This window comes from Poecilia mexicana, unplaced genomic scaffold, assembly GCF_051168715.1.
Source record: "Poecilia mexicana isolate PSO_F unplaced genomic scaffold, ASM5116871v1 scaffold_2, whole genome shotgun sequence".
NCBI lineage: Eukaryota > Metazoa > Chordata > Actinopteri > Cyprinodontiformes > Poeciliidae > Poecilia > Poecilia mexicana.
Genome location: NW_028263371.1, coordinates 4,877,425 through 5,020,060, shown reverse-complemented (window position 1 = coordinate 5,020,060; position 142,636 = coordinate 4,877,425). Strand labels below are relative to the sequence as shown.

The following is a 142,636-nucleotide window of genomic DNA, read 5'->3' as shown; positions in this document are numbered from 1 at the left end:
TGAACATATTTAAAGGGGCAGTATTATTTTGAATTGACTATTGGAACAGCTTTATATTCTGTTCTAAGGTAAGTCTCTCATCAAAAACATACCTGGAGTGTTGCCTTGATTCTTTCATGCGCTCTTTAGTCTCCAGTGGCAACCATTCAACTGTTCAAAACTCCTGGATGGATTCGCCTCGAAGAGCAGCCCTCCCCTGCAGGTCCCCAACTCAGCTCCTTCAGACTAGCCAGCAGCACTTAGCAAACACCAATAGAGCTCATTTTACAAGCTACTTCTTAGTTCAAAGCTGGTAAAAAATGTTTTTAAAGGGTTTAAAGAAGAGCCATATTGTAATGACTTCCTGAAGGCTTAGTTTCGGAAAGAGCAGGAGTTTCTGAAAGAGACAGAAGCCCAATTTCAAGGCATTAAATTATGAAGTCAAATTTCCTTTAGGTCATATTGTATTGTTATAACAACTGAAGATATAAGTTACTTAATTGTGCCATTAAAGTGGAGATTAAAACAGACTTGTTGCCGTCCATGTATGAAAATGTTCTGCATGCCCAAAGCTACATGTTGCAACAGCAGGAGCAGCTCACATTCACAGCTCCTGATTACAGCAGCAAAACTCCACAGAAGTTGTGTCAAGGCAGAGGTTGGCAGCAGCCTGCACAGCGTAAGCCAGAACGTTTTCATCACAGCAGGAGACCGCGCTTGCAATCAGCCCGCGTCCATCTCTCTCTTTCTGGTAAGAAATGAAAATACGGCTCTTACTTGGACCATTTAAAGAGCTAAAATCACTCAGCGCTGACAGCCACTGGAATGCGTGCAAATGTGTAAAAACAAACTTATACCCTCCCTGTGAACGCGTTTCTGTCCTCGCCTTGTGTGCAGTTCAGACGACCAGCACGGACGCAGTGAAGCAATATGTTAATATCTAGAAATGTTTACGTACAGCTGTTGCAACGCAAGTGAAAATGAACCCAGTCTGTGTTCACAGTCTTCTGTCTTTTTTGTCATACTTTTTTCTTCTACAATAACCTTCTCCTGTACCTTAACCTCATTGTGAAGGCTGTCAAAGACCATCTGCTGGTCAACTGTAAAGTCATGTAACAACTCCACATAAATACAATAGTGAGTGTTTTTAATCACATAAATACATTTTTGATATGATTTGCTGTCATTACATGCATAAAAAGAACGGGATATTGAATGGCTGCATCTGGATCATGCTGTTCCAGGATTCTGTAGTAAAAAAAAAAGGTTTTGGGGCAAAGGATCAAACTTAGCTATTGTGCTCACGTCTGCATATTTACGCTGCCATGAATTACCCTGTTGATTTTAATTTGTTGTCGCTTTTGATCAGAACAGGTAAAGTTGGACAAAATACAAAATAAATATAAAAAAAAGAACATTGATAATGATGATAATGCTGTTTGAATCAATAAGAAAATGAATTTAAAAGATTTTCAATCTCAATTGGATTTTCTTTGCTAAATAAAAGTTAGTAGTAGACCGGTACCGGTCCGTTGACCAATTGGTACCGGGCCGCGCAAGAAATAATTAAATATTTCCGTTTTATGTATTATTTGAGTCTGGAGGATCTTTTATTTTGAAAATCCTTTAACCGGATTCTCTCAGTTACTTGTGCGCCAACACTGAGCCCACAAGCAGCAACATGAGTAAGAAACAGATCAGATGTCTTTGTAAAGTTTCTTTGCAAAGGGGAAAAGGCCCAGAGAAGAGACAGGAGGATGGATTTATCCCGGACCGGTAGGTGAGTCCCACATTACAAGCCGCTCTGTGTAACATGCGGTGACTGGCTGCTAATGGGCTCTTTGCACCTCAGCTTCCGCGTTCGGGGTAAAGCGGCTCGATTGTTTCCGATCCAATACAAATATCATTTACATTAGCTGCTTGCAGTGCTTGGCCAAGGTTTGTACATCGATCCGAAGCCCCAACAAGTCAGCTGGAGAAAGGTTTTAGATGTTCGCCTCGTTATACATTCACTGACACGAAGGTGAGTTTTACTTAAACTTTGTGGCTAACATTAACGTTAGCTTATGCTAGTAGGCAATATTCTCGGACATTGTTCTTGTAAAATGTGCTATTTAAGTATCTAAACATTCTAACGGACAATGTATTTATCTTATTTTCAAGTATATTATGTGTGTTTATTGTCGTTAGTGTCACAGACTAACGGGGTTCGGTTCCGGTTCGGGCTTTTAGCTTCCGAAGCCTGACGAGGCACAACAAGCCTCATAGCTTGACAGTAGCGCAGCTCTGGTGTCAGAGATCTGGTTCAGCTGTTCAGGTTCAAAGTTGCTGCTTTTAGAAAAATATGACCGTGTTGCTTCATGTCTCCGTGTTATTTCGTTTTATTACCTTTGCATGTTTCTTGTTCAGAGCTCAGATAGGACGGTGTTTACAGCAGGATGTACAGGCGGATCAGCCGCTCGGCTGTCTGGCTCTGGTCTGCTCTCTCGTTCCCATAAACTCTTTCAGGCTGAATACAGAAGTGATTCCATGGAAATAACTCAGGGAGGCTCCTTTATTTACCATCCGTATCCCCGGTAGTTTTAGGCTGATCCGGAGTGAAGTGAAGGCTGCAAACTTTGCTGTGCGGCGTTAGCTGGTAGCGACAGATATTTACAAGCCATCTTCTTAATTCAGGATCGCTTGGAAATTAACGAAAACTTAAAAGCCCATTATATTAGGAAGACAACAATGTTAATATCATTGTTTTTTTGCATCTGAAATACGACTTAGTCTTTTCTACCAGTCATGGTAACTCAAAGCGGAAAAAAGTGAGCCGCATTAGCTCCTGGAGATGTGACGTCAACGCCTTAGGTGCAAAGAGCCCATGAGGCAATGAAGCTTCAAACTGCTTCACCACGTAGAGACCAAGCAGGCTGTGGATATAAGCAACACTTCGGGTCGTCTCGTTGCAGAGAAACAAGCTCGGGGCTCCCGTTAGTCATTATCGTGAGTTAAAATTTTCACGAAACTAACATGTTCGTTTTTGTGGCGCATCTGTATCTTATTTTGAAGGGATATGTAAACGTTACCATAGCGACCAGAGTCAGAGAGCGTTTGGGCAGTGGAGATGAGTAGAGCTTGTGAGTTTTAACTTTGGTTTAGACGGCAAAATTTAAAGATTGTCGGCCGATTCTCCAAACCTCTGTGACCACAGAGCTGATAAAAGTACAACAGGTTTGATCGGTTCATGTTCAGCCACACGGCAGGAGCAACAAACCACACGAACCGATTCCAGTCACGAACATCGCGATTCCAGAGGATAATCCAGTAAAACCCCCAACATAGCATATGGGAATTTAGAATAACCAAACACGGATTACGATGTAGAAGCAATAGTGATAGTTTGTGGACTCATTTTAAGAGATAAAAGAGTAACAGAAAGAAAAAGCGGTGGATAAAAGACGATGGGAGCAGCCGCTCTATTTGCTGCACTATTGTAACAGGTGGAACCACTAGGTGTCGCTCCCTCCACACCCTGAGCTCCCATAAAAGGGAAGCTGGCAGGCTGGTGGCCCACTGTCAATTTCCTGTGTGTTCGACCAGGTGTGTGTTGGCTCACTCATATCTCCCATTTAAGGTCTGTTCACGTGACTAAGTGCGCCTTCTGACATTTTCTTTCGTTGCAGTCTGCAGTCTTGAAGAGGACGTGTAGAGCTGTGTGCCTCTTTTTTGTGTTATTTTTGAAAATAAGTTGAAGTTCTTATTGTTTTGTTTTTTTCTTCATGACTTTTATTCTTTTTCTAATCTTGTGTTTTCTAGAAGATGGCTAACTGCTCCCCTGCAAAATTTCAAAGCTTCACAAATCCTGAGCTGGACAAGCAACAGGCTCAGCTCGCTTGCTTATGTATTTTAGATGGTAGGTAATTTTATAAAGTATTATGTTTGGAAGGATTGTTATGAGATTATGTATTAACACAAACAAATAAACCAGAAGTTATGTTTTCTATCAACAAAAATGATTAATCTCTTCTACTTCCTCTATCAGAAATTTTTATTGCTCTTACTGAGAGTTGAGACAGTCTAATATATTCTGCTGGTGCAAATTGTATTTTTTTTGTTCTTTCCTGTTCTCAGAAGGGCTGTTAAAAATGATGCAACACCGTTCTCACTTAACAACACAATACTTCTTGCTCTCCGGCTCCTTCCTGAGTCATTAATTTCAAACGTTACACAATCTCACGTACTCTGCATATTTATATTTCTGTACCTCTGAAAGTTCGCCCTCTCGGCTTTCACTCAACAGAAACCCAGTTGCATAGAAACGTTGAAGAGATGTTGAAATGTAAAAAAAAACTGATTCCCAGATCCCCATCCTTGAGCACGCATGTCAGAATAACTATATTTACACCACCACTACACACATAGAGATCATATTAAGCACAGACATGAAAATAACCAAGCAAGACCAGATGTAAACAATGGCTGAAAAGTAAAAATCATAATTTTTTAGTAAAGCAGTCTGTTCCACTTGTGCTTCACATCAGACTCCCACCATGCTACACATTCTCTACAGAAGCTGCAGTAAATGCTCCACAAAATGCCATCCGTGTCTGATGTGATTTCACTTAGTTAGCTTCCTTCATCTTGTTATCATTTTGTGACAATCCTGTCTGCTCCCGTAGCTGAGTAAACTTTAAAATCGATCCACAGATGGTGGCGTCAACTATTACTTCCATAAACAGCGCACTGCTGCGTGACCTCTATGTTCTTCTTGTGAGCACAAACTGTTCAAGTCTGACGGAGATCACATCATTCTCGAACGACTGCGCAACAACAAAAAAAATAAATCAGATTTTTGGGGGGGAAAAATGATTGGAATCGAGCATCACGACCTTTTGTGTGCACCAGGGTTGTAATAGTTTTGGATTTTTCACTATAGTGTAGTTTAATTTCATTGAGACTTTTTGTTTGACTCATTCACTTAGCTTTAATTACTTTTAAAGAGAATGTTTGCTAGCTTTCATTAGTTATTATTTGTTCCACAAATCTGGAACAAACTTCCAGAAAACCACAAAACAGCTGAAACACTGGGCTCCTTTAAATCAAAACTTTGTTTAGAGTTGCTTTTAAACCATAATAAATGAAACCTTGACCGATATATTTGATGTGGATGATTTTGGTGATGGCACTCATCAAAATATGTCTGTTCAATCGTTGACTGCCTGGTGTTTTCTTTACAACTTTGGAATTTTCTGTTTTTGTTATGTGAAGCACCTTGTACTGCCTTGTTGTTGAAATGTACAGAAATAAACCTTGACATGACTTGAATACTCAGCAGAACATATTCTTTTAAAAAATGTATTCAGTTATTGTTGATCGACCAACTGACTCAGGCGCTTCCACCCAACTATTAATGTCGCCATTTAGCAGGCCATCGTAAGCGCCATTAGGAGGGGTATGGAGGACTGAAATTTGCCATCAGTAGATGTAAACTGCCTGTGTGAGGTAAAAATAAATAAATTTCACATCAGTTCAAAATAGATTCATAAACAAGAAAACTAAGGATAGTATATATATATGATTTGTATGTCTTAGTTTTGTAAACTTACAATATAGTTCTAGTTAGTTATAGTTTTCCCCCCCATTTTTTATTTATCACAGCTAATGAAAACTGTTTTCTCAATTTCAGTATTTATTTCATTAGTTTTATTTCACTACAACAACTTCAGTCTGAACATAGTGTTGCTGCTGTTCATTCTGCTGAAAATGAAATTTCATGTTCCTTTGAAAAACATCTTCAAATAATAATTTAATCTGTTTTTTAGCGGCTGCATCTTAGAATAACATTCAACTGTGAAACGCTGTGATGTAGTTACGTCTTCATGCTCCACCACATGATAAAGAATCTGAAGAAGAATCTCAACATCTGTGTTTACTCATCAGAACACAACCAATTTTCCAGGTTTCCTTTTTCTCTACGCATCCCCCCGTCGCGCCCCCAGCTCCCCCTCCCCATGCCTCATTGTGTTTACACTGATGTAAACATCTGTGTACATTTATTCGACACACAAATGTGCCGCAGAACGTGCTGCAGAGCTCACATGAAGCCAGGCAGCTGTTGTTGAGATGACAGAGGAGGAGGAAGAGGGCAGGACCCTCTTGACCTCAACTTACGCCACTCGTACGAAATGAAGTCAGCAGCGGGACGGCTGCATGCTCAAACCTCCATTCAGGCCAGAGGTTTGCAAAGCACACCAAGGAAAAAAAGAAAGAAAGAAACACGCACACAGACAATGTTATACAGTGAAACCACAAGCAGCCTAAGTCTATCTTCAGTACTTTATGCCATAGTTACTCACTTCCTCTGGTTGTCACATTAGTCTAAACTTTGAAGGCAGGAATGAAGAGATTTATGCTACAAATACAGTTGGTTTAGCACAGGGTGTTAATTAAGCAGGCTGACTGAATGCAGCGCTTTTGAGACGTGCTTTTTTAAATACTAATTCATAGCTATTAAAGTAAAATGATGTGTAAATTTAGCTTTAATCTACACACTGGGAGGAAAAAGGAATGAAAAGACATTTCTGGTAAAATGGTTCACTTTTTCACTGCACTGTGTCAAATGATCCTGTGGTGGCGCTGCACCAAGAAACATTGAAGAAAATGACATGAAAACCTCTGAAGAAGACACTGAACGCAACTTTCTTCTTCACGAAATGTAAACAAAAATGGAGTGGTGCCAGATTTTAGAGGCTGTGGGATTTCTCTTTTGTCTCCAGTAAAAGACCCTGAGCCATTTCTCCCATTAACGTTAAAACTCCTGCATGGGTTTGGTTGTATTTACCCAGAATGCCCTGCTCTAAAATCAGTTTCCTGCTTTTGGAGTGTTCTCTGATTTCTTGGCATTCATGGATGCATATGAACTGAACCAAAGTTATCTTCAACCGAACCAAAACCTTGACTTTTAGACGAACCAGAATTAATTTTTTTTGGTCAGACAACGCATTCCCACTTCCCCAAACGTTCCAGGGAAACAAACAAGAGTTCAATTAAAGTGGACTAAACAGGTCTGGTGTGAATGCATCCTTAGGGTGAAAAAAGGTGAATCCTACGACTAAAGTTTGACACTATTCTATTTTGGATTTTGTAATCGAGGAAGATGCGCTCATGTCGTCTTGAGAGGTTTTTGTGTTCCTTCAGTAGTTCTTGGTGCAGTGCCCCCACAGGCGAGACGGTGAACAGGTTTTTCAAACGGTTTGGTTTGATAAAATGAAATGTGAAAGTGAACCTCACCGGATGAAAATGCAACAAATGTTGCAACTTTGGTCCACAATCAAACTGAGTCTACAGGACCATCAGGTGTGAAAACCGAAAAATCTCAATTCACAGTTCAGAGGTTTGTTAAAAAACATTAAGAACACGGCACACAGGTCACTACGAAACTGTAGAGAAGCTTGGGGTTATGATCAGGGTATCAAACAATATTACAAGCTGTGAACATCTCACTGTTCAATCCATCATACGAGAGTATGACGCTGCTGCAAATCGACCAAAAAACACAAAAAAAAAAGAAAAATTTATTTGCATGAGATGACGACGAACGCCGCAAGGCAGACAGTTTGCATCCATTCCTGTGATGGCATGGTCTCTCTGTATAACCAAAGAAACGTTCTTGTATTTTCTCCCTCATTTCCTGCATTTACAAGACGAATTCATGTCGCTGCGAAGAACTTAAACATTTATACATGTCTGGCCACCAAATAACAGAGCTTAGGCTCCAAAATAAGAAAGTGGCAGAGCTGCTTTTATGCTCCAGGCCTGACACCTTTTGTCTTAAGTAATCTGTTCGGAATAACACAAACAGGCTCTATTTTCATTCGCAGTAATTACAGGCCACTTGCTGCTCCGCACTTGTGGGTTCCTGTAATTAAAGACAATTTGGGGGCAAAATTGAGGAAGATTCCCATCCGCTCTGAGAGCGAGGCTGCAAAGCCTCTGGTGGACTGGCACATTCCACATGAGAGCAACGAAAAGCCAAAACCAGAGTGACGGACATGCTAAAATAGACAGACTTTATTTCCTAAAGAAAGAAAGAAACGGCAGGGGTTATATTTGGCCGACAAAGCTTTTTTTGTTTTGTTTTGTTTGCCTTTGAAACATCCGGTGAGGCAGCAAAAAGCCACATGAGGAATAATGACCCATGGAAAAGTTGTCATTAGCCTACACCATAATTAATATAAAATTATTGTTTTGTTTTCTCTAATGTATTCTTTTGTGCAGTGTGCCTCAATGCCCCTTTGTATGATAAACTGTAGTTGTATGAAAAAAGAAGCCATTGGAGTGATAAAAGCACTTTGAAAAGAGTGAACAGATATGTGGAAGGTCTCCATTACAAATGTCTGCAAAACTTTTGTCAATATTCTGCTAATGTAAAAAAAAAAAACTATTTCACAAATGTGTTTCCATAAAATAAGAAACGCAATTAAGAGTGGCACATGAATAAGTTTGTCCACGCAGTAAGTCATTAAAAAAAAAACATGCCACACTCATCCTCCTACCACTTCCTGCCATCTTGTTCATCTTTTCCGCCAGTAGTAACATGGCGCAACACGTGACTCATGTGACGTCCCTGACCTGTGGGTTGCTGCACCAGGAGTTACTGAAGGAAACGACAGGAAACATCTGAAGAAGATATTAGCGCATCTTCCTTCTTCACAAAAGGAGAGAGGTCAGATTTTAGTGACTGTAGGATTCCTTGTGGTCTTTGCTTAAAGACCACAAGTCATTTCTCCCACTAGCGCTAGACTCTTGCGTTTGTTTTGGTTATATTTACCCAGAATGCCCTCCGCTGTAGTCTGCTTCCTGCTTTTGGAGCGGACCACAGTCCGCTTGCATCCACATATGCATTCGAACCGCACCAGAGTTCACTTCAGTCAAACCGATACTCAGGTTTGTAGGTGGTCCAGAGTTTGATATTTTTTGGTCTGCATCACCACACATCCCCAAACAAACCAGACTTTCTGGGCAAACAAACTAGAATTTGATTAAAGTGGACTAAACAGGGCTGGTGTGAATGCACCCCTAGGGTGACAAAAGAGAAATCCTACAACCACTAAAATCTGACACAACTCCATTTTTTGTTACATTTTGTAAATGAGGAAGTTGCACTCAGGGTCTTCTTTCTTCATGGGTTTTTTGTTGGATTGGTGTTAATGCACCCTAAGTGGATGGAGCTTCTTCTTTAAGATTCTGTGTCTAAATGCCAAATTATTCTTCCTGCCGTTGTGTAATTTCCCATTCTTTGTATCTGCTAAAGGTTAGGCTTTTGGCTGTCTTCTATTTAACTTTCTGCCATTACTTAAAAAAAAAAAGCTCTTAATCAATCGTTCCAATTAAATAAACTGCAGTTAGCATCAATGAAAGAGAATCTCACCCACCCAAGGCATGGGAACAATCAGAGTAGGTGGGTTTGAATTTCTACTCTGAAAGAACACACTTTGGCTTCATACAGAGGTGAGAAATCATTTACACCCCAACCAGTCAGACACTTACATCATTTTCGTTGCACGCCTTCTTGCTAATGTTTTTTATAAAACATTTGCTAAGAGACATTTTGATAATGCAGAAAATAATCGTCTGCTTTGCAGAACACAAACAGCTATAAAAATTTGGTTTTGGCCTCTCAAACTGGACAAAGTCAGTCTGCCATTTGTTTAATGTGTCAAAAAATATGTGGAGATTAAATACATTTGCTAACGCTACTGCAACAGTGAAACACCAGCAGCCCATGGTGTTAATGTAGCTAGCAACAGTAACACTGTGACAGAGGCCAGTCTTGATTCCTGCTGGGAAAAACTCCATGCAGATATTCTCATGGATGTTTCCTGAAGATTTCTGCAGACCAATCACACCCCAACGCTGCAAAACTCCCTCCCTTTTAGTAGCAAAACAGATGTTCTCTATCAGTGCCCTGTTGCACTGCTTAGCCTCAAGTGCACTGGCTCGATTAATTATTGGGGTGAGGGAGGGGTCAGGCTGTGCGTGAACATCATATCATAGAGCATGTGTAGCATTTGTTGCTCCATACGCATGCTTCAGTTGATTTGAATTAGACCCTCCTCTATTGATGCAGGATCACAAAAACAGTGGCTACAAAAGGATGATGTTTGCTTATTTATGGCACTTCCGAATTCTGTAGTCACTAAAGTGTCAGTCAACGCACGGGGCTAATATCATTGGCAGTATGTCCTGAAGGGCTGCTGACCATCTGTTTCCCTTTTGCCATAAAGTCAGATTAAGCCCCTTTAAGACCCAAAACTGGTCATTAAACCGTTTGAACAGAAGAAAATGGGTGAAGAAAGCCGTGAACAAAATGAGTTTGTTGAGAGGGAAAAAGAGAAATTTGACATAAAGAGACATCAAGAACAGGAAGATTGTGAGGCAATGAATATACACTAATAAATATACAAAAGTATGCAGCCATGTTGGTTCAATATGGTTCCAGTTCACTATGTGTAGCTACAACAGCTTTTGTTTTTCTGAGAATGATTTCTATGTGGTTTAGGAGTGTGTTTTTCCAGAAATGTAATAGTCAGATCAAACACGTGTCAAGGGAACTTTGAAGTTTCCTTGACAAGTTTTCCTTTTCATTGCGTTGGACAAAAAGTCCCGACTTGCTTCCTCCACTCTAATTTCTCCCAAAAGTGTTTTGTTTTGGGTTGAGATTGTTAAGAGAGGAAAAATTCTTGAATTTTGAAAACCTTTTGACTCGTTAAATCCTCTCTTATGCCCGGGTTCAGAAAAATGCTGTGCGCAAAGACTGAGATCACACAGAGATAACTGCGTCACAATAATCAGCATTTATTCAAGACAGATGCATACTATCACCAGAAAAGCACATCACATAACATCAGAAACCTCAGAGCTCAAACAACACATGAATTTACCTGAGAGAAAAAGACAAAAGATGGAAACGACAAACAAAAAGCAAAGACGTCTTTGGAGAAGTTGCAAGAGCAAAATCTGATTTGTTACTTCTGTGTAGAAAGTTTTATCTTCTTTTCTTTAATTTATTCAAATAAGGCGTATCTTTGCTCATCCAACCAGGAGCTATCTCTGACCCTCTATCTGAAGCCAGAAACCCCTGCCGTGTTTACGGCCTTTCACAGATGAGTGTGAAAAGCTAGAACTTATCCTGTATTGTTTTCCCACACAGACAAAAGGCAGTTCAAACGATCCTAGCAAACCATCTGCTGTAACTACAGGTAATGTGATGGACCGAGTTAAAAAACAGAAGGAGTCACAGGATATTAATTAGAAAAATAGGGTTTTTTATTTTAACCCAAAGATTATAACAAAAGATAAACTGAGCTCATAAAAGAGGTCAAAGAAACAAAACTGAACTCAGGCAAAAAGTGTAAACAAACTGGCTGCACAAACAAACATAACTGACCTAACAAAGAAATGACACACAGGGGTTTATATACTGGCTGATCAGACCAATTAAGACACAATAGGGATAACTAAACAGAATACAATTACAAATAACACAAACAACTGACAGTACAGCCAAGTTTGACTAACTAAAACCCAAAAAAATGAAAGTCAAAAATATTAAAGTTTAAATACTACTATTTACTTAAATACAAAACTTATCTAAATAAAGAAACTACAAATTTCCCCTGCCAGCAGAAACTAATGGTGCAGTCCAATTAGCACCTATGCCTGCTGAGCCCTGGACCCCATCTCCTGTCTGGCCACTCCAAGGCAGGTAAGCACCGGCAAAAGAAAACAAAGTTAATCTTAAGCAAACAAATAATACTTTAAAGTCGATATAAATACACATGTTGACTAAATGTGCGCGCTAACATAAAGAACAAATGTATCCAAATCAACTAAAATGTTTTACTTAAACTAAAGTGTTGTGTTTGAATGAAAAAATAAACTGCATAAAAGGGTTACCGACTTCAGAGTGTGGCCATGGATTTGGCCATCACAGGTAACATAAAGGTCAATAGGCCAGAATACATTACTAATTTTAAAACCACAATTTAGGCCATTTGAATCAAGACATGTTAAGTTTTAAAACTAGCTTATCTTAAATTTATTTTCTTAAGATCTAGACTGTAATTCTTAAGATCTAGACTGTAATATTGAAAAAGGAACGAGACATCCCCAAACATAAATTGATAGTTTATCAAAAGTAGCAAGCTGAAGCCAGGTTTGCAATTTAGCTAAATTTCTCCTTCTTGTACTTTGTCATAATCACATATGTTCCCGTGAAAAACGGCAGCTTCTGCTGTTTGTGACTGCACCTGTAACCCATCAAACCTTAATTTGTGGCTTGTCCAAGTGTGTGTAGAACATGCATTCAAAGTGAAACAGGATCATTCTTGTGATTTCAGGTTCAGTTTCCATTGGTTACCAGAAGACAAGGAGCCCAGATGAATGTGACTAAAGAATGGAGAACCCAGGTACGTTTGCTCCTTTCATTCTAGTAGCAAAATGTATGCAAAGCAAAACAGACAATTTTTTTAACTCGTCTTTATTTGAAAGATTAAAGATAATAAAAAGTGAATGCTGCTCTTCCATATTCTTGGTTCTGGGGATGCAGGATAGACTTGGACCAGAACACCTGAGTGGTCTGGAAGGTTTATACAACAACAACTGGTTTTTACAGTATTACATGCTAAGCCATTCAGTGATTTATAAACTGAATACAAAAATACTGTAAAGTCTATTTCCCAAGATACAGGGAGCCAGTGGAAGGACTTTAGCACTGGGGTGATGGGATCTAGATTACAAGAGGCTAAAATATGTAGCAGGTAATAACATTCTATATCTAGCGAGGCACGTTACACTTTATCTGTCTATTTGTGCATGTGTGTATGTGTGTGTGTTCATGTGAGTCCATTTGTGTACAAAAAGAATATGAAAGGCAGCAGTGCATCACACAACTGGGCAGTAACAGACAAATCCTCTGATTCATGCGTATATCTGCGTATCATTTGGACATATACTGTAATATTGCTCCGGTTCTGCACACTCATTAAATGGCGCAGACACAGCATGACCATTAACAAGACTTGTAGTTGATGCTGATCATCACTTTAGTGCGGCCTCCATTATCTCATGCACTGTTGCTTCGTCCCTTGTTGTTTATCACCCAACCAGCTCCAGCCTATATTTAGATGTTCAGCCTTCCCTTCCCCACTTATTTTAGTTTGTTGCTCTTAAACCGTTTATCACATTCTCTCTCCTTTGTATGTATGGAGAGCCTCTAAATTCAAAATTAAAGTGTTGCTAAAAAAAGATCATTAGTATATATTCTATTAAATAAATACATGTTCCAAAGACAGTAAAATGTTCCTAAATAAAGTGTTTATTCTTTTCCCCCTAAGACTTATTTTTTATTTTAAGATTTATTTATTTAGTAACGTATTTTCCGGACTATAAGGCGCACTCTCAATTATGGCGTCCATTTCTGTATTTAACCCAAATGTAAGGTGCACCAGATTATAAGAAGCATGCTAAAACATACGGTCAAAAAAAAAAAAAAAGGTAAGGGAAACACAACAGTAAGGTTAGTTTAACTTTATTCGACTATGTAACAATACACTCACGTTATTTTTTATTCTTCTTCCAAAGATCCATCAAAGTCCTCCTCTTCTGTATCTGAATTGAACAGCTGGGAAATTTCGCCATAAAACATGCCGGGTTCCCTCTCATCATTGTCAGAGTCAGTCTTGTTGCCAGGTGGCTGTTCAGCAACGATGCCGGCTTTCGCGAAAGCTCGGACAACAGTTAAGGCAGATACATTAGCCCAGGCATCCATAATCCATTCACACAAGGTGGCATAACTCGCCCGGCGCTGCCTCCCCGTCTTAGTAAACAGACAGACTGTGTGTTCGCAGTCTGTCATCCATCGCTCCCACGCCGCTCGCAACTTCTTTTTGAACAGCCTGTTTACACCAATGTCCAGCGGTTAGAGTTCTTTTGTTAATCCTCCCGGAATGACGGCAAACTCCAAATTAGTTTGCTTCACTTCCTTTTTCACAGTAGCAGTGATTGGTTTATTGCTGCTGACGTACGTACTTTACGTATTGTGTAATGTCCTCTGATTGGTTATCGCTGCCATCGTACGTACTGTACACTTTACGTCTCTGTGTCAGGGATAGATTTTTCAGTGCACACATAAGGTGCACCAGATTATAAGGCGCACTGCTGATTTTTGAGAAGATTTAAGGCTTTTAGGTGTGCCCTACAGTCCAGAAAAGGTGCAATTGAACGGGGAAGAAGTAGAGCCGAACATTGGGCTCTTTACAGGCTGATGCAAGTTGAATAAAGGAGCTGTCAGCTTAACAGTATGATAGCAAAAGAGAAAATAACCGGACATTTAAGCTCAATAGTTTTTTTTAAATTATAGAACATGCAAAGTGTCAGTTTTCTCATTTTGATGAAGAATATTAGCATCGATTAGCCAGATTTACCAAAGTAACTGGTAGATCCTCATATGGGAGCCTTCTGTGTACGGAAGGAGGAAATATAGAGATGTCAGAGCTTTAAATCGGTTTTATTTTTCTGTTTAAAGACTGACTGATCTATTTGATTAATTTCTTACATCATCAGATTATTTCACACAACATTTCATATTATAAATGAAATATTTCACCAGTGGAACTAGTAGTTGTTTTAATCAATATTAAGGAATTATTTACTTAAACAAGCTTCTATAGCTTGCTCAAAAGTTGCTTATTAATCAGTTTTGTCTTATTTTAAGTGTACTAAGATATTTTCACTAGAAACTGCACAAAAAAATACTTGGTAAAATTTTGCCTTCAATGATACAAATTCAACTTTACTGATCCCAAAGGGAAATTAAATATTGTCATAACTCATATGGATTTGATTGATAACATTACCCAAACCACGAATTTCAGTAATTAAATTCAAACTAATCAAACTCAATTTCTTAGAAAATAATCCTAAATAATAACTAATTAAAATGGATTTTAAACACAGAAATAGTCTAATCATGGTAAAGCTGAACAATATTACAATATCATGAAATAAGCGTCTTTATCAGTCTGTATCAATACTTTTTTATTAGGTTTTCTGTTTTAAATATTTGGAATACTTTCCTGTTTTATCCATAGTTTTCACACCACAATGTTTTTTTTATTTTATTTCTAAGCAATTATGAGGAATGTAACTTCAAATTACAGCTCATAATTGCCACCCATAGACAGACAGTAAAGGCATATCATACATTTTCTGACTCCTTAGAGTCTGTTGAGTATTTTAGTTGTTAACTCTTGTGTCCCTGATGTCCCTGGACACCACTGAGATAAAAGAAATCTATCTAGTTTGGTCAAAAGGTGTGGAAAAATGTGTATTATTTTTGATTTAACGAGCTCTAGCGACCTCTGTGTTGGTCAGAGACACTCAAAACCTGGTTTAAATGAAAGCCAAGAGTGTCCCCTTTAAGAAGATACCGAACACTATATTTTAAACCTTTGACAAATGCCCATACCATGAGCCTAAACCAGACATACACCAGTCTCAAAAAAATGAATTTTTCCAAAGGGGTTGTTTACTTCATGAGCTGATAACTATGACTCAACTACCACTTTGGAAGGGCTAACATACCAAAATATTGACTAGAGACATGTAACTTTTCAAAAAATATCGACAGACTTTGCCACCCTGAAATGGACAAAAATGTCAAATTTTGGCCTCTGGCCCATGGACTAGTATTCAACTGTAAAATTTGTTTTTATTCAAACTCCAGCAGTTTTCTAGTTGTTCTGCTGAGGTAGTGACATCAATTTGTGACATCACACAAATTGATGTCACAAAGAGAACAGAGAACAAAGAAAACAGAGCTGTAATGTCATAACCATTGCAGAAGTCGCAGAGCAAGAGGAAGTAATGTCTCCGAAGAAGATTTTGGATTTGTTGAGACGACAAACTTCAGCTACAGACACAGAAGCTTCAAGCCATCATCTTGAAAGAGATATGTCGATGGAAAGTAAAGACCTCATGAAAGAACACGAGGATTTGAAGCTTGAGATCGAAAAGCTTCTTCAAAAAAACGATGAAAGCGTCAAAAAACTTTTTGAAGAAAACAGATGTTTGAAGGAGCAGAACACCACCCTGGAGAAGGAAAAAAACACCCTGGAGCAGAAATGCACTGCTCTGGAGAAGGAAAAAACCACCCTGGAGCAGAAATGTACTGCCATAGAGAAGGAAAAACACACCCTGGAGGAGAGAAACACCTTCCTGGAGCAGAAAAGCACCACCATGGAGCAAATAGACTCCATCTTGGAACAGGCAAACGCCACCCTGGAACAGGAAAACGCCGCCTTGGAGCAGGAGAAGTTTGCCCTGAAGCTGAAAAACACCGCCTTGGAGCAGACAAATGCTGCCCTGGAGAAGAAAAACACGACCCTGGACCAGAAATGCACTACCCTAGAGAAGGAAAAAACCATCCTGGAGCAGAAATGCACTGACCTGGAGAAGAAAAATACCACCCTGGAGCAGAGAAACACCATCCTGGAGCAGAGAAGCATCGCCTTGGAGCGAGTAGATGCAGTTTTGGAGCAGGCAAACGCCACTCTGGAGCAGGATAATGCCTCCTTGGAACAGGAGAAAGTCATCCTGAAGGAGAAAAACAACGCCTTGCAGCAGAGAGGCACCGCCCTACAGCAGGAGAACAGCGCCTTGAGGCTGAAAGTCACTAACTTGGAGAAGGAGAAGACTAAATTGGACCAGGAAAAGACCGTCTTGGAGCAGGTAGATGACCTTTTGGAGGAGGCACACGCCTACCTTGAGGAGAGTAACGCCACCTTGGAGAAGGAGAACACTGCCCTGAAGAAGAGAAACATCGCCTTGGAGGAGAGAGGTACCACCCTGGAGCAGAACATCACCACTCTGGAGCAGAAGATCACCACCCTGGAGCAGAACATCACCACCCTGGAGCAGAAGATCACCACCCTGGAGCGGAACATCACTACCCTGGAGCGGAACAACAAAGTTTTGAAGAAGGAGAACACACAACTGGAAGACGATAAAGCCTCCCTGAAGGAGGAAAACAACATGCTCCGCCAGGCAAAGAACGCCTTGGCAGAGGAAAAAAACGACCTCCAGCTAACTTGCATCGGCATGCAACACAGAAGCGTCGCCTCCGAGCAGGAAAGAAAAGTCTTGGAGCATGTAAATACCAACCTGCAGCTTGAAGTGGATCAGCTGAGCCAAAGGCTGAGGGACTCAGAGGAGAACGAGGATCTATCTGAAGAGGAAGCCGACGAAGACAACCAGCCGTTTTCAGACCAGCCTCAGGAACAGCCACCTATATTCAGACGTATGGTCAGAGGTTTCACCAGGACACTTGTGAGAATGTGCCATACAGTCAATCTCAGGCACTGAGTTGAAGCATGGTAATTCAAAATAAAGTGTCATGAGGCCTCTAAGCTTCATACTTGATTGTCAGTGGCAGAAAAGCTTGAGGACAACAGGACTACGATGTCAATGGAGCTTGACACTTGGGGGCTGTCCTCCAGGGCGTTGTGTTGAGTCCCGTTGGTCTCCTGGCTGACCTCCAGGGCTTTGTGGTGAGTCCCGTTGGTCTCTCGGCCGACTTCCAGGGCTTGTTACAGGTCCTATCGGTCTCCCGGCTGACCTCAAGGACTTTGTGGCGAGTCCCTTTGGTCTCTCAGCCAACCTCCAGGGCTTTGTTGTGGGTCCTGTTGGTTTCCTGGCCTGCCTCCAGGGCTTCATAGCGAGTCTTGTCAGTCTCCCCACCGACCTCTAGGGCTTCGTGGCGAATCCCGTTGGTCTCCGAGCTGGGCTCCAGGGCTTCGTAGCAAGTCCCACTGGTCTCTCGGCTGACCAGCAGGACTTGCTATGAAGCCCTTGAGGTTGGCCGAGAGACCAACGGGACTTCTCACGAAGCCCTGGAGGTCAGACCAGAGACCAAAGGGACTCGTCACGAAGCCCTGGAGGTCAGACCAGAGACCAGCGGGACTTGCTACGAAGCCCTGGAGGCAGGCCGGGAAACCGACGGGACCTGCAACGAAGCACTGGAGGTCTCCAGGCCGACCTCCAGGGCTTTGTGGTGAGTCCCGTTGGTCTCCCAGCTGACCTCCAGGGCTTCGTGCCTAGACCTATGGGTCTCCCAGCTGACCTCCAAGGCTTTGTTGTGGGTCCTGGCAGTTTCCCAGCCTGCCTCCAGGGCTTCATAGCAAGTCCTGTTTCTGGTCTGAGGTCCAGGTCTTCGTGTCGAGTTCTGCTGGTCTCCCAGCTGACCTCCAGGGCTTCGTGGTGAGTCCCGTTGGTCTCTCAGCCGACCTCCAGGGCTTGTTACGAGTCCTATCGGTCTCCCGGCTGACCTCAAGGACTTTGTGGCGAGTCCCTTTGGTCTCTCAGCCAACCTCCAGGGCTTTGTTGTGGGTCCTGTTGGTTTCCTGGCCTGCCTCCAGGGCTTCATAGCGAGTCTTGTCAGTCTCCCCACCGACCTCTAGAGCTTCGTGGCGAATCCCGTTGGTCTCCGAGCTGGGCTCCAGGGCTTCGTAGCAAGTCCCACTGGTCTCTCGGCTGACCAGCAGGACTTGCTATGAAGCCCTTGAGGTTGGCCGAGAGACCAACGGGACTTCTCACGAAGCCCTGGAGGTCAGACCAGAGACCAAAGGGACTCGTCACGAAGCCCTGGAGGTCAGACCAGAGACCAAAGGGACTTGCTACGAAGCCCTGGAGGCAGGCCGGGAAACCGACGGGACCTGCAACGAAGCACTGGAGGTCTCCAGGCCGACCTCCAGGGCTTTGTGGTGAGTCCCGTTGGTCTCCCAGCTGACCTCCAGGGCTTCGTGCCTAGACCTATGGGTCTCCCAGCTGACCTCCAAGGCTTTGTTGTGGGTCCTGGCAGTTTCCCAGCCTGCCTCCAGGGCTTCATAGCAAGTCCTGTTTCTGGTCTGAGGTCCAGGTCTTCGTGTCGAGTTCTGCTGGTCTCTGGTCTAACCTCCAGGGCTTCGTGGTGAGTCCCGTTGGTCTCCCAGCTGACCTCCAGGGCTTCGTGGTGAGTCCCATTGGTCTCTCAGCCGACCTCCAGGGCTTGTTACGAGTCCTATCAGTCTCCCGGCTGACCTCAAGGACTTTGTGGCGAGTCCCTTTGGTCTCTCAGCCAACCTCCAGGGCTTTGTTGTGGGTCCTGTTGGTTTCCTGGCCTGCCTCCAGGGCTTCATAGCGAGTCTTGTCAGTCTCCCCGCCGACCTCCAGGGCTTCGTGGCGAATCCCGTTGGTCTCCGAGCTGGGCTCCAGGGCTTCGTAGCAAGTCCCACTGGTCTCTCGGCCGACCAGCAGGATATGCTACAAAGCCCTGGAGGTCAGACCAGAGACCAGCGGGACTTGTCACAAAGCCCTGGAGGTCAGACCAGAGACCAGCGGGACCCGCAACGAAGCCCTGGAGGCAGGCCGGGAGACCTATAGGACTGTAACAAGTCCTGGAGGTCAGCCAGGAGACCAACAGGACTCGACACGAAGCCCTGGACGTCAGACCAGAGACCAGCCGGGCTTGCTATGAAGCCCTGGAGGCAGGCCGGGAAACCGACAGGACCTGCAACGAAGCACTGGAGGTCTCCAGGCCGACCTCCAGGGCTTTGTGGTGAGTCCCGTTGGTCTCCCAGCTGACCTCCAGGGCTTCGTGCCTAGACCTATGGGTCTCCCAGCTGACCTCCAAGGCTTTGTTGTGGGTCCTGGCAGTTTCCCAGCCTGCCTCCAGGGCTTCATAGCAGGTCCTGTTGGTCTCTGGTCTGACCTCCAGGGCTTTGTGGTGAGTCCTGTTGGTCTCCCGGCTGACCTCTAGGGCTTTGTGTCGAGTCCCTTTGGTCTCTCGGCCGACCTCCAGGGTTTCGTTGCGTGTCCTGTCAGCCTCCCGAGTCTCGTCGAGGTCCCATCAGCCTCCTGGCTCTTGCGCTGCCGCCGGCAGGTACTTGCTCCACTGCCAGTGTTGCAGGTCCTATCGACCTCCCAGCCAGGCTCAGGAGGTCGGTCAGGCCCGGACACATCCCCAGCATCCCCAAGGTTCCTGTTCTGCCGCCAACATCCACCAAGGTACTTGCTCCGCTTCCAGCGTCCTCCATGGCTGGTGTTCACCAGCATCCTCCTCAGATTCTTTTGGTGTTCCTTAGTTGTTTCCATTTAATTCTGCCTTGTTTTCCACATCTGTTCTTCATTGGTGATTCTAATTATGTTCATTTCTTGTTTCTAGTTATTTTCCTTTGTTCTAGTTTAATTAGGTTCCTTTAGTCTCCTTACTCCTTTGTGTTTGTATTTTGGTTGTTTCGCCTTATTAATCTTCCCCCCTTTCCTTTGCCGCTTTCTCTATCCCTTCATTCACAGTCTGCTTCCACTCCCTCGACTCATACCTGCTCATCAGCCCAGGTCCTGCACAGTGGTGCACTTGTTAGCACTGTTGCCTTGCAGCAAGAAGGTCCTGGCTTCAATTCCCAGCCAGGATTCTTTCTGCATGGAGTTTACATGCGTAGGTTCTCTCCGGGTACTCTGGCAACCTCCCAAAGTCCAAAAGCATGACTGTTAGATTAATTGATTTCTGTAAACTCATCCTTATGTATGGATGTGTGCATGCCAGTGTTGTGGTCAAGACCACCTAACCTGAGACCAAGACAAGACCAAGACCAGACTGTATCGAGACCGAGACAAGACCAAGACTTTTAGGGTCCGAGACCAAGTCAAGACCAAGACCGAGGGAAGTCGAGACCGAGCCAAGACCAAGACCAGCGGCCCGCGCTACATGACACAATAAAATGCAAAATATGATCAAAATTGCTTCTCAAATTGTTCTGAAAGATCCATATTCCCATAAAAACACCCATGTCCCATGCTTGCGACAAGTAAGTCAATACCTCCGCACAATAATGCAGCGCAGTGAGTGACTTTTTTTCATCACAAATGCTTATGTCTCTATACAGCTAGCTTTGCTAACATCATGTCAACGGAGCTTACCTTTCTTTGACCTACTTTTCTAAGTGACAAAAAAAGTTAGACCTTGTCCCCACCGTCTGTGAAAGCGAAGGGCTGCTGAGTTAGCTGTGGCCATTCTTGTGATTTATGCAGCGCTGTTATATTACTGACGATTAGATCTTCTGCCGTTGAGAGGAAACCACTGCGCATGTCTTGGAGCGCCGCGTGCGAGTGAAAGGTGGGAATAAAGGGGGGAATAACAGAAACACGTTATTGCTTGGATTTTAATCGGTGCGTTTTGCATCCACTGAAAACAATGATGTTAACAATTAAACTGGACAGTATGCTGCACGTTTAGTGATATTTTCACAGTTGCGGTCTCGACTGGTCTTGAAATAAAATGCAGAGTCCTCAGTGCCCGAGACCGAGACAAGACCGAGACCAAATGTGGTCGAGTCCGAGACGAGACCATCAAAAAATGGTCTCGAGACCAAGACCGATCTCGAGTACTACAACACTGGTGCATGCATGGTTGTTTTGTCCTGTCTCTGTGTTGCTGGCAACCTGTCCAGGGTGTACCCCACCTCCTGCTAGAGATACACAGTAAAAAATGCTGGGTTATCTTTATAACCCAATTTCTGGGTTGAAGCTGTTGGGTCGTAGGTTGGGTTAGTGCTATATTTATTTTTAGGAACATAAAATTACTCTTAACATTTTAAATATTGCTGGCTAATTGCAAGTTATTTGCAGTGGAGACAGCTATAAGATTGAATTCAGTCATTCTTAAAGTTTGATTTGTGACTTTGTCTTTTCTGATAGATTTTGTAATTTTACATCCAGGATCTTCAGGAGAATTAAGCGAAACCCAAACTCCTTGTTCTCAACAAAGACCTTCTGTATGGCCAAGAACATAAGTCTGCTCCCCCAAGTTACTGAAGCTCAGAATGAATGTTCTCTAAAATGTTTTCATGCATTTTAGTTACTGCAACATTTTGTTCTCAACAAAGATCTTTTGTATGGCCAAGAAGAGAAAGGAGCAGCCATCTTCTCAACAACATGAATTTTCTCCCTTAAGGTATTGAAGCTCAAGAGATGTTTTCTAAACTGTTTTTAACATTTTAACACAAGCTTATGTTTGCCAGACAGACAAGATGATGTAGCCCTGCAGCTGTTGCCAGATCTCCTCCCTACTTACACATTTGGGAGAAGAGTTTCAGATCCATCAACCTGGAAGTTCAGATGGTTTCATTGATATCCAGCCTGTAAGTCAACATTCATCTCTGAATCATGTTCAAATTGTTTGCTGTTTAAATAAGTGCATCACTAATGGCCTGTTTTTTCTGTCTTCTCTCTCCATCAGGTTGGGACAAACCTGGTGGCGCATCTACAAAATGTGACAACCCGTATGTCCTCATGCAGGGAGACAGGCAAAATGCTAAAGTGTCGTTAAAAATGCTCCTTGTTTAATGGCTGAAAGTTTTACTTATAGTTTGCTTTAAAACAGACTTTTTACATGAACTGTTTTCTAATGTATAGTAACAGATACTTCTGGAGTTGTAACCAAATGAGTTGAAGTGATTTAACTATATACTTTTGAAACAACTTATGTTTTGTAATTTTTGTAAATGAAATCTGCTGGCTCTATATATGTATCACATGTAAATAAAAGAGGCTTTAAATTCAGATTGTTTTTAATCCTGTTTTTATATAGTGAAATTTAAAATATTTTTTTTTTACCCAACTATAGTGGTATAATAACCCAGGGGTGCCCAAAGTCAGTCCTCGAGGGACGGTATCCTGCACGTTTTAGTTCTCTCCATGGTGGTAGTAACAATCTTCTCAGCAAGTCAATGTTCTTAGGCTTCTAACAAGCCATCATTTGATCCAGGTGCGTTAAACCAGGGAGAGAACTAAAACCCGCAGGTTGCCGGCCCTCGAGGACCAACTTTGGACACCCCTGTAATAACCCTTATGTTGGGTTATGAGTTTCAACCCAATTTTGGGTCAATTTAACCAATTTAACCAAGTCAATTTAACCCAACCTTTGGTTAGTTGCCATAACCCAATGTGCTGGGTTAGGGTTATTGATCTATTTGTTTAATTTCTTACATCATCAGATTATTTCACATAACATTTCATATTATAAATGAAATATTCCACCGGTGGAACTAGTAGTTGTTTTAATCAATATTAAGGAGTTATTGACTTAAACAAGCTTCTATATCTTGCTCAAAAGTTGTTTATTAATCAGTTTTGACTTATTTTAAGTGTACTAAGATATTTTCACTAGAAACTGGACAAAAAAAATACTTGGTAAAATTTTGCCTTCAAATGATACAAATTCAACTTTACTGATCCCAAAGGGAAATTAAATATTGTCATAACTCATATGGATTTGATTAATGATAACATAACAAACCACGAATTTCAGTAATTAAATTCAAACTGATCAAACTCAATTTATTAGAAAATAATCCTAAATAATAACTAATTAAAATGGATTCTAAACACAGAAATAGTCTAATTATGGTAAGGCTGAACAATATTACAATATCATGAAATAAGCGTCTTTATCAGTCTGTATCAATACTTTTTTATTAGTTTTTCTGTTTTAAATATTTGGAATACTTTCTTGTTTTATCCATAGTTTTCACACCACAATGTTTTTTAAATATATATATATTTTTTTATCTCTAAGCAATTATGAGGAATGTAACTTCAAATTACAGCTCATAATCACTTCCCATAGACAGACAGACAGACAGTAAAAGCATATCATACATTTTCTGACTCCTTAGAGTCTGTTCAGTTATTTAGTTGTTAACTCTTGTGTCCCTGATGTCCCTGGACACCACTGGGATAAAATAAATGGATCTAGTTTGGTCAAAAGGTATGGAAAAATGTGTATTATTTTTGGTTTAACGAGCTCTAGCGACCTCTGTGTTGGTCAGAGAAACTCAAAACCTGGTTTAAATGAAAGCCAAGAGTGTCCCCTTTAAGAAGATACCGAACACTATATTATAAACCTTTGACAAATGCCTATACCATGAGCCTAAACCAGACATACACCAGTCTGAAAAAACTGTATTTTTCCAAAGGGGTTGTTTACTTCATGAGCTGATAACTTTTCGAAGGGGTAACATACCAAAATATTAACTATCTTTTCAAAACATATCGATAGACTTTGCCATCCTGAAATGGACAAAAATGTCAAATTTTGGCCTCTAGGAACAGAAAGAACAAAGAGAACAGAGCTGCATATTCATAACCATTGCAGAAGTCACAGAGCGAGTAGAAGGACTGTCTCCTAAGAAGAGTTTGAATGCAAAAGCTTTTCAAGATAAAAAGGCAATTTCTAACAAAGAAAAAAAGTTAGACATTGAGCAGCTTTTGGATTTGTCTAGACCACATAAACTTTAGCTACAGACACACAGAAGCCCCAAGGCATCTTGAAAGAAGTCAACATGTCGATTGAAAGAAAAAACCTCATAAAAGAACATGAGGATCTGAAGCTTGAAATTGAAAAGCTTCTTCAGAAAAACGACAAGAATTTTAAAAAACAGTTTGAAGAAAACAGAAGTTTAAAGGAGAATAACACCACCATGGAGCAAATAGATGCCATCTTGGAGCAGAGAAGCACCGCCTTGGAGCAAACAGATGCCATCTTGGAGCAGGATAACACTGCTGTAGAGCAGAGAAACATCACCTTGGAGCAGAGAGGCACCACCCTGGAGCGGAACAACAACGTCCACTGGCTAGAAACAGTTGGTCTCACCTCGACGCATGGCTCTGGTTCTGGAACCAGTCTCCTTGAGAGGGGCTGGACATACTTCCACTCTGGAGTTGCCCATGGTGAGAGGGACCAGACAGGAGTGGGCATACTTGTTGCCTCCCATCTTGGCGCCTGTACATTGGGGTTTATCATGGTGAAAGAGAGGGTCGTCGCGGGTCCTGTAGGTCTGACCTCCAGGGCTTCGTTGTGGGTCCTGTCGGTTTCCTGGCCGACCTCCAGATAGGGTTGCCACATTTCAGAAATTAAAATAAGGGACGCTCCCCACGGCGCGGGGGACTCTCATGTGGTGTCCACTGCAGTGATAGACATTATTTTACAGCAGTGTTTTTTGTTTTTAAAAAGTGATCCGTAGAGAAGTCATTCATGCACAGTTGGCTAGAGTATCCCAAAATTGTACTCCAGTCACAGTAGTATACCTTAAAAACATGTTTAATTAAGCAAGTGTAAAAAGTATTTGGTAAACTACTCAAGTACTGAGTAACTGATCATATCACCTGATTTAATATTCAAAATGCATTCTGGTACTGTAAAGAATATTAATAAAATATTTATAGAAAAAGAGTTGGGTTTGGAGGCTGGTTCTAGACCAAATTTACCACAGGGGCCAGGATAGTTAGTGTTTTTCCATGGTGACACTTGAAAAAGAATGGAAAAAAAAAACAAAAAAAAAACAACAATATTTCATCATTTGATATAATAAGTGAGCCAAAGAGCCACTTGTGTCTTCAGAGATTAAGGTTGCAGATCCCTGGTAGATGTAAAGTATGAAGTATAAAGTATAAAGTAGCTGCTGTATAGAAATACAGCAGCTAGTGAAGGTTAAAAAAATGCTCCACCACTGAGTATTAACATAAGACATTTATTTAGTATAACTTCTTTGGTACCCCGTTGGCCCCCATCTAGAACCGCCCAAGGTTACAGGTCTGTGTCTGGTGCATTAATAATTCATTAAATGACCACTGAACAATGAATTCATAAAATATATCAATATTTCAAAATAAAACCTTCAGAAAGCCCTAACAAACATTTTAATGTAGGAAATATTTATGTATTTAACGTTAGTCTATTTGTATGACTTGTTTTAAATGACCTGTATTATTTTGGCTGATGATATTATACATTAAATAAGCAAATAATCAAACCAGTAAAAGCACAATAAGAAACTTACTCGTAGCAAACTGTTCTGTAGCATATCAGCCTCAGGAGATCATTGAGGGATGAAGAGACGATGATTTCTGGTTCTTTAGGTTCTGATGGGTCTGCAGTTCCTCTCCTGATCCATTCATACAGCAGCACACTGCGCCACGATGGACACTTTTTTTTTTTAATTGCCTGTGTTCATCCTCACTAACATTATTCAGCCTAGGATTTGCGTCTTCTCTCGCACGTCCGTATCTTTATGAGAGGTTTTACTTCTAAGTACAGTAGAGAATCGGGTCAAGGACGTTTCAAAAAGACGCGGGTTGACAGCACCTCGCCGGGCTGTATAGTGTCCGTCTCTAGGCAGCCGTGACAACAGCGTGGGTCCGTCGCGTTCTGGGGTCCTGTGTAGCTTCTGCCATGACAGTTTAGCTGACTTTAATATTTCCTGTGTTTTATTATGGTCGTTATTGATACACTTAGTGTTGATATGTGTGATAGGCGAGTCTATCGGCCATTTATAGAATATGGAACAAATCCGTATTTTAGGGGACGGGTGGCAACCCTAGTTAATACTCAGTGGTGGATTTTTTTTAACCTTCACAATTTCACTTTAACAATGAATGAAAAATTGTACTGCTGAACTTTTAGCTGCTGTATGGAGATAGGATTACACTTTCCATTTGCTAGGGATCTGCAAACTGAATCTCTGGAGACACAATGGCTCTTTGGCTCAATTAATATATCAAATGATGAAATTTTGCTGTTTTTTATTTATTATTCTTCTTTTTCAAATGTTGCCATGGAAAAAGACTGACTGCCTTGACCAATGTGGTAAATCTGGTCTATAACCAGCCTCCAAACCTAAGTCCTTATTTATATAAATATTTTGGTAATACTCTGTAAAATATCAGAATGTTCACATAACTTTTATACTTTTAGTTGTTTGAGGACACATTTTGAATATTAAATCAGGTATTATGATCAGTTACTCAGTGGTTTACCAAATACTTTTTACACTTGCTTAATTAAACGTATTTAACCCTTGTATGTAGAAATGGGGTCCAACAGACCCCACACACGTAAAACTTGTATCATTTGCCATAGTCCTCTACGTTTGCCTTAGTCCTCGCACGTACAAGGGTTAAAGTATTCCACTCTGGTTGGAGTACAGTTTTGGGGTACTCTAACTGACCTCTATGCATGACCGATTGCTCTATGGATCACTTTTTAAAGACACAAAACACTGCCATAAAATAATGTCTATCACTGCAGCGGACATTCCACCCTGTGAGAGTCGGGCGTACCTTATTTTTATTTCGGAAAGGTGGAAACCCTAGACGACAGTCTCTTGTCCTCATCCTGGCTGTAATTTGAGCATGTGAAATTTCGAGCTGGTAGATGTGCATACGTGGACTAGCGATGCAACACAAGAAAGCTGAAAAAATTTATACTTTAATTGCTGTACATGTGTGTCAAGTTTATAACGCATTGATGTGACATGGAAGAGAGATTTTTAGGTAATAGCCTATTTTAATACGTAGGTCGATTAATCTGCATTAAGTAATATTAACAAGTAAAAATTTTCTGATTAATTGCATGTTTTAACACATTAATGTTGACAGCCCTAAGTAAGACATTACCTCAATTCTTTCTAATCAGTTAAAAAAATAACTCAGTCAAAATATAAAACACAATATTGTTTTTAATCAGAAATTAGGTGACAGTTCACTCCACGTTGGGAAAACTTTGCAAAATTTGGAGAAGATTAACAGTCATCTTGTTCAGCTTGGCACTTCACTCTTCACATTGGAGGATGGTTGTTCATAGTGCAGGTAATTTCCAGAAAGCTTCATAGGGTCTAACTGGTGCATCACATTCGTCAAGGACAAATGTTAGCGACTGGGTGAGATTTAAAATTTTAACTGAATCCTTGCCTCCAGCAATTAATTGTTTCTCGATAGCCCAGAGTCCAGACCTTCTGCACGAAGTGAAGCGTAGAACCGGGCTAATGTAGATTTCTTTCAAAACAAGAAAAACAATATCTTCTGTCAAACAAAATTATTAAGAGTACAACTGGTCTTAAAAATTAGTACATTAGTATCTGATGTCATGATGTCTAGATGGATCCTCTTTTCCTTGTAAGTACTTCTCTAATTTAAGGCTCACAACTGAACCGTCAACGGATTTTAACTTCAGGTATATAAGTTAAAGTAAAATACTATCAGGTGCAAAAATGTCGACCAATCACAATCCTTCAAAACAATGACAACTTCCTTTTAGGAATTAAACATGGCACCAATAGATTAATTGTGTGGACAGGCAAATATGTTGGACTACTTTTAAATACCACGTTAGAGAATAAAGTTAATAAAACACAAGACGATGTCGACTGGGAATCTTGTCAAAGCAAGTTCCATGTGTGCGCTTTCTTCCTTACAACTCGATGTATTGGAGAAGTTGGGTTTGTAAAAATCAAATAAGTAAAACGCATTTGAACCAAAAATTAGTATCTAACAATGGTCAAGTCTCAGACCAGTGGTGGGAAGTAACGAAGTGCAAGTACTTCGTTATTGTACTTAAGTACAATTTTCGTGTATCTGTATTTTACTTAAGTATATTTAATAATGGATACTTTCTACTTTTACTCCACTACATTTTACAGTAAGTATCTGTACTTTCTACTTAACTACATTTCTACAAAACTGTCGCGTTACTCGTTACGTGCAAGTGGCATTGCTCTTTTTTTTCCCGTTAAAATGTGAAGTTCAGGTTCTTAAGGTGGCGCCGTAAAATCCAAGCAATAACGTTACTTACGTGTCTGTTGCCACCCATCGCCTCCCCCTTTACTCGCACACGGAGCTTCAGACATGCGCAGTGGTTTCCTCTGAGCGGGAGAAGATGTCTGTCTAATCGTCAGTAATATAATATGCGCTGCATAAATCATAAGATATGGCGACATGTAAAATCAGCAGCGCTTCGCTTTCACAGACGGTGGGGACTTCGTCCAACTTTTAGCGTCACTTGGAAGGAAAGCTTAAAGAAAGGTAAGATCTGTGGACGTGATGCTAGCAAAGCTAGCTGTACTGACTGAGACACACATCTTGCATCTGCCATGAAAAAAAGTTGTCACTCATGCACTGAATTATTGTGTGGAGGTGTTGACTGAGGTGTCGCATATATGGGACAACGCTGTGACCAAAGTGCAATATAGTAATATGACATTCAGGACCCGATTCTTCTGGACGGATCTTTACTAAGGTTGATAGGACTAAAGCCTCACTGAGAGCCGTTCTTTGTTCTTGTAATGCTATGCGGGTGTAACCCAGGTTAAAATAGCCTCTTCATAAAAATAATAGTAAATTAGATAAATAGGAAATAAATGAATAGGAAAATAAATAGGGAATTAATCGATCTTAAAATTGTTATTCTCTTATTCTGAAGGGTCACATTTATGTGTAACCCACGTGACTAGCTTCAGCCAATCGGGTTGCTACGTTCTCTGACATGAGAGAAAGCAAGCAGAGAGCGTAAAGCAAGCAGAGAGCGCAGAAGCAAACGGGATTGTGCTGAAAAGAAAAGACAGATAAGAGAAATTGAGCACTCGTAGCTGATTTGCTGTCTAAGACGAGTTTGTTCTTTTTATTTCTGGAGAAGGAGCTTTTCCCATATTTTTCTCTCACCCTGACTGCGTTCGGGATCATTTTTTGTGTTGTGGAACTGGACTTGGTGAGTTGAAAGTGTATTTTGTTTCTTTTGTTTTCTTTTTTTTTAAAGATAATGTATTTGTTAAACATTTATTTAACTTAAATGGAAAGCTGAAGCGAAGGCTGATCAGCGGAGGCGTCGGCTGTTGCTCTTGGTGCTAACAGCAAGTCAACTGAAAGTCAACAGGAGTAACAGCTGATCCGCTGAAGCTAACAGCTGCTCTTGTCAACAGAAATTCAACCGCTTATCAGCAGAGGAGCTAACTGTTGCTAACTGTCGCTCTTTGTTGGCGACAGGCTTTTTTTTTGTTTTGTTTTGTTTTGTTTTGTTTGTCGTTTTCGTTCGGCTGGGATCTGGACTAAGGAGTCTCGGATCGTCACTGAACTGAACCCTCCTAAAGAGTCTCGGATCATCACTGAACTGGATCTTCCTAAGGAGAACGAGATGGCGAGCCAACCCTGGAGCTAAAGACCATCAAGTAGGAGCTACGCCTTCTGCTGGACATTGCCAACCCTGCAACTTGGTATGACCTGCCCATGTTGTCATGCGTATTAGCAGTGGGTCACTGAAACAGAATTAACTGTTGGATCATCGGAAGAAACAAGACATCAATCTGAAGCACAGTTTGATCTGTCCTTTCTGAATTGTTCTGCTGTGTTGTTGTTTTGCTGATATTGTTTTTTTTTTTTTTAACTCCTTAAGGGAAACACCAAAGAATTAAAAATAGATTAAACAGATTAAAACAAACTGTAAATCAAAATAGATAAATAGTATTAACTAGAACTTAAATAGAACTAAATAGTATTAACTAGAACCTAAATAGAACTATAACCTAGGTAAAATAAATAGTATCCTTAATTTAGATTTATAAAATACTCTGAAAGGAACTGGAAACTATTTTTCTTTTTTTGAATTTGTGTCATTGTGTGTTAATTGTGTAACATTGTTGTTGTTTATTCTTTTATTGTTCTTTAAACTAATAATAAGCCGGCTGTTTTAACTTAACTTTCTTTGGTCTGTGGTCATTAATTCAAACTACACTTCTCACTACTCCTGTAGCCGAACCTAGCTCTGGTCTTATTACAAATTTATTAACTGTAAACACATAGCGAGTGTTACACGTACACTGCAGTAGGTATTGTATTTCATTTATATATATATATATATATATATATATATATATATATATATATATATATATATATATATGGCGAATAAATAAAACAAGAACGTAAGAACGCAGAGCATGCTCATTGCTCTTTGTTTTTGTCACCTCTCATGGTGGCAGACTTCGCAGCAGGAGGGAGGATGAGAACAGTTACGGTGCTCCTTCTTCTTGGTTACTTCTTGCTTATTGCGCCTTGGACAGTCTTCATAGTTGACCGTTAATTGCAAAACAGAATGAAGAAGAGTTTGAATTGATACTGGTTAAATGTATTTCAGCTCTAAGTATTTAATAGCTAGGTGTTTTTTATGGGATTGTGGATCTTTCAGATCAATTTGAGAAGCAATTTTGATATGTAAACTTAATTTTATTGTGTCACGTAGCGTGGGGTGCTGGTCTTTGTCTTGTCTTGGTCTCGGGTCGGTGGTCTTGACAAGTGGTCCCCAAACCCAGGTACTGGTCCGTGGACCAATTAGTACCGGGCCACTCAAGAAATAATTAAATATTTCCGTTTTATGTATTATTTGAGTCTGGAGGATCTTTTATTTTGAAAATTCTTTAACCAGATTCTCTGTTACTTGTGCGCCAACACTGAGCCCACAAGCAGCAAAATGAGTAAGAAACGGATCAGATGTCTTTGTAAAGTTTCTTTGCAAAGGGGAAAAGGCCCAGAGAAGAGACAGGAGGATGGATTTATCCCGGACCGGTAGGTGAGTCCCACATTACAAGCCGCTCTGTGTAACATGCGGTGACTGGCTGCTAATGAGGCAATGAAGCTTCAAACTGCTTCGCCACGTAGAGACCAAGCAGGCTGTGGATATAAGCAACACTTTGGGTATCATTGTCTCCCATCACTCCCAGAGACCGTCTTGTTGCAGAGAAACAAGCTCGGGGGCTCCCGTTAGTCATTATCGTGAGTTAAAATTTTCACGAAAGTAAAATGCTCGTTTTTGTGGCGCATCTATATTTTATTTTGAAGTGATATGTAAACATTACATATCACATATTTTTGTTTTCCCAAGAAAACAAAAATAAAAATCATAGCAAAATCTATACTTAGTTCATGTGACTGAGGTCAAACTGTTGTGTTCACAGCCAAACAGATTTTAAAAGGAAACTGGAAGAAGTTAAAAGGAAATAAACAATATTAAAAAAAATCTAAGAAAGAAGTGGCAACAATTTATCCATTAGTTAAATATGAACGAACCTCTTATTATTACAATAATTCTTTTAAAAAACAAAGAAAATGTTGCATCCAAAACTCAGAATAACCAGAAAAACTAAAATGAAGTCTAATTTATGTTAGACCAGAGTCAGAGAGCGTTTGGGCAGAGGAGATGAGTAGAGCTTGTGAGTCTTAAGTCTGGTTTAGACGGCGAGATTTAAGAATTGTCGGCCGATTCTCCAAATCTCTGTGACCACAGAGCTGATAAAAGTACAACAGGTTCGATCGGTTCGTGTCTCCAAGGCAGGAGCAACAAACCACACGAACCGATTCCAGTCACAAACATCGCGATTCCAGAAGAAAATCCACAAAACCCCCAACATAGCGGGAATTTAGAATGACCAAACACGGATGACGATGTAGAAGCAAGAGTGATAGTTTGTGGACTCACTTTGAGAGATAAAAGACGTAACAGAAAGAAAAGGCGGTGGATAAAAGACGACGGGAGCAGCCGCTCTATTTGCTGCACTATGATTTGGAAGTGACTATGTTTTTTCATAGTTAACATTTTTAACTTTAATAATGACCTTTACACACATTATAATAAACATTTCCACACATCATCTCCGATATCCACGGACTCACGGTTGCGTGATATGTGAGCTGTTTGGGATTCCCCTCTGTTCTTACCTCACCACGCTTTCTGATTGGCTACCTGTCACATTCAGCCGGTTGTATTCTCGTTCCCAGTCAGGGTAAACCCCGAGGCTGCGATAAAAGGGCCAAGACAACCCAAATTGGGTATATTCAGGATTTAGCGGAAAACCAACATGCAGAACCCTTATCTGACGGTTCACGAAGATGTACGCCTCGTTATACATTCACTGACACTTTCTTAAACTTTGTGGCTAACATTAACCTTAGCTTATGCTAGTAGGCAATATTCTCGGACATTGTTCTTGTAAAAATTTGCTATTTAAGTATCTAAACATTCTAACGACAATGTTTTTACCTTATTTTCAAGTATATTGTGCGTGTTTGTTGTCGTTAGTGTCAGGGACTAATGGGGAGGTAATAAGACGGTTGAGCTGCAAATGCGGTTGTGCACAAGCTTTGATCCAAGCAAGGCATTCCGTTTCAGATTTTGGAAATCTGGGAATTTTAGTTCCACAAATACGATCAGGATACCTGACATCACCTGTACAGATACCCCACTGACAGTGGAGAACCATTCTTTTTCGAGTCCTGACGCAAAAACTTTCTGCCGGTCTGCTAGTCCACAATGTACATTAGCATGTGTTTACTACTGTAGCTTGTGTTTGTGAGACAGTCACGCACGTGGTAGCTGCAATGAACATGGCCCCTGTGGTAAGGTCCATTAGCCCCAATGAGCTGCAAACCGAGGGGGCGTGGCTAGATGCCTGTCAATCATTCTGAGCCGTGACAGACAGTTAGCTGAATGGGGCTGTCAGAAGTTAGCCCTTCAGAAAGACCCAGAAATTTTCCCCAGGTGGTTTGACACCAGGTTTGTTGACAATTTTACAAAATGTGATGCGTTATTTATAAAATGTATTTATTTTTAGGTAGTTATTTTTAAGCTATTTTACCAACTTTATTGTAAATGACAAGGAGGGCTTAGCCCTACTAGCCTACTTATACCAGCCGTCCCTGTATATCCTGACTACCAGGAAAAAAATATTGTACAATCACCATTTTTTTTTAAATCCCATAATCTTTGTAAGGTAATTAGAATACTGCAAAAAAAAAAAAAAAAAAGGTTTTATTTTTTGAAATATCATGTGTCCACGACAGTGGACATTGGAACGCCATACCTTTGAAATTGAACCTTGATAGCAACCAGTTTGTCCCAAAGAAAATATCCAAACATCAACATAAAAATTAATTTCACATTGATTAAACTGAGCACTGTTGCCTAGCAAGAAGGTTCTGGGTTTGATTCCTGGTCTGAGGTCTTTCTGCATGGAGTTTGCATGTTCTCCCTGTGCATGGTGGGTGACTGTCAGGTTAATTGGTTTCTCCAAATTGTCCTTAGGTGTGAGTGTGTGTGTGTGTGTGTGTGTGTGTGTACATGGTTGTGTGTCCTGTCTGTCTCTGTGTTGCCCTGCGATAGACTGGCGACCTGTCCAGGGTGACCCCGCCTCTCGCCTGGAACGTTAGTTGGCGAGGCACCAGCAACCCTCCCAACCCCACTAAGGGACAAGGGTGTACAGAAAATGGATGAATGGACGGATGGATAGATAGGTGGGGGGGGTGGATAGATGGGTGGATGGATATAGAACAAAACAGAAAATAATTACAAATGTCCACTACAGAGGACAATTTTTCAACTTTTAAATTCTACAATAAAATACAGTCAAAATAATTCATAGAATGTGTTAATATGCTGCTCAGAGACTTATTTAGAATATGCCAACAAAATATTACACCAAAATTTGCACAATAAAGTTTTATGCACTTACTTTGTCTCGTCCTATAAAATGTGCTTGTACTCATGGATGCCATTTTTCTGAATGAGGAAAAGGAAGGTACAAAAGTTCCACCCCTTCACATGTGGTATCATTGAAAAGCCCTAAATGTCCTCTGTAGATACCAAAAGAAACTAATTCAGTGGAATGCAATGGGTGAGGGATATATATATATATATATATATATATATATATATATATATATATATATATAATGAAGAGAGCTTCATTACTGGGACTGTTTTTACTTAAGTCACTGTATAGAACTTTAAAAACACTTTTTGCACTTCACTTTAAGCAGAGATCTGCACATAAATAATTTGCACACGAGAAGTTTTAGTTGTATTTATTGAGTATTTTAGTAATAGCATCTAGCCTTTTGTTCTGGGCTCTGCACAGCTGCTCCTCACTGACAAGTGAGGTGGTTGCCTGTGGAGGGAGGATAATTGTTACTCAGAGCAATGAGCTACTGATGGGTAAAACTGAACAAATGTTTGTGCATAATCTGTTAGGTGTGGAATGGTAATATGAAGTAACTCACCTGTCTTTTCTGTGTCCTCTCCAGGGTGTTTGGACAAATACTACCCCGGGGGTACAGACACCATTTATAGGTTCTGGGAGAGGCCATTGAAAAGTGTGGGGGGGAAATTGTGTATGGGTTTTTTGTGGTGTTTCATTTGGTGTAAGATAAAATATAAAATATTTATAAAAAGTAAATTTAAATGTTTATAGTTAGTAAAATGTAGTTTATTTAAATAGGTGGAGATTTGTTAAGTGAGATCCCCCTGTGAATTGAAGGTGGTTGGGTCCAGCACAGCTGAGACTATTTACGCCTGCAGTTTTACCTGTGAAAGGATTGTGTGGTGTGTGTTGATGCTGTGAGAAGAATAAACCCACTGCTGTTTCCACCTGACTCTGCCTCAAGTAGTCTTCCTCACTGTAAAATCCAACCGCTAAAATGCCGCCTTGTTACTATATATATATATATATATATTTTTTTTTTTTCCAAAAATATCTATAGACTTTGCCACCCAGAAATGGACAAAAATGTCAAATTTTGGCCTCTGGCCCAAGGACTAACAAGGGGCATCATAACTTAGAAACTGACAGGAGTCAGAACACAGATCGTACAATAAGGGGCAAATTTACAACATAAGAAAAATATACTGTACAGTTATTGACATTATTTAACAAAACTAAGTGTTGTCTATTGTTTTGGCAAAAAGGAGAAAGATATTCTTCAATTACATATTTTTCTAAATGAGGGCTGAATTCTACACAACTTATTGGTTTTGCCCTAATAATGGGTGTTAAGATATTGCCATATTGCTATATTTTTTGCTCTCCAGAAAGAATGATGTGCCATTTAATGCTTCTTTGGCATCTGAAATGGCAATCAATATTTTTCTTAGCATCAAGTTTGAAATGTATATTGTGTCAACCCCTATTAGAACCTACAGCTTTCAGAACTTATATTTGCTCAAAACAGTTAACAGAATTTGTTTTGCATGCAAAGACAAACCACATAATTACAGTGGCCGAGTTACAATTCATTTCTGCTTGTTGTGGTCCTCCTTTTTTTTTCTGGTGGAACAGATCTCTGGCCTGTGCAATAATCATCCACCCTGGTTGATTTCCCCCAGATATCCTATTCTGTTCGCTCCAGGCCCATAAGTCAGCCAAAAAAACCTCAAACCTCTGTGCAGGAAGGCCAATTGGTAGCTTGGCTGAAAGCAAACAGCCTATCAGTCCGTGTGATACATCTGAGGGATCTCTGAAAAAGCATTGCCAGTCATGAGGTCATTCATTTGAGTGTCATTGTGTTTCTGTGAGAGGAGGAGGAGGAGGATTGTGGAAAGATATGAAAAGACCGTGTGGAAAACATTTGGCAATCTGGTGATCTGATACTGAATCTGGGGTCAACCTTTTAATAGCTGAAGAGGTAAAGAACATCTCCTGGACCTCTTGAGATGAGAATAAATACACATTCATGTACATAAACACACTCACCTCCCACACCCACCCACACACACACATCTGTGTGGGCCTACATGCATGTGGTAGTGATCTGGATCCATAATTAGCTGAAAATGGGGGTGGAAGGAAGGGGAAGGGTGAAATTGGATGAGAGGTTCCCCTGATTGAGGGGAAATGGGAAACAGGCTCAAACCAATGTTACCCTTTTAGCCTTACACTTGTACACACACACATGCGCACGCTTGCAACTAAAACGTACTGGACTGGAAATAAATATCAGAGTAGGCCTGCTGCTTGGAGCAGATTTATCCCTTGTGATTACGGGTTCCATTCTGGGCGTTTTGGAAGCTGTAACTACAGTGTGAATCATAGACTAATCGGATTTGGATTACTCATTCTTACCTTTGCCATCTGCATTTCTAAACCACACATATAAGAGTCATCGGCAGTGGTTGTTTAAGTTTAGTCCCCGGAAGGTTACGTTTTATAACAACAAAAAGGTCAGGCCTTTAAAATCTTGGATAAATGGTTTAATGGTCTTTTGTCTCATTCAGTGGCAAAACCCAAGTTCTACTAAACCAGAAGTTTCTGTATGCCGATATTTTTTTCTCACCATCTAAAGTTAAATCAGACCAGATGTTTCTTGGTTAGGTCAATTAGAATGACCGAAATTGTTTCTTTTTGTTAAATGAGTGAAAATGTCTGTAGGGATCTGAAAAAACTCCCAACTACTTTGTTTTTGGTGTACAGTAGTGACTCTAAGGACAGACACAACGGTAGCGTTGAGAACTACCGTCATTTGGTCAAAGTCTATAAATCTAAGAACTTGTGTGTACATAATTTATTATAACTTGTATAAATATAAGAAATTTGACTTCAAACTGCACACCCCTTCAAACTTTATTTGAAGGGGTGTGCATAAGACTGACATGACACTGCCATAAACATGACATAACACCTGTCATGAACATGATGGAGTCTTTATGAATGTCTTATGACTGTTGTCATGAAGTGTCATTCGGTAAATAATGACACTATTAATGGAAGGTTGCACAAAAAATTGGGTTAAAAGTCCGCTAAATGTGTCAACTTTGCATTAAAAGTGTCATTATTTACCGAATGACACTTCATGATAACAGTCAAAAACATTCACGAAGACTTCTTCATGTTCATAACAGGTGTTATATCATGTCAGTTATGCACACCCCTTCAAATAAAGCGTTACTGAAACTTGTGTGGGACCAAAACCGTCTGTTGCTCAGGGGGCCACAGTCTACCAAATCCTACCCTGATCACCTACCTACATGTCTTTTTTACATGGTTGACACCAAGACCCATTACCTTCAGTAGTCTTTATTAAAACACATGAGAACCCACAGAGAACAAATCAAACAAATCCCTGACTTAATGCTCCCCGTGTAAAACAAAATTCATTTATAAGGAAAAACAGCAGGTATGTATGTATGTATGTAACAGCTGTGGTAAACTAGGCTTGTCGTACAGAGTATGTTGCCATTAAGCCTGGGGGGTCCTCCAGACTAAACATCCATGAACATAAATGCAGAAAGAGCTTCCTGCCATAAATAGCTGACTATATAGTGAGGCCTCATTACTTTTCTCTTTCTATGTATTCTTATTCTCAAAAGTAATTGCCTATGAGCGTGCAATAGTAGCATAGTAGCACAGGAGTACCCTACAAGTCCAATTACCCAGCACACTCTGTTTTTAACCTTTTGTATTGAACCGTGAGAAGATGTGAGGTTCCTTTACTTGTGCGGCTCAAGAAAAAAAAAATCAATTAGACCTCCCCATGATGCCATTTTAGCTTTCCCAGTTACTCCCAGCAACCACACGTCAGTCACACTTGATTGGCAGGCAGGAGCTTTTCTCTGTTTGTATAGCTGAAAGGTTGTTTAACTTTTGGCATTAATTGCAAGACGAGGTTAAATGAGGTCTTTAAGTTGCTTGTTCTGGCCAGAGTTTAATTGGCTTTTATTGACTTTGGTGAAGTCTTGCTGTCTTGCACAAAAATCATCCGCTTTCTGATTTTGCAAAGGTTTTGGTTCCTTTTCCTCCCCATTTCTTTGTGTCAGAAGTATACGAATGTGAATGTGTTTGGTGAATACTTAACTTTTGGCCTTGCAAAGCGGAAATCTGATGTATAATGTTCACAAAGGCTGTGGAGTTTTTCCTCACTGAGGCCTGATGGTTTTCATTAAAAACTGGGAGCTAAAATGAAGATGCATAATATTTAAGTTACCTTGTGAAAAGACTACAATATTAATTCTACACTATACATACTTTGCATAAAATAAGTACAACTTTGAATATATGAAGGAAAGAAGTGGGGAAATGTAAAAAAAATGCTGAAATGGATATTGATAAGAGGGTAAAATAAGAAAGCTGAGCCACTATAAGGTATTAGAATTGAAGCCTCCAATTTGGTTCTTGTGGCTCCATGATAGCAGGAAAACAAAACTGTGATACATTTTGTTCACTTTTCTCTTTCTTCCTGACATTTGTATCAGATATTGGCATAAAAAGTGGTATACCAATGAAACAACTGGCCAAATATATATATTGGCAAGTAGATTTTTAATGGATATTCACTAATTATTGCATCGGTCATTTATGTCTGCAACACTGGACAAACTAAAATAGGAACGAGCATTATTCTTGATCCCAAAACAACAACGAAAAGTCCTTTAGGACTCTAAAGTGCCCCTTTATTATAATAACGCCATGAAAAAACAATACATTTATTGGGAATGCTAGCAAACATGCAAGCATTTAAATTTTTTCTAATATCAAACATTATCTACCAAGTCTACATAAGTCTACTTGAAGTTAGACTTATGTTTTTGTTGTCTAGTATGTTATTAACCAACAAGCTATTAATAGAGCGTTTGCCGACAGCTAATGCTATTTGCTGTTCTGAAACACGTTCTCGTTAGCCAAAATGCTAATATTTGCCAACATCGGTTTTACCCATGTCTTTGTTTTCCTGTTGCTTTTCGTACTCGGCCTCCATCCACACCACTCAGACAGGAAATGGGCAGATAAAGGTAAATAATTCAGCCAACGTCTTCTCTGATGGCTGATACATGATGAGCACTGAAATAAGAACATATCTCGTGTAACTGTTTACATCCATCACTGCCTTGATTTTTAATGACTGGTCGCATGAACGAGCTTATTCATGCTTGATTTTAATTTCTTTTTTAGTAGAAACAAGACAATTACAAAATAGTGTTTTTTTTTTTTACATTAGCAGAATATAGACAAATATAGGTTTGCACACATTTGTGATGGAAACGCAGCCATGACCTGACAACAGTAAATTATGGTCATCATGACGTCATAACACCTGGGAAATCTGGTAGATTGCACCATTTTAAAGACCTTATAAGGATAGAAAGATGCTTAAACTGCTCCACATGAACTGTGAATCCACAATAGTCATATAATTTTTTTTCCTCAGCTTCAATTGGATTTTTGTTTTTACTTCTGACTGTGAACCGACAAAGAACTGATGTAACGTCTGACTCTTCGTGTTGTGCTTCAGAGAGCATGACTCAAACGTTTTCCAGTGTCTTAGCTTTTGACACTTTGGCTGCTGGTTCTCTCCCACATGTGGGTCTGTTTAAGCTCATTGGGTGGGGAACGTTGACTAGACGACAAGATCTGGGATGCCAATTGGAAAAAAATAGAAAAGAGCAAAATGAAACCTAATTATGATTAACACCAGCTTGCCAACAATGCATCAATTGCAAGTGCAGCGTTTCTTGCAGCAAGTCATGCGTGGGTACTCTCATACATCTATCAAATATGAACAAATATGTTTATTTTTGCAGACGTGTGTGACTCAGTCCATAAAGGCTTAGTTGCTTCCAGAATTCTTTTGGCAAGTCTTTTAAGTTTGTTTGCTTGAACAGACAGTTTTAAGTTCATTGTTTTAGTGAATGTTTCAAACAAATTGCGGAAATGAGGCCTGGATTATGTTAATGAGTGACATTTGACGTATTGTAGCATTACAGTGCATACACTGACCCACATCGTCAAACTGTTGCAGCAATGTGCAAACCTTTTTTGTAGTTTTTTTCTTCTTTTTTTTTTGATAAAAAGTTGCCTTTTGTTCCATTATGCTGGTCTTCCTCAAATCCTGCTCATAACTACTGGATGTTATATGCAGGTGGAATATGTTTTTTTATTTACACAAAAATACAATGTAACTTATGTTACATATTTGTAACATAAGTTACAAATATGTTGTAACTTAAGAGATACAACATATTTCTAGAATTTCAATTTGAGGTCACAATAGGTCATGTAGATGCACATTTTTTTAAAAAAGTGAGTGAAAGTTTGAGCCGTCCATAATAAAACCTATTAGTGTAATCTGTGTGCACCCATATCTTCTTCTAGCTTTACTTCTAGTCCTATTTGCATAAATAAATCCACTTTGCCTAAATGTTTTCGTAAAGCTTAAGTTGTGGCCAAAAGTTTGTGGTCTGTGGTTAAACACATCCAACAGAGAGCTTAAGCTTCTGTCAGCATTCTGGTCAGTGGCGTTGTGGGGATGAATAAAGATGAGTGATTGCTGACTAAATGCTGCCACCTGTTGTCAAGTTTTAATGCTACACTTTTTATTATTATTTTGTTCGACCTTGTGGAGTTCATGTCTTGATGAGTTTGTCAGCAAACAGGAGATGAAAACAGTTATTAGGTAAATGGTCATAATGTTATGTCTGAGTGGTTTATATCCCAACTCTCAATTTATTATGAACCTTTTAGGGTATGAAGGAAAAATGAAACATCTCTAGATTGTACACAAAATATTATAACAAATACGCATTTATGTTTTATTGTGTGTATTTCTACTCAAATCTTTGTCTATTTCTGAACACCTCAGACTCAACATGTAGGTTTTTCTTTTTGACTTGTAAAAATTGTTTAGTTTTCTTTACTATGTTTTACTTTTTATACATTTTCAAATGCTTATTTTTATATCCGACTTAGCATTAAGTTTTTGAAGAGTTCTTGCATAAATAAAAACGTCAATATCCTGATTATTATCAATGAGGATTTACTACACATTGTTTTCTCAAGTATAAACGAGAGACGGAAGACAATATGACTACATTTATTTTTGCAGACTCAACAAACGACAGTGGCGGAGAAAGGGGGCCTGGCTGCACGAGTGAAAAGGCGTCCAATGTAAAACCTCAACTCAAAACACGTGCTTTTGAAACCCGGAAATAAACAACGCTAAGACTTTTGACCCAAAAAAGCTTGCTACCTCAGTCTGTGTCCATTTTCTTTCCAGTCGGTTATAACTACGTGTCTACAAGCAGAATGAAGTCGGCTCTGCTTCATGTAACGGTACCGCTCATATCCTGTGTTGCTTTGGTGAACACGAACCTGTTCAGTGAAGTTGAAGTGGACCTGACTTACGAACATTACGCAGAAAGAAGGGTTGAAAACATGCCTGCGTTGTTGGTAATGCCGTTCAACTGCTTGGTTAACGTGGCGTACATCTTCATGGGACTGTACTGGCTGCTTCGGCGCAGAGGCGATACGGAAACGGAGCAAAGCTGCTACTTGAGACAAGTCTTCGCCCTCATGGCCGTTTTCTACGCACCAGTACAGTGGACGCGCCTGGCGACGCTGCGGCGCGCTCCCGCGGTGCTGGACCAGTGGCTCACCTTGCCCATCTTCGCGTGGGTCCCTGTCTGGATCGATTTCATTGAACACGCGCCGGGGAAGTGGCGCGTGTCGCACGCGGCGATGCTCGAGCTGTGCTCCGTCGCCAGTTACGGCTTGGCGCTCGCGCACGAGCGCGGCTTTGAGGTGGCGTTGGGCTGTCACGTCGCGCTGGCGTTGTACAGAGGAGTCCGCGTGCAGGTGGCGCGCGGAGACAGCCTCACCGCGGGCTACCTCCTGCTAGCTGTGCTGTCATGTGCAGGGTTCGTGGTGCTGAAGCTGCTGGATCACTGGCTCGCTCGGTACCGGGTCTTCCAGAGTCTCACGGGACACTTCTGGTCCAAAGTGTGTGACGTGCTGCAGTTCCACTACAGCTTTTGCTTCCTGACTGCGTTAACAGACAAGGCGCTGAGGAAAACTGCAGCTCAGCAGAGGTGATCAGGAAAATCACTTTAATCTACGATTGGATCTATATGGACAGCTAACCATCAAATGCAGCTGGAATTTAAATATAGAGACAAGTAAAGCTAAAAAAAAAAAACGCATTGTTTTGAGTCATACTTGTGCAAACACTTTTCTAAATATCCAATGTGTGTGTCCTTAAGTTCCACATTCCTGTAAAACCTTCATGTGGACTACTTCATTAATCCTCAGGAAATCCCAATTCCTAATAAGTTATAATTTGACATCTTGTCCTTGAGTAAGCGAGTACAGTATTCTTTAGCTGTATTACCATTTTTCATATTGCTTTTACTTTGCATGGTATAAAGTCCTGTGCTGTGTTATTTTCACCCTTTCAGTTTAGAGGGGTAATAGTATCACGTTTTCCAGCCACATAGTATAATTTTATAGCATAATCAAGTAAATATATTTTAAAAATGCTGGTTTTATCAAATGTCACCTAAAAAGAATTTGACTTGATAATCTAGCACCTTGAAATTGGGCCTCTGTGTCTTTAAGAAGCTCCTACTCTCTCTGAAACTCTGCCTTTAGGAAGTCATCACAACACCGCTCCTCTATTAACCCTTTACCAATGTGCCATAGAAATAAATGAAAACTGAATGCTTATTTAGAATCCATTTAAATGGTTTATTCTTATCCAGCTTCCATCAGTTATCTCCTTCTTTGCTCGTTGAGTTTTGTTTGGTTGTAATGGACTGTTTCCATCTATGAAACTGCTTCACTGAGACAACAGTCTGCTGTCTACTTTGTTTCAGCAGATCTTGAGTTCCTCAGCCACCCTCTGCCTGTAGTGAAGGGATAGTGAGTGTGTGGATGAACCCTGCTGGTTCTCCAACCTCGGCTTTAAATATACACCAGTATGTGTGTCTACAGCAACAAACGCCACATGAGCTAGCTTTTCCTTTGCTTAATCTCCCCAGTAGAAGTAGGTTTGTTTTCTTCCTTCATGCCATCTGCAAAATTAGAATTCAGAGTATAAGAATAAAGCACATTATACTTGAGTCTGTGTCGCTAATGTTAGTTAAAATAATACTTGTCAAATCCATCATCTATCAGGAGAATAGTTGGGAGTTTAAATAGCTGACCTGCAGCTGAGTGTTAGCTAAACATTTTCTTTAGCTTGGAAAAGAAGCCTCCTTCCTCCTTCTGTTTGTCCTGCATCTCCTCCTCAGATGATGTCGACTTTGTGCTGGAGTCTGAGGCGCTGCTGCCCTCTCCTGGACAAAGAAGGCATTTCATTACGTGAGAAAACAGTCGTGGCCAAAATGACAGATCTAAACTACACTCTGGCATACTAGTCATTATAGGACAAAAAAGGAAAAATAAATTTCTGTCAAAAATCTCAAAAATTTTTAGATTAATCTCAGAAATTGTCTAGGGATTTTTTTTTGAAAATGTCTGAATTTCAAAAGTCAAAAATTTGCTAGAAAAAACTAAGTAATTTCAAGCAAATTTTCAACCGTTTAAACTCAAATTTTCTGAGCTTTTTAAGCAGATGTTCAACTTTTCAAACCCAGACATTTTCTAGTTTTTAAAAGTATAGTTTAATAAAACGCTCAATAAGACAGATGTGTTTGGAAAATATAAGTACTGGAATTACAAGTTGTTACCTTCAAGTCACTGATATGCAAAGTTACAAAGAAAAATTTTAACATGGAAGAAAACTTCATCGGGAAAAAGCTGAAAAACTACCTTTTTGTCCAGGTACATCAATATTTTTGACAGAGGCACTGTATTATTTTTTAGCTGCTCTGTCAAGACATGCAGACACCTACCAGCCAGTTGCTTATTTAACCCCAGGTGTTTCCTATTTAGATGACATTGCCTTCTCCTAAAAGAGGGTGTGGCCATTTTGGATGCTTGAATCATTTTATTCGTCGCCTAAACATAATTTTGGGTTTTAGCCGACATCATGGAGCTTTATCTACAACAGATCGGATCCGTCTTTCAGACCTGCTGAAGGGTTGACACCATTGACCGACCCCTGAACATCCGTCTCCTCCTCTGCATAGCTTAGCAACAAAGACCGCTGCCGTCGAGATAACTTCCTGTGGTAAAAAGGAGACGACAAATTCACTCCAGGACGTCTTCGAACACGAACAGGGTGTTGATCCATTTATTCAAATGTTCACACAACAGAGATGAAATAATTCAGCTGTTTTCATTTCCTCAAAACAATAGATAACTGAACCTAAGAAACTTGTGATTAAACAAGAATCAAATAATGAACAATTAGTTCCAAATTTATTTTTATTCGAGATGATTTAGATTTCAAACGAGAGGTAAAAGTGTGGGTCTTACGTTGGTACTTTAATCTTGATGTGAACATAATGATCTCCATAACTGTAACTGTTCATCCTCCGAATGCCTTTGCCCTGTAAGCGGATCACCTGATCAGCCTGACAGCCAGAAGGGATCTGAGGACACAAAGCAGCAGTTCGGGTGAGGAAATACATGACACCAAGCAATTCAACTACAAGTGAAGTCATAAATGTAAGTCATAACTTCTGTTTTTTTTAATTTTTTTTTTATAGCAGTGCACTGATTGTAGTTTTCTGGCCGATCGCCGATTTTTAAAAAGCCTGACTTTTTTTGTCTGAAATGTCACTAAATGTAGCGAGACATTTGCCGAGTTGGTAACAATGGGAAGATTATTGTAAACTGCAAATGTGCAAACATGACCTGGTGGGCCGATCTGTCAGTCAGACCTGTCTCACAGCAAAGTTGCTGATGTAGAAAAGATAAAAGTAGAGGCTGATCACTGGACTCCCAAAATTAAGGAACTCAGCACCTATACATCGGTTAACCCCTAATTTCAGTTTTTACATTTTTAACAAAAAGTTGAGATCCATCTCTGTGGGTTACTCACTGCTATAGTGATGGTGTCATGCAGGCCGGGCGTTGTGGCTGTTCCTCCCAGGACGGCCTGGGCTATGGAGATGAAAGCGTCAGAGTGGATGTCGGTTCCATTCCGTCTAAATACTGAGCTTTTCTGGACCTGCAAGTTTCAAATCCACAAAACATCCAAACAGAGATAAAATTTTACCGCTTATAGCTTGATTTTGATACGCGGTAATGTTTGCATTGATTGTTCTTGTTTATCTTTAAATATAGAATTACTACTTCATGTTCATGACTATTTTTGCAGAATATCTGTAATAAATTCACAATTACGCATTAGCATGAAAAACAAAAACGGAGATTTTGTATGAATTTCCATTATTGGGAATTACAAAAAAATAACTGGAGGGATTGCTTAAAGCAAATAAATGATCTATTTAAAAATAAGAACTTATAACATTGCTTTACTGCATTTGAACTTTCAATACTTACCCTAAATGTAATAAGGATTTCTTTTGACCCTACAGCCAAGCGCACTGTCTGACCATTTTCCACACCTGCAAAAAAATAAAAATACTCCAAACACATTCTGTTCAAGACTAAGGGCTTCGATATTAACATCAGTCGAGACAAGACGAGTTCAACAGCAGTCAAGATTTTCAATACAACCAACTTTAGAAGCAGCTGATGCAGATTTTTACACATATCCCTCTTCAGAATGTGAGGACCCACCTGCCGGCACCGGCACCGTTACACTCTGCTTCCTCTTGGTTTGGCCCGACCCTCGACACAGTGCGCATGGCGTGATGATGATGGTCCCTTTCCCGCCGCACCGTCGACACGTGCTGCGCATCATGAAGGGTCCGGTGTTGACCGACTCCTGCAGGGAGGGAGACGGATGGAAATACTCTGACCGCATGTGTAAAGAATGTATTCCTCGCTGCGTTTCCGATCCGAGGAGACGGAGAGAGAATGGGTGTGAAACGAACCACTCCGGAGCCGTTGCAGTAGCCGCACTGAGACACCCGGGTGCCCGGCTCATTGCCCCTGCCGCCACATCGAGGGCAGTCCTCGTCGAGGTTCACGCTCAGCTGCTTACTCGCCCCCTTCGCTGCCTCGGAAAATGTGAGATCCATCATATACTGGGGAGGAAAACAGTGTGTGATGAACTTTATTCAGTGTAAAGTGCATTGAATAACGTGCTCCAAGTACATGAATCAATGTTTCAAAACATGTTTCAAAAGAGGATTTCCAAGTTTGAGTTAGAAGTCATTATAAAACTCATAAGTTCGCGACCGGTCTTGAGACCATTTTATTGATGGTCTCGTCTCGGTCTCGGGCGCTGAGGACTCGGCATTTTATTTCAAGACCAGTCAAGACCACAACTGTGAAAATATCACTAAACGTACAGCATACTGTCCAGTTTATTTGTCAACATCTTTCTTTTCAGTGGATGCAAAACGCACCGATTAAAATCCAACCAATAACGTGTTTCTGTTACTCTCCCTCCTTCTCCCCACCTTTCACTCGCGCGCGGTGCTCCAAGACATGCGCAGTGGTTTCCTCTCAGCGGCAGAAGATGTCTGTCTAATCGTCAGTAATATAACAGCGCTGCATAAATCATAAGAAAACCGATGGCCACAGCTATTTCAGCAGCGCTTCGCTTTCACAGACGGTGGGGACAACATCTAACTTTTTTCGTCACTTAGAAAAGTTTTAAGAAAAGTAGCTCAAAGAAAGTTTTAAGAAAAGTAGCTCAAAGAAAGGTAAGCTCCGTTGACGTGATGTTAGCAAAGCTAGCTGTATAGAGACCCATAAGCATTTGTAATGAAAAAAAGTCACTCACTGCGCTGAATTATTGTGCGGAGGTGTTGACTGACTTGTCGCAAGTATGGGACAACGCTGTGTCCAAAAGTCTGCAATATAGTGATGTGACATTCAGGAACAGTCCGATTCTTCTGCACGACTCTTTACTTATTAGATAGGACTGGAGTGTCACTGAGAGCCATTCTATGATTACCATACTCTGTCAGAATAGCGTACATTCAGTGAGTACAATGCCTGTGCATCAAGAAGTCCGACCATCGGAGGAGTTGTCAGAGGAATGACGAAAATAAGTCATTAAATTGTTTTCAATGATGACTATAAAGATACACATGCATTGTCGTGGTTTCAAAGTGTCTTTAAAGCAGGGTCTGGCTGCAGCTGGAGTCAGCTACAACACACACCCGTATAAAGCTCATTAACCTACTTAACCGCTAAGTCAGGATGCCATACAACTGTTAATAACAAAGTGTATAATGATCTACATCATGATTCTATGTTGCTGACTAAATTAAATCTTATAGTAATGACGAGTCTGACAGATATAGCTGTGAGTTTGTGCTAAGTGTATGACAATCTGACCCGACAGAACACCCGTTTTTGTTCTTGTAATGCTCTGTGTACACTGCAGTAGCTATCATTATTTTATTTAATTATGTGCGTTGATATTTTTTAAATTAACAAATAACTAAAACACAAGAACGAAAGTGCATGCAGAGCATGCACATTTGATTGTTTTTGTTCAAAGTCGCAGCTGTAATGTGTGCCATGGTGACAGACTGCCTGGCTTCATGTAGCAGGAGAAAGGGAGAGAACAGTCACGATGAGCATCTTGTGCTTGGTTACTTCTTGCTTGTTGCTCCTTGGTCAGTGTTCATAGTTGAGCGTCATTTACCGTAAGGGCATTGCCTCAATTGCTATGTTTAATGGTGCAGACAGTGGTGGTTTCTGACATGAGCAATATGGGCAAACGCCCAGGGCCCAGAGTGTTATCTTTTTAGGGATGGCACGAGACCACCACGGATTGTAGCACAGAGATGGAATATTTAATATTGGTAAAATGTATTAAGTATTTAATATCTAGGTGTTTTTATGGGAATATGGATCTTTCAGATCAATTTGAGAAGCAATTTTGATCATATTTTGCATTTTATTGTGTCATGTAGCGTGGGCCGCTGGTCTTGGTCTTGGTCTTGACTCGGTCTCGACTTCCCTCGGTCTTGGTCTTGACTTGGTCTCGGACCCTAAAAGTCTTGGTCTTGTCTCGGTCTCGATAAGTCTGGTCTTGGTCTTGTCTTGGTCTCAGGTTAGGTGGTCTTGACCACAACACTGGCATGCACACATCCATACATAAGGATGAGTTTACAGAAATCAATTAACAGTCATGCTTTTGGACTTTGGGAGGAAGCCGGAGTACCCGGAGAGAACCTACGCATGCATTGGGAGAACATGTAAACTCCATGCAGAAAGAATCCTGGCTGGGAATTGAAGCCAGGACCTTCTTGCTTGCAAGGCAACAGCGCTAACAAGTGCACCACTGTGCAGGACCTGGGCTGATAAGCAGGTGTGAGTGGAGGGAGTGGAAGCAGACTGTGAATGAAGGGATAGAGAAAGTGGCAAAGGAAAGGGGGGGAGATTAATAAGGCGAAACAACCAAAATACAAACACAAAGGAGTAAGGAGACTAAAGGAACCTAATTAAACTAGAACAAAGGAAAATAACTAGAAACAAGAAATGAACATAATTAGAATCACCAATGAAGAACAGATGTGGAAAACAAGGGAGATTAATAAGGCGTAACAACCAAAATACAAACACAAAGGAGTAAGGAGACTAAAGGAACCTAATTAAACTAGAACAAATGAAAATAACTAGAAACAAGAAATGAACATAATTAGAATCACCAATGAAGAACAGATGTGGAAAACAAGGCAGAATTAAATGGAAACAACTAAGGAACACCAAAAGAATCTGAGGAGGATGCTGGTGAACACCAGCCATGGAGGACGCTGGAAGGGGAGCAAGTACCTTGGTGGATGTTGGCGGCAGAACAGGAACCTTGGGGATGCTGGGGATGTGTCCGGGCCTGACCGACCTCCTGAGCGGGGCTGGGAGGTCGATAGGACCTGCAACACTGGCAGTGGAGCAAGTACCTGCCGGCGGCAGCGCAAGAGCCAGGAGGCTGATGGGACCCACGACGAGACTCCGGAGGCTGACAGGAAACGCAACTAAACCCAGGAGGTCGGCCGAGAGACCAAAGGGACTCGACACAAAGCCCTAGAGGTCAGCCGGGAGACCAACGGGACTCACCACAAAGCCCTGGAGGTCAAACCAGAGACCAGCGGGACTTGCTATGAAGCCCTGGAGGCAGGTCGGGAAACCGCCAGGACACACAGCAAAGCCTTGGAGGTCAGCCGGAAGACCTATAGGTCTCGTCACGAAGCCCTGGAGGTCAGCTGGGAGACCAACGGGACTCACCACAAAGCCCTGGAGGTCGGCCTGGAGACCTCCAGTGCTTCGTTGCAGGTCCCGTCGGTTTCCCGGCCTGCCTTCAGGGCTTCATAGCAAGTCCCGCTGGTCTCTGGTTTGACGTCCAGGGCTTCGTTGCGGGTTCCGCTGGTCTCTGGTCTGACCTCCAGGGCTTCGTGACGAGTCTCGTTGGTCTCTGGTCTGACCTCCAGGGCTTCGTGACAAGTCCCGTTGGTCTCTCGGCCGACCTCAAGGGCTTCATAGCAAGTCCCGCTGGTCGGCCGAGAGACCAGTGGGACTTGCTACGAAGCCCTGGAGCCCAGCTCGGAGACCAACGGGATTCGCCACGAAGCCTTGGAGGTCGGCGGGGAGACTGACAAGACTCGCTATGAAGTCCTGGAGGCAGGCCAGGAAACCAACAGGACCCGCAACAAAGCCCTGGAGGTTGGCTGAGAGACCAAAGGGACTCGCCACAAAGTCCTTGAGGTCAGCTGGGAGACCGATAGGACTCGTAACAAGCCCTGGAGGTCAGCCGAGAGACCAACGGGACTCACCACGAAGCCCTGGAGGTCAGCCGGGAAACCAACGGGACTCACCACAAAGCCCTGGAGGTTACACCAGAGACCAGCGGAACTTGACACGAAGACCTGGACGTCAGACCAGAAACAGGACTTGCTATGAAGCCCTGGAGGCAGGCTGGGAAACTGCCAGGACCCACAACAAAGCCTTGGAGGTCAGCCGGGAGACCCATAGGTCTCAGCACGAAGCCCTGGAGGTCAGCTGGGAGACCAACGGGACTCACCACAAAGCCCTGGAGGTCGGCCTGGAGACCTCCAGTGCTTCATTGCAGGTCCAGTTGGTTTCCCGGCCTGCCTCCAGGGCTTCATAGCAAGTCCCGCTGGTCTCTGGTCTGACGTCCAGGGCTTCGTGTCGAGTCCTGTTGAACTCCCGGCCGACCTCAAGGGCTTTGTGGTGAGTCCCGTTGGTCTCCTGGCTGACCTCCAGGACTTGTTACGGGTCCTATAGGTCTCCCGGCCTGCCTCCAGGGCTTCGTTGCGGGTCCTGCTGGTCTCTGGTCTGACCTCCAGGGCTTCGTGACGAGTCCCGTTGGTCTCTCGGCCAACCTCAAGGGCTTCATAGCAAGTCCCGCTGGTCTCTGGTCTGACCTCCAGGGCTTCGTAGCATGTCCTGCTGGTCTGTCAAGGGACCAGTGGGACTTGCTACGAAGCCCTGGAGCCCAGCTTGGAGACCAACGGGATTCGCCACGAAGCCCTGGAGCCCAGCATGGAGACCAACGGGATTCGCCACGAAGCCCTGGAGGTCAGCGGGGAGACTGACAAGACTCGCTATAAAGCCCTGGAGGCAGGCCAGGAAACCAACAAGACCCACAACAAAGCCCTGGAGGTTGGCTGAGAGACCAAAGGGACTCGCCACAAAGTCCTTGAGGTCAGCCGGGAGACCGATAGGACTCGTAACAAGCCCTGGAGGTCGGCCGAGAGACCAACGGGACTCACCACGACGCCCTGGAGGTCAGCCCCCAAGTGTCAAGCTCCATTGACATCGTAGTCCTGTTTCCTCAAGCTTTTCTGCCACTGACAATCAAGTATGAAGCTTAGAGGCCTCATGACACTTTAGAATTACCATGCTTCAACTCAGTGCCTGAGATTGACTGTATGGCACATTCTTACAAGTGTCCTGGTGAAACCTCTGACCATACGTCTGAATATAGGTGGCTGTTCCTGAGGCTGGTCTGAAAACGGCTGGTGGTCTTCGTCGGCTTCCTCTTCAGATAGATCCTCGTTCTCCTCTGAGTCCCTCAGCCTTTGGCTCATCTGATCCACTTCAAGCTGCAGGTTGGTATTTACATGCTCCAAGACTTTTCTTTCCTGCTCGGTTGCGACCCTTCTGTGCTGCAGGCCGATGCAAGTTAGCTGGAGGTCGTTTTTTTCCTCTGCCAAGGCGTTCTTTGCCTGGCGGAGCATGTTGTTTTCCTCCTTCAGGGAGGCTTTATCGTCTTCCAGTTGTGTGTTCTCCTTCTTCAAAACTTTGTTGTTCCGCTCCAGGGTAGTGATGTTCCGCTCCAGGGTGGTGATCTTCTGCTCCAGGGTGGTGATGTTCTGCTCCAGGGTGGTGATGTTCTGCTCCAGGGTGGTGATGTTCTGCTCCAGGGTGGTACCTCTCTCCTCCAAGGCGATGTTTCTCTTCTTCAGGGCGGTGTTTTCCTTCTCCAAGGCGGCGTTACTCTCCTCAAGGTAGGCGTGTGCCTCCTCCAAAAGGTCATCTACCTGCTCCAAGACGGTCTTCTCCTGGTCCAATTTAGTCTTCTCCTTCTCCAAGTTAGTGACTTTCAGCCTCAGGGTGCTGTTCTCCTGCTGTAGGGCGGTGCCCCTCTGCTGCAAGGCGTTGTTTTTCTCCTTCAGGATGACTTTCTCCTGTTCCAAGGAGGCATTATCCTGCTCCAGGGTGGCGTTTGCCTGCTCCAAAACTGCATCTACTCGCTCCAAGGCGATGCTTCTCTGCTCCAGGATGGTGTTTCTCTGCTCCAGGGTGGTATTTTTCTTCTCCAGGTCAGTGCATTTCTGCTCCAGGATGGTTTTTTCCTTCTCTAGGGTAGTGCATTTCTGGTCCAGGGTCATGTTTTTCTTCTCCAGGGCAGCATTTGTCTGCTCCAAGGCAGTGTTTTTCAGCTTCAGGGCGAATTTCTCCTGCTCCAAGGCGGCGTTTTCTTGTTCCAGGGTGGCGTTTGCCTGCTCCAAGATGGAGTCTATTTGCTCCATGGTGGTGCTTTTCTGCTCCAGGAAGGTGATTCTCTCCTCCAGGGTGGTTTTTTCCTTCTCTATGGCACTACATTTCTGCTCCAGGGTGGTTTTTTCCTTCTCCAGAGCAGTGCATTTCTGCTCCAGGGTGGTTTTTTCCTTCTCCAGGGTGGTGTTCTGCTCCTTCAAACATCTGTTTTCTTCAAAAAGTTTCTTGAAGCTTTCATCGTTTTTTTGAAGAAGCTTTTTGATTTCAATCTTCAAATCCTCTTGTTCTTTCATGAGGTCTTTACTTTCCATCGACATATTTCTTTCAAGGTGGTTTGAAGCTTCTGTGTCTGTAGATGAAGTTTGTCGTCTCGACAAATCCAAAATCTTCTTCGGAGACATTCCTTCCTCTTGCTCTGCGACTTCTGCAATGGTTATGACATTACAGCTCTGTTTTCTTTGTTCTCTGTTCTCTTTGTGACATCAATTTGTGTGATGTCACAAATTGATGTCACTACCTCAGCAGAACAACTAGAAAACTGCTGAAGTTTGAATAAAAACAAATTTTACTGATGAATGCTAGTCCATGGGCCAGAGGCCAAAAGTCTTGGTCTTGTCTTGGTCTCGGGTTAGGTGGTTTTGACCACAACACTGTTAATTAGCATACATTTTTGAACTCAAACTTAAAAAACACTTTTTGTTAAAAATACTTAAAGTTCAGCTGTCCTGGAAAAGTTTTGATGGTATCTGCTCATTTACATATTTTAGCAAAAGCTGTAGTGTGACTAAAAGGGACAGTATTATGTGTTTTCCAGTTATTTTACAGCATAATCAAGTAGCTATGTTGCCTTCAGTTGTTATATAAATGCTGCATATATCAAATATGAGTTAGAAGAAATTTTAAGTCATATTTGAAATTAATCCTCTGCCTCTTTAAAAAACTCCTGCTCGTTCTGAAACGCCGCCATCAGGAACATGGCTCCTCTATTAACACTTTAACAACATTTTTACCAGCATTGGTCTGAGAAGTAGCTCCTATAATGATGTCAGCAGACACTCAGTTCCACCAGGTGTTTGCTAACTGCTGCTGGCTAGTCTGGAGGAGTTCAGCAGGAGAAGGACTGCTCACTGAGACAGAAGCTCAGAAACTGCAGCTCCAAGGAGAAGCTTCGACCTCGAAGGCGGGGCTAGGTCCACCCAGGCGTTTTGCACAGCTGACTGGTTGCCATGGGAGATTAAAGGATTTCTCTAAGACGCATAAAAGAATCCAGGTATGTTTTTGATGAGGGAATAATATCATAACATGAAGTAAAGCTCAAAACAGTCGATTTTGCACGATGCTGCTCCTTTAAATCTGAAAAAATACTGTTTGTGTTTTACAACAAACTCCCATTTTCCTCATATGTCTGGATTAGACAGTAGGATTGCAAAAAAGATGCCTCTTCTTTCAAAAAATAAAAAAAAATTAATCTCCCATGTATTGGAGAATGTGCTACAGGTATAATAAAACTAAGCTTGTACTTTTGCCAAAAAAAAAAAAAAATACGCAAACACATTTATTTGAAAACAATGAAATTATCAGAAGTTTTGGATCCCAACCAGTTTTGTCCCAGAACTATCAGCTGCTAATTTCTCAGCAGCGCAGTGAGTACCTCCAAAAACAAAATGGCTTCTCTAAAGGTAAGCCTGTCGCAATAAGCAACTAATCAAAGTTAAGTGAAAATAAACTCGATAACTCCAGCATTACCTCAGGCCGCTGGTCGAACATGTTGCTGAAGTCTCCAAAGCCCATGCCCCCCGTAAACTCTCCAAAAATCTTCCTAAAGAGCTGTTCGGGGTCTATGGTGCCCCCCCCCGCCCGGTAGTACTGCTGCTGGCCCGCTCCGGTTCGGTTCGGGTCGAAGCCCGCAGCTCCGTACGTATCGTACTGTTTCCTCTTCACCTCATCGCTCAGCACCTACAGAAAACAAATCGGTTAGCTAAGCTGAACATCAATACTGACAGAATTACTGAATTTCAAAATTAATTCACCTACACTTCTGAGTCACAGGACCAAAAAAAAAAAAAAAAAAACAGTTTTGTACCTCATAAGCTTCAGCGAGCTTTGCAAACTTCTCTTTTGCCTCCGGGTCATCTGGGTTTGTGTCTGGATGGTACTTTTTAGCCAACTGGACAAAGGGAACACACACAAAACATTTAAATGTGTTAAGATTAGGAATAAAAGTCAGATCTGGGAAGAAGAAACATCTGAGTTTGTCTTGGACCTGATAGTAAGCCTTCTTGATCTCTTTCTGTGAAGCAGTGCGAGCGACACCCAGAGTCTCATAGAAGTCCTGTTTGTTTGGGAGTCTGCAGCTGGAGTGGAAGGGGTGGCAGGTGACGCCATGGGGGCATTTCACACCTGTAGGAAAAAGGGGAAAAAAGGATTAAACATTATAAAGTTAATGGAAATCTGTGTCATTATGCAAACTGACCAAAACATAGTGTGTCTATGCTTTATACACAAATCCATAAAGGTGACATGGCTACTCCAAACAACAGAAGTCAAACAATAACCATTTAACAGAACTTCAAATTAAGTTATTTTCTTATATATATATATATATATATATATATATATATATATATATATATATATATATATAAGAAAATAACTTAATTATATATATATATATATATATATATATATATATATATAAAGTGAACTTAATTCACTTAAATGCAGGGTTTCTCTCAGTTTATTAGAAGCCTGGTGGGCCACCAGGTTTTACTTGAGCCCCCACCAGGCTTAGTAAAGCTTATTTATTTAAGGTTTTTTTTCCCCAGTGTTTGCATTTTTAAGGACTTTATAGTTGGTGCTTTTGGAATCTTCTAAAAACGCATAATTATGAAGTGATATTTTCAAAAAAATTTAACTCAAAAACACAGCAGGCCGCTGGATGAATGAGTGCTGAACGGCCCAACTATCGGGATTAGCAAGTTTTCTGGAGGAAACCTTGAAATGTATGGCAGAAATGTTACTGACCATAATTTACACGATGATTTAGGCACTTTTACAGCTGCTTTTCTTCTTGTTTCTGCTTGTTATACGCATTTCTGTTCTGCCATAGCAAATGGTTTTATGCAAATAAGTGATATTGTCAGACACAATGTCATAGCAACATGCTCTCCAATATCCTGGAGGGTCTTTTGTAGACATCGCTGCAGAAATTTTGATTATAAATTAAGCGACAGAGCGCTTATAATCTGCTTTGTAACACCTCAGAAGAATTAGACGACCTCCAGAGCAGACCCTTTAGTTATTTTTTCTATCTCCAAAACTTTTGCAACAGGAGTTGCATCATCTCCACATCAAGGTTAGCTAACCTTACAAAAGCAGCTGAACACTACTTTGCTTTTTAGACCCAAAACAGCTGGATGTTACAGCAGCCAGCGGGCTTTATGAACCACAGAAGACGCGCTGCTGTGCTGTTAGACTCACTCTCTCACTGTTTTGTTTGGAGTTAGGTAACTCCTCTCACCTGACAGAGCCCTCAATGTCACCACGCTACGGGGAGCCCAGGAGCTCAGACTGACTGCTATCCGTCCCCGGTGAGGGTGCAAGACTGCCGGGTGAAGAGCCTTTCCATGTCTGCTTGGGACAACGAGGAGGAGCCCGGAGAAAGGTCCAGGTGAAGCAGAAGCTCCCAACAAGCGTGTTGACAGCCGGCTAGCGGAGCACGCCATTTTTGTCGTCACTACCGCTGTTGGTTAGCAGGAGAGCGCATGCGTGGTAGGTTGAAACGGAAATTGCCTTTCAAAATTAGATATTTTTAAATTAAATTTAACTAAATGTAGTTTTAAAAAACTCCACTTAGAAAGTCCACCGAGTTTTATTATGAATACATTATTGTCAGGAAATGTTTAAACGTAACTGTTGTAGTATTAGTACAATTATTGATTACATTGAGGACAAATCAGATGTGGAGACCGTCACCTGATTTACTAAAAATGTTACTCTTCAAATGGATTTCGCTTGTATAGTTGACTTCCGTGAAAACCTTGAATTTATGTCATATATTCATAGCGAATCGCTTAACAAAAGTTAATAATAACAATAATAATCAATAATATCTCCCTTTGGGATTAATAACGTATTTTTGAATTTGAATTTGAAACAATTGTTCTTTTTTTCTTTGTCGAGGGACGCAAACATGAATCATTCCCTAATGGATGAAGTTTTACATTTAAAAAAAGAATCCAGCGCTTCTTCTTCTAAACGCTAGATGGCAATGTTGAGCTGACAGGCGCTTAGATAAATGGCCCTGCTTTTGCTGCAGCGTCAGAGAACCGACAGTTGTGGGATTTTTATTGTGAAGGTTTAACTTTTTTTAAAAAAAAGGCAACTGGAAATTGTGCATCAGAAAGCCATACTGTAGAATAAAATTTGAGAAATAAACAATGTTATATTATCTAATGCTTAAGATAATGTTTCATGCTTAAAAATGTCTGTTATTGAGTGCTTCTTTTTAATAAACATGTATTATGTGTTTGATATAGAAAAAGGGAAACAAAGTTAAATAATGTCAATTCAAGTTTATACTCTAATGGTCAACAGAAATCCTTAATCTGTTCAGGAAAAAAATATCACTGAAAGTAGGTTAATTCACAGATTGAGTCATGCATTTAGCTTAAATATTTATGCTAAAATCTTTAGGTTGGGTTGTAATTTTGTATTAAAACTAACTTTCCAGCAGAAAAAAAAACATAGAATGGGGGTTAATCCGGGAATGGATTTCTGAGGCATTCCTGCCCTACAGTGTTTACTTAACAACACCAGGGAAAGACAGCCAGTCATTTGATGTGTCAGGTGGTTGGGATCTTAGAAAAAAGCAAGAAAAAAAAAGATCAAAGCTGTAATATGTCTGGACATTTTACAAGAAAGTGTTGATTGGATGTTAGTATGCCTCACTCAACTCTGTTTTTGTCTCTTCTTGCCTCGTGTCTTCTTTCCCGTCAGTCCCAGCCGTCTTCAAAACAAACTCCAAAATAACATCCAAGTTGTGTGAGTCTAAGTGTAAGAGTAAATATAGTATATAATCATCCATCCATTGTTTATACCCTCTTAGGGTGCAGACAACATTCTAGTGGATCGCCTGTCCATCACAGGAATATGCAAGAAGATAAAGGACAATCATCCAACCAACCAACCAAACAGCCAACCAACACATTCACTCTTAAGAGAAACAAGCAAACCCTAACAGTCATGTTTTTGGACTGCAGAAGGAAGCCGGAGTCCCTGGAGTTAACCCACACATGCACAGGGAGAACTCAACATGTAAAAAAGCTCCAGACTATAATCTAAGGTTAAAGGTTAGACCCCAGGGCTTTCGTTCTGCAAGGCAACAGCACTGCCAACTGCTCTACTATGAAGCCCCTTAGTATGTAGAATAGACCAGACCAGACTACAAAGCCTTTTATTGTCTTTCAGTGGCAAAATTGAAATGTACCAGCAGCAAGTGGATATTCTCACCGGGTAAAATATAACAAAATCAAAATACTGAATAGCACACTTAGATTCAAAGAAATGCTCATCTGAGTGGGATCATTTCTATAATCAGTGACAGCAACAAGTTCTCGGTTTCTAGCTTTTTAAAATCTGAAACCGTTTAGGTGGAAGGTCTGAGGTCAAGTGAGCTGATGAAGAGGTCGAGTCAAGGTCACACTCCCACTTCTCCAGCTTAACACGATTAACACATTTAAACATTCAAAGACACATTGTGTTGTTTTAAAGCAGCTCATGTCATGCTGGCTGCTGCCTTTAGTGTGTTGGGGTTGAGGCTCATTATGCCAGAACCACTGTCAAACACCAACACAGCTCCTTTATATCATGGGCTAAAATAGAACATGGTTTTATCATGAACCAGTGTTTCCTACATTTTGGAGCAAGATTAATAATAATAATAATAATAATAATAATAATAATAATAATAATTCAAAATCCTAAGAAATAGTGGAATGCAAATTAGTAAATAACAGGAAAGACTGCTAGATAATAGTTTAGTAAAAAAACAATTGCTAAAAATTAATTCATCTTTAATCGCAGAAATACAGCCACATGCAAATTTGGGTATTTAAAATGAAAAAATTAATTTCTCCTTCTCTTTTGTGTATGGGTACATTAACATAAGCGGTGTACAGAAATACCTAAAATATATTTACAACTGTAACTTCAGTTCTTACATCAATCATATAAAAACTACAGCATAAAATTGAGCCAGTGCATCTTTTACATGTAACATTCTGTGTTATTTCAACAGATTCATGACGCCAACGAGATTCCTCCAGCTTTTGGATAGCCAGCGGACCCACTGCATTTCAGACCTCTCACCATAAAATCCTGTTATCAAACCTTCTTGTGACAAGTCAGCTGAAACTAAATTTGCACATTCTGGTCAATTTCAAGTGAAGTGCTTCAGTTACTCACATTTTGTATCAGTATTTTAAAGGAATACCACTGCGTAGATACTATCTTGTAAAACATTTTTATCTCAACTTATTTTTTCCCAGGGGAACCAATAGTGTCGGAGAGGCCTGCGGGTGCAGCAGTTAAACATCGGTCACACAGTCACAAGTTTTCCCACTGATGTGGATCACACTTAGCCCCACAGCCACCTTGACATTCATAAATATGTCACAAATAAGTATCCAAAGAAGACGGGAACACATGCTTTCTTTTAATCTCCATCGAGCCGCTTTTGTGCGCACACGCCCATGTGACAACAACGGAGTCGTCTCACAGACCAGTGGAAAGCAAACGTCTCGCCTTCAGAGGCACACAGCTGGTGATGCAGCTCCGGGCACATATATCATCAGTGAGAGGGAGCAAAATGTCAAACCATGTCCAGCGTGACACTCCGCACTCCTCTCTGTTGTGGAGATGATCAGCCTGTTATGGTAACAGGCTGAGCTACTGTTGCTGAACGCTTTCTCAGAATCACTGCAATCAGTGTGTCGTGTGGGCCTCCGCATGTCAAACACAAAATATTACCAAGTTTTGTTGTTTTATTTTTTTGGTCTGGTTTCTAGTGCAAAATGTTTTAGTACACTTGAAATAAGACAAAACTGACGTACAAGTGACATTTCAGCAAGACACAGGAGCTTGTTTAAAGTCAATAATTATTTAATACTGATGAAAACCTTCTTAGTTTCACTGGCAGATCATTTCATTCATCATATGGAAAAATAAGTCAATTTACCTGTCAGTGGAAGCAGTAGTTTTTCAGCAATATTAAGGAATTACTGACTTAAGACAAGATCATATATAGAGCCGAAAAGTTATTTTAACTTCGTCTTATTTCAAGTGTACTTGGATATTTGCACAAGAAAATAGACTTTTTGTAAGTCTGTTTGAGGAATGCTGGGAAATTAACAGGGAAAACATTTCATATAAATTAATTTTAAATGTTTTTTTTAATTAAAAAAAATCAATACTAATAAGGCAGATGTAGCTTAGATTTGCATAAACTTTGACCTGAGAAAATGAGTTTTTTTTTGTAAAAAACAAACAAACAGTTTTTCCATTTTATTTTCTTGAGCCCAATAAACATTTCTAGCTGGGTCAGTGAAATTTCCTGCTAAAAAGTGACAGTAAACTGATATCAGTATATTTTAAGATAAGTGGTAAAGTGATAAAATAAACCTTAGCAGATACTAAAGAGATTCTATGAAACTGACATGGTCTCCTTTTTCAAACCCTTAAAGTGGATTTTATTTGTTTTATCTTAAACCAGTCCACTCTGTATGAAATGACTTTGCTTCCCATCAGAATTACTGTCTTCCTAGCTGCATGTAGGTGGTCCGTTTTCTAATTAGATAAGGAATTTCCTATGATGAGTCACCTCACTATGGGAATACTGGGAATGCACGATGACCAATCAGATCGTTTTCATTTGGTTATACAAGCCTAGGATGTGGTGATATTCAAACACAGATGATGTCATGTGTTGAACCATGAAGCAGAATCCTGACATACGGATGATAACACATGTAGGAGCTGAGAAGGTTTTAGGTGCTGCGAAGCGGTTTCAGTTAACTCTAGAAGAACTGTAAGGACAAAGCGCTGTTTAAACGACTCAAGCTGTTACAGCAGAAACAACTGTGTAGGTGTTGTTTCCCCAAAAGTGTGTATCTCTATTTAAACCAATTGGCAGTTTTCCATATAGGACATATAGGCACTTACCGAGGGTAGCATTAGAAAGAGAGAGGGGTGCAAGAACACGGCACAAACAAAAACTTTATCTGTAAAAACTAGTATATGTCAACCCTTAATACTAGTTTTTTTTCTATTTTAAACCATGGTCAGTCATCGATTAGCTGCATCCATCGCTTCTAGCTCAGACACACAGGGAGCGACGGATGGCAGCAACAAAAGACGAACATCTTCCAACTTTCTTGTGTGGCATCATTACCTGATGTGTGTTTGCATGTCTGCGTGTACGAGCTCAAAATTTCACTTGCGCAAATTGTGTCTGTTGTTTGCAGGGAGGAAGGGATCAACTGTCGCCTCATCACTGAAGTTCGATACGAAATCAACAGAGATTGTGCGACGCCGCCTTCCATGTCCTGAGTTCTAAGGACACCATGCTAAGCTCTTTGTGCAGGGATACATTTATGTTTTTCCCCTGATCCACAATCTCTGATTGCTTTCTGCATTTTGGTTTTCAGGAGGCAGGACTATTCTTGACTTTGGAGCCCATGTGCAGTGAGGCACAAGTTATCTAGTCACTGTCTTCTGTTTTTGTAGCGACTTACCGCTACATTTAGCAATGCTAATCCAAGAAAGTTCAAAGAAACCTCAGTTTCCTGGTTTGGTTTTCTGCTAATGAAGCTCATCTGGTTCAAGGTTTTAACGACTGTGTGTCCAGAGTTGGTATTTGTTATGTTTGTTGGCGTTGAAGTCAGGCCAAAAAAGCTGATATTAAGATGCACAGAACACTAATCTGAGGAAATACGTCCAACAAGCAAGCGAATACGTTAACTAACTGGTCAGATCAAGTAATAAAACAACAACCGTTGGTCCTCAAATCCAGTCCTCGAGGTTCATTGTCCTGAAACGTTTAGATGCAACCCTGGTCCAACAATCTGCCGCCTTTCTCTCATCTCAAACCAATCTTCCCTTTCTTCTCTGATATCAACAGGGAATTTTTTATGTCGTCCCTGTGGATATTTCCACTTCCCTTAACCTGAGAGATGGCTGTACATTAAAATCCCAACACACACCTCTTTCAGTTTAATTGTGTTGTCATTTGCCAGACTTTATCCTACCATAAATCCAAGCTCTGAAACCCTAAATGGCCCACAGACATTTTGTGGTTGATCGCTTAAGGAATTTGCAAGTTTGTTTTTGTCTAATGTCAGGTTTTCCGCGGTTAGTCGTTTCGCTGTTTCCACAGCAGGGAAGCATTTCTGGCTGACAGGGGCGTGTGATTAGCCGAGCACATTGTGTTTTGTTTACATTTTCCATATTTGTGATACATGCCAGTGTACCTTGATGTGTTGAAGAGATGTGTATAGACTATAAAACCATGAATGAGACCACCCACTCATATCCACTGTGTGCTGGTTTGTTCCCAGGCTTCCTCCTACACAGCGGGCCAAGCCTACCCAGGACACTTATGATCTTTCCATCTGGACTCTATCTGCAAAAAAAAAAAAGTGGATGAAAATAGTTTTCTTTAGCTGTTTTCATAGAAACCTAAGAAAAAAAATTACTTATTGATTTTGTTGAGTAACTATATTGTCAATTCAGGAAAAGCTTATTTTTTTAATCTCCATTCTGTTTACATCTTGTGTGTTTTCATTCATTGAGCTGCAGCATTTTCACTCTGAAAATCTATAATTTGACATGATCAATTGATTAAATCTTTATCATATTAACAAGAACAACAAAAAATAGTTAATTCGTCCACTGACCTTCCATGAAGTAACTTTTGTAGGGAATTATTTATATTGGGTTTAATTTGAGGTTTTCAGACTTAATAATGCTGAATATTAATGCATTCTGCACTTTATATATGAAATTTGAAAACCTTAAATCATTTATCTTCTTCACAATTATGCACCTCGTGGCATTTGTCTGTCACATGAAACCTTAAGAAAACATATTTAATATTGTTCTTGTAACATCATAAATGGTGAAAAAGTTCTAGGTATATGAACACATTTGCACAGAAATGCATGTTCTCAAAACTAGAAAAAAAAAGATTAAACTTATTGTTTTGCTTAATGAATATGGCATGTCTTTATGTTTTCAAAAGGTTAAAACAAAATATAGTGGAAAGCTGTGATTGGTCAAAGTTCAATGTAGAAACGTTACTTGTTTTGCAATTACACAGAGGGTTGTTAAATATTCTATTGAGATCATTTGACATGCACCACTTAATTTCTGCTACAACCTGCCTATAGTCCCACAGGCTGTAATCCGCTAACAATAGGGCAAAACTGGTAAGGGAAATAGATGGATGCATTATTTACACATGATCGCTTTCTGTCCTAAAGCCAATTTTTAGAACCATAGTCACTAATCTTTTTTCATTTCCTAAATTTGATCAGTTCTGTGTTTGTCTCGTATTATGAGGACACCCCTCCGTCCTCGTTTTCATGGATTCCTTTGGCTTTGTTGCGTGATTGTCAGACTATAAATGTTTCTTGCTCTCTGACCTTTGCGGTACGTGGCTCGTACAATGCCATTATTATTGGACGTGGTGCAGCCACAGAAGCATTTCTGTTGTTTAAAGGTTTTCTGCATAAAGCCCCAGTGTTGGCTTGACCCAGTTCCTTCTGAGTATCTGCCGCCTGTCGGTGTTACGCCAGGGTCAACCAGCCCACTCTAATTTATAAAACCATTTACGTGCGTCCCTAATTTGCAAAAAAAGGACGTCTCCCTTGTACGTCCAACTGTCTATTTCCCAGGAAGTTCACGTCTACCCCTTTGAGCCCTCAAACAAAGAGGTCCGCTTGTTGTTGACACTAAAGTCTTGCCTGAAGCTAAGGGTAGTGTGGTGTCTCACCCTCACAACCTGCTCCAGCTCATAAATTTAAGCATTTCCTCCCCCGAGGTGATCGCTGAATGATTCCAGGCATTAAATCTCCTCAAGTCGCCTGTCAAATTTGTCAAGCAATGCCAGAAAGCTACTGGCACATTACACTAGAAGTGCATCGTTGAGGTAATTAAGCGTTTCCTGCCTGGTCCTCTTTCTTTTTCTTGTCTTCACACTTCTCTTCCTACTTCCAGACACAATCAGGGACCACCAAAGAAAGCTCCTTTCATCTTTGACAAGACATTGACAAGTTCACTTAAGCCTCACACCGACTCAAGCAAAGCTCCAGTAGGGTTGTAGGGGAGGGCTGAAAGATGTTTGTAGTGGGTAGGAAGATGGCAGGGGGGGCTGAGGGAGCAGCCACGGTTGGAAACACTCGAGTTGGCAGGATGTTACTTTCTCTGTGCTGTTTTGTCAACACCAGAAGATGTAATTGCACCCTTTGCTTCTGTCAAAGCCTTCTCACCATTCCTCAGCAACTGTGAAGAGCGGCAAGTAAAGAAAAAAAAGCGAAGAAAATGAGATGTCAAGTCAGACAACTGAGAGTTGAGCTGACTGTTTTTCTCTGCTAATCTTAAATCAAATAAAACTTGCAATTCCTATAATGTGATTGTTTGTGACAAAAAAGAGAAGTGAAAAGAGCTATCATAATCGGTCTCGACTGTTAAAATTCAATCCTAACTTTGAAAAACAAGTGACTGTCTCAAGGCTACAAGAATAATTTGTTTCCATGGTGTTAAAAGTCACTGTTATGTGTGAAAATTGTGAGATAATTAAGACGTCTGGAATAATTTGGGTTAATTTGCACTAAATTACTAAATATCTCAGACTGTTGCACAGCAATACATACTCATGTGAAAAAGGCAGGATCAAGTACAACAACCTGAGTCGGCTTTCCTGGGGCATAAAATGGTTTTGGCTCCAAATGAAAGTGGTCTCAAGAGGTTTCAGGAGACATTCAAACTCAAACCTCCACAGCCTGTGTATCTTCTCAATATGCCCTCTCCCTGGGCCAGTCACCATCAAGGATGACAAAATCATAACCACACTTTCTAGCCACAAACTGTGACTTTCACTGTGACTCTCCACCACCTATTTCTAGACCTCCTGTTTCCTCTTGCCGTTGCAGACAATGCCACTTCCTAAAACCATTCATTCTTCTCCAGCTCCACATCTACCTCAGTGATCTCATGATTCTGCTCCAGACCTCTATAATGTTCTGGAGTAAGCCAGGTGTAGTTGGACCTGCCTTGTACTCATATTCCTGAGTTCTCTGACGAAGCATTCCAGCTGAACTCGCCTCGTACTCAAGTTACCGACTTCTCTAATGACTCCTTGTGCTAATGTACATGAGGCCTCTGATTGGTCCACCAAGGTTTCACCACCACTAGCCTCCAATGGTTCATCAGCACTCAATGATGACCTCAAGGATTCCTCCATTGCCAGCCATCATCAAGGTTCCTCAGAAGTCAGTGGCGGCCTCTCAGAGCATCCCTTGCCACCAACATTGATTCTCCTTCTTTTGTCAACCTCCATGGTTTCTCAGCCACTGAGCCATTTTAACCTCTGCATAACAGACCTCCAGCTTTCAGCTCCTGGTTTCACTGGCCTTCAGTCTCCAAGCTCCTGTGTTGCTTGCCTCCACTGCAGCTGGCCTCCGTACTATCAAAGCGCCCTCCCGTATTCCTCCACGTCAGGCCACCAGTGTTCATCAGCCTCCAAAGTCCATCTGCTGCTGGTACCCTACCTCCAACACCACAAACCTCCAGACCTCCTGCACTGCCAAAGTCAGCTTCCAGGGCTCCTCTACCACAGACAGCCACAGACCGAATACCTTTGCCACCATCATCCTCACCTTTCACCCCACAAACATCCTGCTCTCCAACACTTCATCCTTCCAGACTCTAAGCTCCTGCGATGCATTCCCCCAGACCATCCGGGCCATATCTTAACCACTTTCACCTCCGACCACCTGCACGTCTTCCTGCCTCCCAAGCTTCTTTATGAGTTCTGCCCCTGAGATTCTTCGTGGCTTCCTTTAGACACATGGCCAACCACTTGAACTCTATGCCTCCATAGGACAACCTACTTGTTGCCAACTTGAACTAGTTTATGTTGTTTTGTTACTTGGGTTTTTCGACTTCTGTCTACGATCCGCCTTGATTGGGATGATGAAATTGGGTTGTTAGGGTTTTTAGGTTTGTTTCTGCGTCTGGATTTTTGATATCTGAGCGTTACACGGTTTGTTCTTCGTTCTTGGTTTGTTTATAACTGGAATGACTGTATAAACAAAGGTTTTAAAGGTTCACAATGATTGGCTGGAACAACTGCCTGTAACCTCACACCTGCTGCACAGCGGTCTGCGACTTTTATGTGAAGAAGCAAAAGAATAAAGCAAAAATCACAGAGGGTAACTTTTCATACGCATCTGATCCTGAGGTCTTACTCTGCCAGGCATGGCACGGCAAGTGACAACCCCTTATCATCATAACTTCTTCTGCAGAGTTTGCCAGAAATCCTCACAAAGCCCTCCATAAAATTACCTGTCATCTTCACAGAACATCCAGAGTGCTGCTTGCTATCTGTGAAGCCCCTCTGGCACAAGACTTGCGTCACACTGTCTGCCTTCTCAACTTATCTGGCATTTGACAAAGGAATTTTCAAATGTTTTCTCACTCCTCCTAAAGTACCAACCTTATGTAACGTACAGCTCGGAGCAACAATTCTGCCTATTTTATATAACAGTTTAAAGCAGTTTAACAACAAGCAGATTAATTTATGCATTACCATAAATTATAGCACAGAGAAGTTGTCTGGAGCACAAGAAGGAATAGGCGATGTTCAGGGTAGGACTTTTGTTGCTATAAAAAAACTACCATTTGCCGGAAGTGCATTGTTACCATGGATAAGGTCAGATATGCTTCTAACCTACAAAGAATAATGTTCACACAGGGTTCATAACAAGCCTACAAACCAAATGCTTCAACACAACGATTATGGCATTTTTATAACAACTCAAGGTAACATAGTTACTTGCTTGAGCTATAAAATGGGTGGAAAATACATATAATTGTCCCCTTAAAGAAAACAAGTGGTGACACAAAAACAAAGTTTGCTAAAAGAAAACTATCTGAGTGTTTAACTGGTGATTCTTTGTCTTGTCTAGACAGACAATGCTCGAAGCGTCAAACGAGAACGTCTTGAAGTAATCCTGATCTTTGTGGACAGCAAGCTGGCACCTGACGGCCTGACAAAGCAGAGGTCAAGAGGTCAAGGGTCAAGGGTCAGCAGAAGTCCGATACTGAAGTGAAAAAGAAGCAGTGAGACGCCTCAGACGGTTTTGGTTTTTTCTTATTAACCGTCAGGAAGTTGAGAAGCTCTTTTTTATTCCTAAGATTTATTTACAAAAATGGTTAACACCACTGACCTTCACCACAGAATCCAAACTATGAGAGATTAGTACATTATTTATAACCACAGTAAATAAAACATTTTGTGAATTCATTGTTTTTATTTTTCAGTTTTGAATTTAAGCCCTCGTGAGAGAAAATTGCACATGTTGATGGTTTTCCAAAGGTAGATGACAGAACTGATGAAATGTAGGAGCAGTTTCCAAGAGTTGTGCAATTATTTCACAAAGTTCTCACACAAAAAAAATGTGTCCAGATCTGGCTGATAAGTATTGCCTATTATATATATATATATATATATATATATATATATATATATATATATATATATATATATATATATGTATATACAGATTTTTTTTATTATTGTTGCTTGTATCTTTGCTTAACTTTTTTAAATTTTTATTTATGGTCTCATCTGCCAAACCATCCTTTTGGCAGAACGTGGTGGTGGCAGCAACATGCTGTTATGCCACGTCATAAAATCCTTGCAGTTTACATGAATGCCTGTGATTATACTGAGATACTGGACTGTTTTTCTATGAATCAACAATGTGAAGATTTTTGAGGTGAAAAATGATCACGTGGAACGAAATTAAAACCCGAACGTTGACGAGTCGTTCCAAAAATCGAGTCCTTCACAAAGTTCGTAAACGTACGACTTTATGCTGTTGAGCCTCACCCAGAAACAACTAACTCTAAAAACCCTGAAGGCCAAGTACATCTCTGCTAGAAACAGCACAAACAGAGCACTGCTCCACTTTCAGAGTGCTGAACAACAAGGTTTGTGGGTTATAAAGAGGCGAGTCATTGTTAGGTCTGATGGGTTGCTGTGTGGCGGTCCCTCTGAAGTCAGACCCCCTTCATGAAGTCTTGAATGAAGCACATTTACTGCCTTTGGTCACATGAGGGTCATTCATTTACTTTATAACGGCGTCACGTCTCCCGGGAACTGCAAACCGATATAGTGTTGAACTGGTCCAACACATTTTATTTGGCTTAGAATATATATATATATATATATATATATATATATATATATATATATATATATATATATATATATATATATATCAGTCCAATTCACTTTGTGGTTATAAATCGAAGAAATGTAATAAAGTTCGAAGGGAATACATTTTCTGAATCGGTGTAAATAAAGTTAAAAAAAGTAGACGAAAGCATCAATTTATTGTTCCCTGCTGATGCTGTGGTGATCCTCTGGTTTCAAAGTGGCTCACGATGGCTCTTGTCATAAATGAGGATGCATTCACAGGAGGATTACAGAAGGCAAACATGCCAGGCATAAAAATAACTACAGTTCACTGCTTTTAGATTTAATCTTCACCGATGCATTCCTGGAAAATAGGCCGTATATGCGATATTATATACAGAAGCCTGTTTCTGCCACTCTGATGGAAAAAGAACGTCTGATCTTGTCTCACCGTGGGCTTGCTAAATCACAACCAGACACCATCTCAATTTTGTGATTTAGGCATAATTATGAGATGGTATCTCATTATTGTGAGGTAATTAAGAGATCTGACTTTGTTTATTCCATCAAAGTGATGGAAAGGGGCTTTCATGCAGTTTATTAAAGGTTCAGATTGTGGATGTGAAAACATTTAATGCTCCAAGCCTCGTTGTTATGTGAAAATATCGGGTGACTCAGTTTGACACAGAGTTAATAAAAACATTGACAGCATTTTTTTAAACATATACCTTACCTTATACTGATTTTTGCAACAAGCAAACAAAAACAATATATGTATATATATATATATATATATATATATATATATATATATATATATATATATATATATATATATATATATATATATATATATATGTATTTAAAACAAGCCTCCAAAACTCTTTCTGATGCTCTGTTTTTATTTCTTAGTCCCACTGTTTCCCTGCTCTTTGTGTCGGTAGCAGCAGGCCTGTCTCTCGGCCCCTCCCAAAAAGAAAAAAAAGACAATTGATGAGCCGAAGGAGATGGAGACGAAGAGGAGGGAGACGAGAAGGGGGTTTGTTTAGCTGAGTGATTTGGAGCTGTTGACAGCAGGACAGCTAGTTTTTTTCCACAGTGTTGGCATGTGAGTATTACACCATTAAAAAAAAAAAAAAGTTGAGTTGGAGTCAAGCGGTGAAGAGCAGAAAAAGGAGGCGTGTGGTTACAAGGTGAAGTGGGTGTTTGAGTATCTGATAATGATCAGGCAGCTATTTTCCCCCGAGGATTCATAATAATGAAGACCTGCAGCCACCAGCGCCTCGCCTGCTTCAATCAGCCATGTGGGAACAGATCTGGGAACGAGACGGGCTCATTTATAAAGCTGAAGAAGATCCAGGACGTTTGACGTGAGCAAAGATGTCTTTATTAAGGAAAGAAAAAATCTGTTTCATAGATTTGGCAAAGTTCAAATGTCCAGGTTCTGTGTTTTTCCATTCTTTTTTTTTTATTTTTTTAGCTTTTTGTGTATTTTAAACTTCACCGAATCCGAGAACATTAAAGATACGATCTACATGAGAATATCTGACGCAGTACCCAAAGCCACAAGATAATCATGGCTTTAATTAAAATGTTTCTTCTCCTTTCCATACTTTTAATGTTTTTTTAGTTCTTTTTTGTGTTCCATTTCTCCTTTTAATTTAATATGAACAGAATAATTTCACACATTGTTTGGCATTAAACATTTCATGCCTTAGTGTTTGGTCACAGATCCAATAAGTGGATCTTTATGAATATCTGCTGTATGGCTGTTTGCATGTCTCTAAAAGCGTTTATATTTCAATCTGAAGGCCTTTAAGGCTGCAGTATCTAACTTTTTGTAAAGAACATATATATTTTTTTATATATTTGCTAAAACTGTCCCCATGTTGTAAAAGGTTGTTATGAGACAGACATAATCTCTCCTAGAGCTACTATGGCCATCTGAATAAAATGCACCGCTCCTGGTCAGAAACAACCAATCAGAGTCAGGAGAGTCAGAGCAGCTTGATTTTATTTCACAGACTGTCTGTCTCATACTATCCTGTCAAGACATAGTGACAGTTTTAACAAATGTGTAAAAATATACTTAAAAAAAGTTATATACTGCAGCTTTAAGCAGGGATTTGAAACGACTCTGACCAACGTGTGTAAATGGATTTGCAATGCTCTATTAAAACACGAGAAGGCAAACAAACCGTCCGCCTGCGTCCCTTACATCAGGCTCCAGCTGTTCTCATTATAAATATGTGGGACACAGGTTGATACTTCAAAATGTCACCAGTTAATCGGGTAACTCTAGAAGTGATCCCCCCCTTCTGTTCACATCACTGTTCTCTGGAAACCAGATCCATGTAGACGGGATCCAGCACTACAACATCAGCCAGCAGTAAAACATAATCCCTGCTGCAGAATGCCAAACCTCAGCCCGCGTTGTCCAGCTCTCTGTTCCTGCTGTATCCAGTGGTGGGAATGAGGCGGACATATTCGTCTGGGAAGAAGAAAAAAAACAAAAGCTCTGACTCATGGAAATTACAAGAAGCTGCTCAGAGATGAAACCGGGCTGGGATAAAGAGTTTGATTTCTTGATTTCAAGGCAGAAGGCAGGTGATAGATGAGTTAGGTCACAGGCGTGCTTCTCGTTTTGGGGCTTTTAATGACACAAGTAAACTATTGTGCTTTGTGGTCAAATGATCACAGAACGAACAACCTCAAGGTCTTCGAAGAAAAACAAGCCTGAGTTCATTGGGCGTCTTTTTTAATCCACATAAAGCCAAAAATATACTTAGAGATTTAAAGAGACCAGCTGATATAAAATCAATATCTTTTAGTAAGTTGCTCATCAACCTCAAACATTTTTAACAAATCAGTTTCACTACATTCACTACTTTACATGAATGGTAGATTATGGTTGTGTCTCAAACCCAGCTATAGGCTTTTTCAACAGGGTCATGTTTTCAGGAAAACCCTTTTAGAGGTTTTATATCAGTCTTCTTTATCCAATAAAAATGGGTTTTAATGTGTGGGATCATTGCCCTGCTGTAAAATCCCAGTTGTGCCAAAGTTTCAACAATCTGACTTAAACTGTTACCCAAAGACAAAAGGAAGGGTGTAAGGATGTTTAGGAGCAAACCAGGAACAATCAAGGCTAACATCAGCCAAGAACTGGGAGTCCATGAGCGTCCCTGTCAACAGAAAGCTTACATTCACACCGTTCCTGGTTAGTCCGCTTTGATCCAACTCTACTCTACTCACTGTGGGTAGATGCAACCAAATCAAAGCCAGTCTTCGCTAGTGAGTGAAATGGCTTGTGGACTTTTACCAAAGACAAAAGAGACACCACTCCATTTTTGTTTACACTTTGCAAAGAAGGACATTGGTAATGTTTAGCTCACCCAAAAGGAGTTGAACATTGTCATGGACTTTTAGAGAGTTAACAAAAAGAGAAGCTCCTCCAAAATCAACATCAAGCATCTACCCACATAGACAAGATAAATGTATTGTTGAAATGTCTGATGCTCTGACGACACAGAATTTGGCCGTTTGGTCGTTTGAAGAAGGTGAGATGTAAGAAACATGTACCGACTTTTCTAGCTTAACAGAGGCAAGTGAGGCCTCCAGTGCAACACATATTGCTTTGGGGTGTTAGTGGCTACCTGGCTGAGTTGTGAAAACCCTCATGTTTTCATTTTTGTTCAGTATTCTTCAGTTGTTGTTTTTTTTACAGTTTATGGACAAGGTCTTTCACTGTAGCTCACTGGAATCCATAAGTTTCATAAATAGCTTTTTTCCGTGACACATATGAACCCCTCAGGATTTATAGATGTCATTGTCTTTGTTTCTTATTTTATTTACCTCTTTGGATTGGAACAGGATTGCTCTTTAATCTACCTCATGTCATTTCTGTTTAACTGAGTTAATTTGAGAGTCAGAGAGTTCAGCTTTCCCAAAAAGTTAATAGAATTGGCATTTATTCAGAATTTAATAAGGGGGTAAAATATTAAGAGGTAAACACAATAAATAGCTCGCTAGCTACACATTGTTTAAAAAAGCTAACTAGCTAGCTGGAAGCCATCGTTTGAAGAAGCTATTTATTGCCAGCCATAAATAGCTAGCTAGTTACCCATTTATTGTGTTTACCTCAATAAATAGCTAGCTACCTGATAGCTGAAAGGTAGCTAGCTATTAGATAGATAGACAGACAGACAGAGAGATAGACAGTGTGATCTACATTTCTTGAAAAAAAAGGTTCAAATAAACAATAACGCCTAAAAATAAATACATAATTTTCCAGTGAAAAGAAGCTTATCACGTCATCTTCACATTAAGCTTGTAAAATAACTGCTTGCATAAATGTTCTTGTGGCTTTTCCTTTAAACTGCTTCCAGTAACTCTATCTGCTGTGACCAGGCGACAGCAGCAACACCACCAGAAAAAAAACAACAAAAAAACACCTCTTGATCTCTGATTGAATTTACTCTCAGCTTCTTAAAGGCTGTGAAAGTTATGAAGGTATGAAGGTTGTGTAATCTGATCTGAAATATGTGCTAAAAAAACGGCTTGGGCTGGACGTTTTTCAGTCTATATCAGGTTGTGTTTGACCTGCGCAGCATTCGGTGCATTTTAGCTAGCCTGTTGTTAATCTGCTTAGCGGAGCTTTAGAGAGATGAAGTTTCTCCCTGGGTTACACACAAACTCTCTCACACACAAACACACAAACCTGCACTTTATCCCATCTCACCCACACAAAGACACACTAACACTGATTTAAAGTCTGTCACACACACACATTTGCACTGTAGTCCATCCTGTCTGTTTTCATTTCCTCCCTCTCACCTTTCAAACCCTGTTACAGTCTTATCCCCCATCTGTCTCCGCTCCCTCACTGTTCCCTCTCTCAAAACGAAAAAAAAAAATTGTTTTGGTGCTCCCTTGTTCACATGATACCGGTCTGGTTTATGCGTTTACTTTAACAAAATTGTGGGAAAACAGCAGAAAAAGACAGCAAATGCAAACCTTTAAAAATGTGTTTTCCAACAGTAGCCTCTTTGTTCGGCTCACACACAACCACTGAATCATGAAATTTATGTATTTACACCAGCAATTCAGTCTGGTTGCACTGCTGGCCAGTGTCTCCGCGTGGTTTGCCTCTACCAAGAGCGATATGCCAGCAAAGTTATGTAAGTTTTCACCAGCCTACCAATAAGCATTCAAGACGTCTTCTGTTAAAAGTCAATGTAAGTCGCCCACTGGCGCACACTATGGAAAATAATGGAAGTACAGATTCAAGTCCAGACAACAGAGACTTACTTGATTGCCCAGCAACGTTTCATAACTAAGAACCAGAGGTTTGGACACTCATATAAAAAACTTCAATGCTTACTTTGCACAAAGCTGTTATGGCTCCGGCTGGAGCTAGGCCAACAGATCCCAAAGAATGGCAAGATGGGCCCAGCCTCCGACTGATGCTGGATTTATGGTCTAGATTCAGTCAGGTTTAAATTAAAGAGCAATCAGCTCCAACCAGGAGAACATCCAAGAGCATGTTCTGCCCTGTTGAACTGCTTTTCTACAGACGTTTTGTGTCTGTGAACATCATCCATGTGAGCCACCTGAAATGTCTCCACCACCGGATTTATAGAGGCACCTAAGGAGAAAGTAGGTGTTGTGTCAAGCTAAATTCAGCCAGATAATGAACACTAGGTGTCCAAGGACATCTACTTGAAAGCTACAGTACTTAAGAGAGATCTTTCTCTTAGGATGCATTCACATTTTCCCTGTTTAATCCACTTTAATTTAACTCCAGTTTGTTTGTTTGTCTGGAGAGTCCACTTCGTTTGTGGAAGTGTGAATCAAACTCTGATCTGCCTACAAACCTAGGTCTCAGTTTGGTTAAAATTAAGTCTGGCACGGTCCGAATGCATATGTGGACCGGAGATTGTTCAAAAGTATTCTGGGTAAATAGGACCAAAACAAACCCACATGTCTAGCACTAGTGAGAGAAATGGCTCGTGGTCTTTTACCAAAGACAAAAGAGAAACCGCTAAAGTCTTGCCCCACCCCATTTTTGTTTCCAAAGAAGGAAGCTGTGCTCAATGTCTTCTTCAGAAGTTTTTGTGTTGTTTCCTTCAGTGGTTCTTGGCGCAGCGCCACCACAGGCGAGGAGGGGAACATGTTGGTCAGAGTGAGTTGAGAATTTTCTCAACATTTTATGCAAACTTTAGCATCTCAACCGCTACAAATTTACCAGTGGTGACAATGGTTTAACACCATTTTACTGCATGACACTTAAAATAATATGATATCTCACCAAATATTGCATCAAAACAGTATGTTATGATTTTACAAACATTGACAATTGTGATTTGATACAATGTGCTAATTTGCTAATTAAATAAATCACTTAATAGCCACAACCATAAATGAGACACATCCTAAATCATGTACTCATGTCCCAATTGCTTTGCATGTACTTTAAAAACAAGCCCTATTAATCTGATTTTATATAACAACACCAACTTGTGTTTTATATAAATATTTTTATTTGATTCAGTAAAATCCTGCTTCTATTTTTGATGAATAAAAAGTACCAGAAGTAGAAAAAAAAGACACAGCATTTAAAAAAAAGATTATAAAAATCAGGGGATATGCATAAATGTTTTACAAGAGGAAGAACAAACGTTGGAGTAGAAAACCTCAAGCCAGTCACTGTTTGAAAAAAAAAAAAAGATTTCAACCAGATGGCGATCTTTAGTGCTGAGCTGTTACTGTTCGGGTGAAGAAGCAGAGCCGCTGGTTTTTTGATGTAACGATGAAACGCATCACACATCCAAACTTTTGTCCTCTGAGTTGAGAAATGTTCTGTCTGTCTGAAGTACGTCTCTGGGCTTGGGAGATTTTCAGAATTTGCTATTTTGCAACAAACTCTTAAGTGTACACTTCAGGTCCAAATGAGTCGCACGAATCCCACACAGGTTCGAGAAAAATGCGTCCCTTCCGCAGCGGGCGGTGACAAAGTCAGAAGTGGATTTTCTGTCTCATCCACCGCAGCATCTGCCTGTCTCTGCTCACCTGATACCTGGTTAAAGAAGAGACTTTATGAATGTGAGGATGGACAAACTCATGAAGAAGCAAAAGAATTAAGTTTTCATTAATCATAAAATTGTGCAAACTAAAAGTACGAAAATAAATGTACTTAAAGGAAGCAGGCTAATTTTGAAAATAATAATAATTATGTTTTTTTGAATTAAAGTTTGAAATAGCAGAATTTCTTAAAACTACAACAGAAAAGCTTTTATCACATCACACAAGTCACGTGATCAACATCCGGCTGTTACTGCTGGTGGAAACGACAAAGAAGACAAGAACAGGAAGAAGTAGGAGGATGATGGCTTGTTTTCGTTTCTTTTGGACATTGTGCAGCTGGCTCCTCCTGAGCTCTCAACGCATCTCACAGTTCCTAAAAAGCTGTGTCATTGCAAAATGTTGCATCCATAGCCTTCCTGTAAAATCACAGACTATAATTTCCCCAAAATGCTGCATATGTCTCAAGTATAAAGGGTTTGTCTCTCCAATGCCCGAATAAGACGCCAGGTCAGAATTATAGCTTGACCAAAACTGATGAAGTTAACTGTAGCAAATTAGAGTTTGAAATTTTGGTTCAAAGAAAAAAATATTTTGGTGTGTGTTGCTGCCAGTCTTTGCCAGTATTCTACTGCAAAAAAAATATTTTTAATCTCACTGGTATTTTCCTGGTAAAATAATGGTTGTTAATAATAATAATAATAATAATAATAATAATAATAATAATAATGTCTATAAAAATAGACATTATTCAGTATTCAGTTTTAGTCCAGTAGTACATTTCAGGAGAAGTGTTGATAAATTAGTTTGAGCCATTAGCAACAGGTAGCATTCAGCGGTTTGCTCACCATTATCTCTGTCCTGGTTTTGGCTGATGTGCCTCTTGTTGTTGCACGTGCACTCTAAGTGGTCCTCCAGTGTCACCTCCACCTCCCTCAGTTTGGGCCGCCGCCTCACGTACTCCACCTTCGCCACCTGAAACCAAACACAGAGAAGCAGCATTCAGTTTCTATGCTGCTCAGATATGGAACAAACTTCCAGACAACTGCAAAACAGCCGAAACACTGAGTCCCTCTAAGTCAAGACTAAAAACTCAACACTGATGACTGTAAAGGGAGCACTTAACAAAATGCCATGTCTGTTACTGGCTTCCAAAATTGGTGACAGTATAATGTGTTTATTATTTTATGATGTAAAGCACTTTGAACTGCTTTGTTTCTGAAATGTGCTATACAAAAAACTTGATTGATTGATTAAAATGTAGATGACAAAGAAGCAGGTGAAGAAAACCTTTTTAAGCCAATAAAAACAACATCCTTTCATTCAGCTCCTTCAGATTAGCTAGCAGCAATTAGCAACCATTTGGTGGAATAGCACATCTGCTGAGCTCTTTATAAAAGCTACTTCTCAGGGAAACGTTGGTAAAAATGTTGTTAAAGGTTTAATAGAGGAGCCATGCTGTGATGACTTCCTGAAGACGGAGTTTCAGAAAGAGCAAGAGTTTCTTAAAAAGACAGAAGCCCAACTTCAAGGCGCTAAATCAGGAAGTAAAATTTATTTGAAGTCATATGTGCCTGGAAAATACATGATACCGCCCCTTTAAATATAGAGTATTTAAATGTCCAGGAAACGACCTGCGCTCAATATTCAATAAAACATAAACTTGCATAAACTTCCAAATTTCATGGAGAAATTCAGCAAGTTTGAGGAAACATGCTTGTCCGAATGTGATACCCGTGTCCATCGGCATTATGAACAGATCGTTTTACACCAACAAAACGAAACCGTAACAGGTGCTGCACAGAATATCTAGACTGCATCATTTAAAGTTGATTCATTTGTATGTGAATACTTTTTTCGGTATCAAAATGTCATTACTTCAACTTAAACTAAAAATACATTAGCTTGAGGCTCCTCCTTAACTTCCTGATCTTATGTAACACCTCCAGCCCTATGTAAACAGATGGGTGTGGCTGCTCTTGTTTGGATAAATGAATTGCATTCATAGGGACAAGAGGCTTGATTTCAGTGTCAACACTCACACACACACACACACACACACACACACACACACACACACACACACACACACACACGCCCGCACACACACACACACACACGCACACACACGCACACACACACACACACACACACACACATTCAGTGCTGCAGGAGCTGCTCTTCGTGTGTGCGCAGTAATTTAGTCCTAAAGTAGTTACATAAAGTGCGCGTGCTTCACGCTCACATTCCCAAATTGGTTGGAGCTTTAGGTCTGATTGCAACAGCGTCTCCGCTTCAAGTCTGAACAAATTCATAAACAGCCAAGCCGCCGAGGCAGGGACAGAGCGGGGTTAGCCCAGGTGAGAAACAAGAGTGAGACGCCGCTGAAAGGTGAGCCCTGCAGAAGCTGGCCTTTTTTTTAACCTTGATCCTGGATAAGACAAGGTTTGAAGCAGCAGGATTCAGAAGCAAAGACAATCTGTGAAGTTAAACTATACTTCATTTGTTCATCATAAGACTGCACAACGCAAAGTTGTGTTTGAGCTGCGGCCTGCAATGGATCCATTTTTACACTGTGTGTTTGTGTCGATGCTTTGGATGATTTATAGCAATTAACACTTTTGGGGTCACATAAAAACAGAATGAGCAAAGTTACCCTGATCCCTTCACTCAAAGCTGCAGTATGTAACTTTTATAATATATATATATATTTTTTTTTTTTGCATATTTGTTGAAACTGTCACTATTTTGTGTCAATTTAGCATGAGACAGATAATCTGGAAAAATAACATTTTCTTTCCTTCTTTCTATTTTGCTTATTTTTATGGGGAAAAGTATTCAGCATCAACAAAAACGGAACATTATCACACTTACAGCGTTGGCTAATGTCAAATCTCCACAGCAGATTAGAGGTTAATAATGTGGTTTTCTTGCTCTTTTGCAGTTAATTTTTTTTTTTTTTTTATGCATGTACGGTAACAAAGATGAAATCAAGGACGGGAATTAAAACCCCACACATCTACGCCCTCAAGGTTTAGATGTTAAAAAGAAAATCTTTGTTAGGAACAGAGAAAAAAAATAATTGCAGTTGAAAGTTTACAGTGGCAGGCTGGTGCTTGTTTAGTATTTATGTAGTTTATCTTTCAGTAGCACAGTTTATGTCTGGAGTTGGAACGTTTCTGGCTTTCAGCCACAATGTTGCTAAATGTCATGCAGATTGACCAAGAGAACCCAGTAAGGAAAATAACAATACAGGTTTTTTTGTAGTAAAGTTATCCTTTGCTACAAGTTTGAGAGTCTCTGTTGTAAGTAGAGATAAAAGTAGAGATAAAAGTTTGAAATTGGGCTCAGTGTTTTAATGTTTTTCACTTAGCAGGATGCCAACTTTGTGTGAGTAGCTGCTCTTTTACATGTTAAAGTGACATGCAGTTAGAAACATTGCATCTTATCAGAATCGCCTGAACATTGTCAGGAACTCTTCACACCCTCACTGTGAACTTTATAGAAAGATGCTATCAGGCAAACGGTGCAGCAGCTTCAAAGGCTGCATGGCTTTCTGCCTCGAGCTGAAAAAATGCTGGCAGGCTCTTAAACATGGTGCATTTTACATGAAGATCTAATGGAGATTACATTTCAAAAAGTATCTGACAATTGACCACTGCTAAAACGAAAATGGTTAATCAGGACAGACTTGTTGATTCTCATCAACAAGTCATCAACACCAATGCTGTTTTTCTTCTGAGTCCTGCCATATGGAGCAGGGATGCAGTTGTGACCGTTTACCCTCTGAATGCTGAACCTCGGCACAGGCGAGCGACTTTATTTTTGATTTCCTCTGGGAGCAGTCAAAGAATGACTCCTTTCATCTGAGATTGGGTTTCCAAAGCTTCGAAAATAAAATTTTCCTTCTCTTCTTTGTCTCTGGCAACTCTCAAGCACTCAAAAGCCCCTTCTAGCTTTCTTTTTTTCCCTATCAAATATTACAAAAAAGTATCCTTAAATCAACTTCAGTTAGTAAAGATCAGAAACATGGATTTAATTCCCAATAATGTTCAATCAATCAATCAATCAATCAATCAATCAATCAATCAATCAATCAATCAATCAATCAAGTTTATTTGTGTAGCACATTTCAGACGCCTCTGCTCTGAAAGCTAACATTTTCATAAACAAACTCACTGGCTGAATCTCAAGCATCAGTCAACACACTCATAATCACACACACACACGCACATGTACACACACGTTTGTGTGGCTATCTTTGGGGGGATTTTCCATTGACTTACATTCATTTCTAAAGCCTAAACCTTAAACTTACCCTAATCCTAACCATTACATATCTAACCCTAGCCAAAACTCAATTCACACCTTAGTCCTAAATCTGACCCCTGACTCTAAAACAGCATTTCCCCTTGTGGGGACCAGGCTTCGGTCCCACAAGGATAAGCGGGTCCCCACAACGTAGTGTCAGGAAAATGGTCCCCACAAGGTATTACAAACAAGCACACACACACGCACTCACGCACACACAGTGATTCAGCTGGTGGAAGGAGTTACTTTTGGAAGTTTCTGTGTTTATCTAAAATATAAAGACCTGCCATGTGTTTATGTTTTCACTTGTTTTGTGTGTGTGCATATAAGTCATGAATGCGTCTGTGTGTGTATGTGTGTGTGTGTGTGTGTGTGTGCAAGTCTTGAGTGTGTGCCACTAATGGAGAAATAACAGAATCCTTTTGTACATGTCAGTCAAGAAGTGAGCAGTGTTTACAAAGAACATGAAAGCTTGTTCAACGACAGTTTCTGTTTGCTGGTGTCATGGGAAAGCCATGTTGTGTTAGTGGAAGAAGGTGTTTGAATGCAAAGACGACACAGACTTCAAATACTTTGAATTATGTACTCTGCTGATTAAGTGTAGCCATCTTTAATCTTAACAAAAAAGGGAGAAATAATTCCAGTGATTCAAGGTTTAAACACAAAGATTAAACCTTGGAAAAATCAATTAGAATCACAATCTCACACTATTTTTTATTTTTAGAAGCACTCAATATAATTTAAATCAGTTTCATTCGCAATTTGAATTGATTTGATTTGGAACTGGTTTCATAAAGAGTGGAAATTTTCTTAGACAAGTAAATTAAAGTCGATTCCCACCTTACAAGATTAATTTTATAAGCGCTATTAATTATATATCTGTTTTTTTATTATCTGGCACTGAACTGAACGTTCATAAAGAGCTGAATCAGAGCAGAACTGACAGAGTAACAGATACAGTGAGGTGGGATTTTCCATTTTACCTTGACAGTACGGAGCTGCTTACGCTCCGCCTGGCACCTCATGTTGTTCGTGTTGCAGCAGCCGGTGCAACGCTTCACTTCTACGCAAGGAGGCCAGATGATGAAGTTGGCCGAAGTGGGATCCACTTGACTCCTCGGGATTTCATAAATTGTTGTGCGCACTTTGCACAAGGCTGGCACGGCTTCCTCCACCACTGGAGGGGGGGGGAGAAAAAAAGGCCTCAAATGCTTTCAGCAAGCTGTTGTTGAAGGGCTAGACTGCATAATCTTGCTACATTTGCTGTAGAAATTGATTTGAAACAGAATCATTTTGCAACTCAGCGGGCCTCACCGGTGCTTCTCCTTTGTCTTGTGTGTAAGTGTGGTTTCTTGTGAGTGGGGGAGATGTGAAAGAAGTCCTTGTGGTGGCTGTGTTTGGTCTCCTCGATCACCTCGTTCTCTGGACGGAGACAAAATAGGACACACTGTACTGCTGGGAGCACGGTAAAACACATCTTCTCAAACTCATTTCAGTGACCTTTGAGAAACTTAGATTTTCTCCAGTCTAAACTTGTTTCAAATTTAATTTTTAAAGGAGAAGTTTATAATTAAATAACCATATTGCATTTCTTATATATATATATATATATATATATATATATATATATATATATATATATATATATATATATATATATATATATATATATATGTGTGTGTGTGTGTGTGTGTGTGTGTATAATATGTCAAATATGATTTAAATGAAATTTGACTTCAAAATTTAACGTCTTGAAATTGGGGCCTCTGTCTCTTTAAGAAACTCCTGCTCTTTCTGAAGTCACAACATCACTTCTCCTCGGTGCTGTGCCTCAAAGGCGATGCTAGGTCCACCCAGGTGTTAGCTAATTGCTGCTGGCTAGTCTGAAAGAGTGGAGTGAGGGCTGCTCTGTCAGGCGAAAGCTCAGAAGCTTGGAAACTGCAGCTCCAAGGAGGAGCTATGCCTCGAAGGCGGAGCTAGGTCCACCCAGACATTTTGCGCAGCTGAATGGTTGTCATGGGAGATTAAAAGATTTCTCGAGCACTCATAAAAGAATCAAAGCAACAGACCAGGTATGTTTTCAATGAGGAAATAACATCATAACTTGATGTAAAGCTGAAAAGAGTCAATTTTACATAGTACTGCCTGTTTAAAGATGTAAACATTCGTAATTAAATATATTGGGCTTATAAGCGTCAAAGAAAATCATCAAAGAGCAAATAAAAAAATAAATCTCCATCTTGAATTGTATCACTTTTTTTGTTGTTTTATCAGAACATATACGTTTGATGAAATGCGAAAAACAAAGCAGGATGAATTCGAACTTCTCATTCAGAGGAACGTCCTCCTGATCAGAGTCTAACGAGGTTATTCTAACTCATTTATGGTGATTATACATGTCAGTACGTCACTGGGTCTTCTCCATGTGAATTTCATCTGAGAAAAACAAACCTGTCCGTGAGCGTGCAAAGAATTTCTTAAATTGAGTTTGAAAGCCAACGGGAGCTGATTGGGGTCACCCAGAGGTCGTCAGCTGAGGAAATGTTTTGCTGAGTCAGGGTTTGAGACAGTAAGAGTTTAAAACGAAGCAAACCTCTTGTTTCATTTTTTTTTTAGCACAGATGGTTAGCTGTTGTGAACTGAAATATTGATCCTATTTTGGCCATCAGAAACAATATCGTACACGATGAGTTCAAGGCTTCCGGATACTGTTTGAAACTTGTGTTTTTTTGTGTGACAGTGACTAAATGACACATTTGACACATTTAGGACCACATTAGACAGCTGGTTTCAATCTGACTGGATTGTATTAGTATGAATTTTATTTATTGTGTCTTCTTGTATAATAAAATTGAAAAATGCTTGTTTTTCTTCTAACATTATTTGAAATCTAAATTTGTTGTGAATTGGTGTTACATAAATTTATAAAGCTAGTCTACATCATTCTTGCAAGACGAATTAAAAAGTAGGCAGGCAGAACATATCGCACATGTTGGTGTCCCTCAGGGTTCTGCTTTAGTTCCCAGGTTTTTTTTTCACACAAACAAGCTCCGTTGGGGAGCGATATGATCAGGAAATGAGCAATTATTTTCATTTTATTGATGATGAAACCCAGTTTTAGCTTTCTGTTGAGGAATAAAAGACTATTCACCTGTTGAATTAACAATCTATTTAAGTTAGGTCAAACCCAAAGTTGTTGTCCTTAAATCCCAACTTGGAAACTTGGAAAGTCCAAGTTTGGTTTCATGGTTTCTACTGAGGTTGTTCCATGTAACACCTCCAGTGAATAATGAAGTTCAGAACTGTCTCCATCTCTGTCAAATCTTCACGGTGAGATTGAAGAAAAATGAATTCATGAATTCTTCCCTTATGGATTGGAATACTGCCGTAACATTTGAGTGCCTGACTCATAGATCCTGTGTTGAATCTATGAATTAATTTTGAAAATTCAACTGATTCTCAGGTACAGAATGAGACGCAGTCTTCAAACTCTGGAATCAGCTCATTGCCTGGATCCTCAATAGTTATTTACTCTTTGCTTTTAACTATAGACTAAAACCCAGTTTTGTCAGTATTTCCAGTTTTTACGATGTGTTTGTGACTAGTTTGGTTTCCTGCTTTGTTCATCATTTTACTTCCTTTAAAAAAACTCACATTTGCTGCATTGAAACCATTTTTTCTTCCTTTTTTGCTTATTTCATCACTGCAGTACCAGATCTACATGTGAATCCAGCAGTTGATGAGAGACTCAAAGATGAATGACAAATGTGTGTGTCACCGGCACACATTTGTCCAGACATCTAACAAACCAATAACAAAAACTGTAAAGATGACCGGTCCGACAACTGAACTTGGCGGGACACCCCTTACATTACGTTACGTTACATTACGTTACGCTATGTTACATTACTCCTTACAACATTAGAGATAGGCGACGCTGATTCCATCAAAAACAATCAAGTCTAATGGAGAAATATGATTCTATTCAAAGAAAACCTATACAAAGAAAAATCATATTATACAAATTTGCAAACGACTCATAATTTCCACATAAAAGCTGTTTGTACAGTTTATCCCAACCAAGAATTTGCAGCTCAGATCTTTTTGTGGTAATGACTCTAACTTGTTTCTGTGACGGTACACATATTTTTTATTTGTGCAGATATTCACACAGTGTGCTGGCTGACCCGACAGAGTCCGCCCCTGACCATCTCCCTCTCTCCGTCTCGCTCCTCTTGTGGCCTGACATGCTGGAATTCCAGCATGAATTATACATAGCAACACAGCAGCCTTGCAGTGAGCCCTTCTCTCAAACTAATAATGGGCAGCATGACAACAGTATAATGAAGTGAGCCACTTGACCCCCACTGAGCCTGGGGAGCTGTCACACTCTGAATTTGCATCTCAATGATGCCAGGATTAATGGTGGCACCGATCTTTACCGAAAGACAAGAAAAAAAAAAGAAGCACTGAACGTCTCACGAGAAATGAAACGATTTAAATTTTTGAAGTGCTGCAGAAGTCAGGGGGATTTTTTTGTCTGTGTGTTTTTGTTTTTCTTCACTAATTCATCCAAATGTGGTTTTGTGTTCTCTGTTTGCACTTCCAGGTCAAACCTTTAGCTAACAAGTGGGAAAGGAACAAAGATGATTTAAACTGGGGTTTTTTAAAAAAAAAAAAAAAAAAAAAAGGAAAAGGTTTGGCTTCCAGCAGCATCTGGAAAGGAATCCCAGTAATGAGAGATGATTCACTATCTTCATATTCTGCCATGAACGACATGAAAATAATACTTTAATACTTCAGTCTTTCAAGGAGCAAACGGAGGTCAAAGCAGGGCAAAGAACGGCAGACCCTAGCTCACGGTGGCTAACGCTTCATAACTAGCCAAGCTACTCTGGATTCAAAACTTGAGGTGTTTCTCAAAGGGTTTCTGTCAATGTTGTTTTAAATCAAGAGGTTTGTAAACTATATTTGTATAGACAATAATCAAATATGTTTCCTGTATGCCTAGAATAGTTTGTCTGACTATTAGCAGAATTTTTAGGTAAACCAAGGCTTCAAAGTCTTAACATTTCAAAAACCACTATACGTTCCTACATTTCAAAGACCTCTTGATGAGGTATTGTAGGACGTTTTCTCAGACTGCAAGAAGCACTGAGTAAGCCGGCACTGCCCCTCCCCCAACCGTTGCTGAGCACTGTTGGTCAGCTGGCTGAAAAAAAAGGCAGCTGCACTGTTTTTAGCGTAAATTAACCAGCTAAAATGTGCATCCTATACTCCCAATGTAACTCTGTAAAGACGAGAAGGACAAAATAACAAACATTCTAAGTTTGTATATCAAAATATTTTGTTAGGTTCCGTGTTTCTGTATGTTTATTTTTGAGTTTTTCTATGTTTTCCTGTTTCCCTGTGAGTCTCTGTCCTGTCCTCCCCGTTGATTGCTCCCCAGGTGTGTCTCATTCCCTTAATTACCCCGTGTGTATTTTAACCCACCTGTTGTCTGTGTTCCTCGTCGGGTCCTTGTCGTTGTCTATGTCTAGTCGGCACTCTCCAGTGGAACTGGCAAGTCCTGGTTTGTGCTGGCTCCCGTTTAGTCCGTTTTTCCAGTAGAACTGTTTAAGTCCTGGTTTGCGACGCTCTTGTTCGATGCTGTCAGTTGCTACCGGTTGTTAGCTGCGTGCTAGTTGTTCCTGCCGTGCTGCCTGACTTGGACTCTGAGTTATCTTCATCATTAAATTCATTATCTTCACCATAACCTGGGTTCTCTGCGTCTCTCCTCACCACCACCAACCACACTTCATGACATATTTAATAAAAAATGACATGCAGAAAAAGAATTTTACATAAAATCAAGAAAATTGTGGGCAACCGGTCTCTGCCAATTCTCTTGAGAAAAAACAGAGTTTCTTTAGTCAGAGGCTCCTTGAAATTCACCGTGAAACAGACTGCTACAGGGAATCTTTCCTGCCCCTACCCATAACCACCTACTATAACTCCTTGAAGAATTGTGAATTATTATGAATTAATTTAACTTTGGAATCAATAACATAGTTTTGAATTTGAACTGACTACCAATAAGTAATTGGACTTGATAAAAAGAAACATTATTGGCCTCTGCAGTAACAATAACCATATTTTAATATTAAAACAGCAGTAGAAATAATTGTGTCTTTTCCCTGATTCACAAAATAATTATATTACGGCAAGCATTTTTGTTTGAATTTATTATGCCATTTCTGGCAACTGAGACCCACCCAAGACCAGAACCGTGTGGGACCCCTAAAGGGAAGTCAGAGAAAAAGGATTTATTCCTATTTATCTATATTCTTATTACATTGTTTACATGCTTAGAAACTATATTTATTTCTATTTTTTCACTTTATTTCTACTTTCTAAATGCAAAATGAAACTATGTTATTGAAAATTCCTTTCAAAGCAGTTCTTGCATGAATGTTGCCATTGACCAACTCCCCATTGATCGTGTGAGAATAAAAACATTAGACATCTCATCTTTTAAGGCAACATTGATAGACAAATAAGTTGTTGCTTGGGCACCCATATTTTAAATGCCCCCCTGTGAAAGAGCCCATCAAAATGTAATGGTTTGGATAACATCTTAAGTGTTATTTCTTTAATCTACTGTTTTGTGGTTGTACATAAGTTACCTCATCTCATATTTTAAATTAAAAATGCAACTCAATTTGTTTAAACTCCCCTGTTGTGTTCATTAATCAACGTACTAACGGTCAGTATCAGACGGAGGACTAGCTAAAAAAATAATAATGCTAAGTTGGTTTACTGCTAATTTAGTCGTTTCCAGTGTGTTTTCGTTACCTCGAAAAACCTGAGGTTCATTTCAAACAAGAGTAATTTAAACCATATCTTTCGCTGAATTAGTTTTAATAATAAATGTATAAGGACAACAGGTGATTTGGAGGAGGGCGAGATGCTGTATTAAAAAAAAAATTAAAAAAAAGGTGCTTTACCTACGGTGTCCATTTCTAGCAGCCGCTGGAGGTCGCTGATACTGCGGATCTCGCTGCGGGACAGCCGCTCCAGCAGCTCCTGAGGGAGAGGAGACTCCTGTACAGACACACAGTTATCACATTAATTCAGAGTAAAATATGTAAGTGCGAAGTGGTGCAAAAATATTAATCGTGTAAACATCATTCATCCTAAAAAAAAAAAAAAAAAAAAGCCCTGAAGCAGACTCTGGTTTGCTCTTTTGCAAAGCAACAAAAGCACAATTTATGATAATCCTACACGCCCCTAATTAAACTGCAACGTGAAACTAGGACGACGTACGGCGTCTCAAATCTGAAGGTAAATCGGCGAGTCGTTATTTTCAAGGCTCACCTCGGCAGCGGTGCGTAATAGGCAAAAGAAGCCGGTCAGGAGGTGGAAGACCGCGGCTTTCATCTCCTCTCAGGTCCGCTGCATGAGCACGACGAGGCGAAACTCCGGTGCAGGAGCCGGGCTGCTGCTGCTCCCTGGTCCTCACAGCTTTCAACCATCCCTTGGAAGGAAAAGCTGCCTCCAAAACCTTAGACGAGGCGACTCCAGCTCAATATTCAAGTCAGGTTGTAGACCATAAGAGAAACTAAATGAAGAGTGCGGTCTGGTGCTTCTGATACAAGTCACTTAAAGTGACAAAATGACCAAATCTTTTCCAAGAGAGATTCCCAATAAAAACCCACTAGCAGAAAAACATCTGAATGGGAAAACCCAAATAAAACGGAGGCAGATGATCTCCAGCAGTTCTTTGCTTCAGATTCACAGGTGAACAAATAAAGTTTATCAAAAATATATACATATATATTTTTTTACACACATCCAGAAATCCAGTTCTGTTCACAGCGGGATCCGGTCCAAATTCACACACTTTATTCCACCTGCAGCGTTTGGTCTAACCCTCAGCGTGTCGACGGAACCACGAACATGTGGAACCTCTTCTGCTTCAATCAACTGCAGCCAAACTGAAACAGTTGGTAAATATGTCGGGAAATCCGCAGCGCAGCCCCCGACAGGAGATGGCAACGAGCTCCACGCGCGGCTGTGATCTTCGGGGTGAATGAGCACGAGATGCTTCAGTCCCAGAATATAACGCTGCGCGCCCTCGAGGCTCTGGACGCGTGAGCGCGCTTTGCGTATCGGTAGCCGCGTAAAGAAAAAAAGAAAAGAAAAAAAAAAAAGAGGAATTCTCCAAGTTTCTGCAGCTGCGCAGATTTTGGTCAAAATATAGAGTCTCCCCACTGGTCCCAGTTTGGAAAACAGCTGGAATGTCATTGGGCTAATGTGGAAAATGAAATGATTTGGAAAAATGTTTGAATTTTCAGACTTTATATCTAGACATTTAACCCATTTATCCATGCAGCTCTTTCCTTCGTTCCTTTTATCCTTCCTTCCTTTCTTTCTATCATTGTAGATTAACTGTATATATTTGTGATTAATTTGATAATTACTTCAGCAAGTCACTGCTTTTTCTCTGTTAATCTTTGCCCAAACTTTTGTGACATTGGATGTAGGTTGTATTTTGTGTCTTTAGCTGCTCTCATCTTGGCCACAACGCCTTTTTAAATGACATTTCAACATTTATGGGTCTTATAATGTAATATTATATATTAATATAATAATAATAAAAAAATAATACAGTAATAAAATAATAATAAAGTAATAAAATACAGAGTCAGACGGGACTGAGAACTGTCGATATTTGAGCCCCCCAAAAATGTCTATGAAGATAGAAAGAGAAACAAATATGGAGCAACTCTATCATTTAGCTGAGATAAGCAATATTTACATTAAACATTGTTATAAAATCTATATGGCCTTTTTTTTTAGAAATGGGATGAACCATCACAATCAAACAAAACCAACAGCTTGGTGAAGTGGATGTGCTGCAGTGATATTTATGACATTTATTAGGTGATTCATGACCTACTAAACAATTTCCACACAAGTTTTCTTGAGGGTCCAAATCACATAGTTGGAAACAGGTTTGCAAAAACCACAGATGCACGAGCCTTAGGAGCGTGAGGGAGAGGAAGCAGGAGTGTGTGTCAAACAAATTAGCGGCCATGTCAGATGCTGACTTGTTGTGAAATGAAGGGCATTGATGATTGTTCATGCTGGACATAATAACTGGGCTCAGATTTGCTGCTCTCCCATGATCCATCACACGGCCAAGGTTGCAGAAACTTTCAGCAAAGAACCAAAAAGTTTACATATATGATGTTTTAAAATAACTGGAGACATAAAATCAAATGGAACTGGATGATTTTCAGCATATTTGTGATCAGACAGTCGAAAAAGAAAGAAATTGGATCAATTAATGAACCAATTCTAACAGATTCTGCTCATGATAAAACTCTTTGGTTTGCAGTTCAATCAGGCTGTGAGAGAGCGAGACTGTTTGTAGCTAACAGGAAGGCTGAACATGATTTGTCAAACTATAAACATTTGATAAATTCGCATAAAATATTTCCAGTGCTCTACTTATATCTTTTAAATCCCCTATAGAGAAATTATAAGCGGACAGAAACATTATGAACAAGTAAGAGCTTAAAAACCAGAGATCAGAAACATGCAGCGAAATTCAGACTTATGAATGTCTATAATAAATATTTCCCCCTGAAGAGATGAGACGATCAAATGAGTGGAACATCAAACCAAACTGTTTCATGAATGACCTTTTGTAATTGTAATGGGACATTATCCTGTATTTACAAGATCATGCTTTGATCTTACTACATCATACTCAGGATTTGTTCACACGCTGCGTTAACGACAAATCTGTCAAATCTGATGTTTGTTTTGATCATGATCCCAAATGCAGAACGGCAGAGACGTAGTAAACGAAGGAAGTTTAATGGAAAAATGGTGGATAAGCAAAAAACAGAGGGAGCCAGGGCAGAACAAAAACCACAAATCCAAGAAAAAAAGCCAGCAGGGAACACGGGGGAAGAAATGGGAAAGAAACTGAGAAAATTACAGGATTTAACAAGAGAAATTAGCAAAGAGTGAGAGGAGTGTTAAAGTATTTAAGTATTGGGAGAGCGAATGTGGAACAATGGAGCTGGGCTGATTGGATAACTGACTACAGGTGTAAGAAGAGATAGAGAGAAAGAGAGATAAACTGGCACTAGAAAATAAATAAATAATAAGAAGAAATAAACTAGAATCATGAACTATGGACTGAGATAATGTAAAACAGAAACAAGGCTGATCCAAACAAAGAAAGAGACAGAATCATAAACAAACCTCAAAACAAAGTCCGGATCTTAACGAAATCAGAGTAAATCCCAGTTCATTTAGAAAGAAGAACTGAAAAAGATTAAGTCTTTTCCTGCAACGTGCTATTTAATTAAACAAACTCCCTGCGACATTGTGTATAAACTGAGAGTGAGTGAGAAAAAAAAATCAGAAGTGGTTCTTTGGGTCAGGGTGTGGGGAAAATATAAAAGACTTTGGGCTTCTTTTTCTTTTTCTGATCTAATGCTTCATAAAACCCAGCCTCAAGCTCTCCAGCACACACACACACACACACACACACACACAATTATTTCCCCTTTTGTTGGCTTCTCGTTGGCATGCGCGCACATCCTCCCTGACCTTACGCACTCTCACTTAGGCATTCGGAGTAAATTCGCTTTGACTGTTGTCCAAGTTTTAACGTCAGGACAAAACGACCAGACGGAAACTCCTGGCCAACAATGGAAGAGAGGAGATCATCTCAGATTCAGAAGAAAAGAGTAATTTGATGAATATGAGCTTGAGTTGGACCAAACTTCTCCCCCTTCCCTCAATTAAAAGTCCAGTTAGTCCAACATAGACGCACAAACACTTCATAAGAGCAACAACAACAACAATATCAAGAAAGTCCACTGCTGTGTCCGAACCTCCATAAGAGGCCTCAGCGTAAAAATACACATATACAAAGAGATAGAGGGAGAGAAGGAGAGACAAAGAACCGGAAAGATGGAGGGGTAAATGGGTCAGAACCGACTCGGATCTTGAATGGCATCGCTGGCGCCGTGACGCAGTCACTTCCTCTCGACAGCAGCTTCTTTGAACTGCGTTGCTCCCCAGTCCGTTTCTTTTCTGTCTTTCTTTTTTTTCTACCAAAGTTGTTTGGGGACAGCGAGACTCGAGCATCAAGAAGAAAGTGAGCAGAAAACATTTACTTTTTAAGACGATATTCTTTGTCTTAAAAAAAAGTCATAAAGTCGCTGTGAAAATGAGCCCCAGGTTCTGTTTTTCAGAAGAGATGTTGATAGTTTTAATCAGCTAATTATTTTAATAAAACTAAGGGCAACACACTTTCCTTTCCTTTCCTTTCCTTTCCTTTCCTTTCCTTTCCTTTCCTTTCCTTTCCTTTCCTTTCCTTTCCTTTCCTTTCCTTTCCTTTCTTTTCCTTTCCTTTCCTTTCCTTTCCTTTCCTTTCCTTTCCTTTATATGGTTAAAATACCGGTCAAACATATTACAATAAATAATAATAACAGAGCAGGAAGAGACCAAATAAAATCATTTTCTGTTTATCAGTTACATCACCAACAAATCCATGAATTATTTCAACATAAAGACATTTCTTTAAGGTGAAAGTTCTGGTCTGTTTCTCCTCTAAAGGCCCTGACATTGTGAGAATGTCACTGGTAAGTTTGTGAAAGGTAATAACTAATTATAACTAAATATGGGATTTGTTCTACAATAAATGATCAAATTTATGCATCTGAAATTAAAGATGGATTATGTTAAGACTTTTTACACATTTGTGGGCCCCTGTTTTAATCTTTATCTTGACTGGTCTTTCTCAAAACGGTACCTGGAGTGTTGCCTTGATTGTTTCATGCATGTTTGAGAAATCCTTTAATCTTCCATGGCAACCATCCAGCTCTGCAAAATGCCTGGGTGGACCTAGCTCCGCCTTCAATGTCAAAGCTCCTCCTCTGAGCTGCAGTTTCCAAGCTTCAGTGTCACAGTGCACCCCTCCCCACACTCGGCTGCTTCAGACTAGTCAGCAGCAATTAGCAAACACCTGGTGAAACTGCCTATCAGTGGAGATCATTGTATCTTAAAGGGTTAATAGAGGAGACATGTGATGACTTCCTGAAAGCACAGCTTCTTAAAGGGACACAGGTCCGATTTCAAGGGATTAAATTACAAAATCAAATTTCTTTTAAGTTATATCTGATATATGTAGCATTTTTATAATAACTGAAGTTTAGTTACTTGGTTGTGCTATAAAATGAAAATACATGGCTAGAATACACACAAAACTGTCCCTTTTAAGGCAAAAGCGATTAGTAATCACTTTTAAGTCATCACATTATTTTCTTTAGCTAATTTCTTTAAAGAATAGAATAGTACAAAAATGTCATTTAACTCAATCTGAATTTCTGAATAAAATATAGAATATAGAAAAAAAGTAAAAGAAGCAAGAATATGCAGCAATATGTATGTGTTGAGTAGAAAGCGTACACTTATACCATCTGCATAGCATGCATCCATTGTCTACACCAGTGGCATCCAGACTTTTTGCCCCTGGGACCAAAACTGGCTAATTTAAACTAGTGGCAGGCCACAAAAATAATTAAATGAATGAATAATGTCTGTAAACACCCAGGTTCCTCACTGCAGATGGCAAAACCAAGATTCTGTTTTCACATGCATGATTATACAAGATTATTTTCTTGTTGCTGTTTTGACTGTTGGATACATTAAAAAAATTAAATCTACAAGTCCTTAATGATCCAAAACATAAACAAGGCTTCAGACTGCGGCCTTATTAAAAGAAAATCAGACAATTTCCAAACTCCCAAACATCTCTTTATCACCGTCATTCTCTATATCTGTTGACGAAACTCGTATTGTTCTTGACTTGTGACTTGGGGACAGACCAAAATCATTTCAAGAGCCACAAATGGCCCCCAGACCACACTTTGGACACCCGTTGTCTAACCTCTCTCATCCTTCCACGGTTTCTCCAGCAGCTGCTTAGCGATAGGCAGGTATGTCCTGGACGGGTCACGAGCTCAACGCAGGACAGACGTCCATTGGACACAAACATTGATACCTAAAGGCAAATTTGGAGAGACCAATTCTGTCCCCAACGTGACGTGTTTTGGGAGCGTGGTACCTGGAGTACCCGAAACAAGAACACCCAACAACCACGCAGAAAGGACCGCAGGACAACCCGGGCCAGAACACATAGCTGACTCAGCTTTTTCCATCTGCTCTCCCGTTGGACGCGAGACAAAGAGACATAAAAATCACAGGCAGATTTTAGGAGGAGGCTGGAGCAGATTTGGGTAAAATGAGCATTTAGGAAACAGAGAGGGAATTAAAGTTAATCTATTAAAGACGAAGGGGGGAAAAAAAACATCAAAAAAAACATTTTATGAACAGTGTGGTGGTTAAGGGGCTATCCCCACATTTATTTATGGTGGCAGAAAATAATAAAAAAAACTAACACTTTAAGAAACTTTCCTTCTCTCTTCACTTCAGTCCACATGAAACTAAAAGAAAAAAAAACAACACACTTTTGCTGCTGTCCCCAGAATTTGTCCACAGTTGGACACTTGCCAGAACCAGTTGTGCGGGACATGACATGATTGGTCATGAGCCAAGTGGGGCTTTACGAGGGATTATCGTATAAAACATGCTAGGATTTACCCGTTCGCCCTCAACCACTCCACCAAACCATCACCAACCAACCGACTGTTCGTGACAGAGTCAGAGAGAAGGATTTTCTGACGTCCTTCTGTTTGAGGAAGTGAAAACACGGGACCCTTGTGCTGAACGAGCTCCGGGTCGTGGAGACAGAAAAGCCACTCAGCTGAAGAAGTCATGCAGTTAGCAGCGCCGGACCTCCCACCACTCTGAGTCGGATTTGCTAACTAAACTGGAAAGCCCTTGGAGGGGAAAATGCCTCTGTGCCCACAAAGCTTTTTTTAATTCTGCTACTCAATGAAAAGATAAATATTTATACACGCTTCATGTCACAGATGTATCTGGATTAAAATGCCGGTGATGGTACGGAAATCCATACTCATGGGAACAAGGTTGCTTTTCACAAAAGAAAACCCACCTTACAGTCCCGATGTGGTTTTTATTGTAACTCAGATTAATGAGGCGTAGCCTCATTAGTAAGGATTACAGTGATTTATTATTGCCAAAACAGGTGAAAATAACCCAGATTAAAGTCAAATAAAACAATGAATGTGGGAAGCGGAGGTAGGAATTTTTCCTGCTGCGGGACAGACACAACCTCACCATCTTATCGGACTCTCCAAGACCAAACATTGTTTCATTGAGGACTTCCTGTCCTGCTTATGTGTCTCTAATCCCCCCGCCCCTCACTGCAGATGGCAAAACCAAAATTCACTTTTCACATGCAGTGCCTTGAAAAATGACGAAAAATGAATATTTTGAGTATTTTGTCAATGTGTGACAGACCAACACTAAATCACTAAATAAGGAAACAGTTGAGTTTGTCTTCACATTTCTCCTTACTCTGTTACTCCTGAATGAAACTCAGTATAACCACCCTAATTAGCGGATTAATCTAACCTGTATGTATTTTAATCTCACTTTATCACTGGAGAGAAAGAAAGAGTAACACGGTGAAAGGAAGTCAGTAGAAGTGTGTTACAGCAAATTTGTGTAAGAAGGTGCTAAAGAAGGTCAGATGAGCATAAAACTCTAATTTCTCACCCAAACATCCCAAACACTACCAGGTGTAAAAGCACCTCTGTGGATCACCCTGTTTATCGCTTCCATTCTGAAACATGGTGGTGGCTGTATTGTGTTCACAGGGATAGAGGAGCTGATCAGAACTGGTCAATGATCCAATCAGAGGAGTATGGTCTTTAATCAAAGTGTATCCATGAATTAGAATGGTCTAATCTGAGCAAACATCTGAATCAAAAGCCCAACCTGACTGAACCTCTGCTGGTTTGCAAAGAGGAACAGACAAAACCTTCTGTCTCTAGAAACTATAAACATGTTCTGAACGACTGACAGCAGTAATTACTGTCAGAGGTGGTTGTATTGACTCAGAGAGGATGAATATAACTCCATACTTTTTCATTTGAACAATTTAGTTTTCACTCCAGATTTAGAGACACAATGTATTAGTGTGTCATGAAACATTATAATAAAATGAATTGTAGTTTGTGGTTGTGATGTAATGAAATGTAAAAAAAACTCCAGCGGTTGGGATTACTTTGCCAACTGCCTATAATCTCATGTATTTGCAACCAAATGTCGATTAATATATAATGTACAATATAAACTTAAAAGAATCAACAAAAAAAGAAATATTAACGGCGGTTGTCAAACAACAAAAGGTCGAACTGATCCAACTTACCGAAAATGACTGTATAACTGTATTTCATTGTAGCAGTGAAATGTCTCACTTCCCATGCGTCTATGTGAAGAAATCCTTTTGAGATCTCACTCCCAGACGAACGGAAATTTAGTCGGTTTGCAAAAACGAATCCTGCGATATCCTTCGACTCAAATAAAGGAAAAGATCACCAGTTTAAGCGATCAATATAAGTTTGACTTCTTTTGAACCGTTTGCAGGTGCAGTTGGCTCTGTCAAATCCCTCCTATGAAAATGTTTGCCAGCAGGATTTCCCCCCAAATTACAGCCTCTATTTGGTGACAAAACAGGAGAACGAAGAAAATAGACAAAGGAAATACCGGGACCTGTTTACTGCTGCTAAAAAAAGGGGGAGGGGGAATATTTAGATATCTATGATAGGCTTTGTTCTCATCTGCTTATTGCAAAACAATGTGACAGTGTACAGAGCTTGGCATTCTCCAAGTGCCTTTAAATCTCACTAATCTTTCGGTTTGGATTGATGAAAATCCTCTGGAAAACCTCGAAGTAAGCTATTAAACGGTGATCCGCTTGTAAGCCCCCGTGGCCCGGAAAACCTTCTGTGACACTCGGGCCGGCGGATCAAAGCAGATTTCATTGCGATTCTTCCTGTAAACGACGTGATCTCTGAGCTGTAAAGATTAGACGCAGGAAGCGATTTGTGGCGGGACAAATCCACGTTCGTATTGTGCAGCCGACTCTGCCTCTGGCTTTTGTTTGCATAAGGTCTGTTGAAAATGCAGCATACATTTAAGAATATGTCAAAATGGGAAAGCAAATACAAACATTAGCAATATGTTAAAGGACAGAGTTTTTAAAGAACCTCACTGAATATGTGTGTTTTTTCTGTTGTTGTATGATTTATTGTTCATGAAAGATTGGCTGGAGTCAAAAACGATTGTCTTAATAGACTAGTTTCATCTGTGCCCTGATGTTTTCTAAGTTCTCAGCTTGGTATTGACAGACTTGATGTATGAAATTTATGAGTAAAATTGACAATCGTCAGTTTGTGACTATTTAATAAAACATTTTTGAGCTAAAACCATATTTAGAATTCCTCTCTTGTTCCTTTAAGGAACAAGAGAGGGGTATGATGTGTTTTCCAGGAACATAGTTCAATTTTATGGCATAATCAAGTAACTATGTTACCTTCAGTTGTTGAAAGACATTTAACTTACTGATTTAATATCTTGAAATTGGGTCTCTGTCTCTTTAAGAAACTCCTGCTCTTTCTGAAAATCTGCCTTCAGAAAGTCATCACAACATCTCTCCTCTAGTAACCCTTTAACGACATTTTTATCAGCGTTGATCTGAAAAGAAGCTCGTATAATGGAACTGTAAATGCGTAGTTTCACAAGGTGTTTACTAATGTCTGCTGGCTAGTCTGAAGGAGCTGAGCAGGGGAGGAGCTGCTCTGTGAGGCAGAAGCTCGGAAACTGCAGCTCTGAGGAGGAGCTTCGTCCTTGAAGGCGGGGCTAGGTCCACCCAGGCATTTTGATCGGCTGAACGGTTGCCACGGGAGATTAAAGGATTTCTCAAACATTGCATGACTTTCTTAAAGAGGCAGAGGCCTGATTTCAAGGTATTAAATCACCTTGAAATGTTTTTCAAATTTCTTTTCAAGTCATATTTGAGGTATACAGCATCTCTGCAACAACTTAAGGGAGCGTAGTTTCTTGACTGTGCTATAAAATGACACTATGTGGCTGTAAAAACACACAACACTGCCTCTTTAAAGTGCTCACACCTGTGGAGTGTTTTAAAGTAATCACCTACAGCTGAGAACATTATGTTAGCCTAATTTTTTACTTGTCAGTTGCCATGAAAAAGATTAGTTCCATTTGCTAGATGACAAGAATGTGCAAGACTTTACTTTTAAAATGGAAAATCTATTTGCCAGCTGAACGGTGGTGCAGTGGGCAGCAAGAAGATCCTCGGTGTGAAATCCTGACTTCCACAGTTTAAAAACATGACGCGCCTGGTTGTTTGTCTTTTGTGTCTCCAAGATGGACTGTCAGCGGCAACCCTTTTTGGGGTTTGTCCAACGTCATAGCAACTGCAGGAAATAGGTGCCAACCTCTGTAGCCATGACAGAGACAAGCTGTTATGGACAATGGATGGATTTTATTAATTTTTTTTGCATTTCTTTTAGCGTGTATCAGAACTTCTTTTTTAAATTAAATTAATTTGGTAAAACATTTTGGGTATTCTTCCTCTGCCCACAATAGTTTGCTTCTGGCAGAACCGAAGCATCTGAATCAGGTTTTTTTAGGCTGCCTTGCTCACAGGCACCTCTCCAGCTCTGCCCACAAAACATTGACGTTGTTCTCATTAAGAAGAGAAAGCAGTTGGTACCGATAAGTTCAAGAACCCGGCCTGGATGGGATGGCGAAAAGTTGTACTAGTTATTTTTGTTTTAAATTTGACAATAACAAAAAGAAAAGAAAAAAAAGGGTGCTGAGGAGTTTTTATACTTGTCTGCTAAATATTTAGTGGTGGCTTGAAAAAAAAAAAAAACAGTGAATGTTCAGTTTGAGTAAATATACTGTTTAGTTTTTATTTGCCTGGTTTCGGGTCCTGAGCCAGACCTTTTCCAACCATCAACGGAACGCCAACACCTTTTTCCTCTTTCCTTTTCCTCCCATTCTGCCACCTTCGCCTTCATTGCAAGCCAATTGATTGTTTTAATAACTGCAATCAACACAGCTGCGTCTGAGTCACAAAGAGGCAAGAAGAAGAAAAAAAAAACACAAGAAAGGCTTTTTGTTTTACGTGCAGATGATCCGTATGGCCGCCATGACAGCAGAGCGTTAGAGCAAGGCATCGCTGTGGAACATTTGAGTGCAGCGTTCGTCTGTCTTCGATTGTTCAGCGTTTCAGTTGGGAGACTTTAATTTCCTCTTCGGAAATAATTGGGAGGCAGTGAGGGAGTTAATTGTGTTTTTCCGATGATGAATCATAAGGAAGTTTTAGTGGACCCCTCCTGACCACACACGCCACCACACACTCATGAAAGCAAACTGAAAGCACATGCACAAGCCACAAATGCTCCCAAACAAGCAAATCTCCACATATTTTACTAAAATTATCTATCGCTCTGTTATACACAGCCTCGTGCAGAGAAAGATAAAAAAGGGAAATCAAATAGATAAGCAAAGGATCCCACAACATCCAACTCATCCACAATATCGTCCATCTGTTCTTTCCCACTCTTTTTGTTTGTTTGTTTGTTTGTTTCTGATTCAAAAGATTAGAAGCCCAATTAGTAAAGCTCTCACAGCAGGTGTCGCCACGCTGGGAACTGTCCTCTTTTTCCAAAAAGAAGGATTTCTCCCACGTTGTGGCCAGTTTGGGAGCAAAGGATCTGCAGTACTGCTGATCTGCTAACTTTGGCTGAGAAACAATGCAGTGCTGTCTGAAGAGGGGCAACAGACGGAAGTAGCAGAGGTAGTGCTTTGCCCCCTGTGACCCGCACGGTGAGGTGACATCATGGCATCAATCTGGTAGCTTCTAGAAGAAGGAGGAAGTGTCGCTGAGAATCCCAATCACTTTAAGTGATTGGAAGGAGCAGCAGGAAAAGCAAAGTGGAACAAAGTAAAGTTAAACACAATCATTTTGAGTTTAGTTAGATGAGTCCTCTGTTCATGGAGTTGGATTGTTCTTAATTTGGCAATGTGGAAGAAATGCTGTAATTTGACTAGCTTTATTAATCTATTTTATTAGCAAATTTGTCAGTAAAATTTCTGCTTTACTAAAATAAATTCTGTTGGTTTAATAATGTGTTATTTAGTAATAAAACTTTAAAACAACAATAACAAAAAAAAAAAACACGTACTTCCTATTCACTATAAAATGTATCAATCACAGCAATGTTTCATAGGAGCGTTGCGATTGGCTTTAGCAAGAAGTGCTGACCTCTGATTGGCTTGTCAGTTTAAGTCCCACCCCGTAAAATCGGCTCTTCCGAGAAGAAGCCAGAGTGAAGAGACGGACAAGAGCCCCTGCGCGGCTGTAAAGAGAGAAATTGTAAATTTTGAGTGATTTAAAATGACTAAAATTTATTTGTGTCTTCTGAAGTACATTGTGTGATGCAACAGCCACTATTTTGAAGACAAGACGGTCAGGAATATAACTTCTGGCGAAGTCTTGGTGAATTTGAGCAGCTGAGTAAAATGGCTAGCCACCTAGCGCCATTAGCAGTTATGTTTCTGTGTGAAGCGACAAAATGGTGATTCCTCAAGAGCAGTTCTGTGCCTCAATCCATCCATGAGAGGGTCTGACTTTTCTGAGAACTTTGAACCGAGCAATGCGATGGCAATAGTGAAGAGAGCAAAGCTCAGTATTTTTCAGACTTAAATTATCTGAACTACTCTCAGGTATGTTTGTATGTGTGTGTGTGTGTGTGTGCATGGTTGTTTGTCCTGTGTTGCCTTGTGATAGACTTGCAACTTGTCCAGGATGTAACCTGCCTCTCGCCAAATGCTCACTAGACCTGCATAGATGAAAGCAATGCATGTATGGATGTTCATCAGACCAGGAGCATAATCTCCTTGAAGATAAAAAAATAACTCTGAATGTGACAAGCAGCCAACAACACAGATACAAAGCTGGATAAATACAATCTGTCAGGCAGAAGAAACATTGCACAGGTTCTTGTGTAATCACATTGTACTGTCAAGAATATGTTTCAAGTGTTAACAATGTCTTTGACACACACCTGCCTCTAATGGTTTTTATTTAAAAGGACAGCGTGATCACTGTTATTTCACGCTATTAAAGACCAATGCCAATTTTCTGTTGTTTGGCTCAGAACAGATCTGAAGCATGCCTGTGTTAGTTTATGAGTCAAATATACAAGTCTTGTTATTACCTGTTAGCCAGCATGTGATGGCAGAAAGACAGAAATTCTCTCCTGTGTTGAGACTTGTGACCTGGCTTTGCTCCCCTTTTCATCAGACTTCATTATCATCCACAATATAACTGTAATGAAGGCTTTAAAAGTTCAACACAAGCACTGAACAAGATACAGCTTGAAGGGCTGAATGTACGTGGGATCAACGTCAAGCTGCAGCAGCTATAAAAGCTGATGTTGCTTCAGCTTTGTTTTGGGATGTTATTAGGGACTACCATATGGCCTGTTTATTTTAAGCTGTCAGTTCAACATCAGCTACATCTGAAAACAGATATTTTCAGCTCTGCCAACAAGATTTCTATCAGACTGAGATCAGAGTTTTGTGAAGCCCACTACAAAACACTCACTTTGTGTCCTTAAGCCACTTTGTAGGTAATTTTATAGCATGCTAGGGCCATTATCCATTTGGAAGATCCATAAGTGCCCAATCTTTAACTTCTTGTTTTTTTTGTGTTGGTAAAGTCTTTCCTCATGATTCATTAATTGCATGAATTACACCAATACCTTCTGCAGTAAAGCATCTCCACAACATGATGCTGTTACTGCGGATAAAGATACTATATCAGCTTTAGTCACCGTCTTCAATAGATCTTGAGTTTGTGATCCGCACAATTTGCACCAAAGATGGGAATCTTAGGGATTCTGTATATTCATCAAAGTAATTGTTTGAACAGATAAACATGTCAAGTTGGAGATTCATAAACCAATCTTAAGGGAGATGTGCCTTCTGTCAGAACCTTGCAAAGCCATGAAATCCTCATCTGGGCTTTCCCAAATTTCTTAGAAGTATGGTAATTTTAGTTAATGTAAAATTCCAAATTTAGAGAAAGCAATACAATTTTACAAAGTTTTTATTATTTAGACATGTAGAGAAATAAATGTTTTGCTATATTTGATTTACTTAATACAAGATCAATCAGTTTACTCGCCTGTTTAAACACCATGACTTGTCATGTTCTACAGCCCTGTATAAACATTGTTTAATGTTAATATATTAAGGTATTAATTAATGGCACTGACCATTTGTTTGCATTCAATGACAGCAATTTGCTTACTTTACAACTTAAAGTTTATAATAAACACCACCACTTTGATTCACTGTTTTAAATAAACTTATAGTTTTGTTGTGACTTTTACCTATTTATCTGTTAACTTCTAATCTATTCTTATTGTGCTGTACAGTCAGGTGGAATGCAATGACAATATGAATAGTTTCTATTGATGAAATAAACAATCACGATTAAAAGAATTTCCAGTTAAGCAGACAAGTTACCAATCAGTCTTTGTGCTGTAATTTGAGTCAACAAGTGACAAAAATACAAACGGATGAAACCAAGACAGGAAGAAGTTGGATGTAACTGCTGATGTCATGGATGACATGCAAAAGGCTTTGATTAAAAGTAAGTTATGCTGCCCTCTGGAGGTCAAACTAAGTCTCTTCCTCGTTTCTTCTAGGCCTGGCTAAACACATTTAACGTACTCCCACCCTACAAACAGCTGTAGACAACAAGTAAATTGATGGATAGTAAAGGCATGTCTTCCTTTGGCAGCTGGTCTTTATACAACTTTATTATTACTTATCTGATCTCTACTATCAAAATTATACAGAAGTCTGACAGTAGAGAATTCTGCTGTCCATCTTCTCCATCTTCTGGATGTTCATCAAAGTTACTTTTGCTCTCACAAAAATTGTTTAACCAATACCTCCTGCAGTAAAACATCTCCACAACTTGATGCTGTCACTGCTGATAAAGGTAAGTTATCTTTTTTCTTGCAGTCATGCTTGACTCAAGCAACTAAATGTTTTGTTGCTTGTGTGAAGCATGACTGCAAGAAAAAAGATAACTTGTAATTTATAGTCTTCTGTGGTCAATTAAAAATGATTTTCATTGCTTTCTTCAAATGTAGTCCTCAGTATCTCCATGTAATTTGTGAATTATTTAAAGTAAAAACATATTCAGCATGTCAACTTCAAATAGAAAATTTTAGGTGTTTTGCAACAGGTTTATATCACTAAAAGTTTTAAGCATTTGTAAATGTTTCTGGAAAGCCCCAGAAACATTTTCCTGTTTGACAACATAATGTACAAGATATCCTCATATTGAGTTTAGTTTTTAGTTGCTCTTTTTATTTATACATGTCTTTCATAGCTGTCTCAGTTAATTCAATTGATGTCAAATAACTACTGCAGATTATGTGAAATCCACGCCAGAGGTCTGTTTTTACTGACAGTTCAATGATGATACAGGAAGTGACCCAGAGGTGTGAAAACTGTGGTCAGTTGATCTGTCAGATGCAGTGCATTCACACATAACAACAATCACTCTTTAGTTCTACATATCAGTAAATTAGACCAGTTAACAGCAGCTGAAATCCAGTCATAAGAATCAAAATATTTAACAACAGTCATGTTGGTCTCTAAAGCTGGATGTATGTTAATGTTTTACGTTATGCATGTCTCAGGTAAGAACAAGTGTTTTTCTGTACAATTTTAGAGAGGATGTATTTTTGGTTTCGTTTCATAAAAGTCATACAGGATAGGTTTGTGAATCTGATTCATCTTATTCCTATTAATTTCGTTAACATCGTTGTGAGCTTTATTATTTAAATGATAAAATGTGTCAACGTCCTGAGACAGAAAGAAATTAGAGATGAAGGCCGAAATTAAAATTTGATATGGATATTAACTAACTGGTCTTTAACAAGAACAAATCCAATCTCTGTTTCAGGTGTTGAAGGAAAATCAAACAGCCTCTGTGCTTTGAAAGGATCATCAGTGAATCTTGACTGCTCATCTCCACGTTCAGCAGTAAACATCAAATGGTACATTGTGAACATGGATGGCGCGGAATATTTTTATGATGATCTATCTGAACATGAAAATCATGGAAAGTTCAGTCTATTAGAGGAAAATTTCACTCTGACAATCAGAAATCTAACAGAGGATGATGAACAACTTTACTGCTGCAGTGAAACTACTCCTAAATCTGGACCAGACGAAACGGACAGCTCCCTGCAGAACAGCACCCAGCTCAAGGTTATAGGTACAAAGATTTTATTAAATATATTTGAGTCAGTAAACATTATTATTCAACTGATTATTGATGTTCAGGTCACTATTTTTTTTTTAGTTAAATCTTTTTCCTGACCTTATGTAGTTGTCATAGTGTTGACAATTAGTAGCAAAGCACTATAGACCTTTTTTTATATATATCACGCATACATTTAAGATTCAGTGCATTATGTTGACAACTTCACAGCTATAACCAATGGTTGTTATTGTCGGCGAGCAGCTTTTTGTCCTGCAGCAGAGAGCTGGGGACGGGATGTTGCACACATGATGTCACGTTGCAAAGGGTCTGGATTTTTTAAGCAAACTGCTCCACCCTTATCCTCCATTCAATGAAAGTTTCTCACTGTGAAAATCTTATTGCAAACTTTACAACCTAAGTCTGAAATTTTCATGTCTAACATACCAGAACATTTATACTGTTAACAAAATGTAATATCTTAAACTAAGAAACCTGTCCTGTGGCTGCAGGACAGGTTGATAGTCATAATTGATGACTGCATGGTGTTTTATCGTGTAAAGTACTTTTAGCTATCTTGTTGCTGAAAATGTACTATGCAAATAAACTTCACTAAATACTACAATGACTATGCCAATTTCAATTTATTTAGATCTCTAGAACCTATTTTACCAGAAATACTTACTAGCTTTTACTCATCTGTTCACTGATTAGTCCAACTGTCTTCCAGATCTCCTGGTGGATGTGCGACCTGCTGCAGAGGTCACTGAGGGTCAGAGAGTCAAATTGACCTGCAGCACCAGCTGTCCTCTCAGTGAAAACACAAACTACATTTGGTACTTGAACAGTCGGCCTCTGAGTCTGACTAAAACACCAAACAAACATCTGATTATAGATGCAGTTAGCAGTCAGGATGAAGGAAAATACTCCTGTGCTGTAGAGACGATCAGCTCAGCTGGAAAGACTCTGACTGTACTAAGAGGAAGAACAGCAGCAACAGTAAACTGGGGTCCAGTAGCTGCCAAAATCTCAGTATCTCTCCTGGTTTGTTTACTTCTCTCTGTGTTTGTGTTTTTGTAAGTATCACAGCGCTGCTTCTTGACAACATTTTATGTTAATAAACCTATGGTGCATAATTTATCTCAGTTTATCTATTTTACCAACCAGGAAGTTGAGGACCTTCTGTCAGTCTTTCAGAAGTGAAGCTGCCATCAACATGGAGGAGGTAAGGCTACATCTGGTACTGTGGAAAAGGTCACCCTCATAAATGCTTTTTTTCTTCAGATTTGTTATCTCTTACTGCGCTTTTATTTTATTGTTTCAAGAATGATATAATTTTGGGTTGAATTTAAAATATATATATTTTTTGTCTTTCATTAGATAAACTCTGACCCCATTTATGCAGATATTCAAGCTTAAGTCAGCCAGCGACGAACAAAACTAATCCTCTTCCCTCCAGCAACATACAGTTTCAAGAAATATTGTTTACTGTGTTATGGTCAAACAACAACAAACATACTAATAAACACAAATTTATTAGTGTTGTAAATTTGGTCATTTTTTGTGTTGTCTGTCTATTTTGGTTTATTCATTTCTAGTGGTTTTAGTGGTGTAATGTTTATCCATAGGTTTTATTTGTTGACTCTGTTAAAAGTGCTCTTTGAAGAATTGATTGACTGAAATTCAGAATATTAGTGTTCATCATAAGTTATCAGTACACCTTAATTATGGACACAGTTTGTAACAGTGTGATGAATGTGTTACTTTATAGAAAATTACAGCAAAAACAGGAAAATCAAATGTTAGTTGATCAAATCTTTGTTTCAGGTGTCGAAGGAAAACCAAACAGCGTCTTTGCTTTGAAAGGTTCATCAGTGAATCTGAGCTGCTCAGCTCCACGTTCAGCTGCAAACATCAGATGGTACATTGTGAACAAGAGTGGTGCAGAAAATGTTTATCAGGATATATCCGCACATAAAGATCATGAAAGGTTCATAATTTCAGAAGATAATTTCACTCTGACAATCAGAGGTCTACCAGAGTGTGAGAGAAATATTTACTGCTGCAGTGAAACTGTTCCTAAAATGAAACCAAATGAAACCGACAGCTGTCAGCAGAACAGCATTCAGCTCAGAGTTATAGGTATGGAGACAAATATTAAATATATTTGAGTTATAAATGTACTGATTAGTAAATTTATTCTTCTTTTATCAACAATATCTCAGACCTTCAGGTAAAGGTGTTTCCTGCCTCTGAGGGACAGAAAGTGACTCTGATGTGCTCAAGCAGCTGTTCTCTGACTGAAAGCCCTGCAGCCTTCATCTGGTACCAGAACGGAGAGTTCCTCTATGAGGACTGGTCCCCCTGGTACCAAGAGCTGGTCAGCAGTGACCAGGCAGTCAGATACTCCTGTGCTATCAAAGGCTACGAGGATCTCAGAGCTCCTGACGTCTCAGTGGGTCAGTGAGCAAGATTAGTTTCTTTTCTACCTCTTCTGGTCAGACACTTCCTGATCTCTGGTTCTGCTCAGATTCTGTCTCAGGGAGCTGCTTCAGTGTGACCTACGCTGGAGGCAGGATGTGTTCCTACAAATCAGAGAAACAGTCCTGCTCCATCACATTTCCTACAGGTGATGACACAGTCTGCTGGTTTTACATCTGCTCTAATTGCTCTAAAGTAATTGTAGAAATATTAATACTTTATCAACCTGATCACACTATCTACTTACAATAGTCTTTAAAATTCAATAATGTGTCTGATTATCATAAAAAGTAAATACTAAAACATGTTCATTATGTCCCAACAGAAGTTCGTATTGAAAGGACAGAATCACACAACAACCATTTCAAGATGACCTGCAGCTCCAGCTGTTCTCTGACTGACAATAAAACTTCATTTCAGTTGTATAAAAACACAGAAAGTGGTGAACAGAACGTTAATCAAAACTCTTCAGTTCTCATCTCATCACCAGAGAGCTTCTTCTGTACAGTGAAGGATCATCATGATCATTGTGGGCTTTTTCTGTCTGAACAGTTTCATCACTTCTTCTTGCTTCTCCTCTGTGCTCGTAGAAGAAGAACACTGGAAAATCTCCATTATAAACCCTGTACACCTCATACAGACAGCAGATAAAAACGTCAGAGATAAGGTCAAGTGATGCTACATTTATGATAGGCTGATAAAGTATTTTCTTCATTGTTTGTTATTATTACATTTTGTGCTTGTTTTGTTTGGATCAAACTAGTCGGTCATGATATGTTCAGTCATTTTAATCTAATTAACCACGCAGTAATTACTTTTTTACCCTCTTCTGCTATTGACTTGTAAACTTTTGAGCCCAGTCCTCTACATCACATAACACACATCATGTCTGTTTTTCTGTTTCCAAAGCACCTTCTTCTCCAAAAACATGTTTGGTGTCAATTTCTTGTTTCTGTGATTCTAGAGCTACTGTCAGTGAGTTTGTAAAGATTATGTAAACATGTAGCTCTGTGTCTTTGTGTTATTTTAAAAACAGGAGCAACTCAAATAAAACATGAAGTTTTAATAATATATGAATTTTATAGGACATTATCCTGAATCAGTAACAGAAGTAGTGATGCAGTGTCTCCGGATTTCCACTAGAGGTCTCCTCTTTCAGACAGGAAAATGATAAAGTAGGAAGTAACTGTCAAGTTTATCAGACAGATTCACATGAAGCAGCTTTTATTAGACGCTGTTGAGCTGAACTGTTCTTCTTTTGACTATTTTAATAACCTTTCATTAAACTGCAGCTGGAATAAAGCAAATAAATTAATTCTATCATTATTTTAATAGCAGAATTCAACAACAGTGATGTTTTTATCAGCATCTGGATGTTTGTTGATGGTTTATATTCTCTGCATCTCAGGTACGTAGAACTGCTTTAGCTTTTTAAATTTAATTATGTAAGTTTGTGATCAAACATAGGTTTGACTTGTTGAACCTTAATGCAGCATTTAGAAATATGGACATAGTTTGTAACAGTGTGATGAATGTGTTACTTTATAGAAAATTACAGCAAAAACAGGAAAATCAAGTGTTAGTTGATCAAATCTTTGTTTCAGGTGTCGAAGGAAAACCAAACAGTGTCTTTGCTTTGAAAGGTTCATCAGTGAATCTGAGCTGCTCAGCTCCACATTCAGCTGCAAACATCAGATGGTACATTGTGAACAAGATTGATGCAGAAAATGTTTATCAGGATATATCCGCACATAAAAATCATGAAAAGTTCATAATTTCAGAAGATAATTTCACTCTGACAATCAGAGATCTACCAGAGTGTGAGAGAAATATTTACTGCTGCAGTGAAACTGTTCCTAAAATGAAACCAAATGAAACCGACAGCTGTCAGCAGAACAGCATTCAGCTCAGAGTTATAGGTATGGAGACAAATATTAAATATATTTGAGTTATAAATGTACTGATTAGTAAATTTATGCTTCTTTTATCAACAATATCTCAGACCTTCAGGTAAAGGTGTTTCCTGCCTCAGAGGGACAGAAAGTGACTCTGATGTGCTCAAGCAGCTGTTCTCTGACTGAAAGCCCTGCAGCCTTCATCTGGTACCAGAACGGAGAGTTCCTCTATGAGGACTGGTCCCCCTGGTACCAAGAGCTGGTCAGCAGTGACCAGGCAGTCAGATACTCCTGTGCTATCAAAGGCTACGAGGATCTCAGAGCTCCTGACGTCTCAGTGGGTCAGTGAGCAAGTTTAGTTTCTTTTCTATCTCTTCTGGTCAGACACTTCCTGATCTCTGGTTCTGTTCAGATTCTGTCTCAGGGAGCTGCTTCAGTGTGACCTACGCTGGAGGCAGGATGTGTTCCTACAAATCAGAGAAACAGTCCTGCTCCATCACATTTCCTACAGGTGATGACACAGTCTGCTGGTTTTACATCTGCTCTAATTGCTCTAAAGTAATTGTAGAAATATTAATACTTTATCAACCTGATCACACTATGTACTTACAATAGTCTTTAAAATTCAATAATGTGTCTAATCAACATAAAAAGTAAATATTAAAATGGTCATTATGTCCCAACAGAAGTTCGTGTTGAAAGGACAGAATCACACAACAACCATTTCAAGATGACCTGCAGCTCCAGCTGTTCTCTGACTGACAATAAAACTTCATTTCAGTTGTATAAAAACACAGAAAGTGGTGAACAGAACGTTAATCAAAACTCTTTAGTTCTCATTTCAGTACCAGAGAGCTTCTTCTGTACAGTGAAGGATCATCATGATCTGCTTTCTAATGAAGTTTGTGAGTATGAATGCATCTGTAGTGTTGATATAATGATTAAAACAGACAGAATACCATTGTTTATTATAAATTTCTGTTTATTCAGAAGCATTTTAATTTGAACAATAATTTTCATGCATCATTCTCTCATATTCAGGTGCTGATGGCAGCGACTGCTGGAGTGTGAGTTATGACAGCAGGAGAATCTGTGGCCTGAAAGGTTCATCAGTGAACATCTCCAGCAAATACTCACATCCTGAACACCAGCAGCCACAGACTAAACGCTGGTATAAAGTGAAGATAAATACAAAGCTGGAAGAAGAAGAACTGGTGGAGAATAAAGGAGATGTGAATTATCAGGATGACATGAGGAACCAACACATCCTCAGATTAAACAACCTGGAGGAGAAAAACTCAGGAGAATACGAGTTCAGAATGAAAACAGAGCAACGGAAAGGGAAATCAATTCAATTTCCTGGAGTTACTCTGATAGTAACAGGTAAATATGATGATATTTCAAATTAGTTTTTATAAGCAAGTTGTCAGCAAACTCTTTTTTTGGTAAACTCAGAATCAGACAAATTCCCTAGTTGATTTCTCTGATGAACTCAAACGTATTTGTTGTTATAATTAATTACATTTATTAGATAGAAAACATTAAACCTAATTCCAGTGTAGTTCAATGTATTGAGCCCACCTAATAAAGTCTATTCACTAAATGTTCCCTTTCATTCTCTGTCCACTCTCTCCATCTTCCAGATCTCCTGGTGGATGTGCGACCTGCTGCAGAGGTCACTGAGGGTCAGAGAGTCACTTTGACCTGCAGCACCAGCTGTCCTCTCAGTGAAAACACAAACTACATTTGGTACTTGAACAGTCGGCCTCTGAGTCTGACTAAAACACCAAACAAACATCTGATTATAGATGCAGTTAGCAGTCAGGATGAAGGAAACTACTCCTGTGCTGTAGAGACGATCAGCTCAGCTGGAAAGACTCTGACTGTACTAAGAGGAAGAACAGCAGCAACAGTAAACTGGGGTCCAGCTGCCAGATTCTCAGTATCTCTCCTGGTTTGTTTACTTCTCTCTGTGTTTGTGTTTTTGTGAGTATCACAGCGCTGCTTCTGGTCAACATTTTACATAAATTATGAATCTGAACTGGATGATTTATCTCAGTTTATCTATTTTACCAACCAGGAAGTTGAGGACCTTCAGTCAGTCTTCTAGAAGTGAAGCTGCCATCAACATGGAGGAGGTAAGGCTGCATAATCTGGTTCTTTGGAAAAATATCCATCCCATCATCTGTGTCTGTTCAGATGTGTGTTCATATTCCTGTGCATTATTTTACTTTCTTATGAGGGATAAAATTTTCAGTTGAATTAAATAAGTTGTCTTTTTTTTTCATTAGATAAACTCTGACCTCCTTTATGAAAATGTTCAAGCTAAAGTCAGTCAGCAACAAACAACATAAATCATCTTCCCTTCAGCATCATACAGTTTGAAGAACAAGAGGATGTCTTCTGTACATTAAGAATAATATTTCCCAATGCCTTTGATCAAAACAACAATAAACGTAAAAGAAATTCTGTAAATAAATTTAAAGTTCTCTGCAAATAAATGCAAACCACCCAGCACCATAATTGTTGCTGAATTAGATCCAGATTGTTTCAGCTTATTGCACTTTAAGAATCTGGAACATGTTTTTCTAACAATGAAGCAACAAAAACAGAGAAAAAAAAAATCAGTGTCTGGATTTATTTCATTTCATTTTATTTTGCTCTACTTTGACAACGATGGCTTCTAAATGATTTAGATGTTTATACAACCATATTATTGTTCCTTATTCATGATTTCCATTTCTGTCTCTGGCAGATTTGCTCATTTGTTGTTGATTTGTACTGGTTGTAAATAACAATAACAAAGGTAGAAAAAAGTAATCAAGTATTTTTATTGAGTTCTTTATGCTTCACATAAACTTGACATTATAAGAGGAATGTTTATGCTTTTAGAGTCAGAAATGAAAAGAAGGATAAATTTAATCAAGATTGAGGTGCTGGTGGTTCAAAGTACAGCAACAGAAATGTTACTGTTCCATGTTTTTCTCTTTAAATGCTAAATGTAAATTCTGACACTTGGCTGCATAATTGACGACAATACGGACACAACATTTAATGTATTAACAAAACTATGTATAATGAAGAAACCAGGTCAAAAAGCAGCTCAGTCAGCTGCCATTCATCCATATGGAGAAGCTCTGAGAAAGGAAAAGGTTGACTACATGCTTTTAAAGACAGAATTTGGGTTTTAAAGTCATACTCAGTCATCCTCTGTCTCAATCAGCAGAAACCTTTAGCCACCTGCTGTTTACCAAAGAAATCACACTATTGGATAAAATCACCCTGAGATCAGATCAGCAGTAATACATGACATTACCATACAAGTGTTTTAACATTTACAATTGATGAGTTGATCTGCCTCTCTATTGAATTTCATCGAAGTCTCATAAGTAATCCTTCTATCTAGTTTGACCGTTTCTGTTGGTTTTAGTGGTTTCATGTTTGTCATTTTTTCCTTCGTTCAAAACTGCTCTGTGTAATGGAAAATTGTATAATATTCCCCTCACCCCTCTTCTGCTTTAGGTTATCTGCATAGTCTAGTCATGAGATTGGTCAAGAGACCTCTTCAGTGTCATAACGGCCAACATACAACTTATCTGCCCTCGTTAGCATCAAAGAACAACCTCCTTTCCTTAACAATAGACAAATGGCCAGACCATCTGTGTTGGGCTCCACAGAGTCCCTGGTACATCACAATCACAGATTCACACCTCTTGTCCAATCAAGTCTCTCTTCTCTGACCAGAACCTATAAAAGGAAGCCAGATCCAGAGCAGACTTGACATGTTCATTTGACTCTGTATTTCTGTTCTCATCTTGCAAGGTTTTAATAAATTTCTTATTTGCTTCTCATCCAGACTCTTGTTAAAGTATTTTTTCTAAAACACTCTGTGATTCACAAGAAGGAACAGGCCATATATTCTCTCACATTTTAAGGTTCATATTTTTTTTTAGAAAAAAAATGCAAAGATTTTATCTGCAAAGACAAACAGGAATCTGACTAATGAACAGATGGATAATGTGAACAATTTATAAATGCATGAAAACAAATGGAGAAAATGCAGAAAACAAGCAGCACATATGTGCAAGGAAGAACTTGTAGTTCATTCCTGCAGCTCTACAGAATAATGTAAATAACCTTCAGTGGTTTGGCAGCGATACTTTTGATCAAATCTGCAAAGAGGCAAAAGCTCTGATGCTTAATTGGTGTTTTAAATGTGTATGTGTGAAGATTGTGAGATGGAAACCATGATGGCATTTTTAGTTCAACTTATCAAATATGACTAAGAGGTTTTCTTCCAAAGAAGAGGGAAAATGGCAGCTGAAACTGACACATTGTGGGCTTTTTCTGTCTGAACATTTTCATCACTTCTTCTTGCTTCTCCTCTGTGCTCGTAGAAGAAGAAAACTGGAAAATCTCCATTATAAACCCTGTACACCTCATACAGACAGCAGATAAAAACGTCAGAGATAAGGTCAAGTGATGCTACATTTATGATAGGCTGATAAAGTATTTTCTTCATTGTTATTATTACATTTTGTGCTTGTTTTGTTTGGATCAAACTAGTCGGTCATGATATGTCCAGTCATTTTAATCTAATTAACCACGCAGTAATTACTTTTTTACCCTCTTCTGCTATTGACTTGTAAACTTTTGAGCCCAGTCCTCTACATCACATAACACACATCATGTCTGTTTTTCTGTTTCCTCTGCACCTTCTTCTCCAAAAACATGTTTGGTGACTATTTCTTGTTTCTGTGATTCTAGAGCTACTGTCAGTGAGTTTTGTAAAGATTATGTAAACATGTAGCTCTGTGTCTTTGTGTTATTTTAAAAACAGGAGCAACTCAAATAAAACATGAAGTTTTAATAATATATGAATTTTATAGGACATTATCCTAAATCAGTAACAGAAGTAGTGATGCAGTGTCTCCGGTTTTCCACTAGAGGTCTCCTCTTTCTGACAGGAAAATGATGAAGTAGGAAGTGACTGTCAAGTTTATCAGACAGATTCACATGAAGCAGCTTTTATTAGACGCTGTTGAGCTGAACTGTTCTTCTTTTGACTATTTTAATAACCTTTCATTAAACTGCAGCTGGAATAAGGCAAATAAATTAATTCTATCATTATTTTAATAGCAGAATTCAACAACAGTGATGTTTTTATCAGCATCTGGATGTTTGTTGATGGTTTATATTCTTTGCATCTCAGGTACGTAGAACTGCTTTAGCTTTTTAAATTTAATTTTGTAAGTTTGTGTTCAAACATAGATTTGACTTGTTGAACCTTAATGCAGCATTTAGAAATATGGACATAGTTTGTAACAGTGTGATGAATGTGTTACTTTATAGAAAATTACAGCAAAAACAGGAAAATCAAATGTTAGTTGATCAAATCTTTGTTTCAGGTGTCGAAGGAAAACCAAACAGCGTCTTTGCTTTGAAAGGTTCATCAGTGAATCTGAGCTGCTCAGCTCCACATTCAGCTGCAAACATCAGATGGTACATTGTGAGCAAGAGTGGTGCAGAAAATGTTTATCAGGATATATCCGCACATAAAAATCATGAAAAGTTCATAATTTCAGAAGATAATTTCACTCTGACAATCAGAGGTCTACCAGAGTGTGAGAGAAATCTTTACTGCTGCAGTGAAACTGTTCCTAAAATGAAACCAAATGAAACCGACAGCTGTCAGCAGAACAGCATTCAGCTCAGAGTTATAGGTATGGAGACAAATATTAAATATATTTGAGTTATAAATTTACTGATTAGTAAATTTATTCTTCTTTTATCAACAATATCTCAGACCTTCAGGTAAAGGTGTTTCCTGCCTCAGAGGGACAGAAAGTGACTCTGATGTGCTCAAGCAGCTGTTCTCTGACTGAAAGCCCTGCAGCCTTCATCTGGTACCAGAACGGAGAGTTCCTCTATGAGGACTGGTCCTCCTGGTACCAAGAGCTGGTCAGCAGTGACCAGGCAGTCAGATACTCCTGTGCTATCAAAGGCTACGAGGATCTCAGAGCTCCTGACGTTTCAGTGGGTCAGTGAGCAAGATTAGTTTCTTTTCTATTCTGGTCAGACACTTCCTGATCTCTGGTTCTGTTCAGATTCTGTCTCAGGGAGCTGCTTCAGTGTGACCTACGCTGGAGGCAGGATGTGTTCCTACAAATCAGAGAAACAGTCCTGCTCCATCACATTTCCTGCAGGTGATGACACAGTCTGCTGGTTTTACATCTGCTCTAATTGCTCTAAAGTAATTGTAAAAATATTTATACTTTATCAACCTGATCACACTATCTACTTAGAATAGTCTTTAAAATTCAATAATGTGTCTGATTAACATAAAAAGTAAATATTAAAACATGTTCATTATGTCCCAACAGTAGTTCGTGTTGAAAGGACAGAATCACACAACAGCCATTCCAAGATGACCTGCAGCTCCAGCTGTTCTCTGACTGACAATAAAACTTCATTTCAGTTGTATAAAAACACAGAAAGTGGTGAACAGAACGTTAATCAAAACTCTTCAGTTCCCATCTCATCACCAGAGAGCTTCTTCTGTACAGTGAAGGATCATCATGATCTGCTTTCTAATGAAGTTTGTGAGTATGAATGAATCTGTAGTGTTGATATAATGATTAAAACAGACAGAATACCATTGTTTATTATAAATTTCTGTTTATTCAGAAACATTTTAATTTGAACAATAATTTTCATGCATCATTCTCTCATATTCAGGTGCTGATGGCAGCGACTGCTGGAGTGTGAGTTATGACAGCAGGAGAATCTGTGGCCTGAAAGGTTCATCAGTGAACATCTCCAGCAAATACTCACATCCTGAACTCCAGCAGCCACAGACTAAACGCTGGTATAAAGTGAAGATAAATACAAAGCTGGAAGAAGAAGAACTGGTGGAGAATAAAGGAGATGTGAATTATCAGGATGACATGAGGAACCAACACATCCTCAGATTAAACAACCTGGAGGAGAAAAACTCAGGAGAATACGAGTTCAGAATGAAAACAGAGCAACGGAAAGGGAAATCAATTCAATTTCCTGGAGTTACTCTGATAGTAACAGGTAAATATGATGATATTTTATATGTAATTGTTTCCCATCTAAATGTGTTGCTGTTACACTACATTGTGAAAATGTTCATGTTACAAAATTTAAAATGTAAGTCTGGAATTTTTATGTTTAGCAAAACATAACGTTTGTACATTTAATTAACATTTCATATCTTAAATATGACAATAACCCATCCTGTAGCTGGAGGTAATTCATAATAAAATTACTAAACTACAATTTAGTTACATCTCTTGAGTCTATTTTCATAGAACCACTGACTAAATGTTACTCATCTGTTCACTGATTAGTCCAACTGTCTTCCAGATCTCCTGGTGGATGTGCGACCTGCTGCAGAGGTCACTGAGGGTCAGAGAGTCACTTTGACCTGCAGCACCAGCTGTCCTCTCAGTGAAAACACAAACTACATTTGGTACTTGAACAGTCGGCCTCTGAGTCTGACTAAAACACCAAACAAACATCTGATTATAGATGCAGTTAGCAGTCAGGATGAAGGAAACTACTCCTGTGCTGTAGAGACGATCAGCTCAGCTGGAAAGACTCTGACTGTACTAAGAGGAAGAACAGCAACAACAGCAAACTGGACACCCGCAGCTGCAGGACTCTCCGTCTTTCTTTTGGTCCTGGTACCTTTGGCTGTTTTCTTGCATAGGTGATTATTACAGCCCTGTTAGTAATTATCAACATATTTTACTCACTGTGAACTCCAGCTTCATTATTTATGTATTTATCAATTTCACCAACCAGGAAATTCAAGCCCTCTCATCAGTCTTCTAAAAGTGAACCTGTCAACAATATGGATGAGGTAAACCTGTTTTTTCTGCTCCTTTCCTTATCCGTATATTGTCCTATTAACATTAAGATGTTTCTTTTCACTCAGAAGTGTTACCAAACGCTATACCTTTATGTCACTTTAAGAGTGAAGATTTGCTCACTTGAATTAAAAATTTTGTATTTATTTTTCCTTAGATAAATACTGGTCGTATGTATGAGGAGATTGCAGCTCAACCAGCAGAACAGGAACTTCATTACAGCCAGATACCTTTGGACAAAATAAACCCCATTTACTCCAGCTTCCAGCACCATGAAGAGCAAGAGCATGTCTCCTATTCTGTGGTCAAAACAGGAACAAGCACAAATTCAGATTCAACTAGAGTCTAATCATGTGTTGTGTTGTTTTTTTAACTTTCAAGACAAAGTTTAATTGTGGTTAAAAGGACAGTGTTATTAATAAACAAACATAAAATATATTGCATGTGCCTGCAACCTGGTGTTCACTTCAGGCATAAAGGTTTGTTTCTGTATTCAATCAACCAATCAATCAAATTGTACCTCACATTTCAGCAACAGGGCATTTCAAAGAGCTTTACATCATAAAACCACAAAGTCAAGCAACATAGAATCAACAATTGAAAGAATACATTAAGTCAAGTGTCATCATTAAATTCTTAGTCCATTATACTTCAGAGGCAAATCTAACCAGCTGGGTTTTTAGTCTAGATTTCAAGGCACTCAGTGTTTCAGCTGTTTTACAGTTTTCTGGAAGTTTGTTCCAGATTTGTGGTGGATTGAAGCTGAATGTTGCTTGTTCATGTTTGGTTCTGGTTCTGGGGATGGAGAGCAGACCATAACCTTGGGGGTCTGGACGGTTGACACAACAACTGTTGTTCGGATTGCGGGGCTGTGCTTCAGGCAGATGATGGTCGTGTCCTGTGCCCTGCCTGCCTCAGGCATGATCACCTGGTTGAAGCCTGTCAGACAACTGATGAACTGCAGCTACATGCCCCATGCGGTGAATGTGGCTTGACTGGCCCAGTTACACCCCATGTGTGTAAATGACCTTCCGCCTTCTGGTCTGGTGGCCAGTCCTAGGCACTCTAAGCGCAGAACTGAGGCCACAATCTCTGGCTCCTCCTAAGAAGAGGCAGTCTAAGTCTGATAAGGGCCGTTCTCCTTCGACACTTAAGGTATATGTAATGGCTATATCAACTAGTCATGCTGACCTTGATGGCTGTACAGTCGGACCCATAATCTGATTTCCTAACCCTGACCCATTTCTTACTTGTTCTGATATCTACTATATAAGAGCTTAAATTGGCAGTATTATATATTTTCACATGCTGCCATTTTATAGCACAATCAAGTAACTATGTCACCTTCAGTTGTTCTAAAAATGCTTTATATATTAAATGTCTTAAAATAAATTTGACTTCTTAACTTAAGGCCTTGAAACTGGGCCTGTACCTCTTTAAGAAACTCCTGCAAAGATAGCTTTTGGTATCTTTGCCAATTTTATATTTATCTTATTATTAAACTTAAATTTATTTTCTATTTTTATCTACCTGTGGTGTTGTTTGTTGTGAAACACTTTGGTCAGCTGAGACTGTTGTAAATGTGCTGTATAAATAAATTGTACTTTTACTTTGCTCTTTCCGAAACTCCACCTTTATAAAGTGATCACAACACTCCTTTATTAAACCTTTCACATTGTAAAACCTTTAATAATGTCTTTATCAGCGTTACACTGGGAAGTAGCTTGTATAATGAGCTCAGCAGATGTTCCACCAGATGTTTGCTAATTGCCTGTAGCTAGTCTGAAGGAGCTGAGTGGGGGAGTTCCAGGGCTGCACTGTGAGGCAGAGCTCAGAAGCTGCAGCTCAGAGAAGGAGCTAGGAGCTTTGACCTCGAACGTGGAGCTAGCTCCACCCAGGCGATTTGAACAGCTGGTTGCCATGGAGATTAAAGGATTTCTCAAACATGCATGAATGAATCAAAGCAAAACTCCTGGTATGTTTTGATGAGGGAATAACATTATAACATGATGTAAAGCTCAAAATACATAAAACTGCCCCTTTAACAAGAGTTCTGCCCTTAAGTTTATGTGAAGTATAAAACATCCTGGCCAGAAAAGAATGTGATCCCAATCTTGCCAACTTGAGCAAAAGAACTACTTTGTTCTTGTGGAGTATTGACCTTAATGAGTCCGTTTTCATGAGGAGCTTTAAAGATAAAACCAGTTGACACACTGGGAGAACAATTATTTTCTGTCACCTTGGTAACCCAGTATTTTACTGCTAGAAGTTCATTCTATTTATTGCTTCTATTTAAAATTATTTAATCTTAGCTGTGATCTGAGAATGTAATGATGTGGCTTAACATGAGAGACAAGTGTGAAATGGACATCCAGAAACATACAATTTTGATACAAATATACTGAATTAAACATATACTTTTGTGAACATTTGTATCTATTTTTTTTAATCTTGTTTATTTTAACATCTGGTCAGCATTTGCCCAATAACTCTTAAAGTCAGACCCAGTGCACCAATGAAAACACTTACTGGACGTAAGCTGCCTTTTTGAGGAAGTGAAACCAGAGACTTTTTCATTAGAACTCTGTCACACTAACAACAAAAAACAAAGTGAATAAGACTTTTCAAGGCAAAAATTTCTTCTTCTTCTTCTTCTTCTCCTTCTTCCTCTTCTTCAAATTTGTTTTAAGAAGATAAAGACAAATTTCAATATGCTGTTGATACATGCTTTCATCACACGCCTGACCACTAATCCGGAAATATTTTTTATCTGATTCTGAAACCAAAACTGATGCATCAACAACATGTTGCAGAAGTTCATTTTGTGTAGTTTTTAAGTTTCCCGTTTTCTTAATGTTATAAAGGAATATAACTTTTCTTTTTTAGGTAAAGTTATTGAAAATAAGAGTTTCAGATCTTTAGAAAATGTTCAGAAATGTGCATTATTTTAGGAGGGAAAGTGTGAAGTAATTTTATATATTAGATTTAAAAAGGAATTCATTTTTTTAGCATATTTCATTATTATTTAAAAGTATCTTTGCAACATTAGCAACCCTGAACTACAGGATTTCAATCATATCTCGATGTAATTAGTTAAATTCTTAAATTCTTTCTCCTTTTATTCTGGTTGTGCTGCCCTGACATGATTTTAGATACTTAATTTACATTCATGTTCAATGAATTACAACATACATTGTGATGAGTCTTATCTGTCAGATTATAAGTACATTTTTAAAAAATAACCTTTAGGAAGTCTTTTAATAAAACCCACACATTTTTAAAGATAGTTTATTTTTTATTCTGATGAAATCCTAAATGTTTTATTAGCTGTGAGTAAAAAAAAAAATCATGACTAAGAGAAATAAAGATGTTAAAACATCAGTCTTTGTCTAATTCATTTATTTAATATGCAGTCATGCCGACCGCCTTTTTATGAGTTGTTTTTTTCTGTGTGTGTGTGTGTGTGTGTGTGCGTGTTCTTAAGAACTGGATCAAAAAATTGCAATAAACTGTAGCAACAAAAAACTGAAACAAATCTTATGCCAGTAGTAATAAAATTTATTACCATATAAGTAAACACCTCAATATGTGATAGAAAAAAAAAAAAACGATACAAAATCATTATTTGCCTTTTTTATGTTTGCAAGTAGCAGCAGGTCACATGATCTGTTACATTTAAATCTCTGCAAAAGTTTCCAGTTCACATTATGGAGACAGAAAACACTTGGAAATAGGCAGTAAGGAGTGTAGGAGTGCATCTAAATAATACAACAATATTAATGACCTATAAATGAATACAAAGGATGATATGTGGAAAGAAAACATTACGGACGTGTAAGGCAGATCTGGTGAGTCTTCACAGCTGCCCTACATGGGTAATGAAAATAACCTCCAGCGGTTTCAGGTGGTTACTTTACACGTTAAAGTAACCATCTTTAGAAACAAAACCTCTAACTCGAATGGTTTTATAGATGTGTGAATATGTGAGGGTAAATGAAAACGTCGCTTGAACCGTTTGTCTTCAAGAGAAGGAAGAGAAGGAAGCAGCAGACAGTTTCTGTGTCCGATTCTGTTTTTAACCACTTCCTCCATTGTAAAATGTAAAAACACTTACAATAGAGAGACGTGTTTTTACATCTGTGGAAAGTTTTTATACTGGGGAAGTTTTTATGTAAACTTCTCCAGTAGTTTATATAAAAACTGTGAACCTGGTGAAGACAGCAGAAAACACGGTCAGTTATAAGGTCAGTGCTACTCGTCTCTCCTCTTCATAAATTCATGCCAAGTTACTTTCAGTGTCAGATTTCTGTCAGGTTTAAAACTTCCTTTCACACTTATACCAGTCGAAAGTTTCAGTGGTTTGTTCTTGCACAGAGCCTTCAGGAAGCACCAAGAATCGTTGGCTCTCTTTAGAATAGTGGTTGTTCTTGTAGCTTGTTAAATATTCATAGGTTTCTATCTGTGGCCCCTCTCTGTCGTCTCTTTCTCCCGTCAGCCTCACAGCAGCGTTTTCGCCAGGGATTGGAGCACTTCCCGTTTCTCAAACAGATACATCTGCGTTTCCCACAGCATGTTCACCAGAACCTCGTCGCTCACTTCGTCCAGCATCACCTCCTGAGACAGCTGGGGGCTCAGTCTGCACAACAAAACACACAAATTTGTTAATTACTGCAGTACTTGGCAAACCTGTTTGAATGCATTATACCTTTAAGCATCAGGCGCAATCAAATTTTTAGATGCAACAATTTTTAATTTCGTCTGATTTTAGGGAAAATGCATGTTGAAAAGAAAAATTTCTTCCTGTCATATGCTCAATTAATTCTGGTCACTTTTACAAATCAACTCATACTGATACTGTAAACCTAAAATAAGTTTGCACAAGAAATATTTATAGGACACCTTTTCAACTTGGTCATCTCTGAAGTCGCTAAAGCTTGTTTTGGACATTTTCTCATCAGACTCATGCCACTTACACGACACCACTGCAGACTAGCTCTAATTCTGTATCCTACTTCTTAATTTAACAAGTATCTGACAATCATCTTTTAATCAAGTAAAATTTAGTTGAGTACATGAGATGAAAAATTGTTAATATGTCTTAGCAAAGACACAAAGCCACCAGCAGCCCATATCGAATGGCTTACTGCTTTAACATCAAAGAGTTAATGTTTCTGGCTGTTGTTCACCATTTTCAACATGATTTATTGTCTGCTGAACAAAATATTTCATTGTTTCATTTAATTATGCCAAATTCGCTAGCGGCTAGTTTGTAGTCGCTGTAGGTTACTGGCAGCTGAATCCCCAGAGGATCATGACTGTGTTACCGATGGGATGTTTTCAACTCTACACTCTGTGCCACAACCATTCAGTCGATTGTGGAGCAAGAAAATACAAGACATTTACCATTTATCTTCTTCATTAGACACTGATCAAATATTTGGTCATTTGTTGGATTCTGTAGAAGCTCACTGCATCCTCAGAAGGTTAATTATCCATTTTATTCAGCTGTTGTACGCGTGAAAAGTTGCAAAAATGTCCAACCGGGGTTTTGAGAAAAAGAGATGTGATTTAGTTGATATGTTGGCAAAAAATAGGGAAGTGTCAGAAAGCTGAAAAATCAGGATATAGCAAAGAAAGTGGCACGTTGATGATCAGCTGACCTATGGTAGATGGTGTCGATCATCTCACACCAGGCTCTGGCCCGGTCCACGGCGCAGCCATCAGAGTCCGTACACTGCGCATCCAGACAGGTTTTTGAATTTAAGACAAAACAGACGATGCAGAACGTTTTGGTTATGAATCAGGAGCAAAAATATAAGATGGGAAATGTCTACAACTCGGCATAAGATGAGAGTGGTGCACTCACACAGTCCACCAACATTTTGCCCAGCTCCTTGGCGCCTACGAACGTCTTGGCCAGCTCCAGAGGGTTGGACGGTCGGAAAACGTCCACGGAGGTCACCACTTCCTGTGGAGGTTTGCCTGGACAGATACGACATCACCAGTGACTTCAACCAGAAACCACAAAACCCCTGACTGCTGTTCGTGTGAAAACGGAACTGAAAGCAAGTTGTATTTCATAGAAATTTATTTGCAGGTAATACGTCTCTGAGCGTACGATGAGACAATTAGACCCCACACTAAGTGCACACAAAGGCAGGTAACTAAACCACATATTTTGCATTTGAAACAGCATTTTCAGATGTGCATGATGGATGTAAATGACTTTCAGTCACATCAGCTGTAGTTTCCTTTAGACCCACCTGTTCCAAGAGAAACAACTATGCCCAGTTTCTTGATGTTTGCTTCACGACCCTGAGAAAGACAACACAGATCTGTAGAACAGCTCAGTGCAGCTTTACGGATGAGTCAACAATGCAAAGCGTGCAAATCTGCTACCTCAGCTTTTAATGACTTGTTGAACTGATGGATTTCTGCCATGGCGTCTAGCGTCGGGTTATTGGCCAACAGCCCTCCGTCTAGGAAGCGGCCCATTGGTCGGAAGTATGTGGGTGCGGCGCCGCTGGAGCGGGCGGCTCTCCATACGAGTTGTTCTGACGTAAAGACACAGATTATGTCAAGGTGAAGACGTTTGATGCTTTTAGGTTTAAGGTTTGCTCTGGGAAAACAGATGAGCTCAGAAAGGGCCAGCACACGACTAAAGTAAGACTCATTTAGGTTTCTGCTGTGATCTTGAGGTTTTACCGTAACGTGTTTCTTCCATGCTATTTTACAATATTTCTTTTTCATTTGTTTTTAATTCACATCCTATTGGGATTAACAGACTGAATTAATCCCAATCTGACGAAGAACGTGAGTGAGTTCAGTGGGTTTTTGGTCTTTGAGTTACTTTTTCCAAAATAAATTTAGGAACTGTTGAGAAAATACAAAATAAGACAAATCAAAACTGTTAAATCTCTGTTATGACTATGCTCTTTCTTCACTAGATTTATCTCAAAATACTTAAAGGGGTGGTATTGTATATTTTCCAGATGCATATCTCCATTTTATAGGACGGCTTGAACAACCTGATGGCAGCAGTTTTAAGCCACTTCATTAAAAGCAGCTTCAGCTTCCTGCATGTTTAAGAATATAAACTTCTTTACACACGTCATGTTGGTAACACCACTTTAATTTACAGATGTGAAAAAAAGGGATGCCTAATCTAATATTAAGACCTAAATGAGGAACATTTCAAGATATTTTAGGCTTTTCGTTTTGAACGATTTCATGACTCGACTTTGTCCTACACACCTTCATCTGTCACCTTCCTACGCTTTCTGGGCGGCTCATCTGTGTATCCTACTATCAACACATCCTCATCCTCCCACCCTGCAACAACAACATGGCTGCCACTCAAACAGAACAACTGCATGTCTTCATTCATTTAGAAAAATGACATGGGGGCGGGGGGAGTCTGTGGGAGAACTGCTCACTTTGTCGCCATCTAGTGGTGCTCAAGGTCCACATATATAAAATGAGTGCGGTAAGCTTCATTTAAAGTCTGGTGGGTACCTTGTGGGATGGTGAGAGGCTTGAAGGTGGCGGTGGTGGTGTAGGAGGGCTCTCTGCGGACAGACGGAGGGTCATAGTTCCTGAAGATATGGAGCTCACCTGGATGTCTGTCGGCCAGAACGCTGGTCACCATGACCCTGGACAGACGGACAGAAAACGGAGAAATGGAGAAAGGACGGCTAAGATGCTGGTAGAGGAGAAGAAGATTTATTCAATTATGAGAACAGATCTCTAAGAACTGAGATAATGACTGAATTTACTTTTGTACTTTTAGTGCATGACTAAGTAAGCAAGCAAAATTATGCTGAGATCATTTGTTTATTTTACAAATAAAGTATGAACAAATTTACTGATATTTATTTGGACTCTTTATTTAATGACTGTTACATTAATGCTAACTATAGTTAGCATCACAGAGTCTTTTGAGGCATTCAGCCTTAAGCAAACATGGGGTGGGTAGTTTGGATCAACCTGTCTGCTGATCATGCAAATTATGGAAACACATAAAAGAAAATCATCAAAAATAATTTAAGTTTTAGGATCTGACAGTGACGGATCTGTCACGTTAACTCAGTCATCTCCATGGATACCGCTATTGATGGAAGAAAGACAAACTCAAATTTCCCATAATGCATGCTGACTATCACTAAAGTTTATGGGATTATAATTAGGTTTTTTTTTTTTTATAAAAAATTCATCTGAATTAATGAATAAAATAAAATCTGTTTTGTGTTAATTCAGAAAAAGTGATATCATTAATTTGTGAACTTGAACTTCTTTCTGGAATATTTATGTTTTATTTAACATGGAGGAAGTACCAACACATTTACCCATGTCTGTATTAGCTGTTCTGGTGAATAAAAGCATTTTATCACTTTTTGCTTTACAACAACTTTTTATTATTTTTAGTACTTGTTTTGAAATGTTCCTTTTAATGCCACAATGTGAAGTAAACCTTGGGAATCTGATGTCCGTCATCTTTGTGTTCTCTCCGAACTCTTTCTTCAGGAAGTCCTCCAGCGGTGCGGATTCGTACGGCCTGGACCCTCTGAACACCTGCTCCTTCATTCTGAAGTACAGGCAGCGCAGGTACTCCATGGACTTACCTTCACACAGAGGACACAACCCTTTAGCTCTGGTGGCACACACACACACACGCACACACACACACACACACACACACACACACACACACACACACACACACACACACACACACACACACACACACACACACACAGGTTAGAAAAGCGAAAACACACCGTGGATTATTGCTAAAGCCAGGATGCCTCCGGTGCTCGTCCCAGCGACCCAGTCGAAGAGCTCCCTGGTCGGCCGACCCGCCTCCTTCTCCAGGGCGATCAGCATCTGGATCAGAACCAGGCCTTTGATACCGCCACCGTCCAGACACAGCAGTCTGTCTATCCTGCAGTCAGATTTGGATTAAATACTGTTAACCATTATAGAAAATTACAAATAAATTAGATAAATGACAAGACGCAATAACATTAAAGATAGAAGAACTGAAGGAAATGTATTGTGTAAACTTAGAAAAATGTTCCCACTTATACTCCTTTCAATTTTGCACATTTCATCAGCTTATAACCTCAAATAGCAGATCAACACAAATTAGAACAAAATAACAGAGTAAGGGATGCACAGATTGCAGTTTTCTGACCAATCACTCATATTGAAAAAGTCTGACCTGCTGATTCTTTCTTAAAAGTTGCTCACAACAGAACAAAGGGCCGATATTCAGAGGTGGATAGGATCGGTTTCTCATGCAAGTATTAGCCGATCATCCAGAATTAAAGAAATGAAATACATTTCCACTCTCAACAAATATTTCACACACTTACTTCTTTTTCTCCATCACTTGTCCATCAATTTCAGATTTGCCAATTGCTCCTATTGCAGCCCCGACGTACATGATGTCCTCAAACCCTGTAAAACAGTGATAAAACCTGATCAACACGTGCTGTTAAAATGATAAAAAGGCGAAGAGGAGACTGAGATTTCTAAAAGCTATGAAGCCATTTGAAAAGAAACATCAAGTATATATTTAGAATCACTTTAAAATAGCAAATTATCCATCTTGATGCTGCATTTGTATTGAAAATAAATTAGTTTATATAATTTCAGAGCACTCAAAAAATTGCAAGCAATGCCTTAATGTAAATACAGTCATATTCGATAAATGGAATAATAAGAGGCCCATTTGTCAGATTAAAGGTACCGCTTGAAAATAACCTTTAAGTAGGTGGTAAATATGAGTTTCATTTAGCTCAAATTTACTTTTTAGTAATATTTTTTATTGTTCTGTTGTAATATTCTAATGTTAAAAAACATTTTTTTATTAGCTGTAAGTGGAAAATCCTCATAGTTAACAGAAATAAAGGCTTTCAGAGATCCAGCTGTATGTAACTGATCTATATAATCCACGTGTCAAACTCAAGGCCTGAGGGCCAAAACTGGCCCGCCGTAGCTTTTCATGTGGCCCTCTGATCTAAAGGGCCACATAAATACAACCTTCAAGTTAACAACTCTATGCTAAAATACTGTTTTACCAACCAAATCAAAGCAGGTTTTATCTGTTACCTGCCAAATTACATCAACGTGAAAAGATGCTCAATATAATTTAATTTTAACAAGTACTCATGAATACAGAGTTAGCTACTTATTCATATTTTTTGCAATTTTTCGATAGATTTTATCAATATTTTCTGCCACCACGGCCCCTCTGTGAACATTTATGACCTCGATGTGAAATGAAAATAAGTTTCAGATGTGAAATGAAAATAAGTTTCAGATGTGAAATGAAAATAAGTTTCAGAGTTTCCCCCACGGCATTATAAGCCTCGCAGGTCACCAGGCTTTGCCTCCCTCCCACCAGGCTAAGCATCATTTACTCATTTTAATTTTTGTTTTTATTATTATTATTTACACCAGTCACAGTGATGGCAAAGAAAGGTTGAGCAAAGTTTAGACCTGCTAGGCTTAGGCAGATCTGTGGAGGGAAACCCTGAACACCCCTGATCAAAATGTGACTCATTTGGTGCTAAAGCTCCTGAAACAAACGGATCTTCTCAGGGTCCTGGCGTTACCTATGGCTCGAGGCTTGGTCTTGTTTGAGACTGGAGGAGGAGGAAGAGGAGGAGGGCTGCTGGGGGAGCGAGGAAGGCAGCGCTGGACTCCTACACTACACAGCATGTCCAGCAGGATCCTTCTATTAGGACCTTTCAGGTTAGTACAAAACACAAGCCGACATGGCGGGCATGCAGGCATGCCACGAACACAGGACAGACAGACAGACAGAGAGAGAGAGAGATGGAGAGATACGTAACAGACAGAGAGAGAGGAGGGAGGAGAGTAAGCAGAGAGATGTGCAGACGGTTAGCAATCGTCATGCATCTTCAAAAAACCGACAAAAAAATCAATAAATGACAGGAAACTCAATTAAGCATCATTTTCCTCTCAGAACAAAATCAAATTTTACTGGAAACGTCTCTATGTCAACAACAGATCCACTTTGAAAAAAATACTATTATTACTACTACTAATAATAATATAATAATAATAATTTGTGGATCATCTAAGAGATGCAGTCTTTCGGTAAGCATTTCAACTTTTGGTATAATATCTGTTGGTATTTTAACAGTTTAAATGTCCTTAATGTCTTCTCAACATTTTGCATAGACATGTTTACACAGAATCTGCTCTACAATTGTTCTGTTTTTGAAATATAAGCAAATTAATTTCCACACCCTGGCTGTCCACAGAAATGGTTCTTCAAACCAGATTTTTTTTTTCACACTGAGAAACGAAGGAACTCAGAATAAAATAGTGATTTCTGTGTATTTTTTAGGATTATCAGATCAATTTGTTTTGATTGTTTTTATAAAAAAAACAATTAACAATAGTCCAATTAACTGAAATGTCTGACCAGACTAAGGCGTCATGGATTAAAAATAATGTGATGAGCAACTTAAAAGCTCAAATTTTTAAGTAGTTCATCACATCATGAACTCTTTTTTAAACTGAGGGGTAGTTTTACATTAAACTGTGAAAAAAAAATTCCTCTTTTTATTCCTCTAAAGATTAATTAATAAAAACAAAAATTACACTTTAAAATACAGAATTTTAACGTAGCCTTTCCTGGACATTTTCACTTGTGAACATGCACATCTCTGTTATTTACACTGCAACACATGCTTTTAAGTCTTAGTTTAAAAATAATAACTTACTTTATTAGATTTTTTTTTTAACAAACCATTCTAGCAGCGGTCGCGGTTTAACATTCGATCTCTCCCACCTTTGCTGGTGCGAGCTGCGATCAGCCCCGGTGTTTCTCCCAGGTCGTTGTGGATCTCAACATCGGCGCCAAACACGATCAAACCTTTAATCAGCTCCATGTGGTCCATCTAGTGAGAACAGACACAAAAATAAAAATAGTTTTAGAAATAAACTACAGTTCTGATGCAGTAAATGACATCAAAACATTAAATATGAAGTATTTTAATAATAAATCACTGTGGAAATCATTTTGCCATTATAGATCGCCATCACTTAAAAGTTTTATTTATTCATTTCAATAAACTCTACAAATGTCCATGAGATAGTGTCGTTTTGACCCCATAAAACGATGAGCAAGCGTATCCTCACCTTCATAGCGAGGTGCAGGGCCGTGTTTCCGTCCTGGCCCTTCAGGTTGGCGTTGGCCCCGTGGGTCAGCAGCACCATGGCGGCCTCAAAGCGGCCCTTCTTGGTCAGAACGTGGAGGGCGCTCTCGCCAGTCTTACTGAGGTAGTTTATCTCACAGCCGCGGTCCAGCAGCAGGCGGCACATCTGGCAGAGAGGAAGCAAAACGGACAACCTTCCTTCTTCATTTTAAGTTTAGTTTAAAGTTTAATGTTTAAAGTTTCATTTAAAGCTTAGTGGGGAAGTTGGTTCATTTAAAGCTTTAAATGAATCAACAACGCAGCTTCCTGCCATCAGCTCAGGTCATCTAACAGGCCTGTCACAATAACACGTTTTTCTGGACGATAAATTGGCCCTGTAATTATTGCGATAAACGATAATATTGTCATCTTGAGTCCATTTCCAAGTGATGTATCAGTAATGCCATAATATTGCATGTTCGCCCTCGTAAAGACTAATGAATAGAAACACACCAGTCCACTATTAATATCTGTAACAGTCCTGATACTGAAAAAAATTCTAGATGGGGTATCTGTGTCAATGTGCCTGATCATAACTGCCCCAGTTGTGTTGTTTTTACATGTTCGACATGTAAAGACATGCCTCTTAAAGCTAATGGTGTACTGGAGTAGAGTTATCAAATACATTTGTAATTCAGTACATTTATGTCTGTATTTAAAAAAAAAAAAACGTTTCAAGTGGACCCAGCTCAGTTTATCTGTATCGGATCGGTACCAGCCGATATTGAACCTCAGATATCGTTATTGGAAATTAAAAAAAGTTAATCGGTGCGTCCCTGCTAATAAACATTAATGTCATTAAGAATATTTAACATGGAATCTAGAAGGTATTTTAAATATCCAAAATAAAACATGACAACCAAAAGCAATAAACAGAAACGAACACACAGCTGAACCACACTGAGTCTCTGTAAACAAAGCTGCCTTTTCAAACAATATTAACCATCAGAATGTAAATTATGGGGCTCATTGTAATTGATCATGCGATTAATTAATAACATTAACAGTTTGAGAACGTGCAGAAGTGTGTACCTCGGCGGTTTTGGCCCAGTGCAGCGGCGTGCCTCCGTACACGCAGTCCTCGGCCTGCAGCTGGGACGGATCCGCCTTGAGGATCTGCTCCACGCAGCTGACAAACAAGCAGACCGCATGAACAACCTCGCATTAGATAAACTGAATCATTTATAATTTCTGATGCTGATGACATCTTCGCTGGGATTTAGGTTTTTTTTGTCAAAGTTTCATTTTAGCTGAAACACTGTTTCATGCGTGTGTAAGGCTGTTTTATAATGATGTTTCATACACAATTACTGCAAAGCACAAAACGAATCATAAACACTGATTTAATTAGTCTGCAGGTCAGAGGAACAACAAACAGAGCCACTTCCTTCCTGGAGACAATGTAGCTCCTTGTAGCGCAGAGAGGAAAAAAAAAAAAGAGAGAGAGAGAGAGAGAGAGAGAGAGAGAGAGAGAGAGAGAGAGAGAGAGAGACGGCTCCAGCTTGTTCTTTTCATAGCTGCTTATAAACTCACCCCTTCTCGCTGTATTTCATGGCGGTGTGGATGGGGTTTCCTGTGCTGCCCCTGGTGTCGCACTTGGTCCCCCCCTCCAGCAGGGCTTTGACGGACTCCACCCGGCCCAGACGGCAGGCCACGTGGAGCGGCGTCTCTCCGTTGCTGTTGAGCTCGTTCACCCCTGAGCACAGCCGTGAGCACAGAGCCTGGACAGGAAAGTTACGTTAAAAAAAAAGGAATATTGCGTATTTATAGGTTGTAAAGAATTATTTAATTATTACTTTTAGTGATATCAGAGCAACAACCAACCTGATTTCCAGATTTTCTAAACCGTTGACCCTCTGATACAGATTTAAGCCAATTCTGATTCCTTTTCAAGAGCTAATTTATTGGGAGAACTAAGAGCTGAATTTAAATATTTTTCTGAGTCTCCCTGCCCCCGAGTTGTCATGATTTATTTATTTTAGATGCTGAGGTCACATTGTGCGCGTCCAATCTGTGCACCCCTCGTATCAACATTTAGTATAAAATGCAGCTTCTTTTTAAACAGGATCTCTGGTTTTCCAGCTTACATAATTACAGCTTACATTGAATCTTCAATTCTGTCGGCTTCTCTAGCTACAAATAACCCCTCCCAGACTCGCAGCCTGTGTGCACTTGTCCAAATACTTTGAAAAAATGTACAATTACTAGGAGCCCGTTTCAAAATACGTTTTCCAGTAAAACTAATGCGCCCCTTGACCTGCAGAACTCTTCCCACAACAAGTCAGGCATGATATTTGTGACAGGCCGCTGCAGGCTTCAGCTTCACATTTTCCCAGGTGTTAATCGCTGTCGCCGACAGCTACGTATCCCGAGTGGGAAAGCAACACGACACCATGCTGTCGAGAGATTCAGGGCATCGGTTTGACCTTAAATATTCAGGATGTTTTTCAGTATTTGCAAAACCAATACTGAAAACCAAAAGTCATCAATCATCAGCGCAACCCCCTCCCTTCGGACTTTAAGCGCCCTTTGACCTGGGCGTCGTTCAGGTCTCACCTGGATGATGACGGGAGACTCCTGCTTGGAGGCGTAGTGCATGGGGGTTTCTCCTTTCTGGTCCCTGATGTCGGTGCGGGCCTGGCTCTCGTCCAGCAGCTCCTTCACGCACGCCAGGTCGCCCCGTTCGCACGCCAGGTGCAGAGGCGTCTGGCCCGACGCGTCCCGCGCGTTGATCTGGCTGAGAGCAGAAATCGTAGGAGGTTTGACATTTTAAAGCACAACATCGGAGAATGACTTACTAAACAGCTACGCTGGCTGTTAAGAACAGGCTCCCAGGAGGGTCCAGTTACATCCACAGAGAAACAACGGCTGGCCGAGCTTTTAGGTTTATGGCTGGCTTGTGTTTTAACGGCGTACTGCACAGACCGACGAGCAGAGCTTTGAACATGCCGAGAATCTTTGTCAGTCTACTAGTTTGAACTTTGGGAAACTAAACAGAAAGTTTCCAAAAGTACAAACAGAACATTTATATTTTCTTTTCATGATGCATAAAGCAGGCATTTAGGAGTTAGTCGAAGAAAGTAACAGTGTTGTGAATGCATTAAGAGGCTAATGGGCTTCAAGCTTTTAACAATAACTCGTCATTGATTTTGACATTTTCAAGGCGTTTTAAATCCTTAATGGCATCGAACGCCTGTTAGCTGGAGTGGCCCATGCTGACTGTTTATTACTTCTGTTACCTTTGGAAAGAAGGAAGCTTACAAATCTTTAGTTTATCTGGGTAGACTGAACCTGTTCGTTTTTGGAAGAGTACATCTGTAAATTGTCGTGTCAAATAACATTTGATTACTTTGTCATTTTCACAGTTTTGTGCTCGGTTAGCTACCTCTGAACGTAGTTGTGTTTGAGGCACTCTCTCATGCCCGTCTCCACGGCGATGTGAGCAGAGCTCCAGTCAGGATGGTTGCGGATGCAGTCCACGATGGTCTGCACCGTGTCGGCCTTCAGGGTCAGACTCTCGTAGAAAGGTCGCAGCTTGAGGGCGAACTGGGGGAACCAGTTCATGGCATCCTCCTCTGACCCCACCTGAAACAGCCTGCGGACGGCGCAGCGGTGAGCCCAAACGTTTCCAAGAAGTGAAAGGAGAAACTGAACTTTGCCCCGTAGAAATGCGGTGAACCTAACCAGTTTGATTTCTATGAATGTCAGAAACACCTTTTCTTTTCTCTGTTAAATGCAGCTTTTGAATATTTTCACGTCTTATTTTTATTTATTTTTTATTGGGATTTTATGCGATAGACCAACATAACAGAGTGTGTGACTGTGAATGGGAAGTAAAATAAAGCATGACTTAACATAATTAGGAAATAAAAATATGACTGTTTTATTTAGGGGTATTCGAGAAAAAGGGGCAGAAAAACAGGGTTGTAATAGTTTTAGTGTGTTTGCTAGTTGTTACCATTGTTTTGTTTTAGTTTAGCTTTGATTAGTTATAGTAGTAGTTTTAGTTTTGGTTTAATTTGAGGTGCAGAATTCAAAAAGGTCAAAGTATTATATTGTGATTATGTATAATACTCAACATAAGATACCATTTTGAGATGAGATGTGTGTTTATAACATTGTGCTTGCATGGGAATATTTTAGCAAAGCACTTCATGGATGTTTTGTATATAATTACATATCACAATATTTGGCGTTTTAAACCTCAGGCAGTTCACGTTTAGGAGTAGCTTTATAAAAATTCAGAAAAACACACAATAAATTCCACGAGTAACTCTAGGAAAAATACACATTGGACAGAATATTCCTTAACTTGCTCTACGGGTTTTGAAGCAGCTGAGGTCATCTCAAAATGTTCATGACCTGTTTTTCAGGTTTTAGTCTACATGAGAAAACTATAGACGTGCTTAACAATGGTGGTCAAAGGTAACCAAAAATAAATAAAGAACAAACAAAGTTGAGAAAAACTTTACAAAAAAAAACTTTTGAGACGGACTTTAACTTTCTACAGCGGTGATCCATACTGACCTCAGGGCCACAGTGGGCGTTTCGGGGGACAGGAGCACGCAGTCCCATGACTGGCATTGTGTGTTTTTGTACAGGACCATGCGTCCGTCCTCCTTCAGCCGAACTTTGCCTCCTCCTCCATAATCAGACAGCTGGACCTCTCTGACCCGGTAAGGGTTGGTGAAGAGGGTCGACACGGAGGTCGACACGGAGGAGACGGTGTCCAGCAGCCGGCCCAGGAACTGCATCGCTACCTTAAAACAGGGAGCACGATTAACCAGAGTAAATCTGTGATCTCTGATGTACAATGTGTGTTAAACCAGCATCCCTGTGTTTACTAGAGCAGCTCTGTTTTCTCCAGAAACGCCTGTCAGATTCCTGTCAGCATGAATGATTTATTTAGTCCACTGGGAAGTGATGTCACCATTTAAGTGGAGCAACAAGTTTTTTTGTTTTTTTTTCAGCAGATACTTTCATTATGTTGCTACTTTTGCTGTACAGTTACACCCTTTCTAAGAATAGAAGCGCTCCACATGTACAAATACAATTGATTTCCAATGTTGCGTTTGGTGGTTTAACCAGTAGGGCTGACTTTAGCTGTTAACAGCGCTGTCTGGGTCTGTGACCTTCAGTTTTCTATGAAGACCAAATACAAATACAGCTGCTCATTGTCTGGATGTTGAACAAACAGCTCCACCAATGATGTTCAGGTATTTCCTGAGTCTATTATCATATAAAGAGCGCATACCAGCGCTAAGCTTTGTAGAAACCACACTTCTGTCCTCCAGGTTTCTGATTTGAAGCTCCTTAATAATCGCACTGTAAAGACAATTCGGATATTTAGTTGTCAGTTGCTGCTAATCGCATTAAACTGGTTTAAAACCAGCGAGCTTACCTGCTAGCTGCTCTCAGTGCGGCGGACAGCCTGACTTTTGACAGCGACATCAACAACCGACGCCGCAACCAAACCTGCTCTTGATTGACGCGAGCTTGTCCAATCAGAGCGCAGGATTTAGTCGCACTAGACAAGATGGGCGGGACCTGGTTGAAGGAGACGCTCCGGTTCGTTTCACTGAGGGAAGCGAAACCAGGGAGAACGTGTTAATCTACGGGACGCATCAGTGATCATAATGGAAGTAGGTCTAACTGCCCCAATGCCCCGCCTTAGTCTTTAGATAAAAATCCTGCAGATATAACTTGTTTACAGTCATATATAGCTGTTAAATGTAAAATTATAAAGTAATATTTAGTTTTCTTTTTTATTATTACTTAACTTGTAAAAATGATTATTATATATAATTTTATTCAGTTATACTCTATTAAAAATGTTTCCCACAACGTCCTTTTTCCTAAGTCTACAAATTAAATGATTTTCATTATATTATTTATTAACTATTTACAATGGTAATGAGTTCAAATTCTAATAGAAAATTATTTATTTTAGTGTATTTTAATCTAAATTAACTTATATTTAATCATATTATCCAAACATATCAATGTTATACCATTTAATTATATTTAAAATAGCCATAATTGTGATATTCCGAATAAATTATTTTTAATTTTGTAAATCATTGTCTGATTTATTTTGTTGTATTAAATATGTGAACACAAAATAAATAAAACAGATATGCTAACCCTTGAAACACATCTGATAAAACAAAAACCCTACTACTTAAGATATTAAGTCATATATCTTTACATAGAAACCTACAAATTATAACAACTATAAATTAATCATAAAATTATCTGTTGAATTTGACAAGATTTTCTTATGAAAATGTATTTATTTTAGTAGTCAGAGCTAAATTAAGTCATATTGGTCTGGTCACATTGACTTACATTTATGCCAATAATATTGTTAAATTGTTGCATTTATGAATAATGCATTAATCACCTGCAAAGGCAAAATGAGCTCTTGAATAAAACAAGAATTGGCACTAACCACGTGCAATACTTATATCTTCCACCAGAGGGTAGAAGACGAATAAAGAATTGGTGTTATTCTGAGTTTCAAAGTAAAGTATTATCTTTCTATGGTATTCAGATTTTAGATTAAATTATTAATATGGCTAATCCCTGGATTACTTCTTCAAAAACAAAAGCGCAAAAAGAAGCAAACGCCCTAAACAATTGCTACTCATTTTGGGTAAAACTTTATAAGCCCTAAATGCAAAGTGCGATCAATGGAAGTTTATAGACTTGCATAAAAGGAGGAATGTCAAGTATTAATTACTTTCTTGTGAATTTCCACCAATAAAAACAGTAAAATGGCAGCTTTGGTTACTTGTTACTCACAGACAGATCCTTAAATAGTTTGAGCAGAAATATGTAATAGATCAAATATCCTGCAAAACATTCACTAAATACTGTTTGAGCTTTTACTTTTTTCTATAATCAAATATTTCTTAGAAAAATAGTGTTGTGTTCACCTATATTAATGCATGTATATCATATGTGCATATGTTTTATGGACAAACTGCCCAGTGGATTGAGCCATTTTTCCCATATTATAAGTCACAATGTATTATTCTACTAGTAAATTGTTTAACTTTTAGCACGTACTTCTTCATCAATATGAAGGAATTATTGACTTAAAGCAAGTTGCTATCATGTTGAAAAGTTACTTGTCAGTTAGCTTTGTCTTCAAGTGTACAAAGATATTCTCAATAAAAAGTAGACCAAATTTACTTAGTGAGATTTTCTGTTTTGCAGGGTACCTCGATATTAAAGAATAAAAATTCATAGTATGACTTCATAGTGGCTTGAAAAAGAAATACTCATACCTGTTGAACTTCAATGGATTTTATTATTGTTTCTGAGTGATTTGTGAAGAGGAAGAAATATAAACACAATGTTGGCAAGCATTTTAAACACTGTTGAATCTCTTTACTGTAACTGCAAGTCTTTTGCACATCAGACTTTTTTTTTCTTATCAGTTCCTGCAAAGCAGCTCAAACTCTATCAAACTGGATGGGAATCAAGTCTTGCCATGTGATTTTCACTTGAAACTTAAAGTGGGAAATTAATCAGCATATATATATATATATATATATATATATACACACACACGCACGTTTATTGTCCATGTTCTGTCACAAAGTGAAAACCAAACTCAATGTCAAATTTTTGGACTTTTTTTTTTTTTTTTACAAAGTTTCTTTCAAATTTGCCCTCAGTTTGTCATGATGTAGAGGTGATAGTGGTGAGAACGAACGCTGAGACCCAGATGATGATGATGATTTAATAAAGAGAGCTCAAGCACAGTCCAACACAGGCGACACCGCAGAGAGTTAGCACACAGCTAATTACCGGTAGCAACTGAAAAACTGAGGACTGAATAAGAGAGCTAAACCAACACAGGACCCTACAGTTCAACTGTGATGGCAGGCAGACAAACGACATTTGACGTACAACAAAGATCTGATGAGGAACACAGACAACAGGTGGGACTAAATACACAGTAAGGGTAATCAAGGAATGAGACACTTGGGAAGCAATCAACGGGGAAGATGCCGAAACAGAGACTCACGGGACAGAAACTGAACACAGAAAAACCTTAAAATAAATACACAGAAACACGGGTCATGACACAGTTTATCCGTCATCCGTCTTCCCATCAAGTCTGCACAACTTTCCATTTGCTGCTGAAGAAATGGAAAGTTAAAGGTTGCTGTATTTACATTAGAAAAGCATAAGAAGACAGCCCATCTGACCATATGAGTAAAAAATCTGATCCTGGTTATTCAGTTGAATCTAAGATGTGATTAGGTATGATTGCTTTGTCTCTTTAGTCTGATCATTTTAACAGATATTTGTACTGTTTTCCTTTTCTTTTCCTATTTCTGTTTTAACTGTTGTAGAGTGATTGTGTAGTTTATATTCTTCACCAGACTGCAAGGCAAATTTCCCCTACAGACAACAGTACAATAATGTTACGTTGCGTGTTGCTGAAACGGGCTGTGTGAAATGTGTTTAGTCTTGCATGAAAAACTATTATCTGCAACTAACGCCCAGCCAAGGCTATGTAAAATTTATTTGTTGGGTGATTTTCTAACAAAAACAGATCATAAAATCAGCTGGAAAGACTTTAACATACGTTGTGAAGCCGCTCTGAAGGCAACACTGTTCTTTCAACAGAGAAAGTATTGATCCCTAAACGTAAAGTGTGACGTTACAGCAGCGTGTTTTAGCGCTCCGAGCCGCTCGCGGTTCTTCGCATCCTCTAGTTGCCGTGGCGACCAAAGATGACCCCGTACATGTGACTTAGGTTGGCCGTGGAACCGCTGCTGTTTCTGCTCAACACACACACATACACACACACACACTGACAATGCGCGTGCTGTTGCGCGCGCGTGTGTATGTGTGTGTGTGTGTGTTCCCCTCGCAGTTGGTCTTATACTACAGCAGACACAGCGGAGCTCACCGACTTTACAGAAACAAACCGATACCAGGCAGCTTAGTTGGGCCGAGCAAGCATGGAGCTCTCTGCGGCGGGAGATCGCATTTTTGCGGCGGAAGCCATACTGAAACGCCGCGTCCGTAAGGTGAGCGTCGCGCCGCTGCAGATGTTAGTGACGGCGCGCGGTCCCGTCTATAGGCTGTGACTGAGTCTGCCTTCTTATATGCAACGCTATGGAGGCCTTGTGGTTGTCGGATACCAATAGTTTGATAGCCGTCGCTAGCTTAAAGCTAACGCTCGTCCCAGCCGTTGCTTTTATACTGAGACAATAGGCAGAGTAATAAAATAAAAAGCGACACAAAGAAGAAGCGGCTAGCTGCAAAAGAACAACACATCCGAGCACAGCCGATGTGGGCTGTGCTAAGCAGAGAGGAGGGCATGGTTTTTTTTTCATGCCAGCTAATTGCGGCTAAAGCTATAGAGTCAAAGTATGCAGTTTTAAAACCTTTAATGCTTCAAGAATCACGTTAAAGGATGTCTGAAACGGAACTTTAAAAGCAGCTCGTGCTAAAATGTTGGTCTTTTAATCCCGAAACTTCATTAGAAGGGATTTTATCATGCATGGTTGATGAAGGCAGGACTTCTAGAAGTTTTCATGTGGGCAGTATATTCTGGAAGATGCTATATAGGTTATGGTGGACCAACGTCGGGTTGGTGTAGTAGTTGGGCTGCAGTTGTAAGTTTTAGACGAGAAATGCTTTTTACTTTGTGTACATTGAATGTGGAGAATATGTTCTAGGCATGAAAATCTAAAAACAGACCAGAATTTAGAAATTCAAACAAACAGGAGTTTGACTTTAATGCATAGCTTTCTTCCAGAGCAGGGGGGCGGGGGGGTCTGCTGCAACCGGCAGATCTAGAGACACATGTGGGCCTTCAGACCCTTTATGGGGGTTAATATTAACTTTGGCTAAAGTTATGTGGAACTGAGCAGTATTTTTTAATATAAAGATGATTTAAAAAATAGAACAGACTTGTTTTAGCTGGATTTTGTTATGACAATGCAACAAACAACACTGATTTAACAAAGAATCAGGACTGAATGTTCTTTTTCTCTAAATGGAGAGACTCCATTCAATAAAAATGCAAAGACTCTGATGAAGAAGGATTAAAGTGTTTTGTTCTTTTAAAACTCACAGGGACAGGTAATGGAAAATTTGCAGTCAGTAACATATGTGGACACATATATTTTTACAGAGGTTTCCCAAGTCAAGCTGAAAGTTTTTAAAAATTTTGTCACTGTTTTCTTTTTTTTTTTTTTTTTAAATAATCCATGTGATTTTCTCTTACAGGGAAGACTTGAATATCTGGTGAAATGGAAGGGATGGGCAATGAAGTGAGTGTTTTATTCCAAGTGCTTCAGATCTGGCATCCTTTCACGTTCTGCTGTGCTGCTGCTAATGAGCTAAATCCATTTCTGGTCGACTGCATGATCTCATGTTTTTTTTATTTCTTTGCTGCTTAGGCACAGCACCTGGGAGCCAGAGGAGAATATCCTGGACGACAGGCTCATTCTGGGTTTCGAACAAAAGTGAGTAAATCCAGTTCCTTAATTTCTGCGTTTTTTTAAACAGTCTTTTGACTTTTTCCACATATGTCTTCTTCTGTTAATTTTGTAAGTGTAAAATACGATTAGCTCCAAAATTAGGGGAAACAAAATTTTGGATTAAAGTGGAAGGTGGTGTCATTTTATGTATAAGAGATGTAGATGTAATGAAAACTTATTATAAAAATTAAACAAAGGGATGCTCTGCTCTTATTAGTGGATGCATTCTTCTCTGTAGCATAAATGTGATTTTAAGCAACTTATGTAAACAACGTAGTCAGATTTTTTTAATCAAATGAACAAGGGGAATTCAACAAAGAGTAAAGATAAAACAAAAGCTATGATATTACATATTAATAAGGGTGTTGTTTTTTTATTATATTGTCCAATCGTCTATTTTATATGGAATAAAATCCATGCACTGAATTAACTTATATGTTTTAAGTCTTGTATCCAGTGTCCATGTTCCTCATATTTGTTTCACACAAGAGTTTCCCAACGAGAAGCAAAGTGAAATGAACAACAAAGTAACAGAACTTTTGATTTTCACAGAATAGCATGTCTGAATTAGCATGACTGAGAGCAAGTCTGCGTAAAGGTCAATAAACGCATTAAAACAGAAAAGACGAGTGCATCATGCTTTTCATAGAGACTCTCTGTCAAAGGTTATCGCAGTGGGCAGAAACGACCTCTGTGCTGACTTTTGCTTCTGCAGAGCAGAGCTTGTCTCCAGCTTACTGGAGCCACTGCAGTTTGATCACTGCGCTGCGATGAGAGTCTGCAGAGTTAGTTATATTTATAAAATCGTACAGCGTTCTCCTGTTTATCATGTTGTTACGATAACATTATTGGAGCTCCGACTTTGCTGTGCCAACGGATGGAAGCAGAGAAAATCGCGCTCTTGTCATCACAAGGACATGGAAGATGGATAAAGTTCCCCACAAAAATAGACCTTTCCACGTTTCGCCTTGCTACAACCACAAACATTATGTTTCAGTGGGATTTTATGTTACATACCAAACTAGTTCTATGTTTGGGGTCATCTTCCTGTCAGAAGGTCTTTAACCACCTCAGTCTCAAGTGTTTTGAAGCTGCTAAGTAGATTTTCCTCCCAGGATTGCCATATTTTTAGCTCCTTCCATTTTCCCATCAACACCGACCAGCTTTCCTGTCGGAAGAAAAAGAGTCACCTGCTTCTCTGACTAATGATCTCAATTTAGCTGGACATAGGTGGGAAAACAGGGTTTAATCCTCCGTTTCCAAAGATGAAAGGGGCTTTTCGGGACATTCCCAGTCCTCGATATCAGAAGGCGTTCCAAGTAAACACACAAGTGTCAGATTATACATTCTTGCTGAGAAGACCCGCCTTTGCCTTCTCGCTTGAACGCTTGGTGAAACGGAGCAGGGTGATGCATCCCCAGACTGTTCTTGTAGACATCATGTGGGCGTAGTGAGAAACATGCCAGATAATCTGTTACCGTTACTTAGTCACTCATGAAACCGCTGCGTCTTCCACAAAGACGTTAAAGTAGATTTTAATTTTCATTCGTGTACTTTAAACTGGTGTTTGCCTTTTTCTGTTTCGCCTTTTCTGTTCTTCATCACTGCTTCTGACAAGTTTATCTGAGGAAACTTTCTATTTGTGTGTCCTTCCGAGCCACTTGAAAGGCCCATGCTGCTCTCAGAGATGTTTACAGGAAACCCAAGCAGTCAGAGCTAAAACTGACACATCAAATGGAAACAGAAATGGACATGAGAACAGAGAAGGGAGGATGAGAACAAGGCCCAATTAAAATGTGACTTCTGGTGCTCTATCTGCCTGCTCCTCTTTCAGTTCTAACTAATTTTTCTCTTTTTTGTCTTTTTTCTTTTTGTAGGGAACGGGAGAGGGAAATGCACGGGCCCAAAAAACGTGGGCCGAAACCCAAAAACTTTGTGGCAAAGGTGTGACTTCTACTTTTTGCTTTTTTTACACAGCTCATGTTTATGAATAGAAATGTCCATTATGTAGGTTTATGCGATTAGAAAGCTCCCTCTCAACTGTAAAACACAATAAAATATCCAAGTTTTGCCTTTTTTCAGCCCCTTGCAGGAAACTGGAGCGTGGTGTCTACAAGCAGGCCATCGAGTTCTTTTGAAGTCTATTTTCGATTCTCGCATCAGAGCGTGTTCTGTCATTACTAAATGAGATGAAAACAAGGTGGAGCTGGCAGAAAAACATCTGAGCTGACCTACTTTCTTTTTCACTCAGCCATTTTTTTTTTTTTTTTTAGAAATCAGCCTGAGAATTAACAGCGCTGTCAGAAAGGTGCAAAAGCCAGATATTACACACATCTCGTGTCATGTTTGTGTTTAGGTAGCAAGGCCTGCCTTCCTCAGACGGGAACTTTGACCCACTTAGCTGCTTCTTTTCTCCACACCACGCTCAGCTCAGTCAAAGCTAATTAAACATATTTTTTCTTAAAGAAAAAAAAAACATAGATCTTCGGTATTTTTTGTAATCAATAATTATTATCATTGATATCATGATGTTTTTCTAAAGTGTTTTGATCTAAGGTGGATTTTCTGATGTCTTAAAATATAATTAACGAGATACAGTCAGTGCTGGGCACACTTCTGCTAATAGAGGAGCTACATTTTTATTTAGCCCTTTCACATTTTTGATAGCTTTAAAACTGTTAGCACATTTAGCTTCCCCCTGAATTGATTTTCTCTACATGAATTTTGAAGCACTAATTTACTTGGCTTTTTTGTAAACTTTCAGTTAATTGAATTTTAAAATCTGTGTCAACGTTTTGGTTATTAGCTGTTAAAAATTCCTCACGTATTTAGATGTTTAATTTCATGCTTTTATTTTGAATTGGATGAAAATTGATTATGCAGCAATTCTGTTTCCTCACATTCATAAACCACAAATAAAATGCAGCTGGGAAAACTGAAATATTTAGACACAATGCTACTTGTCACGCTATTTTCTGTTGTTTGCAAAGCAGCCAATCCAGGAGCTCCGTTCAGATTCCTTGCCATTGATTGGCTGTTGCTCCAAGAATGGGAAAACCATAGATGGTACTAAAACAGTTTCCACTGTGCTTGTTAATGCATATTAAGGTATATTTGGTGTTTGAACTATTAAAATATGCAGCTATATGAATTATTTGGGGGAGTCTCAAGTATTTTTGGATTTCAGCTGTTTGCAGGCAGTTGTGGTTGTGAATCCCTGGTCATCTGTTTACTGAAATCTTTTGATTCTAATGAATTTCCTACATAATACTTATTAATATAGAATATTTCTACACAACTTAATATCTCCACATGTACTAACTAAAAAATTGCAGCCCATGTTATACAGCTAAATAGCTCTTGTTCTTTTAATTTTATAAGATTTCTAACTTCATCGTCTTCCTCAGGGTCGCGGTCAGAAAGCAGAGCCCACCAGTCGCGCCTCCAGCAGCCGGCAGAGCACGCCTCGGTCCTCCTCAACCACTTCCAGCCGAGCATCTTCCTCCTCATCATCTTCCTCCTCCTCTGCTGCTCCTAATGCTTTACCATTCTCCTCCTCGTCCTCGTCGTCGGCGCCAGCACCTTCCCCCAAACTCAACTCTCTCGCTGCCACCCACAAGTTGAAGAAAGACATTCACCGTTGCCACCGGATGTCCAGGCGGCCCCTGCCTCGCACAGACCCCACGCGGCCCGCCTTTTCCAGCTCGAGTGGCTTCCAGTCCCGCATGCACGTCTCCCCTTTCTCTGAGACCGTCCGCATCCTGAACCGCCGGGTCAAACCCCGAGAAGTCAAGAGAGGGCGGATAATCCTCAACCTGAAGGTGATCGACAAGCCAGGCAGGGGCGGCGGTGCGGCGGGGTCCAGGAACGTGCAGACGGGTCGCCAAAACATCCCATCTCGCAATCGCATCATCGGCAGGAAGGGGGAGGCCCCCTACAGACCTTTCCAGCCTCCTTTAAAGATGCTGGGCTTCCCCATGTATGGGAAGCCTTTCGGGCTGCAGTGTGGCGGGCCCATGTCCTTCCACTCCCAAACGGGGTCCAGCTCGACTACGGGACCCAGGGACAGCAACAGCAGTTCTTCACAGCGCCAGGCACCGCCTCCTTCCTCTTCTTCTTCCTCCACCTCCAGCAACGTCACAGCTAAACGCCCTCAGCCTGCCGCAGAAGCCTCCAAGGAGTCAAAATCCAGTAAATCTCCAGAAACCCAAAATGCCTCATGTTCAGAAGCAAACAAAACCCCAGTCCCCCCCTCTCCGTCTCCATCTTTGGAAGATCAAGACGAAGATGCCATGGACTGCTCCGAAGCCTCTGAGGGAGCCAGAAGTCCCTGCCAGCACAAAGCTCCCTCCACGGTTTCCTCTGTGGCTCCGGAACAATCCTCGCCCCCCCTTGAACCCAAAAGGGTCCCCACCGAGGGAGACCCCGACTGGCACCCGGAAATGGCACCAAGCTGCAAGGACGTGGTGGTCACCGATGTAACCACCAACCTTGTGACCGTCACCATAAAAGAGTTTCCCTCTCCGGCATCAGGGCCCGCCTCGCCTTCCGCTAGCATCGAAAACGCTTCCACGCCTCCTCCCGCCGCAGCGTCCGAGGACTCCTCCGTCCCGAAGCCATAAGAGATCCAATAATACAAACTGTGATGCCATTTGGGATAGAAAACTAGAAAACTATATATATATATATATATATATATATATATATATATATATATATATATATATATATATATATATATATATATATATATAAGTATATCATGCCAGTGTTGCCACTTCAGCCCTGTTCTACCCACTCTACAAAGGGTTTGCCATCATTGGTTAGATACTCAATGAAATTCAGGGTTTCCCCCAGAGAACTTGCTGAACCCAGTGGTCAGTGCTCTAGGGCAGTCCACCAGCGTCCCACCATGTTTTTTTGTTAACAAATGTTAAAAGTTGCCTGGAAACAAATATACTCTCACATCAGTCTCTCTGCTCGCTCAGCACAAACCTCT

At 39.8% G+C, this 142,636-nt stretch overlaps 8 protein-coding genes and 1 long non-coding RNA gene across 14 annotated transcripts; 5 read left to right on the top strand and 4 right to left on the bottom strand.

Moving 5' to 3' along the window:
- The first annotated feature begins 29,187 nt into the window (after positions 1–29,187).
- Positions 29,188–30,583, top strand: LOC148160339 (uncharacterized). The gene is made up of 2 exons (XR_015764459.1): positions 29,188–29,599; positions 29,875–30,583. It is a non-coding gene; the product is annotated as an uncharacterized LOC148160339 (long non-coding RNA).
- A 10,587-nt stretch (positions 30,584–41,170) lies between these two features.
- tmem187 (transmembrane protein 187) lies at positions 41,171–43,537 on the top strand. Its single transcript, XM_014979308.2, has one exon. The coding sequence runs from the start codon at positions 41,727–41,729 to the stop codon at positions 42,510–42,512; it is 786 nt and encodes a 261-aa protein (XP_014834794.1). The 5' UTR covers positions 41,171–41,726; the 3' UTR covers positions 42,513–43,537.
- Positions 43,140–56,178, bottom strand: LOC106912482 (dnaJ homolog subfamily A member 3, mitochondrial-like). Its single transcript, XM_088009399.1, has 12 exons — positions 55,936–56,178; positions 54,679–54,815; positions 54,499–54,582; positions 54,162–54,371; positions 46,367–46,519; positions 46,110–46,257; positions 45,870–45,934; positions 45,406–45,534; positions 44,838–44,953; positions 44,490–44,584; positions 43,622–43,753; positions 43,140–43,489 (listed from the first exon to the last, which is right to left on the bottom strand). Exons 1-11 carry the CDS (start codon positions 56,138–56,140, stop codon positions 43,635–43,637), a joined length of 1,461 nt encoding a protein of 486 aa, XP_087865525.1. The 5' UTR covers positions 56,141–56,178; the 3' UTR covers positions 43,140–43,489; positions 43,622–43,634.
- On the bottom strand, positions 49,329–52,732 carry LOC106931218 (uncharacterized). The gene has a single exon (XM_088009401.1). The coding sequence runs from the start codon at positions 52,730–52,732 to the stop codon at positions 51,323–51,325; it is 1,410 nt and encodes a 469-aa protein (XP_087865527.1). The 3' UTR covers positions 49,329–51,322.
- Positions 56,179–74,138: 17,960 nt separating the features above from the next.
- On the bottom strand, positions 74,139–87,687 carry LOC106904598 (platelet-derived growth factor subunit A-like). The gene is made up of 6 exons (XM_014969013.2): positions 86,647–87,687; positions 86,277–86,373; positions 80,605–80,712; positions 80,274–80,467; positions 75,828–75,954; positions 74,139–74,974 (listed from the first exon to the last, which is right to left on the bottom strand). The coding sequence occupies exons 1-6, from the start codon at positions 86,707–86,709 to the stop codon at positions 74,964–74,966; spliced, it is 600 nt and encodes a 199-aa protein (XP_014824499.1). The 5' UTR covers positions 86,710–87,687; the 3' UTR covers positions 74,139–74,963.
- An 18,596-nt stretch (positions 87,688–106,283) lies between these two features.
- Positions 106,284–110,843, top strand: LOC106904594 (uncharacterized). 2 transcript variants are annotated; one of them, XM_088009395.1, is made up of 9 exons: positions 106,284–106,505; positions 106,702–107,016; positions 107,100–107,333; positions 107,405–107,503; positions 107,679–107,897; positions 108,034–108,375; positions 108,636–108,946; positions 109,073–109,130; positions 109,284–110,843. In XM_088009395.1, exons 1-8 carry the CDS (start codon positions 106,451–106,453, stop codon positions 109,100–109,102), a joined length of 1,605 nt encoding a protein of 534 aa, XP_087865521.1. In that variant the 5' UTR covers positions 106,284–106,450; the 3' UTR covers positions 109,103–109,130; positions 109,284–110,843. The 2 variants fall into 2 exon arrangements, with proteins under 2 accessions (XP_087865521.1, XP_087865519.1); XM_088009393.1 differs by having other exon boundaries at positions 108,636–108,978.
- A 1,152-nt stretch (positions 110,844–111,995) lies between these two features.
- On the top strand, positions 111,996–117,317 carry LOC106904592 (uncharacterized). The gene is made up of 9 exons (XM_014969003.2): positions 111,996–112,204; positions 112,401–112,715; positions 112,799–113,032; positions 113,100–113,198; positions 113,376–113,594; positions 113,731–114,072; positions 114,385–114,730; positions 114,826–114,883; positions 115,048–117,317. The coding sequence occupies exons 1-9, from the start codon at positions 112,150–112,152 to the stop codon at positions 115,237–115,239; spliced, it is 1,860 nt and encodes a 619-aa protein (XP_014824489.2). The 5' UTR covers positions 111,996–112,149; the 3' UTR covers positions 115,240–117,317.
- Positions 117,318–118,427: 1,110 nt separating this feature from the next.
- Positions 118,428–132,618, bottom strand: pla2g6 (phospholipase A2, group VI (cytosolic, calcium-independent)). 3 transcript variants are annotated; one of them, XM_088009389.1, is made up of 20 exons: positions 132,525–132,584; positions 132,378–132,448; positions 131,651–131,883; positions 130,509–130,718; positions 129,680–129,860; positions 128,657–128,844; positions 128,156–128,252; positions 127,068–127,250; positions 126,718–126,826; positions 125,510–125,641; positions 124,265–124,349; positions 123,668–123,831; positions 123,361–123,511; positions 122,406–122,542; positions 122,145–122,222; positions 121,290–121,444; positions 121,154–121,205; positions 120,757–120,872; positions 120,551–120,624; positions 118,428–119,526 (listed from the first exon to the last, which is right to left on the bottom strand). In XM_088009389.1, the coding sequence occupies exons 3-20, from the start codon at positions 131,875–131,877 to the stop codon at positions 119,388–119,390; spliced, it is 2,478 nt and encodes an 825-aa protein (XP_087865515.1). In that variant the 5' UTR covers positions 131,878–131,883; positions 132,378–132,448; positions 132,525–132,584; the 3' UTR covers positions 118,428–119,387. The 3 variants fall into 3 exon arrangements, with proteins under 3 accessions (XP_087865515.1, XP_087865508.1, XP_014824495.1); XM_088009382.1 differs by lacking the exon at positions 122,145–122,222 and having other exon boundaries at positions 132,525–132,579; XM_014969009.2 differs by lacking the exons at positions 122,145–122,222; positions 132,378–132,448 and having other exon boundaries at positions 132,525–132,618.
- A 3,405-nt stretch (positions 132,619–136,023) lies between these two features.
- On the top strand, positions 136,024–142,349 carry cbx6a (chromobox homolog 6a). 3 transcript variants are annotated; one of them, XM_014969012.2, is made up of 5 exons: positions 136,024–136,176; positions 137,384–137,427; positions 137,557–137,622; positions 139,515–139,581; positions 141,045–142,349. In XM_014969012.2, the coding sequence occupies exons 1-5, from the start codon at positions 136,108–136,110 to the stop codon at positions 142,257–142,259; spliced, it is 1,461 nt and encodes a 486-aa protein (XP_014824498.2). In that variant the 5' UTR covers positions 136,024–136,107; the 3' UTR covers positions 142,260–142,349. The 3 variants fall into 3 exon arrangements, with proteins under 3 accessions (XP_014824498.2, XP_014824497.2, XP_087865498.1); XM_014969011.2 differs by lacking the exon at positions 136,024–136,176 and adding an exon at positions 136,187–136,767; XM_088009372.1 differs by lacking the exon at positions 136,024–136,176 and having other exon boundaries at positions 136,999–137,427.
- Positions 142,350–142,636: the final 287 nt, after the last annotated feature.

What these genes read in the sequence shown, in the direction of transcription:
- tmem187 (XM_014979308.2), top strand. Translation starts at nt 41,727, where the DNA reads ATGAAGTCGGCTCTGCTTCATGTAACGGTACCGCTCATATCCTGTGTT.
- LOC106931218 (XM_088009401.1), bottom strand. Translation starts at nt 52,732, where the DNA reads ATGTCGATGGAAAGTAAAGACCTCATGAAAGAACAAGAGGATTTGAAG.
- LOC106912482 (XM_088009399.1), bottom strand. Translation starts at nt 56,140, where the DNA reads ATGGCGTGCTCCGCTAGCCGGCTGTCAACACGCTTGTTGGGAGCTTCT. An exon ending in TGTTCGACCAGCGGCCTGAG is followed by an intron (nt 46,520 to 54,161) that starts GTAATGCTGGAG and finishes TTTCCTCCCCAG; the next exon opens with TATATGATGGATCTCACATT. An exon ending in AACGGTGCCGGTGCCGGCAG is followed by an intron (nt 45,935 to 46,109) that starts GTGGGTCCTCAC and finishes ATTTTTTTGCAG; the next exon opens with GTGTGGAAAATGGTCAGACA.
- LOC106904598 (XM_014969013.2), bottom strand. Translation starts at nt 86,709, where the DNA reads ATGAAAGCCGCGGTCTTCCACCTCCTGACCGGCTTCTTTTGCCTATTA. An exon ending in GCTAGAAATGGACACCGTAG is followed by an intron (nt 80,713 to 86,276) that starts GTAAAGCACCTT and finishes GTCTCCGTCCAG; the next exon opens with AGAACGAGGTGATCGAGGAG. An exon ending in AGCAGCTCCGTACTGTCAAG is followed by an intron (nt 75,955 to 80,273) that starts GTAAAATGGAAA and finishes GTTTGGTTTCAG; the next exon opens with GTGGCGAAGGTGGAGTACGT.
- LOC106904594 (XM_088009393.1), top strand. Translation starts at nt 106,451, where the DNA reads ATGTTTTTATCAGCATCTGGATGTTTGTTGATGGTTTATATTCTCTGC. An exon ending in AGTTACTCTGATAGTAACAG is followed by an intron (nt 108,376 to 108,635) that starts GTAAATATGATG and finishes TCCATCTTCCAG; the next exon opens with ATCTCCTGGTGGATGTGCGA. An exon ending in CTCTCTGTGTTTGTGTTTTT is followed by an intron (nt 108,979 to 109,072) that starts GTGAGTATCACA and finishes TTTACCAACCAG; the next exon opens with GAAGTTGAGGACCTTCAGTC.
- LOC106904592 (XM_014969003.2), top strand. Translation starts at nt 112,150, where the DNA reads ATGTTTTTATCAGCATCTGGATGTTTGTTGATGGTTTATATTCTTTGC. An exon ending in AGCTCCTGACGTTTCAGTGG is followed by an intron (nt 113,033 to 113,099) that starts GTCAGTGAGCAA and finishes GGTTCTGTTCAG; the next exon opens with ATTCTGTCTCAGGGAGCTGC. An exon ending in CTCCATCACATTTCCTGCAG is followed by an intron (nt 113,199 to 113,375) that starts GTGATGACACAG and finishes ATGTCCCAACAG; the next exon opens with TAGTTCGTGTTGAAAGGACA.
- pla2g6 (XM_088009389.1), bottom strand. Translation starts at nt 131,877, where the DNA reads ATGCAGTTCCTGGGCCGGCTGCTGGACACCGTCTCCTCCGTGTCGACC. An exon ending in GACCAAGCCTCGAGCCATAG is followed by an intron (nt 124,350 to 125,509) that starts GTAACGCCAGGA and finishes ACTGTTTTACAG; the next exon opens with GGTTTGAGGACATCATGTAC. An exon ending in ACAAGTCATTAAAAGCTGAG is followed by an intron (nt 121,206 to 121,289) that starts GTAGCAGATTTG and finishes TGTCTTTCTCAG; the next exon opens with GGTCGTGAAGCAAACATCAA.
- cbx6a (XM_088009372.1), top strand. Translation starts at nt 137,240, where the DNA reads ATGGAAAATTTGCAGTCAGTAACATATGTGGACACATATATTTTTACA. An exon ending in TGGAAGGGATGGGCAATGAA is followed by an intron (nt 137,428 to 137,556) that starts GTGAGTGTTTTA and finishes TTTGCTGCTTAG; the next exon opens with GCACAGCACCTGGGAGCCAG. An exon ending in CCAAAAACTTTGTGGCAAAG is followed by an intron (nt 139,582 to 141,044) that starts GTGTGACTTCTA and finishes CGTCTTCCTCAG; the next exon opens with GGTCGCGGTCAGAAAGCAGA.